Genomic DNA, 121896 nt, shown 5'->3' on the forward strand with positions numbered 1-121896 from the left:
TCTCCTTAATGTCATTTCTATTATGGAATTATACTAATATCTTTCATGGGGCTGAAGTTTTGTGACATGTGGCAATCCAAATCATTGCCTAAATTACATGGCATAAATAGGTCAGAGTAGAAAATTGTCCTAGTTAGACTAGTGGGTCCAAGAGATCTTCTGTTAAATTTTTTTTTTGGATGAATGATAAATATATTCAACAAAACACATGGATTAGAAGAAGGAAAATGAACTATGTATCACCTATGGTATGATTTTCCCCGCCGTTATCTTTCTAGGTTTTTCTTTTTTGACTTCACAACCCCGTATGGAATCCACTGCCCCCTCTAAATTCCATGTGCATGGGTGGTGCTCAAGTCCAAAGGACCGTCCTTGTACGAGCGAGGACTTGAACCACACTCCCGCAAACACACACAACTATGCATTATTAGTCACTTGTCCTCCCCCCCAAACATCATTTTCTTTCTACTAAGGAAAGAATAAAGACAAACAATATGAGATGGGATCTCCCAATTATAGAACACCAAGAATGGATTATAGATGAACTACTACTAAGTATTATTCTTCCATCAATTAATCAGATTACAGATGAACTACTAAGTATTAATTACTTAATAGTATGGCTTTTTTTTTTCTTCTTTCTCATTTATGGATTACAGATGAACTACAAAGTATTATTATCCTTCCATTAACTAATCAGATTACAGATGAACTACTGCTATGACTTATGGTGTGACCTTTTCTCCCCCCCCCCCCCCTTCTCATTCTCTTTGACTTCACAACCCTTAATTAAGCACACACAAAGATGCATTGTTAGTCAATAATCTCTGCTCTAAACATTGTTTCTTCCTATTAATTAAGGAAATGAAGACAAAACAATGAGGTCTTCCAATTATTCAACTTTACAGATGCACCCCCACACTCCTTTTTCTAGAGGCTAGTTTTGTCCCATCTTGTTTTTCTTACCACTCTTCCTACTTTTATGGGGGTTGTCTATATCAAATCATAAACACCAATCCATCACATCTTGCTCTATACATCACACAACATGCTTTTCTGTAGATCCTTTAGTAGTTCCATTCATCATCTCAAGGTCAAGGGTGGTAGTTTCATTTACAAAACTACCCTTGTATCTGTACCATGTAGAGCAAAGCAGAAAGTAGCCAAAATTCAAGGTACCCATAACTGCAATCATGAAATAGAAGTAATCCAATCTACCCTTATTGAGATCTTCAGGTAACCAATTCCCAGTTGCAGCATTTGCTGTGGTGTGATGAACCACTGATATCAAGAAAGTAGAGAGATAACTAGATATTGCTAAGCCACAGAAGAAGAAAGACCCCGCTATGCTTCTCATATTCTCTGGGAACTGTTTATAGTAGAACTCAATTTGGCCAATTGAGTTAAATGCCTCAGCCAACCCTGCTAGTAAGAGTTGAGGTACCAACCAAAACGCCGACATCGACGAAACGGCACCGCCTCGTGCCGTTGTCGCACCTGGTAATGGACTGGTTAGGGCTAAATGTCTCCTCTTCTCTTCTACTAAACCAGAGACAAGCATTGAGAGTACAGAGAGTACAATTCCTACACCCATCCTTTGGAGCTGTGTAATACCACCTTCTTTCCCTGTGATACGGCGTAGGGAAGGGACTAATATACGGTCGTAGATTGGAATCCAGATGGTGAGAGCGAGAAACATGAAAACAACGAAAGATCCTGCGGGGACTTGAAAGTGATTGATGCTCTTGTCTGATTGAACGGCTTGGAAGACTCCGTAGGTTTGTTGTTGGACCATGGGCATGTAGTAGATAATGCTAGAAGCCCATACTGGAATTACTCTCATCACGCATTTTATCTCCTCCACTTGCTGCAAACTGCATAGCCTCCATGGGTCTGCAGCTGAGCCGTTTGGATTGACTCGGTCTTCCGGAGTCTTGATCGCGGCCTTGTCAAGGAACCTGGTCCATCACATTACATTTATCTTTCATTAATTTTGGTTCATCGAGATTCTCTAGATATATAATTAAGCTCTGATACTTAATTATTTGACAATAAAAAAATCTTGGTCGGAGGATCTTTATCCCCTGCAGTTCTCCAGTGTCCCTAACAAAGGGGTGGCGCAATGACCACCCTACCCCTACTTGAACATTCTACCTGGATGGGATCCACCCCCCCTTCTTAGAGGCACTGGGGAATTGGGCCTGGCAAGGAACTAGACGAGATAATTTTCTGAATCTTGGACTATTGGATTCTTCTGATTCAGGGCTTTTCGACCTGTAATGTTTAAGTTGGTGTGGGTCGTGATGCTTAGCCACATAATCTTACTCAGTTTAGTCATAGTTGGAAAATTAGGTTTAGACTTGGGAGTCAGGCGAGTCACTCGATTCGAGTAAGAAAAACATGAAATCTAGTAATGAGTCATGAAGAAGGTCCAGTTGTGCCTCTCTGATTGCCTCATGAAGGAGTATTGTATTGGGATATACATTGTGGCTGGCTCTCCTCCAGCTGTGGCAGGAGCTGGAGGATCTAGCATTCCAGTTCAGTAAAAACAGGGGGGAGGGTTGGTCATTTCATAGGGGGCTATGAAATGATCCAAACACCCCTATTTTTGCTGGGCTGTATCCTCTGACTCCCGACACGACTGAAGGAAAACCGAATACAAAGTGGATTAGAAAGATGTGATGAAAAACAGGGTTGCTTTCAATCATAGCCTCACCCCATCTCACTTTGAGAAGAAAAAGAAGGAAGATATTAAAAAAAGAAAAGAAAAGAAAAATCATGATTCTTCCTTCTTCTTCTTCTTCTGCGAGTGCGATGGTGACTCAAGTAATAAAAAAATATGTATTTTAAAAAATAATTAAATTCGTCGGATTCAAAACCTGGTTTTTCAACTATGGTCTCTCTATGTTTTTTAATAGGGTGAGTCGAATAAAAAAAACCCGATTTTACAACTATGTTGTTAATAATAATTTAAGAAAAAACAACTAAATTAATTACCTCAAAACAGTGATTTTTAAAAATAAAATTTAGATATTATCATGTGATTATGAAGGAGGTAAGGTTAATTAATTGTTTTTTTACCTGAACTGATCGGTGTGAGGAAGTCTGGAATTGATGGAATTAGGAAGAATATGGTTGAAGAGTGAGACTTGAGGGTTTTGTGGTGACTTGAAGCTTCTCTTCTTGCTTGCAGCAACAAAAACTTGAATCGCCCCCATCACAGGGCTCCCTTGAGGTCTAACTTTCACATAAATTCTTGAACCCAAGAAGTAAAGTCCGCAGGATAAGAACATAAGACAAGTTGGTATAGCAAAACCCACTGGCCAGTTCTTGGATTGCACATACACTATAGCCGTCAACGATACCATCATCGCAAAAGTGAAGGTGAAGTAGTACCAATTAAAGAAACTATTAATTCCTTTCTTCCCTGACTCCGTTTCCGGATTAAACTGGTCCGCCCCGAAAGCGAGGTTACAAGGCCGGATACCACCCGCTCCGACAACTAAAAACCCGAACCCAACTAGCAAGAACATCAACTGCCAAGGCGTTGGTCCGACGCAGGCTCCGGCCCCGCAGTGTGGAGGGTGCAGTTGGGAGATTGCCGCCGTCAGCATTATAAGAAACATTCCCTTCACCATCAATATATCAAGATGTTAATAATTTATGAATAATAAATTGACTCGGGGTTGCAAGAACTCGGACGACCATGCCGAGCGAGTCAGCTGAGTTTGCATGTGAGTGTACGTGTGGGTATATTATATATTACCGTAAGGGAAGAGATGCAAGCGAAACCCAAGGTCTTATAACGTCCAAAATAAGCATCAGAGAGGAAAGCACCGACGAGAGGAGCTAAATTGGTGCTGCCATTGAAGATATTGACAAGAGTTGCAGCTGAGACTTTCTCTAAATTGAATACTGTGGTTAGATAGACTGTTAGGTTTGAAGAAGTTCCGATGGTTCCGAGTTTCTCGAATGTCTCGTTTCCTGCAAATAATTTCATGGAAGAAAATTAATGAATTGGAAGTAAGAAGGGAGGAGTACGTGGGAAGTAAAAGTATAGAGTTTAGATTAGTTACCTATAATGAAGGGCATGGCTTTAACTCCTCTGTAGTTGTGCTTGGGTGGCTCAGTATCGTCTACAACAACTTTCTCTTTGTTCTCCATGACTTGTGTTCTTCTTCTTCTTCTTCTTCTCCCTCTACTACTTGGATCTTATCCTTTGCTGCTGCTGCTGCTGCTGCTCTCTGAGTCACATAAAAACAGTAATGCAGAAGAAAGAAGTGACATGAGTCTAATAATATAGTAGTAGAGATGAGTGAGACAGCTAAGAAACCCAAGTAATCTTCTTCTTTTCTTCGTTCGGTCGTCCTTCCCCATTGATAGTGACGTGATGCTTATTTGAGAGATTAATTTACATTGCTACGCTTTGGATGCCAAGAAAAGAAAAGAAAGGAAAAAAATTCTAAAAAATTTTAATTACATAAATCTAAGGGTGTCAATTGGGTGGTTCGCTTTAGGGAAACTGAGTCCGTACCATTAAGGATTTTTCGATTTCGATTCGGTTTGTGTTATTGGGTTGGGTTTGTGTTGGTAAAGGTTTGAAAACCGGGTATGGAATGGTTTTCTGTAGGAATTAGGTAGGATTCTTAGGGTTTGGGGGTTGGGTTCTGGGTTTAGTTCGGTTCAGTCCTATTGGTCGGGCTCATCGGTGAACCATCAGTTTAGTCCGAACCAAAAAGTACTCATAACAACAAACTAAGTCCGACTGATAAAGGTTCGGTTTGAATTAAACTGGTTTGATCGGTTCAGTTTGGAATTTAACACCCTTACATAAATCAATGATTGTGTTATCATTATTTTTATCCTATTATGTTTTTTATTTTATTTTTCCTGAACACAAGCAGAGAATAGATTAATCAGAGAAGAGATCGACCAAATAATTGTCTTTCGGCCAAATTTGTTTTGGACTGGAGAAAGGACATACGAGTATTCAGCGCTTCTTATCCAGGTGGCCGACCTAAGTGTTGCAACAGCAAATCAATGGAGGTGTCATCAGCCAGTCTCAAGTTTCTTTGCTGACGGGTCGATACGGTGGGAATCTGGAATGGTGGATGGATGGCGTTGGACGATGTGACACTGTGGGAGAGGGGAATCCGGATTTTCTGCACGTACGAGTAGAGGATTTACTCTGACCACACGCTCCGTTCTTGACAAATGTCCGATCTGCTAAGTGACGTTTGGAAATTTTTTTACTACTACTCATGTTGCCTGAATGTTCTTGCTACCCGGGTTTGTAGTCAAAGAAGTGGAATAATTCACTTCCCCTTTAGGTTCACAAATACCCTCTTAGGTTTTAATATTTTTCAAAAGACCTTTTTAGATTCTGTTTCTCTAGCAATGAACTGGGTAGTAGGAACATTCCTGCATTCCAAATAGCAACAAAATTTCAACTCAATCCAATACCTTTCGACCAATAGATACACTTAACCAAGTTAGTGCTGTTCCAGATAAACCTTCACGAGTTTGGTTCCAAAGTCCATATGGAAATGCTAAAAGAAATATATGAAAATGCTGATCTCACAATGATAGTAAGTTGTGACCCGCACACCTTATAATTTGTCAAATAAAATATTATTATTTATTTTATGGCAGAGAATTTTTCATGTCGTAAGAAGGGGGGAGGATAATCTCTCACGCTACACTAATGGCAAGGTAAGAAATAATATCATCTACATAGTATTTACATTTTCAAGAAAAATAAAATAAAATAATAAATTAAACACCGTATGATTATGGAACATTAGTAGTACTTTCACTATCTAGGAATTTTTTTTCTTCCTTTTTTATATAACAAAATGATAATCTCATAATGATTTGTGACCATCCCGTCCTATAACTTGTCAAATAGAATGCTATTTATTTTATAGGATCGAGAGAGTTCTCCATAATCCAATGGAAAGGGGAGGGGATTCACATACACCCCACCAATGACATATGAGAAACAATATCATTAATATAGGACCCACATTGACTTTGACTACATGGGAAACTTTTTTCCTTATTTTATATGTTTAACTGAGTTTTGAGAATCATTGAAAACTAGGTTTTTCGATTAAACTCATCCTCCTCAAAACTTGATGTTTCGGGCAAGTTAAGCATAATATAAATGGATGATATTGTTTATTTATATTTTTTTTCACCAAATTTTTTTTCTTTTAAGTAAGATTAATAACTTAACAGACTCACTGGTAAGAAAAGCTCTATCGATAACGTGTATGATAGTATAACCTATTTCCAATCCATGATTACAGGAGTTATGTAATCGCATGAGTTTTCACGTTAGCTAATAAGGTGCTTTTACCCAAAAAAAATAAAATAAATACATTTAAATTATATAATAATAAAATTTAAAAATATTGAATTTAAAAATAAATAAAGGAGAGAGAGAGAGGTGTGATTAATTGGGGTATTGACTTGATGAGTGGTAGGAGGTGCAAAGGCCAATGCTTAGGTTTGAAAGTGGAGTGAGAGCTTGCAAGGGACAAAATGTAAAGATAGAAATGACCTCGCTTTGGTCTAAAAAAATATCCATTTGTGGGTTATCCTTGTGGTCAATGTTGGTTGGTAATTTACGCGTACGGTTCAACCAAGCTATCATATAAGAACCGACTTGGCCAGTCTCTAGAAATTTGGAGCAACGAATTTTCAAACTTCAAAGTTAAGTCAAATCGGCAAGTGTTACAAAATTGGTCTTCAATTCTCATCCAATGATTCTTCAAAACGTGTTCTCACTTCTCAAGAAAGAGAAAAATAAATAAATGAATTTTAAGATCACTGGATGGACCACAAATCATAATAATATTCAATTCTAACCGTATTTTCTCAGCAAACAAAAAATAGACAAGGGTTCAACACTTGAATGGGTTCTACGTTTGGGTCATAATTAAGACTCATTTATCTCATAGAAGATTCGTGCACGTTTCTAAATTAGGTAGCAATAATACAAGAAGTCTCCCTATTATAACATTAGAACTAAAATAGAACTTATTTTAAAAAGCTAACCATTGTCTATTATTACATTAGAACTAAAATAGAATTTATTTTAAAAAGCTAACCATTGTGGAGGGGGTGTCGAAATCCTTATAAATGTTTGGGCCAATTTGGATCTTTTACTGTCGAGTTGCCCGGTAGGACCCTATTGCCAAGACACAGCAAGACGGTAAATGACCGCCTTACCTTCACTCGGGCAAGGCACTTAGGTAGGGGTAAGGCGATCACTCCCCACCTTGTTGTGTCTTGGCAGTAGAGTCTTGGCGGGTAGCTCGACAGTAGAGAATCTGAATCCTCGTATCAGACTATTCACATCTGATAATGAAATATTTACTTTAATTACTTTCGTATGAAACCCCAACACATTAATGTTAGGGATCTGGGTAGAACTTTCAAAAGTTTGCCTTTAGGGAGAGGTGCTCAGTACCCATTAACTCACCCACAATCCTATTCATATCCGATGAAACCCCAACACATTAATGTTAGAGATTTGGATGGATAGAACTCATCCTCAAAACCTACTATTTTTTCACCTACCGCATGAAATCCCAACAATCTACCCCTCCATACGGGAGCTACCAAGATCTTCCCAATCTCCCCTTCCACATAGGAGTATCTCGAGATCACCATCGAATTCCCATGTCTTGGTTTTTTTCAAATTTGGTCCTGCCACAACCTTGATTCTGATACCACTTATTAGGGATTTGGATAGAACTCATCCTACAAAACTAGCCTTTAAACCCACCTACATACATCTCATTTCATATTCGATGTAAATCAATTTTTCCGCCGACCGCGTGAAACCACAACAATTACTATAAGAAGACTAGTGTGTGGTTTCAAGTGTTTCATCCAAAGTTTTCTGTCTTTTGATTGATCACATTAATATTTTTGTCGTCCTTTCATGTTTTCCTCCCCTCTGGTCCACTGATAAGAAGATTCGATGTGTTGGTGATCGGTTGTTAATGGGTGGCAATTTGGAAGAAGACAGAAATTTTCTCTCTTTTTGTCTCCTTATAATTTAGAGGCTGGTCAAGAGTCCATACCTACTTAAGGCAAGTTCAGCATTCATATTCATATGAAAGTAATGGGTGGTTTAGGATCTTTTCTTACTTCAAAAGTGATTAGCTTTAAATTGCATTAAATTCAGGAAAAGATACATTTTACGATGGATAATGAAACCTGATTAGCCAACTTGAAACTGAGTACATTTTATTAAAATTTAGAAATGGGGCCGACTTTGGCAGTTAATCAAATCCTACTTGTCTTTCGGTTAGATCTCCTGTTCCTCTCCTAAATTAATTAGGCATTTTTTTTGGGTAAACTCCAAAATTAATTAGGCTTTATAGGTTGAAGGTTAAAACCGGCTAGATTTCAATCCAAAAGCTCGGACCAATTGGTATATGAAGGCATCCAAGGTCTCAAACTTAATTGGTGTCAAATTGTTCCTAACGCTCTCCTGAAGTGTATTATACAGATGGAGAGATTATACACGTGGAAAGATACACAGTGCTCTAATACCATGTTAGATTTTTCCACAAAAATTCAAATTTTTCGAAGGAAGGATGAATAGGTATATAAAAACATCTAAAGTTCTAAACTTAATCAATGTAGGATCTAATCTCAATGAGCTAATCTCACATGACTAGATAACCCTGAAAAGGTTTTCCTAGACAGCAAATATATATGCCATTAGGTAACTTAGATGGATCAAAATTTTGTGGACATTTATACTCCAAGATTCCTTCACATGTTGTATTCCTTCGCATGTCAAGTTTCAACCCAAAATGAGTTTGTCAGGTAATAAAATAAAGCATAGAAAATTCACGACTACACAGAAAAAATGCATGGAAAGGTATTCCTAAATATCCAACGGCTGAAATTTCCATATTGCTCTTCCACATGGCATAAATGAAGTGTGCCATTAAATTTAGTATCGATGCCCTTGATTGTCATATCAAAATGATCTTTTTGTATTAATAAACTTTAAAATTGGGACTATTGGAGTATTAGTGACGGATCCAGTCCTCTTATCATGCAGCACGTGTAAAGTTATGCTTACGCATGGTTCATGCATCACAGTATCTTAAATTTTCTTTTATGTTTTTAATAATTTTTTGGTACGACTTTATGTATTTAATTACTTGCAAGTAACAACGGTCTCTTTACTTACCAAAAAAAAAACAACGGTCTCTTTTGGTAACTAAGCACCACTAATTGGGTATGGAAAAAATTAGAGGGGAAGAGCTGTGGGGGGAGCACCGGAGCATGGTCCCTTGTGTGCGTGTGGGGCCAATGAGAGCACGCACGAAAGCATTAACACGGCAAGCATTTCCGCCTTTCATAAGAGGTGGCATGGTCATCTTGCCTCCTCTATGTCTGGGCACAAGGGCCACGCTCCTCCCCCATAGAGCTCTTTTTCCCAAAAATTAGTGTCTAAAATATGATGTGAAACACCATATCAATTTCTAATATTGTACGGTACTGAAATTCAGACTCTCCCCAACACGGCCCATCTTGATTTGAAAAGGGGCTAAACAAATATCTAGTTCCTTGGGCCAGGCTAGGGCTGAGCCTACATCGTATGCATAGGTTATAGTTGTTGAGATTTCACAGCCCAAGGTTGAAATGGGCCAAGCTGGATTGGACTGGCACCAACCAGGCAAGAATTGGTTACAACTACTCTTTGTTCTTAATTTCACAGCCCAAGGTTGAAGTAACATCTACAGCTTTTTTGAATAATAAACTCCAAAAAATAATAGATTCGGAAAATGTGATATATATATGACATTATCCTCGGGGTGTAACTCAGGGTAGGGGTTGGTCAAATGGTTAATTACAGTAGAGGCAAGCCCAAGGCCCAGTCCTCTTTAATTAAAGTTCAAGCCCAATTTTCTCATTGGATATGCTAGGGGATGGATGCAGGCCCAGTAGGCCATCATGCCCACCCACTCCAACTCAGCCGAAACAAAGGGCTGATTTGGTATGATTTTTATTTCAGTTTTGAATTGATTTCATGAAATAGTCATTAAATAGATTTTTCGTCAAGAAATTGAAATTATTTTTATTGCAATAAGAATAAGAAATCTATTTGGTAATTCAATTTCTAAGAATATTTCTTTGGGAGAGGATGGTGGTACAGCCGCCGAATAGAGTAAGTTCCTGGGCAACTTGAGACACTGGTTTGATACATGTCACATTAAAGCAAAACTTAAAGCGAAACTAGATGATGATATGAACATTAGGTGCATTATGTTTTAAACATGAAAAGATATGATCATGTGGTAAAAGTAACCGATTTAGAAATGAGATGGCCTCTACATTGTCAACGTGATCTCTGAAAAAAGAGAGCAGTTGACCCCGTCTGATCAGGGTCAATTAGAGCCGGGTTGGGTTGGGCTGAGATGAGCCAAGCAGGGTTGGGCCTGGGTTCCGATTTCTCATCCCAACCTCATGACCAGGTTCAGCTTGGGCTGAGCTAAGTGGACTTAAGGTTGGGCTGAGGTTTTAAAAACCTAATCCAACCCGGCACTTTTTCATCCCTAACTCCAACAATACCGATATGCATCGACGGATACGATACCAATACTTAGTACCATAACCACAGGTGTTTTCTCAGAAAACTTCAAATTTTAGCACCAAAATGGATTAGAGTTTAAAAAAAAAATAAAACTTTGAATTTAAAGGTTCTTAATTAAAACTCCGTAACGAGAATGTAGAACTGTAAAGTTAAAGCTTAGTGGAGTGTACGTTGCAAGTACCTAACTCCACCGAAAGTTATCCGATCTCGTGGTTTCTGTGTTAGTGGAGTAGTAATGCCAAACGTGACCTTAATTTGTCTCAGTTCACGTAGGCACATATCACACTTTGGAAGTAAGGACAAGATATTAAAAAGTTAAGAAGTTAGTACTCCTCAATCCTCCAATCCAGCTAGAAAGAAACAGTCAAAATATCAATGATGGATGAAGCTTAAAAGAAAGCCAACAATGACCCATCACCACCTTAAGTGGTCCTCTTTCTCCCTCTGTACCTATCAAGACACGCCACAAGGTAGAGCTTGAAACCACAAGTTCTTCATGGTAACGATTGAATGCAAACTTTCTTTGTTTGAGCTGAAAGGATCCCACTTTTCATGTGAACACTAGAGGTAGAAATGAAAAAAATGGCTAGCTAGTGGGCCTGAAGCTGGAAATGCCAAGGAAACCGAATTGTGTGGAAGTTTATAATAGATTCTTGAAATCGTGATAGGTATTTGATCGATAAGTTGAAGAAACGCGTTAAATCAAGTTTTTTAACCTATCTCATACTAGGCTGATTTAATTTAACGTCCATACATTAGAGTGGTCTTCATTGGGCACATAACATATCTCTCTGTGGAATTAATATCTCCATTTACATAAATTCATAAGGATCTTATCATCCATTTTAGAATCACAAAAATAGAAGAGAGTAGCTGCATACTGTTCACCGACGTATGCTTTGTGACGATACCTTGACTCTTACTAGTTATGGTGATGTTCGCCTTCGAATCATTGCAACAAGAATGAACAGTGGAGCTTCTTGGTTTTTCTCTCTTAATCTTCCACAATGTCTCTTAGTGATGGACTAATATAAAACTTAACATAGATAGAGGGAGGATCTAAAGTCCTTTATATAGATACTGTGATGCACTCCTCCTCTCAATAAAGATTGCTATTTAGAGTAGGACTCTAATTCCCAAGTTGGTATTGTTTGGATTTTCATAAATTAATCCAATTACTAACATGATCAAGATAAAATAGTCTATCATGTGGGACGATTAGAATCAAAATATAGCTCCTCCACCCTCAAGCAATTAATTTTCTCGAGTAAGATTCAAGTGTAATTAGAGATAGATGTAGCTAGATCAATTTCAAAGTAGATGCATATATAGCTAGATTAATTGAATTTGATCATTTGCCCGAATAGGGGTAAGGCGGATATTGCACGCGGCGATGTGTCTGGCCGCACAGGCCTCCGATCCCTATCTATCTACGTTGATAGAGACGAGAAAGGAATAGTACACCAAAAGGTCACAAAGACAAACTTGGTTGAAAAGTATGTTTCGATGATTCTAATTTCTATGCCATGTTGCTAGAACTTACGATTATGGAGACAAGAGAGGGACCATTTCCAGCTCTTACTATCAAATTCATGCACAAGAAACATGAGATGCCCTACCTTTCCAAGATTCTTTTTTTTCTTCCTATCTGTTACAATTGTGACATATTATTCTCTTCTCTCATTTTTACATACATTAAAGCTTAGAGGAAGAGCATACTACACTACATAGATCAATCTAATCTAATAATTAACTCAAGTGCTTGGTCGAGTTTAATTCAATATCAACATGTTCGTTTTCTCCTGCAACTTGCCCACTAGTAGTAGTACTATTCTTGTAATGGTATCCATATGCGCATATCAGAAAGTAGATAAAATTCAAGACACCCAGAGCTGCTATAAGGAAGTAAAAGTAATCGATCTTCCCAGCATTTATGTCATTGTCCAACCAATCATGACCGTGTTTTTTGGTTTTGTGGTGCACAATCATCACAAGCAAACTGCTTAGGTAATTTGCCAATGCAATGGTGCATGAGAGGAGCGAATTGGCGATGCTTTTCATGTGTTCAGGGAATTGTTTGTAATAAAACTCGATCTGTCCGATTATATTGAAAGCCTCGCAGAAGCCCATTAGGATAAGCTGAGGAGCAAGCCAAAAGACTGACATTGGTTGGGCATGGGTGATGGCTAAAGCCCTTCTCTTCCTCTCTACAATGCCAGCAACCACCATGGACATGATCGAGAACAACATCCCAATTCCAATCCTTTGGAGAAGGGTAATGCCACCTTCGTGTTTGGTGATTCTTCGAAGTGATGGGACAACTATCCGATCATATATTGGGATCCATATACCCAATGTTAACATTGATATGATGGCCATGGAGCCTGCAGGGATTTGGAATTTAGGTCCAAGGTGGCGGTCCATTTTCAAGGCTTGACTGAGCGTGAAGGTCCCTTGTTGGGCGATGGAAAGGAAGCAGATGATATTAGAAGCCCATAACGGCACGATTCCAATCAAGCATTTTACCTCTTCGATCTGTTGTATGCTGCAGAGCCTCGACGGTTCCGAACGAGATCCATCAGGTTTTATATCTCCATCTACCACTATTGCAGCTTTGTTCAGGCATCTGGAATATTTATTATCCATTAATTACATTGAATAAGTATATTAACTGTAAAGAATTAGCTAAATAAACATAACTCAAGAAAAAAACTCAGCCAAACAGGCCTTATCTTTCTACAACTTTCTGAGGAGAGTTTAGAACTTTAGAGAAGGTCAGAGTCCACATCAAACATGATTGATTTGTACAGAAAACACCCATGGAAATTTAGAAGGATCAATTTCATCCCCCAATTGAGACTAATTATTAGCCCTTCACATGTTTTGTTTTGTTTTTGATTACTCTCTGTTTGGTTTCTATCAAATGCGGGCCAAATAAAGTTTTTGGGGCCCATATTTGATGGAAACCCATCAAATTACTAGATTTTTTTTTTAATTTTTTTAATTTTAATTTTTTTGTTTGTTATAGCTACTAAAAATGTTAAAACGACCTATATGACAGGTAAAAATAAATAGTAAGATGTACCACCTGAAATGGTGTGTGAGAGGAAGCTTTGAGATGGTGGGTCCTCTCATGGGAGGATCATAGAGAAGCCCATGTACCTCTTCTTTAGGAGGAAGCTTAAGATGACGCTTATGGAAGGCAGCAACAAAAACTTGGCCAATGCCGGAGAAGACGCTGCCTTCCGGTGGGACGTAGACGTAAAGCCGCGTGCCAAGCCAAAACAACACGATCGAGAATCCCATGAAAGCTGTAGGGAGGCCCAGGCCCAAGGCCCAACTGATACTGGTTTGGATATAGACGATAAGGGTCATGGAGATCATGATGACTACAGTGAAGCTGGCGTAGGACCAGTTGAAGAAGCTGTTGATCCCTTTTTTGCCCTTTTCTGTGGTGGGGTCAAACTGGTCCACCCCAAATGGTATGTTGGCCGGCCTGATCCCAGCCGTGCCTATTGTTAGAAAGGCTAAGCCCAAGAATAGAAAGCCCAGTTGATCTGTGGTGGGGCCCACGCATGGGTTGCTCGGATGCTGCTGCTTGGAGCATGTTGGTGGATGCAATGCAGGAACCACCGCCGTCAGAGTTAAAGCCAATAGTCCCTGTCCACCAACCATTAAGAGTTTAGACTAAGGAAAAATCATATCAAAACCAGTAAGATTACTAGTTTATTGACTAAATCAATTTAAGATAAAATAACGATTAGGAGGATAAGAAAAACATTATGGTATTAAGATTTCTAAGATTTAGTCAAGGCTTAGCTCAGGGCCCCACTGCTTGTCGTATTTTGTTTGGTATTTCTCCTCCACATGACCACTTTGAAAGTTATGATATTAATAAAAAAATATCTTTATTATAAGAATATTTTTGCTAATGCTCCCAAACTAATTAACATGCATTTTTACGTTTAAGCTCTCTCTATATATATATATTTTTTGGTAATAAGCTCTATATTATTTCTTGTTAGTTTTTATGTGTTTTGAAGAGTTTAATTCAAAATTTTGAGGCATTACGTGGAGATAACATTACGCGATCTATTGTACGTCACCAGTCCCACATGTGGATTAAGTAGGGTGGGTGGGAAAATTTTTTGTTGCTACACTAATAGTAGTGTAGCAGGAATGTTCCTCCTACAAGGCTAGCAGTCAAAGAAATGGAATAATTCACTTTCCCTTTTGGATTCATAAATACCCTCCTAGGTTTTAGTATTTTCTAAAATTACCACTTAAGATTCCATTTCCTTGGTTGCCAGCCTTGTAGCAGGAACATTCCTGTTATTAGCGTAGTAGCAAAATTTCGTTTGAATGGAAGAGGCAATTACAACAAGGGAAAGGACATGTGTCAACCTCTAACCGTACATACAGCAGAGCTAGCCTTAAGAGATAACTCCTCAAATATATTCATGAAGGCACTAAGAAGGACCTGGACAATCTGACTTTCCATGTGGACAAATAATTTAAGAAAGATTACAAAAAGACTTGGAGTCCTAGACTTTCAATATTTCAATACTCTTGGTCCTCTCTCTCTCTTGTACAAATTATGATCTGATGACATAAATCTAAACAATAAATTCATATATGAGAACAAATGTCTTGCGGAACAGCTGGTAGAAGTATGGAGCCTAATAGCCCACCGTACAAAGAGGGCTTCTCATCATTTCTCTTGGAAAAATTTTTGTTGCTTCGACTATAACAGGAATGTTCCTATTACAAGGCTAGCAGCTACGGAAATAGAAAAATTCACTTCCGTTTTGGGTTCATAAATACCCTGTTAGATTTTAGAATTTTCTAAAATACCCTTTAAGATCCCATTTCCTTGACTGCTAGCCTTGTAATAGGAACATTCCTGCAAAATTTCATCCGTCCCTCCCTCACTTATCTTAAGAAAAAGAAACAAAAATTACTGAATTCATATATATTACCATTTTTGTTGATCGTTTGATAGTGGAAAGGGTCAAATTTAGTGTTGCTTTTATAGTTTGATACTTTGATTCTTTGAGAGGAAGAGAAGACTATCATTAACCACAACCTCCACTTCACCATTAAAATAATAATAAAACTGGGAAACATGAAATATAGAAAATCCCGAGAAGATGAAATGGTGCTGTCCAGTCATGTAAAAACAAAAAAATTGGGCCCATTTCATTTATTAATTAATTTATATGATGCAGGTGTGTAGGTAATGGTTGCAGAAATTAACCATTAATAATAATAATAATGGAGGAATTGAAGATAGATAAAAAGGTGAGAGAGAATGAGTAGTCAAATTTGTATATAGATATATACCAGGAAAGAGGCGATGGAAGCGAAGGCCAAAGTTCGAAACCTGCCGAGATAAGCATCACAGATGAAGGCACCAAGCAAGGGAGAGAAGTTAGCGGTACCAGACCAGATGTTGATGATATTGATGGCCGTTACTTGATCCAACTGAAACTCATTCATCAGATACACCATGAAGTTCGCAAGTAACCCAAACGAGGCTAACCTCTCAAACGTCTCGTTCCCTGCACAATTCCAATTCCACTTTCTTTAACGTACTTAACCTTAACTACTACTGTATTAGACAAGTGTCAAAAAGGCTACACATGCAAGTACTGTGAATTGAAAAGAAAAGAACTCAGAAAGAGAGAGAGAGAGAGAGAGAGAGAGAGACCTAGAATGTAGGGCATGGTCTTCCAGCCACCGTGCTTTCTGTGAGGTTGGTGGGTTGCTGCTTCCATTGCGCTGGGTTGTTGAGCTTCCGGGTTCTGGGGTAAGGATGATGATGATGATGAGTTGGTGGACGAAGAAGAATTGCTATTAACTGGAAAGCATCTCAAGGAGCAGAGAATCCATGATGAGGAAAAACTTGATTTTTTCATGGCCTTCTGCTCCTGCTCCTCCTGCTCCACCACCATCATTGCTTAGCTTAATAAGCCTTGAAGACTGAAGAGTGAGTTTCTCTCTCTCTCGATTTCTTTATAGAGAGACTATCAGTTCTGAGCTATGATGCCCCAAACTGATAAAATCCTCAGAGGCCATGCACATTTATATATATTAATGAGAGAGAGAGAGTGAGTGTATAGAACATAGAACCACCGCCCCAATAGTGGACACGTCGTTCTCAGCTTTTCTACTCTTACAAACGCCATCTACTATATAACCCTCGTACCTGCCTGAATCCTGGCGGGATTCTGCTCTCTCTCTCTCTCTCTCTCTCTCTCTCTCTCTCTTACTCTTATAAGTTCCAAAAATTAACCAAAAAATCTTGGCACGAGTGGAAGGCACTGGTTCAAAGCCTAACATCAAAATTATACAAAATTGACACGAGTGGGAGTGACAGGCACATGCTGAGTCAAAACGTAAAACAGCAAAATTGGGATCTAATAGGGGGCGGAAATGACCACCCTACCTCCTGCCCGAACATACTATTCAGGTGGGATCCACCTCTCTCTATAAGTGAGAATTGAAGAAATTGATGGACAAACAAATTGAGGTGATAATTTTCTGCGAAATTATATTATCTGTATGCATTGGTGCTTAATTTGATACCTTACTAGTCATTTTTGGTACTTGGTTGTTGGGTGTTGTATGGTGAACCCTAATCCACAATGGAGGAAAAGTTTCTCTCTCTTATTATTTTTTTTAATGTTTTATTATTGTTATTTTTCACCAAATTTTTTTTTTTTTATTGTTATTGCTTTCAGAGAGAGATTTATAAAGTTCTCTTTGGTCTAGTTTATATTTATATTTATGACTTATTTATGAATAATGAATTATGATAATAGATTATGAGCTGTAAACAATATTTATTACTAGACATAATAGATTATATAATGAAAATTAAGTTTGGTATGCTTACATGAAGAATATTTCATGTATTATATTATTTATATTATTATTATATAGTATAATATGATATATGTTAGAGAGGGGGTAGTGGTGGGGTTGGGGATTGGAGAGAGGCTTAGTTCTAATTTTTTATAATTTTATCATTTTACCCCCACTTAAGTAGCAATTCTACACATATTCATTAGTGGTACCCATATAAACAACATTAACAGTTTATGGTGATAAATCATAAACAACTTTTAACACATGTTCATTAATGGTACTAAACACATCTATTTATGTTTATGTGTCACTATACCAAAGAGAGCCTAAAGACGGTGTATCCTATTTTGGGCCTTTGGGTTCTGTCACATGGGTATGTGGTCTATCATAGCGCATTCCCACAGCCCACGGGGTATAACTTGAACCCTCCCAAGTCCATTCTGGTCACTTCTATAGGAATTTTTTTCCTCTCTTGTCCACTGCCCAGACAAGACCGTGCTGTCCCCTCACATGGGGGCGCGAAATGATGACTTAACCTCGCTCGGACAGGGGGCTAGATCGTCATTTTGCACCCTCATGTGAGGGAACAGCACGATCCTGTCCGGGCAGCAAATAGGAGAGGATAACGATTCCTTCTGTAGTACTACTCAATGGAGGATGATGATCTACCCAAAAAATAAATAAATAAATAAAAATTGGAGTATGGGATTACTAGCTAGCTCAAGTACATTTCACTTCTATATGGATGTGAATGAGTGAGTCTCTGATTGGAACTCATGCGTTTGTTTCGGGCTCTTCTTCAAGGACAAAATTCGGCTATCTTTAATTGTGGCCCACCAAGAGCCAAACAACAAACGTAGAGTAGCAAGTAGTACAAAAGGCCAAAAAACTGCAAGGGCAGGCCCTTCCAGGGATGATAACATCTAAAGTTTACAGATTCATTCTCTACAGTCCACAATGCGGTTTGTGCATTATTTGTGGTTGTCCGTGGAAACAAACGTAGAAACCTCAATATATTAATTGGTGGGAGATGATGACCGACAAAATTTTGCTGTTACCCGGTCTTGCAGTCAAAGAAATAGAATCTTTAATTAAGGTATATTCAAAAATACTAAAATCTAAGAGGGTATTTATAAATTTAAGGAGAAGTGAATTATTCCATTTCCTTACGGTACTATTAAAGTTCTGATCACTCATCAGAAAGGGCGGGGGACGACTGTATGAATCATCTATGGATGGATGGATGGTGGGTCGGCCGGTCGGTGGATTCAGGCAGATCGATGAATGACCCGACCCCATTTATATGCAAAAATTAAATTCAGAAGCTTTAATTAATATATGTATGGCCTTCTGAATTAGTAGTCAATTAAAGAGTTGAGTTCCTGTCTGCTTTTAATTACGAACCAGCCAAGTGGTCAAATTCAAACATCTCTATCGACATATGTATACCCAGTTGATGAGTGAGTTCATTGTTTGACGAAGAAGCTAGAAAAGAAGAAATAAGAACCTCGCGTATATATGTACGATTGATATTAGCCAGAGCTAGAGTCAAGGTTGTATTCCTTTGTCCTATTGTCAATAGAATAGTGTCCAGTTATATATAAATTTGAGAAGGTAGAGTTAAAAAATGGATGGAATATTCCAACTTGTTTGTTGGATTATATACATTAATCAACCATGCATGCATGCATCTCCTTCAATTCTCTCTAGCTATATATCGGGACAAATTAAGTTGTAATACTTTGAATTGAACCAGCTTCCACTACTCTACAAGATATATGAATATGACGCATTATTTGAGGATTGAAATTGAGACCACTTTGATGTTACTCTCTCTCTCTCTCTCTCTCTCTCTCTCATACTCATTCATTCTCTATCCTGTATTTAGTTGGTCCTCGCCAATATTTTGATTCATATACGAGAATTTTGTAAGATGATTTAAAAAAATAATAATAATAAGATTACACTATATGTGTGTGTGTGTGTGTGTGAACGTGCAATGATCTGGTCTCAAACTATTAATTGTTGAAAGTTTAGTCTCACATCAACTACTAACTAAATTATAATCCTTTTTATACATTATGGATTATGGGAGTCCCTTCACCTATCAGGTTGATCTTTAAAGATAAAAAATTTTCATGATATATATGACGATTCCAACTATATCAGAATCAATTCTGGTCCAAGGTCGTGGTCTAGTAACGCCTCTCTTACTCTTTCTCTATCCTTCCCCTTGAAATTATATATGTCTCTATGCTTTTCTTGACATATTGGTTGTTTTCAACCCACAAAAACACCCTATCGGATAGGAATCATTCTATTAAATCAAAATAAATAAATAAATATAAATATATATACCAGTGGAAATTGAAGGATCTTACTACTAGTGCTCAGTGTGTGTAACTGTGTTCAGAGATATAATACAGAAAACTTGAAAGAGGTCAGCGGAAATATTGTGTGTGTGATTAGCAGGTGCTGCAGTCCATAATTTGAACCGGTCGTGGCACTCGGAGGGGTAACCTCGGCGGTCTACCGTTTTGCAGGTAGCCTTTTGCTGTGTTTGAAGGCGGCTGGGCCGGCCAAAAATTTGGAACTTTAAGAAAATAAGGTGGAAAACTTTGAAGAATTTATTTCATATACTTGTTCTTTTACAGGAGATCTGAATTACACTCTTGATATCATTCAAGTCTTGGAAGTAACTTACTGGTTTGGGAAGATGGCTAATAGTAACTACTCGCAGGAGGCAAGCCTTGATCGGGGACGAAAGCTTGATACAGGTCTGGTTACAGGATTGGGGCTTGGAGGCAGTACTTGTGCTTCGATGTTCGAAGTCTTTTACAACTTGAAAAATAAAATGAAAAACTAAAAATGCTTGATGAAGGCTTGGAGAGAATAGAGTGAGTTCTCTTCCAAAAACCGCTTTCTTCTCGCGAAGTCCGGCCTTATGTAGACTTCTTTGGATCTTGAGCGGGGCTTGTCGGCTTAGTGAATCACGCTTCTTGGGTCTTCTTCGCCGAAGAAGAAGGAATCAAACTTTTACTCGTGGCCGAAAGTTGATTGAGAGCTGTGGCCGAAAGTTGATTGAGAGATGTCGGGTGGAGGGTCCCATCTTGGACGGAGTGCCGAAAGCTTTACCTTTTGCCTTGTGAAAGGCATCTTGAAAAAGGGTCTTCTAGAAAGATTCTTCCGGATGGTAGTGGGGACACGTGGCATTCCATGTCCTGGGGACAGATGTTTTCCACAATGTGTTCGCTTGTTAAAACTCAAATTTTTAATTGCCGAGTTGTGGCAATAGTGTGAGAGGAGTTTTCCTTACGTCACACTAACGTAGGCATCCTTTTCCCTTTCGGGTTGCCGGAATGCCCATTGGCTAGGATCCATATACCCGGAATCCAGGGTGTGAAAGGTGGATTATTTCTTGGGCCTCTGCGACGCCCAAGTTTCTTCTTGTGGACTTGGGCGATGAAGTGGAGAACGTTGTGTTACTTCTTCGGGCTCCTTGTTGGGATCTTGGGCATATTCTCCTTGGTGGAGATGTGGCCCAATGGATCCTACACTAGAATGGGCCCCTTCGAATGGGCTTCTTCTTCTTCTTGATTCTATTGCGGCCGGTAGGCGCGATTTCGCTTCTTGGGCTTCAATTTGGAGCTTCTTCTTTATTCTTGGACTTGGATTTTCTTTGGGCACATTATCCGGGCCTTAGTTGGGCTGTAATTTTGGCTTTGTCCTTGGACTTGCTAAGGGCCTTGATGAGCGTTTCCTTGGAGCATTTTGTGAGATCGCATTTATCCCACCATTTTACTCTGAATCCTCGGATGAGGGATTCAATGGACCATTCATCGGTTTCTTGTCCGGTGGTCTCATATTCCCAATACATTATCCATGCCGACACGGTGGATAAAAAACCTTAACAAGCGGTTGCTCGGGGATGCATTCGGTGTCTTGGCAAAATACATGATAGGCTTCAAAAATGGGATCGCGGGATGTCAAGGATTGGACCGTAGGTGGTCCACCATTTGGGGAACAGTCGGGATAGAACCGGAGAACTTATAATCGAAGCAAAAAACCACGAGTGCTTATTCTCACGATTAGGTACAAGAATGCATGGTGCCATGCATCGATGTAATCAAAGAAGTGGTACTCTTGTGGTGGTAGTTTTGTGAGAACTTTTATGTTGTAAAGGGTGCACACCCCAATCGCAGCGATCTTGAGGATCCGGAGGATAGTAAGCGATGTGTGGGTCACAAGATTAGGATCTGTTTTATCAAAGTTCTGTTTGATCTCGACGGAATCGGTATCTATGAGGATGAACTCATAGAATTCTTGGGACTTTGCATTGCTTGATGTATAGTATTGCCAATCCTTAAAAAATACTCTCCTGGCAATGTCATTAGAGGCGCGGCCTTTGGTAAGTTGTTCATCAAGGGATACCAGGACCTCGTAATCTTTTTGGATGTCGGCTTTTGGGGTAAAACTTGGTTTGAAGCGATGTTGTCTTGGGCCTAGATACTATTGAGGTGGTTCTTGTGGCGGGACTATTTGGGTGGAGCTTGTGGCTACTACTTGGTTGTATGGGATCTTGGAAGAGGTCAAGGTCAATTGTTTTGATGGGGTGGTTTTGCATAAGAGCTCTTGGATTTTGTTTTTGGATCGGGAGGCTCCTTAGGAGCCATGATTACTGAAATGACTAGGGTCCCTGCAAAAATTCCCTTGTGAGAAAATCGGGGATGGAATTCATTTCTCCTTTTATGTGTTCTATTTCAAAATCAAAGCTCGATAGGAGTGCTTGCCATCTTGCAAAAATCTGTTTTGATGCAATATTTTGAACATCATTTTTAGAACTTGTTTGGCATGCATCGCAATCAACTCTTACTAAAAATCTTTTGTTTAGCAAATCACTCTGAAATTTTTGAATGCATAAGACAATTGATAAAATTTCCTTTTTAATGGTCTTGTAATTCTTCCGGGCTTGGTTCCATAGTCCGAAGTGAACTGAACCAGGGTTTCCTTTCCTTGGTCAACTTGTTTGAGGATTCCTCCATATCCTAGGTCGGAGGCATCGGTCTCAACAATTTTTGGGAGGTCCGGGTTTGCAGGAACTAAACAGGGATTTCTTTGACCGGTTCTTGATATCTTGAACGGCCTTGGTATGGGTCTCGGGCCAGTGGTTGTTTCTTTTCGAGTCTTTGGTACGGAGGTTCGCAGGTTTTGCTAATTCCCGGGAGGAAGTCTCTAACATAATTTAGGCTTCCTAGAAATCTCTCTCGTAATTGCTTCTTTTCAAGGATTTCATCGGAAACTTTTACGCAAAGACCATTGTTCTTTCTATGGGAATGATGGTTCCCGATGTATGTAATGGCCTAAGAATCTAATCTTGGTTTGGAATAGGTCCATCTTCTTTTTGATAGTACTAGCCCATTGGTTTTGACTACTTGGTAGAAGCTTCTAAGGTGCTTAAAGTCTTTGGTCTATGGTGTCCGAAAATATTAAGACATCATCTATGTAAACAATCGTGTGACTACTTGTATGGGTTGAATATATCATTCATTATGTTTTGGAATTCGCAGGGCATTTTTAGGCCAAATGGCATTACATTCCATTCGTAATGTCCAAAGGGTGTGGTGAAGGCTGTTTTGTATTTGTCTTGTTCATGAACCTGGATTTGCCAATATCCAGATTTTAAGTCAAACTTTGAAAAGACCTTGGCTCTGTGAATTTTTGGAGTAGGTCTTTCTTGTTAGGGATTGGGTATCTAATCCATTGAAGGACATCATTGAGGGGTTTATAATTTATGACCAATCTTGGTGCTCCTCTTTCTATTTACGCATTTTTGTTTACATAGAAGGCACACAACTCAGGGGGACTTCTTTGTCTCTAATGAGGTTTTTATTTAATAGATCTTGGATTTCTTTTTTGCGGGTTTCTTGGAGTTCCTGGCTCATTTGAATGGGCCGGCCTTGGTTGGAATGTTTTTTTCGAGAATTCTTTTTCGTATGGTAATTTTACTATGTGCCTCTTCTGTGCCAAAAGGCATCGGGAATTGAACATAGATTTTCTTCAAACGGGTTCTTAATCTATCAACCTGGGTTTTTATTGGGCTGTTCTTGTAATTGGTGCAGTCTTGATGTGCATGATTTCATTTTTAAATGACTTAGGTGTTTTTCTTTGGCTTTTATACTCCTAATGGTAGGATCCTTTATTATAGATGCGGCTTTTGCCCGTCCTATTTGTTCTAGGTTCAAGGTTCCAAAAATTCAAACGTAATTTTTGTTTGCCTATCTTGGTTGTTAAGCCTTTGTTGGTTACTTTAAAGGGTTTAATTAATTCTATGAATGGTTGTCCTAAAATTACTGTCCATCTAGATTCTTTACTAGGATAAAGGCTTGTTTGAAGCATATGCCCCGATTGCATATATGTACTTGGTAATTTGTCTGAACATTCATGTAGTCACCATTGGCGTGGTAAGCCTTTGTGCGTTTTTGGTATCTTGGGTTGGAATTATTCCTTCTTGGATACAGATTGGTGAGCTCCTGAGTCTATGAGGGCTCTTGAAGAAAACTTATAGGAAGAGCCTATGGTTAATTTGACCTTTACATGCCATTTTTGGGGAGAAGTATATATGCTTGCTATGAAATTTTGGGATCCCGATTCTTGTCCTAGTTCGGTTCTTCCTGGACTTGTTTTGACTTTCCTTTTAGTTTGACTAATTCGGCTTTTACTTCTTTTATTTCTCTCTTTAAATCTTGGGTAGTAACTTCCAGATTTGTTATCCTAGTGTTATACGGATTATTGGCGGTCTTCCTTTGTTCAAATCTTTTGAAGACTTGGTTTTATATCATAAGCCTTAGGTCTTTCTTTGTTTTCTTCTAAAGCATGCGGCTTCTTCGAGGCACTTGTTTTCTAATTTGAGCGTCCTGCTATTTGTTCAATGGCATCAAAGAAGGATTGTCTTATCATGCCAATGGATTTGGTTTCGGAGCCGTCACCTTGGTGGTGCGGGAACATTCACCTTTTATGGCCGAGGTTATACGAGTTGCATGCAAGCGCATCCGGTTCGTGTCACTGCTACTCTGGACCTTGAGTCTTGATCCTGGTTTATTTGGTTGATGGCCTCATAGAAGACCTCTTCTTGAGTCCAAATCCTCCGAGTCGACTCGGCGAATATTTGAATATTTTTTCTGGGTACTGGTCCAGGCTAAGTAAGCTAACCCTTTTGGCTATCCTACGATTTGGCTATATGGCCTGGTTTCCCCCAGTTAAAACATCCTTTGGGTTTTTAAGGGTAGTTTTGGTATCTTCCTTTTTTGGTTCTTTGTGGCTTTGGTTTGGTTGAACCGTTTTTCTTGTTGAACCTTGGTCTTGAATAGTACTTATTTGGTTCATATTTTTTATACTTGTTTTCTTTATAATGCTTGGAGAATTTATGGGATTTCCTTTTATGTTTCTTCTCAGAAGGGTTTTAGGCGGGGAACCCATACTGTTCACAAAACCCTCCTAGTTCTTTTTTATAGGATTTGTTTTCTTTTTTCATTTGTTGGGCTAGTCTTAGGTCCGTACAAAGGGACATTGCCTCTTCGTGGATGATACTATTTAATTCCCCATAAGTGTAATTGTCGTAGGGAATCTCTCCGTTGTTCTCTTTTCTTAATTTTTGTTTTATTTTTCGAAAATATTCGGGAGGCCTGTTAGGAATTTTTCTTTCCGAATGGGAGATTTGCATCCTCCTGGACATAACTCTAGTCATGAAGACATCTTTGTACCACTTAAGGTCATGTAATTTTTCGCATTTTAGGTTTGATAATTGTTCAGCGGATCTATCTTTGAGTTTAGATGGATCTCCTAGGAAATGTTTGGTTAAGTTGAAGATGAGTGTATTTCTGCATCCTCAATAGGTCCATTCTGTCTTGGATTACTTCCCCTTGGTCATCAACTGCATCGCATACAGGATTGCTATTCTTTGTTCTTGGGTTAGGACGAAGTCCCACCATCCTTTTAATTGGCTCAGAAACCCGAGACTAGAAGATCGGCTCTTTGCCGATCGGAAGTTTCTTTTATCCGGTAGGCATTTGCTACCATTGTCATCTCATGTAACTTATTTTTGATGTTATATTCGGACATGCCGTCTATGTTCCATTCATAGATTACACCACTTTGATAAGAGGCACGGGATACATTCCCTGTTTTCTATTTGTAGATCTAAGAAAGTGGGCTTTGGCTTGGACCTTTGGTAATACTCTTCTTCAATTCTATGTATGGGCGGGTTTATTTTCTTGAGATCTTATTACATCGACTTGGGCAACTGCCGAGTCTTGGGACTCCTTGTTTGGTGTTTCTGGTATTACTAAGCCTTTGAGTCTCTGTTCAATTTCCTTCAATGCATCAGCTCTATTCAAGGCTTTTGCAGACTTCAGGCTTATGTTATGAGGTATGAATAGAGACCTATGCCTCTGAGTACTTGGGTGTTCCTTAGATGGTGAAATTCCTTGGGAAGTACTGGGTTTTGTTTGTACTATGTTCTCTATCCTATTTAGTTGTCTTCCTATGGTTAGGAGGTGTTGGTTTGAATAATTTGCTAGACTGATTAATTTTTGTCGCTCTCGGTGTTTCCGGATGTTGATCTCGCAAGGTGCTCCTATGGTCTCCGTTGCCCCTGTTTTTATCTTGATTACGCTATAGGGAGGATGAATGGATTCAATTTCCTCATCTCTATCTGTTATCCAAAGAGTTGTAATCTTCTGGGTTGGGGCTATGTTTTCAAATGGGTATTCTAACCCATGGTATGGGCGTAAATGTCTAGGTAGGTGAAGAATACTATGTTGGTTCTATGTTTGTTCATTTGTTCATACCAATGTTCTACGATTTTAGCTTGTTGGTGCAAGTAGTGTTTTTAAAAAACCATTCTTTCTTGTCTTTATTTCTTGGAAGATCAAAGTCTTTTCTTAACATTGGTTTGTCTATTTTGAACTCTTGTTCGCTATTATTACTCCTACCTTTCCCTCGGAGGCTCCATCCGGGAGAAAGATGGGGAGTTTGGCCTTATGATTGTTTCATCCCTGGTTCGATTCATCACTTAGATTTTCTAAACTTTTAAATTCATCATACATCCCTCTCGGGATGCCTCCCCGTTGTCTAAGTCTGTTAAGTTACTAGTCCCGGATGAGTGGCGTAATTTGAGGGTGTGCCCGAGTACGAGGCCACGGCAGGTTGTTCAATGATTTTTTTCTTCTCGGGGTTTTCGAATGAAGACTCGCCAAGTTCTTTATCCTTAGGCTGGTTTCTAATAAACCGATGGATACCTGGCCATCACAAGTTTGAGTTATGTATTCTACTTCTTTGTTTTCTATCGTGGCCGGGTACTTGAACTCGAAGTTTCCATTCATCCGGGAAGGCAATATCATCCCATTTAGTCATCCTGGGTAAAATTGCCCTGGCATGAGCAAAGTGCATTTCTACGAACTTGGTGTATCCTTTTTCGATTTTTGGAGGGCTCTAGGTCCTGAGATTTTTTCATGGCCTTATCTTGGATCCTATGGACTCTTGCTATGGGGATTGATCCAAAGCTTCATATTGTAGCCATGGGATTTGAAGTTAATCTTTAGGGAGTCTAGTATGTTAGCATCTTTTAAGGGTAAATTAATATCTGGATAACAATTAAAGTGGATCGTCCGTAGCACATGCTTGGTTTCAATGGCTCCTATGAGAGAGTCATCAAAGTTGAAACCTGGCATCTCTTAATGCCAGGAGGATGGATGTGTTTAGTCCTTCTCTATGGAGGGGTTTTATCGCAACTTGGATTAAACCAATATGCGAGATAATTATATTTTTGTTTTAATTGTTGAAGGGTTGTTGGGTTGAAGAGGCATATTTCATGCGTCTCGGACTAAAATCAATCTGTTTGTTCGATTGTCTTTGATAGCCTCGGTGAAGGTCGCAGTCTTGTTTATAAACATGTTTGGTCGGGATCTTAGGGATGGTCCATTTTTGAAGGTTGTTATCTCTTCCGAGTTCATCACTACGATAATCATCGGAGTTTGAACTCCAGTCATCCATGGTACTTGAAGACATGGTCCGATTTAATTGGTCCATAAATGACACTATCCCCTTTTAAAAGTGCATTTTACCGTTTTGAATCGGGAAAAGGCACTAACTAGTGGTACACCGATCACCGGGTCTTACGACCGTTTGCCCCTTCAAGCGGTCCAGTTCTAGTTTACCCAACCTTTTCGTCGTAAAAATGGAAAAAGCACTAAAAGAAGGTGAAGAGCACAATAAACGAGCCTATTATTTCGGCTATGGCTCGATACAGTGGAAATTTCAGGCTATGGTATATATATATATATATATATATAGTTTGATTCCCTTTTTTATAGATACAGTCAAGGTGTCCTTTTTGACTCCATGAAACTGTGATAAACTACAGGTATCAATCATTGAGAGTCAACAGTCAACATATTACTCCACATAATACTAATACTAATAATACTCCAAATGATGTCATCTACTACTCAAAAAGGGTTAAGGTGATATTTTGATTAAAGTAATTGAAAATCATCTTCATATATAAAATCAAATAAGGGAAGCAGTTTTCGGGACGAGAGTGTGGTCTATGCCAACACTCCTATGTATCTATCTCTCTCCTCCTTAAAATAAGGAGGTAAAAGTGTCTTTTCACATGTGGAGGAGAGAGATAGACTCATGGAAATACTGACGACGTAGGCCACACTCCTTGACAGAGACCTTTTTCCCATAAAATAATTATAATACATGTGCTCAAACACATGAGATTGGATGAAATGACCACCCCAACCCCTGATCGAAATGACGGTCCCATGTGCCTTGGTACAGCATGCGGTCCAAGACACAGAATAATTGTCCAATAACCCAATAAACATTCATGAATAAAATAAAGTGGGTAAGTGTGCATTTGATTGAACCCCGTACACCCTTTATTTTTCTTCTTCTAACCCACCAGCTGGTCCTATCGAATATTAACTGTAAGATTAATTGCTTATGGAATACCTGACAGTACATTCCCTTCTTTTAAATACCATAAAACAAGCTTTTTACATTCCGCATTTCTACCTTCTCATTGGTCTTTCAACATGTGTTTAGGTATGTCTTGTCCATCCATTTCTTAGACACCAAAAAGTGCAATATCTGCTTCTGGTATGGGAAAAGACAACTTTCAATTCCATTGAAAGTTAAAAAGATGGAGAAATTTGAGATCAATATCAGAATGTCGTCTATAAGATACTTTTATTAATTAATCTTCTGGATGGTTTGGAAAATTAATGGCATCTTTGATTGATTTGATCCGAAAGCACCATCTATGCATTAGACAGACAATGCATCGCTTGGATCTAAATCTTTCAACTGTCAGCTTCACTAGCTATCACTTCCCAAACTCCAATATTAATGCGGTGGGTGTGTGGATGGGTCGGTCAAATCATCTATCATCTCTCTCACAATATTGGAGTGGGCAACTAGGCAGTGGGCATGCAAGCTTTTTATCCACAAAAAAAACTGGGCATGCAAGCTTTGAGATTGAATGCAATCTGTATCCAGAATCCAGTTCGACCAATTTGTTTTGGATCAAATCAAGTTAATAGCTGATCTGACCCACCACTAATGAGGTGTAATGGAATTTTATGTGAGTTCGATCTAACCAGTTGAAGCCCGGGATAACTACAATCGATTATTAAACATGTTGGGTTAAGCATCGATTGATTAATAATAAGGTGTGTTCCTAGTACAAGATAGTAGCTTGACGGTCAACTGATAGGGACAAATTGAAAATTGTGACCGACCATTTATAGACTTATTAGCCTGTTTAAGCCTAAGTAACCCGATTGTAGCTCATTTAAGAACCGTTTATGGTCTATTTAAGAACCCTTTACAGCCCAATTAATTAACTAGCCCATTTAAATTCCGACTATGGACTGTAAACAAATTGACCGTATAGAAACATCTCATGTCCCTAATCTACAAGGCCCGATTACCTAAACAGGCGGAAATGTTGCAAGGTCTTAAATTGATGGGAACCATAGTTAGTAAAAAGGGGAACGGTAATAAAACGGAGTTTTACGATACGGGTTTTAAATGGTAAAAATTTGTAAACGGATGGTCAAAAAAACAGAGAAAGGCAAAAAATGGAGAACCGACGGTACGGATTGTAAATGTTTATATTTAAAGAATAAGGGAACCAAAAAAACGTCACTATTCTTATATAAATTGAGGAATTTTTATTTGAAATACATGTTTCTATTTTCGGTATCCATGCATTGATTTTGAGTTGAAGGTGAAATCATGAAAAATGTAGCCCTTCGAGTCATCTTTACGTTGGTGAAAGAATCACGCCGATTAGAGTTCGGGAGAAATATATATGGTTAGTTAAGTCCAAGGTCTTAAAAAACACCAAAAAAATAAGAATGTATTTTAAACGTGTTTTAAATGCGTTTAAAACGAGAATGCTTACCGTTTGCCATTTTTTACCATCTGTTTGGGAAGCATACTGCAAAACGTGTTTAAAACGATAAAAAACGGGAACGTATTTAAAACGGAATTTTAAACGCGTTTTTGCTAATAATGGTGGGAACTGATGAGGCTTGATCGAAATAGACTGACCCAACTAGTTGAAACCCCTAAGTTCTGTAGTTACCCAAAAGTGTAAATTAGACTCAAAGCTTTGTTACAACAAGAATTTCTTTAAGGCTATGTTTGGTTGCAAGAGAAATTAAAGGGTGGGGAAGTGAAAATTTCCAAACTAAAATATGATATTTTTGTATTCATTATTAAACATGATTGTATAAACTACTTTTAGATGTAATTTTTATTTTAATCCTTCTATTATTAAGTATGGCTGGTACCAGGGCTGGCTCATGATTTTCAAAAAGGTTTTAGGTTCTGCAGGAACACTGACAAGAAAAGCACGATCTTTACTTTCAAAATCAAGTGATTTAGATGCAAAATAAAGTGACATTTAATAGCTAAATATGAAATGATTTGGAGTTACTCATATAACCATGTGGGGGTAATGATTATAAAAGTTTCAATTTTTAAGTTTGAAAATTTTCAATTTCCCGAGCAACAAACTTGAGCCTAATAAAATCACAAAATTATAATTCCAAAAAATTGAGAGTAAAAGACTAAATCAATTACTCTTAGGTTAGGGTGTATGGGCCCAAGCCAATGAAATATAGAAAATCTAATCTTTTTATTTATTTGGCTTCTACCACATGCGAGTCACACAAAATGTTTGAGACCCATATTCGAGGGAAAGCCATCATATTATAGAACGCCTATCCATATTAATTATTTAAAATAGGAAAAGACATGGAACCAATAAATTAATAAATTAAAGACTAAATTATTAGCGAGGGTGCATGTGAAAACATGAAAAAAGAGGTTAACAGGTATGGTTAAATATAATATATTTTTTTTGGGGGGGGGGGTTATACCTACTAATAATGTTAAAACAACTTTAATGAACGGTAAAATAAATACTAAGATGTAGCACCTGAATTGGTGTGTGAGAGGAAGCTTTGAGACGGTGGTCCGTCCCTCTCATGGGAGGATCATTAGAAAAACCCAACATTTTTAGGGAAAATTTCTTAGATCTATTAGATTAAAAAAAGAATTATAAAATGAATATATTTTAAATTTGTTTTACATTTATAAAATTATATTTTAAAAAGATTTACCTAATCCCCAAGTCAGTTAGTTACTGTCCCGCCCAAACTATAAACTTCCTAATATACCCTTTGACTCAATTTTTTTCCTTAAAAAGAACACTAAAGATAATGCTTTAACCGTTTGTATTACCAAAAAAAAAATAGTGTAACTATTTGCACTTTAAAAAAAAAAAGAAAAAAAAAAACCCACCGTTTGCACAACTTACTGATTTCCCTTTTCTATAGAGAAACTTGCAAGATTAATAGAAGTCGGTTAGGTGCTTCCCTTTATCTCTCTCTCGTTATCCCTCTTTTACTCGTTAATCATCATCACTTATCTCTATCTCGTTATCCATCTTCCACTCATTAATCATCTTCAATAGTCCCGGTGAGTATTGGCTCTCTCTCACTTTCCCTGTTGCAATTTTTTTTTTGTTTTTTGTTTTCTACACCTAGTGAGCACCACTTGGGCTAGTTTTTGCAAGTTTCCCGCCAAATAGAAATAAGAGAGAACTCAATGAGTTGTGCAAAGTGTAAACGGTTACACTACTGTTTTTTTTTTTTGGGTAATGCAAATGGTTAAAGCATTATCTTTAGTGTTTTTTTAAGGAAAAAAATTGAGTCAAAGGGTATATTAGAAAGTTTATAGTTTGGACGGGACGGCAACTAACTGATTTGGGGATTGGGTAAATCTTTTCAAAATATAACTTTATGGATGTAAAACAAATTTAAAAAATACTTATTCTGTAATTCTTTTTTTAATCTAGTAGATCTAGGAAATTTTTCCAAATTTTTATCCTCTCATGTGCGGTGCAGCTTTACAGTGCATTCGAAAGTGGCCTAGAACATGCTTTTGGATTTTTATCCTATCAAGTGCAGTGACCACAATCGGATGCACTTTAAATGTGCACTAGACAATGCATCACACTTGAGTGGATGAAAATCCAAAACCCAACTAATAGCTCTTCATTAGGAGGGAGCTTACGATGATGCTTATGGAAGCAGCAACTAAAACTTGCATGATGGCGAAGAAGATGCTACGCTTCGGTGGGACGTAGACGGAATCTCATGAAAGTTGTCGGGAGGCCCAAGCCCAAGGTCCAACTGACGTTGGATTGAATATAAACAATAAGTGTGAATGTGTGATAGAGATTATGATGACTACAGTGAAGAAGGTGTAGGACAAGGAATCGTTATCCCCTCTAATTCGCTGCCCCCTCCAATTACTCCAATTCGTACATGGGAGCAAAAATGACCATCCTGCCCCCAGCCCGAAAACACTACCCAAGGTGGTGTCCACTCCCCTATTAGGGGAATTGGAGATGCCCACGATTTGCAGGTGATAATTATTCATAAGATAAGTTGAATAAGATGTTAATCCCTTTTTTTCCTTCTTCTGTGGTGGGGTCAAAATTAGAAAATAATAAAATATTGATAAAAATCGATGTCAGAATGATATCGTTCCAGTCGAATTGTCATATCGTCATAGCGCCAAATCATCATATTGCCCAAATTGCCGTTGCAAAATCACTACCATGATACCAAATCATCATATTATCAAATCGACGTCATGGCACAAATCACTAAATCTTTATATCGCCAAATCACCGCCATAGTGCCATATCGTCAGATCGTTTTCATGACATCATATTACCATATTGCCAAATCTTTATATCATCTATGTTGATTGTCATGTATCGATATCTAATAATCTGTGAATGATACTGATTTTATTAATATTTTATTAATTTTTTAATTTTTCTTGATAAAAGATTGATATCGGTTGAAACTGATATGTAAAACCATTGTGTAAAAACGGGATTAAAATAAAAAGGAGATTCTGAATCAAAAAGTTAAAATTTTTTTTTTTAAAAAAAAATGAGAGATAGGGGTGGGAAAGGAAGGAAGGTAGCATAGATCTATGAGTGGAATCCGAGCTCCCACCGTACAAGGATGTCAATTCAGGTCCGGGGCTGAAGCTCCTAATGCCAAGGAACCTAATTATGCAAAATGTGAATTTTATAATAGATTTCTACCCAAAAAAAAAGAATTTTATAATAGATTCTTGATATCCCTCAAGCAATTACTACAAAATGGAGTTTTTTTTTGGTCGAAAACAAAATGGAGTTTGAGTGATTGTTTTGCTCATCTTTGTGGTCCTGGTCTATTATTTTCATTGCTGGGAGATTTAGACATTTCCTTTTTAATCAAGAAGATCAGGGTAATTTTCTTAAGTGGTTGTTGGTAAACATATGTGCAGATGAACTATTCTCCTTGGTTTTTGGGATGTCAAGTGGCATCGCCTGGATGTACTTCTAGAGTAGTTACTCAGGATGTACATTTAAAAGATCTAGACTCGTAAGAGAGAGTTATTGGGCTCTGTTTCCTCAGGGATGGATCTAAGAACTAGGGAGGCCATCGGGGACCGGAGAAAGCTGGCGCTCTTAAAAGGAAGAGACCAAGGGAGAGAATAATAAAAACTCTTCCATCGATAGCATAGCCGGCTTTCTTTCTACACTTAGTTATTTTTTGTTGTAACTATCATTTTTCCTTGTGTAGCATAAACACATAATGTAAATTTTGTACTTAGAGCAACTCATATTACAATTAGGAATATAACCTTAGAAACAAATCTGAGACTTCTAAATATATATGGAGACAAGAGAGGGACCATTTCCAACTCATTTAAGTTAAAATCAGCCAAAAAAAGTGTAAGGCTCTTACTATCAAATTTATGCACAAGAGACATAAGATGCCGAGTCCGGATCCTCTACTTCTGTTTGGCCCCTACTTCTGTGTGCGCCCTACACACAACGGTGTGTGCAAAGACCGCCTTACCCCTGCCCGAGTGGGGGTAAGGCGGTCTTTGCACGCCTTGTTGTGTGTAGGGTGCACACGGAAGTAGGGGTAGGCGGAAGTAGAGGATGTCGATTCTAAGATGCCCTACCTTTCCAAGTTCCTCTTTTTTTCTTTGTATTCGTTACAATTGTGATATTATTCTCTTCTCTGATTCTTACATACGTTAAAGCTTAGAGGAGGAGCATACTGCACTACACAGATCAATATAATCTACGTATCTAATCTAATCTAATCACTCAAATGCTTTGTTGAGTTTAATTCAATATCAACATGTCCGTCTTCTCCTGCAACTTGCACACTAGTAGTAGTAGTAATAGTATCCTTGTAATGATACCTATGTGCACATATAAGAAAGTAGACAAAATTCAAGACACCCAAACCTGCTATAAGGAAATAGAAGTAATCAATCCTCCTGGCATTGATGTAGTTATCCAACCAATCATGTCCGTGCTTTCTGGTTTTTTGATGCACACTCATCACAAGCAAGCTGCTCAAGTAATTCGCCCCTGCTATGGTGCATGATAGAAATGAATTGGCGATGCTTTTCATGTGCTCGGGGAATTGCTTGTAATAAAACTCGTTCTGTCCATATATTGAAGGCCTCGCAGAATCCCATAAGGATAAGCTGAGGAGCAAGCCAAAAAACCGACATTGTTTTGGTATAGTTGATAGCCCAAGCCCTCCTCTTTTCCTCAACAATGCCAGCAACTATCATGGATAGGATCGAGAACATCATCCCAATTCCGATCCTCTGGAGAAGGGTGATACCACCTTCGTGTTTGATGATTCTTCTAAGTGATGGGACGACTATCCGATCATAGATTGGGATCCATATACCCACTGTGATCATAGATATTATGCCCATGGAGCCTGTGGGGATTTGGAATTTGGGTCCAAGGTGGCGGTCCATTTTCAAAGCTTGACTAAACGTGAAAGTCCCCTATTGGGCAATGGAAAGGAAGCAGATGATATTAGAAGCCCATACCGACACAATTCCAATCAAGCATTTAACTTATTCGATTTGTTGAATGCTGCAGAGCCTCCATTAGTTTGAACGAGACCCATCTGGTTTTATTTCTCCATCTAGCACTATCGCAGCTTTGTTCAGGCATCTGGAGAATTAAGTATTTATCATCCATTAACTACAAGGAATAAGTATATTAACTGTAAGAAAATAAGTTGAATACACATTACTCAAGGAGATAGGATTGATTGTGACAAAAGACACCCATAGTATTTTAGAAAAATCTGTCTCATATTTCGACCCCTCCCCACAAATAGGATTAAATTGACAAATCTGCCTAATATCAAAGGAACAGATCCTCTGTAGTGCCTAGGGGTGCAAGTTTGACCCTGTCGGCCCAAACTTGCCCTGAGCCCAAACAGGGCCTGAGCTGAGATATTTGGCTTTGAGGGCAGGTCAGGGTTGGAAATTTATGACCCCGAGTCAAGGACGGGTCGGGTCAGGGTTGAGGCCTCAGGCTAAGCCTGATCCGGCCCAGCCTGACACTGTTTTAAGTTATACTATAAAATAATATTGACATAAACTTTAAATGTCACCTACATTTTGTTATATAATTTATTATATATGAAGATAATTAGTGATATAATACATTTTATTATAGTGTAATTTTATGTAAAATTGATAATTTTCTCCCCGGCCTATTCCAGACCATGAATTTCCTTCCCCCTCCCCATGATCAGGGCCAAGCAGGGTCAGCCTGGCCTGACCCTGAGAGAGGGTTAGAGTTGGATTTTTCAAGCCTTGAGTCAGGGTAGGGTCGGGTCGGGTCTGGGCCCAAGTAAGGGTACTTAGGGTTGGGCTAGGGTTTTATAAAGCCCGACCCAACCTGACCCTGTTGCAGTCCTAGTGCCCTAATCTTGCAGTGCACTGTAGTGCGGGCCTAAGAGCTCGAAACGTGGAAGTTGTGACATCCAATGGTGCCAAGCTCAAGAAGAAAGAAAAAAAATTTGCCTTGCATCGAGCTCACACTGTTGGATGACGCTTCTTACACGTGCCGATCTCTCGGGCCCGCATTGCAGTGCATTGCAAGATTCCCACGCTGTAGAGGATTTTAATCAATATTGAATAAAAGGGTCATATTCGAATAAAAAACAAAAAACAAAAAAAACAAAAAAACTGTGCACTTGTTTTATGTCATTTTGATTACTCTGTTTTGTTTCTATCAAATGAGGGCCACATAATGTTTGGGACCAATATTTGATAGAAACCCCTCAAAATTATAAGGGAAATGGTCCCGGGGTGCAGCGGTTTTTTTGTGTCAGGCTGTGTCTAGGCATAGGTACACATTACCATCGTTTGCGATTCTTTTCCCAGATTTTTTTTCGGTTGTATCTACAAATAATGTTAGAATGATCTTGACCAGTACTGTTAAAAGAAATACTACGATGTAGCACCTGAACTGGAGTGTGAGATGAAGCTTTGAAACGGTGGTTCCTCTCAAGGGAGGATCATAATAGAGAAGCCCAGGTAGCTCTTCTTTAGGAGGGAAATTAAGATGACGCGTATGGAAGGCAGCAACAAAAACTTGTACGATGCCGGAGAAGACACTACCCTCCGGTGGGACGTAGATGTAAAGACGCGTGCCAAGCCAAAACATCACGATGGACAATCCCATGAAAGCCGTAGGGAGGCCCAAACCCCAGGCCCAACTGATGTTGGATTGGATATAAACGATAAGTGTGATGGAGATGAGGACGACTACAGCGAGAGTGGTGTAGGACCAGTTGAAGAAGCTGTTAATCCCTTTCTTTCCTTCCTTCTTCTGTGGTTGGATCAAATTGGTCCACCCCAAAGGGTAGGCTGGCCGGTCTGATCCCAGCCGCACCTATTGTTTGAAAGCCCAAGGCCAAGAATAAGAAGCCCAGTTGACCTGCGGTCGGCCCCAAGCATGGGTTGCTCGGATGCTGCAGCCTGGAGCATGTAGGTGGATGCAATGCTGGAACCACTATAGTTAGAGCCAATAGTCCCTGTCCATCCATATTTGATCATCATCATCACCAACCAACCATTAAAAAGAGTTTTGATTTCACAGGACTAACCAACGATGAAGGGATCAAGTCAAGTGTCCAATTAGAAGAGAACCCTTGGGAAAATCATATCAAAACCAGTAAAATTACAAGTAATTGGTGCCTTTTTATTTAAAGAACAGGTGAGATTTATTATTATTATTATTATTATTAGAGAAGTAGTTTTCTGTCCTGTCCGGGAGTGTGGCCTACGCCGTCACTTCATGAGTCTCTCTCTCCTCCTCAAAACAAGGGGTAGAAATGTCTTTTCATATGGGGATGAGAGAGATAGACTCAAGAGAGTGCTGGCGTACGTTGGCTACAGTCGTGGGCAGAGTTCTCTTTTTCTCTTATTATATATTATTATTATCGTCAATTCTAAAATTATTTTCTACTACTATTATATTTTAGGAAAAAAGATCTCTACTTGGTGGTGTTTCCTATGCCCCCTCTTATAGTGCACTGTGAGATGACGCATCTGCCCCCTGAGTAGATACCTAGGCGTGCTCACCCATTGGTCCATACATTTGCGAAGAGACCATGCAACCAATTAGAGATCTCTTGCCCGATATTTTAATTCAAATTCAATGGTTGTTATAAATGGCATTCCTATAGGTTTAGGTCCCCCAAAAAAAAAGTGTATGGGAATGTTCCATTTATGATTTATATGTTGTAGTGGATAATTGAGGAAACCATTAATGGAGGATATAAACGTGACAATCAGCCAAAGTGCGAGAGATGATGGAGTAGGAATGATATATATATATATATATACACGGAAGTAGACGAAGGAGGCAAAGGCCAAAGTGCGAAACCTGCCGAGGTAAGAGTCACAGATGAAGGCACCAAGCAAGGGAGTGAAGTTGGTGGTACCAGACCAGATGTTGATGATGTTAATGGTGGTTATTTGATCCAAGTGAAACTCTTTCATCAGATACAACATGAAGTTCATTATCAACCCCACCGTCGATAGCCTCTCAAACGTCTCGTTCCCTGCACAAGTGTGAGCTAAAAGTGAACTTTGCGAAGAATAACAATAACAAATTCAGCCTTATCCCAACTTAATAGGATCGACTATATGGATTTAAACAGGACCAACTTTACGAAGAAAACTATAGAAAGAAACAGACCTAGAATGTAGGGCATGGTCTTCCAGCCACCATGCTTTCTCTTAGGTTGCTGGGTTGATTGGGCAGCTGCTGTTTCCATGGTGCCGGGTTCTTGAGCTTCTGGGTTCTTTGTGGGCGGTGGGGTTAAGGATGATGACTTGGTGGTGGTGGTGGACGAAGAAGAACTAGAAATGGGGAAGCATCTCAAGGAGCAGAGAATACATGATGAGGAAAAGCTTAAATATTTCATGATCTTGTCCTTCTCCGCCACCATCATTATTGATTTGCTTGGGCCTTAAAAATACGGACTCTATCAGCTCTGAAACATGCCTCAAGGTGATAAAATCCTCGCAGGCATCATCATTTATACATAGAAATGTGTGTGTCTGTGAGAGAGAGACTAGAACCACCGTCCATTAGTACACACACCGTCCAATTGTGCACACGTGTTTGGGTAGGGGTAGGGTGGTCATTATGAAGAGAAGAGAAGGAAAACCAGGTTTTTTTACTCAGACTCGCCCTACTCAAAACCTGATGACCAGGGCGAGTCATATTTGTTACTAATTTTTAATAAAAATATGTATATGTTTAATATACTCTCATTTACCCCCCCCCCAAAATATGTATATGTAATTCAAAAGAGAACTATTTTTCATTATATGGATAGTATAATAATTTAATACCCTTGGGGAAGTTCAAATACGTTACGCTTTGGAACATGAGCATAACCTGCTATAAACGTGCTAATAATAAAGACACACATGAAGGAATCTAACTCCTCTCAAGTTCCTTGCCCGGTCAGGTTCGTAGGTTCATCTCATAGAGGGTAAAAAATGACGACCTCACCCCCTGCCCGAACACACTGCTCGGGTGGATGAGGTCGTCATTTTCGCCCTCCCTATGAGAGGAACCTACGAACCTAACCGGACAGGAAACCTGAGAGGAGAAAAATTCTACATGAAGAGTTAGAAAGGGGAGAGAGGACGAAACCATAAAGCACTCTCAAGGCATAAATATCATTACTTGAAGAAGTAATGTAGTTGTGGGGTTGCGAGTTGGGATCAACTACCCACATGGGGAGCAGTGGGACAGATCCCAACCCACCATGGACTGTAGGACCCATACCCTATGGAGGGTTCAAATCTGTCCCCACCGTCCCCAAATAGGGAATAGATCCGGACTCATTGCCTGACCATCACTTAGGTTTTGGAAAATAAGATTTTAATACCGAAGTTGGGGGTAGCGTGTCCATCCCTTTGCCCTAAAATAAAACCACAGAACCATGAATATGAATATTTATTGACCTAAATAATATTTTGTGAAGCGCGTAGTTGCCACGTGCCATCCCAAATTGTCAAAATGAGTCGTACGACCTTTTATTAGGCTTGGAGTTTATGGAGTTTGGACCGGAGTCATTGATAATAATAATTATCAATAAGGGCCCGTTTGGTTGGTGGCAAGTTAATTCGGATTGATGCCCAACGAAGTCTATGGTTCCCATTCTTCTTCATCACTTTTTTTGTTTTGTAGAAGTCTCCTTCAACCCACCCCTTCCCAATTCCTATTAAATTGATCAGATTCTGGTGGGATGCTTGTGATAAAGGTGTGCACTGTTGTGGGGGTGCAGTAAAAGTACAACCATCAATGGTCATAAATGTCTATCTATATTTATAAATCAGTCCAAATTGCACTAATAAAAAAGAACAAGACAAAAATTAATACATTCCCATTAGGAAATCCACTCTAAGAACCCTCGTGGCAACAGAAGATGCGTCGAGTATCCAATGTCACTTTGCTCTGAATTGGAAACTTAATAATAATAATAATAAAAGAATCTTAAGGTTGTGTTTGATGTAAATTCTCTAAATAGATTCTAGTTCTATAACGTAATCTAAAACCTGATTCTTTTCTTTATTCTCGCTTTAGAATGCATTCTCGACCCAAAATCTATTTTGAAAATATATACCAAACACAACCTAAGTTCGTTTTCAAAAATTGGGGATGAATGCTTGATTATACCATCGTTGAGGAGACTTGGAGTAGAGGCTATAAAGCTAAGGGCGTCTGACTGCTCAAACTCATATGTGTTTCTGTAGCTGAGAACCCATTATTCTCTTTTGCAACTTTTCCATCAAATAATACAGCATGTTGAATGCAAAAAACAATGAGAATATTAATATAGGGGAGAATGTTCTCTGTGCCAGAGCGCAGACTGCGCCCAGGCACATGGGCCTGCCACTCTCAAGGGGGGAGGGCAGGATGGTCATTACGCCCACCTCCACAGCGCCCCTTAATATAGCTATTGATAAGCATTGGGTGGGCTTACCTGAACCTATTCAAGCCCATCCTCACCCTTACCCCTGAGAAAACAAAAAAAAGAGCCCAAACCCAAACCTTACTCAGACTTGTTAACCTTAGATTATGAAATGCATGGTACAATTTGTTGATGATGGTTACACACATTGATATCTGTGGATGCATTCTACTTTATGTTACCTTTTTAAAAACTTCGGATTCTTATAACATTTTTTTACATGTAGCAATTCATATACAGTTTTCGGAAATTTACAGCATCATTAACAAAGAAATAATCAGCCACAGAAAATATGAAAGCCAAGAAAATTTACAGAATTTTCTTTCTTAAATTTATCAACCAAACAACCAGAAAATATGAAAGCCAAGAAAATTTAGATAATCTTCTTTTCTTTTCTTGGCTTCCAAACACAGCCTTAGTGACTCACCTAGAAGCCTTTCTACGTGGCCATAATATTTGCCATGTGGTACCTTGGGTGGGGCCCAAATTTTGTGTACAGGTAAACCTCCAAAGTCCCCTACTTAAATTTCAGATCCATCCAAGTTTGTCAAGTAGCAAACAAAGCATTGAAAAATCTGGGAATGCTGCGAGTGCATGCCAATACACGGACAGATGAAAAGAAATAAAAGAGGCATGAACAAAAATGGGATTGTATTTGATTGAATTTGAATCTCAAATTTGACACGGACTAATCCAGACCATTCCCTTGATATCCAATGCGTGATAGAACTACATCACCTCCCATGTGGCACAATAGAAGTATATTGTCAAGAGATACATCTCTTCACAGGCTGCCATGAAAACTTTTTACAACAGAATTACATATTTTTTCTTAGAGGGGCAGGTTTATTCCATAGCTCACTTACCCAATGCATAGAATGAGATGTCAGATGGGTACCAAAGAACTGCAGCAAAATACTTTCTACGTAGAGTACAACCACCTTGTTGGGATGCTAAATTAACTGAAAAACTACAGTACATGAATAACCAACCAAAAACAAAAACTGACCTTCACAATAAGAATATCATGTTTCAGAAGGTATGTGAATTGTTCTTGTGGCAAATGTAAAACCACTTCCACAATAAACATGGAATCTGCTGTTGCCATTTGGAAGACCACCTAGATTTACTATCTGAGGGCTGGTTACATCAAGAGTGTTCCCCAAGCCAAGCTGTGTTCACCCCAGCCCCATGTCATTATCACTCCATTCTCTGTAATCACAGTATACAACGATCAAGCTACAGCAAGCAGCATTTGATTCCACTGCATTTCCTTCAAGAAGAAGAAAAGTTGACTTGCCTGTAACTAGGGCGGAGTGCTCAGCTCCTGCTGAAATGCTTATGAGTTTTACACCATCAAGACCAGAAACTCCTCTAGAGTGGCTTCCCAAAAACCTTCTGTCCGAATCAATACATTCGAGTCTCATAATCACTTGTAAAACAAAATGGATAATTGATCAAAAATGAGAAGAAAATTGTGACTCTTATTTCCGGGTGGCTTGAGCCAAATATGTTTTATGCAGCCTGCTTGTGAATTGGATGGATTGTTGAGGTCGTGTACCATGTATGACCTCGGATAGAACTTATTGGAGGGCAAGGATCCATGTAGCAGCAAACCCCATTTAGCTGAGATTCTCCTAACTTGTTGGGCTGTGCCTCTTTCCTCATATTTTTATTTTCCATCGTTCATTTGTCATTTTCCATCCCTCTTTTCCCATCTCTTCATTCCCTTATTTTGTTTAAACCCCAGTTTTACTTACTTTGTTTGATTGGATTCAAGTAGCCGACCCCATTAAGTTGGGATAAGGCTGACTTTGTTGTCGTTGTTGTTGAGGTAAAACTAGGTAAACGATCCATTCAGTCTTTCTTTCCTAAAAGAACTATAGTATTATAAAGAATGAAACACCAGATAAGACGTTGAACTATTATGTACTAGCATAGTGGCATCCATTTCTAACACACACACACACACACAACTAAAACCCCCCCCCCCCCAAAAAAAAAAAAAAAAAAAAAAAAAAACCCAAAAAGAAATACTAGCAATCCAGTACACTTCTAATCTGTCATGGCCTTAACGTGTTCTAAAACATCATAACTCCATACCAGAGGCCCAGAAATGTCAAGGTTTTCCTATGCTTGTCACAGAAAGGCATAAAATTTAAGTGTTGTTTCGTCCTCAGTCTCAACTTAACTCAACTCAGCCTTATCCCAACTATCCTTTTTCTCCAATCACCTCTATTCAAAGCCATACTTGTTACAAGTCCTAAGCTACGCATGTCTTTCCTCACCACTTCTCCTAGAGTCATTTTAGGTCTACCCCGGGCTCATTTAGCTCCTTCAATCTGAATCAAATCAGCCCTCCAAATTGGAGCATTCAAAGGCCTCTGTTGCACATGTCCATGTCACCTCAAACGGATTTCTTGCAACTTATCATGCATCAGAGCTATTCCTACATTAGCTCTAATTTGTTCATTCCTTTTTAAATCTTTTCTAGTTTTGCCACTCATCTATCTTAACATCCTCATTTTAGCTACACTAAGTTTGTTTATATGCTGTTTCTTCACTGCTCAACATTCAGCTCCATACATCATTGTCGGTCGAATAGCTGTTCTATAAAATTTTCTTTTCAGTTTTGAAGGAATATGTCGATCACACTACAATCTGCACACACCTATCCACTTCATCCACCCTATTCTAATCCTTTGTGCAATATCATCCTCTATTTCTCCTTCTTTATTTATGATTGAAACAAGGTACCTAAATTTTCACTTTGCGGTATCTTCCTTTCATCAGTTTTCACCACCTCACTTTCAGACCCATTTTACTAAAGTTACACAACATATACTCTGTTGTTGTTCTACTTATCTTAAAACCTTTTGATTCCAAGGTTAATCTCTACAATTTCAACTTTGCATTTATCCCTACTTTTGTTTCATCCACCAAAATAATATCATCATAAAAAAGCATACATTTAGGAATCTAACCTTGAATGTCCTTAGTCAGCTCATCTATGATTAGCCCAAACAAATATGGGTTTAAGACTGATCCTTGATGTAATTCAATTGTAATTGAGAATTCACTACCCTCACCCCCCAGTTCTTACACTAGTCAATTATGAGGTAAACTAACTTATTTTGCATGTCCAACAATATGCATCTATTTGAAAGGAATTACTTGATTCTTTCAGAGGACTCTAGTCCAGAAGGACATGCACAAACAGTTGCTTGTTGTACATGAGTATAATATATTACTCATGGTGCATGCATCTATATATCAACCCAAGGGACTGGTACTAAGTTTAAGCACAATGCAATCAGATAAAGCAATTGGATTGTAATATTATCCTCATTCAAGCAAAATCAAATATGGGAACTCACCATTTGAGGAAATATATGGAGTGTCATGAATGGTGGAATGTTTCTCTTGGCTCATTTTCTGAGGATCACTAAGCATCCCATGAAGTTTCCCACCAAGCATAAATACTTTATATTCACCTGCCCCAAGTACCAAAGAGCTATTTAATAGGCCATATACCATCATAAATTTGGGAATCCAAGATAGCATAGATAAAACAGGCCATTATTTATATACCTGTTAACATTAAAGCATGATTCCATCCAAGAGCAACTTGCAAGACCTTAAATGGTGATGCTAAAATCTGGGGGAAGTAAACATCTGAGGTGCCACTGAATCCTTTGCCCCAAGTATAGAGCTGCCCATCAGCTGATGCAGTGTTATCAGATATGTGACATAAAAAAGAAAGCAATAACTAAATGGGCATTTGATGACTGAAGTTAAACTAAAACATACATGAAGGCCCAGCAAACCATTCCACCATATGATGCATAAACAGAAACTTCCTAAACAATCACCTATAAAGCAGGCTAAACATACACTTCTGATGCGTGAAGTCATGGATTTTCCTTTTACAAATAATAACCTCAAACTTTAGCCCCTCAAATTTAGCCACATCTTAAGGTTAAGTTCGTTTTGTCTGGTTTTCTGGGCTTCTGTCCTTGCCAAATTGTTCATGAATTTGATGGACCAAATTAATGTGTTGAGTGCACGTCATATAGCGGTTCAATAAGGATGATGGGGCCCAGTTCCATCATATGTTTTCATTAAAAAAAAATAAAATTACAGCTACATAAATTTGAAGGAGGGAGAGGGGAAAAAACTACCGGATAATGCTGCACTATGATCCCCATTTGCACATATGTTAACAATCTTGACATCTTCAAATCCGAAAATTGCTTGGGGGAGACTGCATGTTCTGATCCGGTCCTTGGAGAAACCAAGTTGGCCACGTTTCCCTGAACCAAATCCATAGACTGGATGTTCTGAATCCCCTGCACCAAAGTAATTCCAAACCTCAATATTTGATGCAGCTAAGCCCTATAAGTTTTTTTTCCATTTATCTTTAATCTGAATAAACTAACAGGAAGATAATGGCGATCAGATGCTAGAAGTAACAATCCATTTCTTCTAGCATATGCTTTGTTCTTCTATGATGGTCACATAATATTCATGTCTGAGATGCATGTCAAGCATATTCATTTGACAATACTAATTTCACCAATATTTCTTGTTTTAGATTCTTAACAGCATGCTGCATACCGATGCCATTCATATCATTTTTCATGTATATCAGCTCATTACAGATATATTCCTTTATATGAAACTTCCACATAAAAAATAGGTCAGTAACATATACAGTATAATACATGAACTGCGTACATGTGTTTTCTGTTTCAGGCTTCCCTAAGTCACCATTTTAGAGATGTTGTGCCAGTCCGACACACAGAAAAGGCCCACGCTGTCTTTGTCCATAGTTGTTATTGCCAGGCCAAATTTTAAGAAGGCCCACGACCTTTAAAATCTTAAAATCTTCTTTACATCCACACACCCCCTCCCCCAGGTGGGGCTAAAAAAATTTCTCCAAAATTCTAGTTAGTGCAATCCTAAAGTCATCCACTAGTCCTATAGAAAATTAAACCAAATTTCAAGAACATCAACTGGTTCAATACCACCAACATATCAAGGTCCCAAATGAGAAATAGTAAAATGCAGATAAATCTGTCCTCTTCCCTAGATGTTCTTTATAGCCAAAAAAAAAAATGCACAGAAAATATTTAGGATACGAAAAGTGGTTATATCCTGACAGGACTACCAACATGTCAGAATGACTAGCATGATTGTTACTCTTCTCTGGTTTCCATGAACTTTCAGCCCCTGATATTCCAAGATAAACAGACACCACAACAAATAAAGAAGCAGGAAATTGAAGGCTATAAGGACAACCATCTCCCAAACAATTATCCATTAAATAGTCTGCCAGATCAACCATTATAACAGAAAAATCAGGAGTTCCATCCCCAAGGCAACCGACCATCTCTTGTCACTCTGCAGCAACAAAAAATATAGGCACAAGTTCTGCCCTCACTTTAGATTCCTTGCTCAATCACTGATGAAGTTCTTGATTGCCAATGAAGCTTTGAGTTGAAAGTTTTTAATGGACCGCGTTCACTTCCAAGTTCCAAGCATCAACTGTTTGTCCTTCACGTCAATTATAAATTGTTCCCATCAATACAAACCTCATTCTAGTTGAAAAACAGAATAAGTAAATGAAATAGGGCAGTCATAACATTCCCAAGTTCAACCATATGGAACCTGATTTAGTAAAGAAAGTTCTTTGTTGTGCTGCACAACTAAGCAAAAACTATATGACCTATTTAGAAAACAAGAATGTGAGAATGTCAAAGCCACATTGTAATACTCCACATAATAGCATCTTCACATCATGGACACAGCACATTCCCGAGTTTACCAAAGAAGAAAAACATCATAGACATGGCATGTTTTACAGTGCATTTATTATGTGTTTACCTTTCAACAATACGAGTGAATGACGCATCCCACAGGTGACCTGTTCAACTTGCTTAGAACGGAAAAATAGGACTTTAACAGGAAAGCAATGTGACTGATAATCTCCATGTCCAAGCTGCCCAAATGAACCATCTCCACAAGTAAAAAGTTCTCCTGAATCTGAACAGGAAACAAGTAAGAAACTGAAATACAAAAATATATGCTCTAAGAGAAAGTTACTAATACCAGTCATATCGAAATATAATTTTCTCCACTTTCTTTTTCCTTGTTAATTCACCCTTTTCAGCACAGTCAATTGCTTTAGGCCAGTACCTTTAACTGCAATTAATGACAATAAAATTGAAAGAGCAGTATAGAACATAGAAACATTCTAATTCCAAATTTGAGAAGCTCCTAATTTTTGGAGGGTTTGCTTATGCCACAAAAAAAAAAGTATCAATGTGGTTGGATGTGAAAATAATAAAATCGAGGCCACAACATGTCAGCAAATTCAATAAGTTTAAATATTATAATTTTCCAGTTCTCTACTAAAAATATAAGTTTAAATATTAAAATAATGATGTAAAAATCCTCTAGAAACTAGTGTTAGTATTATGTAATCCACACAAGAAATAGTAGGCTGCTGATGTCCATGATTAAGGGTTTTAACTTCACGCTTAAACATGGTATTTTACAAATTAGCTCCTGATTGTATATGGAATAACCCAATGTGTCTGAAGAGACCTGAAACAAACCCCGAGTGATTCCAGCCAGCAGAAACATAAGATACAACAAAGCTTTCGAAGAACTTTACGGGCTTTGGTAGTAAGCCATTCGCCAGCTCCCCATGACCAAGTTGACCACATGTGCCCCTCCCCCACGTGAGTACCCTACCACCTGCACAAAATGAAAAACACTCATGCCCTTAGCCAAAATAGAAAAACGATACCCAATGAAGTTGTGTCTGGAAAGTTTCATAGTTGAAGTCCACAATGGAAGAAGTGATCATAAAATATTACCCCAAAGACTGTCTCATTGGTATGCCAATAAGCATGCACCATGATCGCTCATGTAAAAATATTGGAACCATGAAAATTCGGATGACATTTTCTTACATGATCATTGTAAATACATCATAGGACACATTCAAGTTTCCCCATAACACAGACCCCCACAGGTTTTTCTGTTCCTCTTTTACTCACATTTCAGCCCCGCAATAAGTTGGATTTTCAGGTAACTAGATGTGAATAAAAGCAAAAGAGTACATTATTTATGATAACATAAAGTTTCAAGGATAAAACTAAGACATTTATTGATATCATCTGATGAGAGCGTCCCAGTACACAAGGTTCCCTCTACTGCAGGGTCTGGGAGGGGCAAATGTACGCAGCCTTCTCCTGCTTCATGGAAGGGTTGTTTCCATGTTTCGAACAATAGCGCAACTTAACCATTGCACCTTACATCATCTGATGACTTAACAATAAATTTGTTTGAGCAGCTGAAGTCAGCAAACTCACAAACACGTCCACTTTACATGCTTTGAATATTAAGAATCCACTAACAGTGAGTGCACAATGAGAAATTTGGGTACATAAATCAAACTACGTCCCGCGATATGGTTAACTTAATTCAACTAAACCATATCTCTACTATTTTGAATCTGCCACACCAGTCCCCACATGTCATTCCTCGATATCATTGAAGGTCACTAGTTTGCAAATAAAATAGGAAATTATATAAACTCTTTTTTCATAAGTTTGTGAACACCCTACGGCATTCTATTGATTGTATTTACCTTTGTAAAACCCTTACAATCTTCACGCACTGTTAGGCACCTGACCGTTCTATTTTTTTGGTACCTTTCATGGTCTTACAGCTATTATTGCAGACAAAGTAATTTTTGACAAAATAAGAGAGCAACAACAGCTTAGACCTAAATTTCACTAATAGCACCCACGGTTCAAGTTTGTGGACAGAAACTATGAAGATATTTTCTAACGTTGGAAGTGAAACATCCCTTTTTTTTTCTTTTTTTTTTGGGGGGGGGGGGGGGGCCGGCCGGGTTGGAATTAGGAAGAGGGGTTAGTTTGTGGGAAGATGGGTGGTTTCACCTTGTGTTAGACCCTGGAGAAGAGACAGTCCCCGTCTTTGCAGGATTGCAAAGAAAAAATAGGCAAATTGCATAGACTGGGCTTTGGATAAGAAAGAGTGGTGAGGAAACCTCATGTTCCAGAAAATCCGAAGGAGTGAGAAGTTTCTAATTTCACATGGGCTGCTTAGTTAACAAAGTGTTAAAGGGGGAGGAATTCATGGGCTGGCAAGGAACATCTTCATTGGGTTCATAGGAAAGTAATTGACATTGCAGTGAATAATAACAAGGAAGCATTCTAGGATGATAGACATTTTTCTATCCCTTTACGATCAATAACTATCTTCATATTCTGAACACAATTTCATACAGCTATATTTGTGCGGAATAGCAATATCGGTGGGAAAAATTCTTTCCTTTTCACCTTTGAGCTTCTCATGAAGATAGATGAAAAGAGATTAATATAGTATGAAATGGTGAGATTTTACAGTACCGGAGGACAAGGCAATGACATGGGCACCACCGCAGGCGAGCTGAGAGATGATGTGTCGTGATGCAGCAGAAGAGAGAGGGGGAAGCACTTGAGGAAGGTGTTCGTCTTGTAGTCTGCCGGTGCCCAACTGGCCGTCCGTTCCAGCTCCCCAGCTCCACCACTCACCGTCTATCTCCTCCTCCACCGCCACCTGCTCTGTTATTTCTTTATCTTCCATCGATGATCGATCAACCAACCCTTTTAAGTTAAGCGTTCCCTAATCACTAATCTCTGGTTTGTAGTCTCCTCCTGCAAGGTGTTGTGGTGAACAAGGCTGCAGAAGTGCCCAATTAGTCCCTCCCTCGCTTCTTCCAATTTCTATCTACGTATGAACCCAAAATAAGGACCCCATCTCCCCCCCTCCACCTCTCTTCTCTTCAATTTTTAGTCTTCGTCGCCGGATAGCCGAAGAGCAGAATAGGGAATCACGATAACTTGAACAACAGGACCACAGGAGAATAGGCGCTCAAGTTCTCATACAACCATATGGTAAAGGCCACTTTCAGTCGAACCTGAAAGTTGTAAACCGAAACATAGAAATCCTGAGCATTGGTGAAGGAAGAATCCACTCACCACTCATGAAGTGATCATGGTTGGAAGCCACCAACAATAAGGACTATTTTTGGTGTAGTTTTTATTTTTGATTTTTGTCTATTCAAAAATTAAAATTCGTGTGATAAACATTAGACATAATAAGATATAAAAATAAAAAATGATTTGGTATGATCATGTTGGGACTGAAAATCAGGGAGGGTTTTGCAAGTTGATATGCTGTCTGCTGGCTGCGCAAAAACAGAATCAAGGCAAGCTTTGATATGTCGAATTTCTTGTGAAAAGGCTTTCAAATACAAAAGGGTTCGACAAATAATAAATGGGAAAGCGGAGTAGTACGATTATGAACCTACATGCCATGGACCAAATTTTTCGAAAACTACTTAACAGAGATTTGTTTCTAACGGATACTACTAAAAATCCAAGAAATAGCAAAGCCTACAGTCAAAATTCTCCTATTTACATCTTAAGCAGTCACATATTTATTTTGGATGATCCCTACATTTTATCATGGGGAAAAGTTTGATCGTGTAAACCGTGTATGTGAGAGGGTCTCTTACAAAAAGTTGAAAAAATCATAAATACTCACCCATTAATTAGTGCCTTGAAACTTCCACCCTTGCACATACATGGTTTACACGACCGTGCATGAAACCTTTTCCTTTTTATCATTCTTATATTTTGTTTTTTTAGGTAGAAATTTATTACTTTTATCAACAGTTTTTCATCATCTCAAGTATGGTGTACTGCCAAGTGCACCACACTTAAGAATTCAACCATAATAATATGGGCAATAGCATCTTTTTATCCATTCAAAGTGTTGGGTGGATGTTACATTAGATTCTTAAGTATGATGCATTGGGTTGCATTTGAGAGGATAAATTTTTGAATTGTTTTCCTATCCGGTTCCTTACCTGGTGCGGTTCCCCTCATAGGAGGCGGAAATGATGACTTAACCTCATTCGAGCAGTGTTCGGGTAAGTGGTTAGGTCATCATTTTTGACCCCCTATAAGAGGAACCGAACAACTGTACCGGACAGGATAATGATCCGTAAATTTCCCTTATCAACGCTTCATCATCAAAACGCAAACTCGGTGTAGGTCCCACTTGTTTCTCATCCGAGCGTTCTGAATATCTCAGTACTGCGGCTTTCATGCAGTTGCGGTGCAGTCCAAAGTCCAAACCCCCACCTTCACGGACCATCATTTACCCGGTGGAGCGGCAATGCATATCATAAAAATGAAACCCCCTTCTGATGTACTCTAAAAAGGATCCTATAAACCACTCGTAGTGAATCAGTTCAATCATACCCATCCATAAAAAGCTTTTCGTTTGGAGATGTTTAGTAAACGATTTGATAAAAACAAGCCTCCTATAGTATCCACTCCAGTTTCCGTTGGATTCGAATAAAGCTTTCTATGGTTCAAGCTGTTATCCAGATCTGACGACAGACAAAAAGTCAGAGATTTTACTATTACGATGTCAGAGTTTTCGGACAAATCGCGGCGGTCTCGTGCTCGAGGAAGGCCACGTGAGTGTTGGATTTTCTTCCAATTCAAAATGAAAGCCTCCCAATCGAAAATACCAATTTCCCTCCATATGCGCTATTATCAATGCTTCTCTGGTTTCTCTTTCCATTACTCGACCTCCCCTCCCGGCCCCAGAGCCCAGAATTGCAGAATCCCAGACTCTAGAGTCCACACAGAGAGAGAGAGAGAGAGAGAGAGAGAGCAAAGTAAGAAAGTAAAATCTCCTCCTTCCCCACTCACTGACTCGTGCTTGAAACTTAAATCATTAAAGTACTTCATATACTAATCTCCCAACTATTGTAATCACTGCTCCCACTTCTCTTTACTTTTTCTCTCTTCTGGGTACTGAAAATTCTTCGGGAGCTCATTTTGTTCGAATATGAAAATGGGCTTGTTGGTTTGGGTTCTTTCAGCTGTTTCAGCTACAGCCCTTTTAAGCACCTGTGCATTTGCCCTCTCTCAAGATGGTAGCATTCACAGTCCTCTTCCTTTCACATTCTTAGTTTTTTTTTGTTTGGTTAGTGCAGTTGATTCGTCGTCTTTGTTTTCAGGCTACACATTGTTGGATATTAAAGATGCTCTGAACGTCAGTCAAGGTTTTCTCAATAACTGGAGAGCTTCTGATGCCAACCCTTGTAACTGGACTGGCGTCTCTTGTCATTTTAACGACCAACGAGTTCGTTCCATGTATGTCGCTGTGTCCTACTCTTTATTTCTTCCTGTATGTCTGTGTGGTCAGTGGTCTGAGTGGGCTGCTGTCTATATAGTCTATATGCAACCTCATTGTTGAGATGCAGTACATAAATCTTTTCACCTTTATTTCTCCTTTGTTTCTTCCTCTTTTGATTCCTAATAATGTTTTTTCGTGTTTCTTATATTGGATTATCAGAGACCTTCCGTACATGGAACTCAAAGGGATCATTCCTCCAAGCATTGGGAAGCTCCAGAGATTACAGAGACTGTAAGTACTCAGCCCCTCTTTCTCCCACTAATGAATTTTTTTATTGTTTAGTTTTATTTTTATTTTTATTGTATTGTGTGTCTATTTTGCTATTAGGGCACTTCATCAGAACAGCTTGCATGGAATGATTCCCACTGAAATTACCCAATGCACTGACCTCAGAGCACTGTAAGAGTAAAGAGAACTTCCCTCTTCACATCATTTTAATTTATCTGAATATAAAAGATGATAAGTGCTTTGATTAACCTTCTGCAGGTATTTAAGGGCTAATTACCTCCAAGGAAACATACCGCCTGAGCTTGGAATTCTTTCTCATCTTACCATACTGTAAGACATTTGATTTTCTGCTATGTGGGTGTGACTCTTATGTTTTCTGCTGAGTTTAACGGGATATATCATTTGAGGCATATTTTACTGTTTGCTTAACCGATTAAAAAGCTTTCATCCTGAGCTTACTAATAAATTGGAGGATAATATGTAGGGATCTGTCAAGCAATTCGTTGAGGGGATCAATACCTTCCACTATCGGCCATCTTACACAGTTACACTTTCTGTAAGTGTAAACATTGATATATATACTTAACAATTTTTTGTGTAAGAATTTTTAAGATTGACAGTTCTTTATGGTGTTCACATTCAATGCTATGCATCTCAGGAACTTATCCACTAATTTATTTTCTGGTGAAATCCCAAATATTGGAGTACTGAACACATTTGGGAATAAGTCGTAAGTCTTCTGTGTTCTTACCTTGTTTTTGAGCCTGTTTGAATTGCTATTATGTTTTCCAATATAGTTTGATATTGTATCCCAATGATAAAATTGAATGGACACGATCATAAGCTATACCATCCAGGGTACTATTAATTTTACCTGAATATTAGGTCATAGAATACATGTACTGTTTCAAAGATTGGCTGTTTAAATCCTTCTTTTCTTAAAATTCATGATCAGTAAGTCTAATGTGGCATAGCTAAGTATGCGAGACATGGCATACGTACTATAAACATGAATAGATCTGGACCATCCAGCTGATTGAGCTTGGGCCAGTTATGATATATCCCTCTGCTCCATGATCCACGTGCTAATAAGGTATTATCCAGGGGGAAAGTCAGTTCTTTTTTTGGTTTGGGGGTTGGGGGGGGGGGGCGCTAATGTAGGTGTGTGGAGTTCTGTTTCTCCTTATACCCAATGTTTCAAGCACAAGGATTAGACCAGGATTGACGAAGACCTATTCATTGATAGTATTACTTTGAAAAGACCTGGCTCAGTCAGTTGGCCTTTCTTTATTTCCACCAAGTATTGATGGGGATTGGGTTGGATCAATCAATCTGGACTGGATCCTGATTGGGATTGGCAAAGATTGACCCAATCCTGTATCCTGAGTCTTTAATTTTCGTTTGTAAGCATTCAAGTACATACTCATTATATTGGATATCTAAACCATCCAACCACAATGCTGGGAATGTATAACACAAAAGCATTGTGGTTGACATCCCACAGTTCCAGCATTCCTGGTTATCCAGCATTGTGGTTGGATGATATTTGGTGGATCCAGCTGACTGGATAACCAAGAATGGGCTGGGAATGTGAAGTGCTAACCATGTCCACATTAGGGATTCCATCTTCGTAATAATATAGTGCCATGTTATTAATATAGCATCCCATCATCATCCTTTTGATGTTTCCTCTGTTACAACAACCTACATTTTATTTCATGTGCTCTCCTATTGAGCTTGTTCAAAACAATGTGTTTATACAGGTTTACTGGAAATTTAGATTTGTGCGGTCAGCAAATACAAAAACCATGTCGGACCTCCTTGGGTTTCCCAGCGGTGCTACCACATGAAGAGGGTGAACCACAAGGCAAGCAGCATACAAACAATATTATTCCTCATGAAACAAGAATTAGTCCTTGTAGAGCTATTGGACTTGGTCACGTTACCTAAATTTGCAAATTGATTTGATCATGTTATTTATTCTCTTTTCCCAAAAACACCTAATGTAAACTATTAAGTGCACTTGTTTAAAAGCTAACACCACTTTGACGCATGATGGAGCCACTGCAGTTCCTACAAAACGATCTACTCATGATCTGAATGGAGTTCTGATTGGTGCGTTGTCGACAATGGGTCTTGTGCTTGCTATGCTTCTTATTTCCCTCTGGATTTATTTACAATCAAAGAAAGAAAGAGCTGCCAAGAAATATACAGAAGTCAAGAAGCAAGTTGATCAAGAGTCAAGTAAGTTCAAAAATTATATGTGTTCTCCGTGGATCAATCTCTCTATCTGGCTAAGTAGGTGTTTTTTTTTGACAGGCACAAAGCTTGTTATATTCCATGGCAATATTCCTTATGCCTCATTTGAAATCATCGAAAAGCTTGAGTCACTTGGTGAAGAGGATGTGGTTGGATCAGGAGGATTTGGCACCGTATACAAAATGGTTATGAACAATTGTAGTACATTTGCTGTTAAGAGAATTGATCGCAGTCATGAAGGATCCATTCAAGTTTTTGAGAGGGAGCTCGAGATATTGGGTACCATCAAGCATATAAATCTTGTCAATCTACAAGGTTACTGCAGGCTCCCCACAGCCAAACTTCTCATTTATGATTATTTGGCCTTGGGCAGCTTAGATCATCTCCTCCATGGTATGTGCATCTTTCTCAATTGAATAATGATGGTTGGTTGTATTAAGATTATGAAAAGAGTATTTGGTATCAAAGCAGAATACTGGGGATAAATGGCATACTCATAAGGGGTCACATCAATGTTTGACAAGTCCCACCACTAAAGAAACCTCCATGAAAACTATCAACCTGATGGATGATCTTAATAATTGTATCTATTGCATTTTGTAACAGTTAGAAAAATGCTTTTTATCCTCTTTTTTTTTTTTTTGGGGGGGGGGGGGGTGGGGGGGAAGAGGGGGCATGTCTTCTAGGTAGGAGCCTTTACATGGTGGCCTTTCCGCTTGACATTTTTTATTCTGCAAGGCTTGGGTGTAGGTTTACCCCATTATGCAGAACTACTGTTGTTTCCAGTCCAGTTGAAAGCTTCAAAGTCCAATCTTAATAATTCAATTTTTTTTTGGGTTGTCTTCAGAGCATAAGGGTCAGCCCTTGAACTGGAATTTGCGCTTAAGAATAGCCCTTGGTTCAGCTAGGGGATTGGCATACTTACACCATGACTGCTGTCCACCAATCGTGCACCGCGACATAAAATCCAGCAATATACTACTTGACAAGAATCTTGAGCCTCATGTTTCTGACTTTGGTCTTGCCAAGCTCTTGGTGGATGAGGAAGCCCACGTCACTACTGTGGTTGCTGGCACTTTCGGTTATTTGGCACCAGGTGTCTTGCCATTCATTTCTCTTTTTTTTTGTCAGCTCACTGTATTTTCTTAGTTCTTCAACTCAACTAAGAGTCTAAGACTTCACTAAATGAGATCGGCTACATGAATCCTGTTTCATCATTCAACACTTAAAATTCTCTATGTTATTTTCCATCATTTTTCATTATAGTGATTTTACAGTCACCCCATGGTTCTTCATGGACCATGGTATACTAATGTTGCATGCAGTAGCCATTCTCTCTCTCCCCTCTCCCTCCCCCCACCCCCCCAAAATCAAAGTGGAAAGTATTAGCAGATGAAACAGAAGGGCTACATATATAGCAGGATATGACCTCAACTATCAGCGTTACATACTGACAATTTGGTGAAGATCATGTATAGGAAAATATTAGTCTATGTTAACTGGAGCTGCATACAATTATCATGCATGGTCGAAACCCATCTTAAACTTACTAATTGACTTATTTGAGGATAATTGTTTTGGTTGTTTTATATTCAACCAATTAGTAAATTGATAAACCTTGTAAATGACGGCTTTTGCTGCTTGTGGAGCAGAATATCTGAACAGTGGACAAGCCACTGAGAAGTCAGATGTGTACAGCTTTGGAGTTCTCCTGTTAGAGCTTGTTAGTGGGAAGAGGCCTACTGATCCATCTTTTGTCAAGGAGGGCTTGAACATCGTAGGCTGGGTGAGTTCTCCAAAAAAAATTTCTGCCAAATAATAAAGGCCAAACTTTCTTCTTCCTATGTTCTAATTTTCTTTTATGGCTGTTACCTATACCCCATTACTCCACCGCCTCAACCATGACTAATTAATTTATTTAAATTTTTGTTAATTCCATGCACAAAAGCACTCCTTTTCATTTTCTTTAAGTTGCTAGTATATGCCATGTTTTGCAATTGTTCTATATTTCTTAACATGTTTGTCAACTGAATTTTCAGATGAATACACTAGTTAGAGAAAAACGTTTGGCCGATATAGTGGATAGAAGGTGTATTGATGCAGACGTAGAGACCATACAACTGGTACTCAATATTGCTGCAAGGTGCACCGATGCAAATCCAGACGATCGCCCTTCAATGAAACACATCTTGCAGGGGCTGGAGGAGGGGATCATGTCACCTTGCCCTAGTGAGTTCTACGAGTCACATTCAGATTGCTATTAATGGGAACATGGTAGCCGTTTTTGAGAGTATGTTCCATTAGGTTTTTCACATTCTGTGTCTCATCCATTTTGGAGGGTTGTGTCCCTGTCTCTGGGGCTCTGTACAGTTATTACGTAATTCTTATGAAATGAAATATTTTAAGGACAGATCTTGGATAGTGAAAACCTCTTGGCTGATAAGGGCACTACCATATTGTTTTCAAGTCTCCTTCTCTCATCAGCCAAAAAGTTGCCTTGAACACCCCCTAGAAAGAAATATGGTGCCTTCAAACCAGATCTCTCACTCCCCCCCTGCCCTTGTGAAATTGCTCTTCTGCTTACATCTGAGAGGCATGCGCACCCAGGACCCCCTGGGTGCGTAAGAGGGTTACACTAGAGAAGGGAAATTAGTGGGTGCATACTGCACAAAGATGAAGCAGAATTCAATCTCGGGACTTGGCTACAACCATCACAAGTCCTTGCCATCTAAGCTACCAGACAACTTCGCTTGAAACTAGATCAAATCAATGAAAAAGAATACCCAAGGCCTTTCCTTTGGGCCATCAATCTACAAAGGAACCATCAACCATGAGTGGATTTGGTGCTCATTGTACGCAGAATGGGACACAATCAATTAAAAGCATGAAGATTTACCGTATATTTGAGCAAATATCCATGCATCCATTTGCTACGTTCTGAAGAATTTCTGACAAACAAATTTTGCATCATGGATCCGTGGTTCTTCGCAATAAATATTTTGAATCCTTGGATGATATTCTCTTTCAGTGCCTGTTTTCAGTGAAGATTCTGTTTGCATTTCTCTGACTTAAACTCAGTGCTATCTCCCATGGACAGTCCTCATTAAGTAACTTTGCAGGCTTGCCGTGGAATCTGAACTTGAATGAGATGGAAAAGCAGAGTCTCTTTGGTCTCATTGCTGGAAGTTTTGTTTGGTCCATGGATGCATATAAGTGATATCTTGAGGAACCAAGATGAACCCCTAAAGCTCCTTCCATATGACTCAGATGGTTTTAATGACTACTTTCCAAAGTTTCTTGGAATCATCCACCCATTCGAACACCTCCCCACCCACCAATAACTACTACACCAGTGGCAAAAACCACCTGAATGGCCAAAGCTTAATTAAAACGACAGCACTGTATTGCTGTATCAGAATGGAATGGGAGGAGGCAGGATAGGAATATGCTCTGATACAATGTATTCATCCAACCCAAAAGCTCAAAATATTAAGTGGAGCTGTGGAGGGACTCACAGCTATACGAGGCAATGAAAAGCTTTAAGGGTAGACAGTAATATTAATACTCTTCCTTCTACATTGAGGGAAGCATAGGTTATTGGACTGAAACTATGCATTGTGTTGTACTAGACCAACCATGGAAAAACAATTAAGGTTTTACTCAGTTCAACCTGATTTTGATCTATTAAACCATAGTTTGCCAAAAACTAGAAGAAAAAACAAAAATAAGAAACATCTTCAAGAAAAAATATAGGATTGTGCAAAACAAATGAATGGCCAACCGATGAGACATCCAATGATTGGGATGCTGGGCGCGTGCCAGGCCCCACGCAGGCACACGTCCCTGCTGACGCCTATCAACCCAGCTGTTGGATGTCTCACTAGGTGCCTGCTGGACGGTGGGCTTGTAGGAAAGGAGCCCGATCCACAGGGCATAGCGATGATGCCATGGAGGATGTGCTCTTTTTATCTTTCTCCTTTTCACATGAAATGACCTTGCTGTCCTCCCAAATCCGTTATGTCACACCTCATTGGTGCGCTCTCTTGCGCTCCTTTGTGTTGCTTGCTCGGGGAAATATTCACTCTTTTGGAAATAGTTTTCTTTGTCCAAACTCCGAAGGCAGAGCCTAACCAAAAAAACAAAAAAAAAAAACTCTGAAGTCAGAGGGACTGGTCCTGGAGTCCGAGTACACTTTTAAGTTTGAAAACCAGAACTTGAAATGCGCCTCCACTCCACTTCAGCCTAGGGCACAATTTTCGTCTCCAATGGTTGCCATTTCTGACGCAGCGGCGATAGCCTTCTCGCCTGCAAATACCCTTCTTAAAACCTCAAGTAAACTTCACTGTTCTATCTCGCCGCCACAATTTTGCGTCAGGGTCCAGCGCTTCCCAGTGTTTCTATCTTTCAACTCATTCTCTCGTTTCTTGCAACAGGGTGCTTCACCAGCATCATCTCCTTTCAGATTTTCCACTGCCACATCAACGATTTCAAATGGGGTTTCTGATTCAGTGGAAACTGAAGATCTCCTCTTCTTGTCTGAGACCGAACGACACAGTCCCATCAGGTACATATTCTGGGTTTTGGTGTGCACTTCTGTTTCCCTCGCTTTGTTCGCTGCAAGTGGGCCTGCTCGTGCTGCTGCCGCTGATTCTATTAGGGCCTCAAGCTCTGGATTGAGGATAGCGAGCGCGCTTCGGAACACGGGGTGGCCCGACCAGGCCATAGTCTTCGCCCTCGCGACTCTTCCCGTACTTGAGCTTCGCGGAGCTATCCCGGTTGGTTATTGGATGCAGCTCAAGCCCATTAGCCTAACCCTCTTATCTGTTATTGGGTCAGTCTCTCTTCTCTTTTCATCTGTATCTCCATCTGCGATTTCGAGATTTTATTTTCTTCGGATTTGAACTCGAGTATTCGACCCATTTGGGTGTTACTCTAATGTACATAAATAACCGAATTATTCGTTTGATTCGTTCGATTTATTCTTCGCTCCTCTGTGATGTGAACTGTAGGAACATGGTCCCTGTTCCTTTTATTGTACTCTACTTGAAGAGGTTTGCATCTTTCCTCGCTCGGAAGAGCCCGTCGGCTTCACGGTTCCTTGACCTGCTGTTCGAGAGGGCCAGAGAGAAAGCCGGCCCTGTAGAAGAATTCCAATGGATCGGTCTGATGTTGTTTGTAGCAGTGCCATTCCCTGGAACTGGTGCGTGGACTGGAGCCATTATAGCTTCGATACTAGATATGCCCTTCTGGTCTGCCGTCTCTGCAAATTTCTGCGGGGTTGTCTTGGCTGGGCTTTTGGTAAACTTACTTGTAAACCTTGGTCTTAAGTATGCTTTAGCTAGTGGCATTGTTCTCTTTTTTATTTCTACATTCATGTGGAGTTTCTTGAGAAGTGTTAAGAAGTCTCTGGGTTCATCAAACTGATTTGGTGCTTCTAAATTCTAATTGATGTATGACTCAAATATTTTCTAGAGCATCAAAGTGATATTATCTTTAGATTTACAAACTGTGGGTTTTGTGGGTTTGGGATGCTTGGACTGTGTTGTTTGAAAGCTTTTCTTTAGCGTTATTTCTTTCTCACAGCTACGAATTACAAATACGGTATCCTCTTTCGGTAATTATATGGTAGAAGATCTGACAGGGGAATGAGAAATGGCCCTATGTATGGATTGGGTATTATATATTTGACACATATTTAGAGACACTTCTGAGACCTTTAATTCATATTATTTGTTATTTTAGGATGATTAATGTTCATGCTGTAGAAATTATATGACCAGGTCGTCTTTTAGAGAGCATTTATTGTAAGTAGCAATCCTTGCCCTTTATTTAAAAAATTTATATCATGTAATGTGCATTTGTCATGTCCTATTTTCCTATGAGGAGAATTATCTTATTTTTTAGCTGCTTTGTAAAGGATGGGTCCTGCATATATTCCCTATTGATGTGGGCAAGGGAGGAGGGAAGTACCGTGCTTTAGAAGGTTACCTGCTTCAGGCATTCTGTAATCCTTGCTTTGAACTATTCGTCTCTGGTGGAACTATGGTACAAATGATTACGTTAATGAATCAAAGAGAATCACTTGAAACAGTTTTCTGTAGCAACGTGTATAATGGTAGATTGGAATGCACATTTGGTACTTTTTTGTTTTGTTATTTCTTGTTAGACATTTAGAAATCATAAAACACAAATCCTTCATTATATTGGTTTCTTAAAAACTTTTACTCTTCTGGAAGAGTTGGAGAGAATGGGAGAGAGGCACTAATGTAGAGAATCATTACTTTTAGGGATTTTTTTTAGGTTAATTTTGTTTTCACTTTACTGTCTTCTTTCAGAAACCTGAGCACTAAGCAACCACTCAAGGTATTGGAAAGGGCTGTCTGTCACATGCTTGCGTGCGTCAAGAACGTTGTTTGACCTAAACTATGGTATCTCTCTTTGCAAGTTGTGTCCCAGGTGTTATGAAATGGAATTGCAAAGACAATTTCAATTTAGGAATTGAAAAGTGTTGTGCATAGTCAGAACACACTTTCATCATGTAGAGTTATTTGAAAGGAGGAAACATGATGTCAAAGACCTCATGATTTAAATCTTATATAGATGGGATCTCTTGATAATCTTTGAGTTCCTTTGTTGGTTAAAAGTTATCAGGTAGCTTTAGTGCTGCAATAATGTGGATTCATGCGGTTGAGGAGGATGCTATTTTGGGCTTTCTGAAGTAATGTTAGTGATTGATAAGGTCGTTGATGTTCTGAAGCAACCCCAAGTTCCCCTTCTCACTCAAGTATCAATAATGTCCATTTCATCAACTAGTCTCTCTAGAGTTGCAGAAGCTTGCTGCCGATGATGATCAAATACCTGCAAGTTGGAAAAACAGAGAGAAGCAAAAAAAAAGAAAAACAGCAGAGCAATAACAACGATTGAGTGATCTTTTGGGGCTCCACTGTGTTATGTTTCCTTGATTTTGTTTCCAACTCCTTAGACCATATTTATAAGGAGTCCAAAGAGAGCCGTTGTGGTGGAGCGCCACGGCTCTTTCCCTAACGCGGAATCGCCCCCAAATGCTCCCCATATCCCTTCAATTACGGGATATAGTTTAAGTGACATTGTGACTCCGATGGAAGAGGGCAATGTGGCCACATTACCTAACATCTCCCACTTGGCCATATTGTCCGTATCCATACTTTACGTTCCCATTTCCAGGAACTTCCGTCATGAAATTTCAATTTCCATTCCCATTTCCAGGAACAATAAAAAACTTTATTGTGATGACGAGGAACATACAATTCCTTTTCCAGACTTAGATTGTTCTAAGTCTCATCAAATTTACATGTTTGATGTAAGCTTCCGCACGAACTCCCTTTGTAAGGGGATCGGCTACCATATCGCTCGTAGGTATATAGGTTACTTTAATTTCACCTTTTTCTTCTATATCACGTATATAATGATATTGAATCTCTATGTGTTTTCCCTTCGAGCTATTTGCACCACTGTGTATTAAGCTTATTGCTGCTTGATTATCACAGAATATTTCCACTGGACCATTTACAAGGTCCAGCCCAAATTCCATTAAGAACCGTCTAATCCAGACGGCATGAGTGCTTTCCATACTACAAGCAATGTACTCGGCTTCCTGTGTGTGTCTAGCAATACACCCCTGTTTCTTGCTGCCCCAAGAAACAGCTGCACCTCCATATATAAACATATGTCCAGAGGTGGATTTACAGTCATCTCTATCCCCTCCAAAGTTAGCGTCAGAGTATCCAATAACCTCAAGTTTTTCCGCTTGAAAACATAATTTCAAGTGTTTAGTTCTTTTGATGTACTTCATAATTTTCTTCACTGCTTCCCAATGGGCAGAACCGGGATTACTTTGGTATTTGCTTACCAATCCGACTGGATAAGCCAAATCTGGTCGTGTACACAACATGGCGTACATCAAACTACCTATTGCCTGAGCATAAGGTACATTGAACTTTTCCTGTCCTTCTTGAGGGCATTGGCATTTTTCGACAAAGCCTTTCCCATAACAATTGGAGTTGATGAGGGATTGCTATTCTGCATTCCGAATATTTTCAACATAGAACTCAAGTATTTTTCCTGACTCAAACACAACTTACGTTGTGTCCTGTCTCTAGAGATTTGAATTCCTAGGATATATGATGCTTCTCCCATATCCTTCATTTTAAATCCGCTACTAAGTTCATACTTGGTCTTATTCAACATTTCTATATCATTTCCAGCTAACAGTATATCATCAACATATAAGGAGAGAATGATAAAACTACTCTCACTCTTCAAGATATATACACAATTGTCCAACTTGTTAGCCACGAATCCTAATTTAAGGATTGTTTTGTGGAATATCAGGTACCACTGTCGTGAGGACTGTTTTAAACCATACAAAGACTTTTTAAGTCTACACACTTTATCTTCCTGTCCCACTACCTGAAAACCCTTGGGTTGTCACATGTATATGGTTTCTTCCAACTCGCCATTTAGAAAGGCATTTTTCACGTCCATCTGAAACAATTCTAAGTCCAGATGTGCAACTAGAGCCAATATCAATCTAATAGAGGCAAATTTGGCTACCGGTGAGTAAGTTTCCTGGTAGTCTATTCCTCCCTTTTGGGTGTAACCTTTTACAACTAAACGGGCCTTAAATTTATCAACAGACCCATCAACTTTGTATTTTTTTTTAAGCACCCATTTGCAACCTATGACATTTCTACCCTTTGGTAGGTCACAAAGCTCCCACACTTGATTCTTTGTAATGGAATCAATTTCTTCCAGCATGGCATTTAACCATTCATCTGATTCTCGTGATTTTATCGCTTCGCTATAGGTTACGGGATCGACTACTTCTTTTGCATCCGTGTCAACTGTATGACAAGATGGTTCACATAAATAAAGGTAGTAGTCATCTAAGTAGGTTGGAAGTGCTCTGGTTCTTTTACTCCCACTTACCCTAGGTTCCGAGTCTTGTTCCTGATGATCAACTTGATTTTCAGGAACATGGGTTCCTTGATCCAAAAATCTTTGTTCCTCATGAGGGTCCATACCATAATCATCATCGATAACATGCAGGGGTTCTGTATCCTCCTGTTGCGGTTCCTCTTCTAATTTCTCTAGAAATTCCGCATTACAACTCTCAATGACCCCTTTTTCAGGGTGATAAAATCTATACCCTTTTGAGCCTTTTGGACAACCTATGAACTTGCATCTGATTGTTCTAGAATCCAACTTGTTTCTATATGGCTTAGGTATTAGTACGTGGGCTGTGGATCCCCACTTCCTTAGATTTTCTAAATTTGGTTTCCTACCTGTCCACAGTTCATAAGGTGTAGTCTCCACAGAATTAGAGGGAATTCTATTCAAGATATAATTTGCTGTGAGAATGGCCTCTCCCCAGAACTTCTTGGAGAGAGTGGAGTGAGATAACATGCAACGTACTACATTAAGTAGTGTTCTATTTCATCTTTCAGCCACGCCATTCTGTTGTGGTGTGAAAGACATAGTCTTTTGTTTAATAATTCCATGTTCCTCACAAAACATTTCAAACTCACTAGAGTTGTATTCTCCACCACGATCGGTTCTTAAAACCTTAAGGTTTCTTCCCAACTGATTTTGCACTTCAGTTCTATAGCGTCTGAAGCATTCAAATGCTTCAGATTTCTTACTTAGTAGATAAATGTACCCATATTTGGAGAAATCATCAATAAACGTGATGAAGTAAGTCTTTCCAGTATAGGTCCCCACATTGAGCGGTCCACAAATATCAGAGTGTACCACTCCGAGGAGTTCCTTTGCTTTCACTTCCACTGGAAAGGGTTTCTTAGTCATCTTACCAGATAAACAATATTCACATGCATTATATTCTATTTTGGTTAACCTAGGAACTAACCCCAATTTAATTATTTGTTCCATTTTTTTTAATTCCAGGGTGTCCTAATCTCATATGCCAAATGTATGAATCAACCACATTTGCAACGTCTATATAAATCAAAGAACTAAATGCATTTCCATTAACGTTGGTGGTTACATTATGAGCATTGTCTACAGTGGAAAGCGAAAATAAATCATGCTCAGGGACAAAACGTCCTGAAGCAAAAATGAAACCGTGTCGTCCAATAGTAACCTCAGCTCCTGTGAAGCGCACATCAAGACCCTTCCTAACAAGGGCAGGTACAGATATTAAGTTCCGGCGCATGTCAGGAGCATAAATTACATCCCTAAGACGAAAATTGGCCTTCCCAAGGTCTAGCACATAGTCTGCAACACCTCGCACTTTGCTATACGAGTTATTTCCCATGAAGATCTTGTGGTCTCCAGGTGCAAGAGGCTTCATCTCTTGTTGTCCTCGTGTAGTCCTTGCTATGTGACGAGTTGTGCCTGAGTCGATCCACCACCCCTCATACTGGTCTCCAGACAAATTGCACTCAACAGTGCCAATGAACTCTTTCTGTTGAGTGTTGGATGAGGATCCAGGTGCAGGATTTCCTTTGTTATTCTTCTTAGGATTAGGGCAGTTAGCCCTAAAGTGGCCAAAATTTCCATAGTTGTGGCATGCTCTAGGTCGTACCTTTTGAAAGTTCTTGGGCTTCCATTTACCCTTCCCCTTAAACCTATTAGGATTGGTGTTGGGATGGAGCTGGTTGGTACTAGGGCGGTACTGGTGCTGATGTGCCAATGCTTCCACCTGTCCAGGTTCAGACTCAGCTGGGATAGGCTGGGCTAGGTGCAGTCCACTCATGGATTTAGTCACCATGCACTCTTGGAAGTACTACAGTTGTTGGGGAAGCTTCTCAAGAGTGAGATTTTCCCCCAGGAATCTCAGTGCAGTTTGAGCCATTGTCCAAGAAGGGGGCAAACTGTTGATAATCGTGGATACTTGATAGTTATTTGACACATTCGATCCTGCATCATCCAAGTCTTGAGCCATCACGAGCATCTTGTTGATGTGATTCACAACATCCTCACCTTCAGCCATTTTACAACTATTGTATCTCTGAGTCAATAGTTGAGTGTGTGTTTCAGTTTTTACATCATATTTGGCCTTCATAGCTTCCAACACTGCTTTGGTCGACTTGTGGTTGTTAAACACCTTCATCACATGATCTTCCATCTTTAAGAGAATCATGCTTCGGGCTCTCTTGTCATCTTCAGCCCATTTTTTCGCAGCTTTGATTACTGCAATGGTGGAATCATCACCAACCGTAGGTTTCGGTTCCAGAACATGATCCAACTTCTCATAAATCAGTATATGATTGATTTTCATGTTCCATGTATCATAATTCGACCCATTAAGTTTCTCTAGATGGTTGATTTCTTGTGCTACGGGTTTTCTGGCCATTATGATGAAGTTCTGTTCAAGGAATATTTAATGCTGGAAAAATTGAATAAAGGAATAAAAAACGTTGATGTGAAAACCCTTTTCGACTACGCCTTTCTTCTTTACTTCTTCAGGTTATTGTCTCTTCTAAACAGAGGTAGTTTAAAGAAAACGGCGTAGTTCCTTCCGATGAGAGCAGCAACACTCTACAGATGATGGTGGTGGCTCTGCGGCATTAGAACAAGGCTCTGAACCAGTCTAGAGTTGCGGAAGCTTGCTGCCGATGATGATCAAATACCTGCAAGTTGAGAAAACAGAGAGAAGCAAAAGAAAAGAAAAACAGCAGAGCAATAACAACGATTGAGTGATCTTTTGGGGCTCCACTGCGTTATGTTTCCTTGATTGTGATTCCAACTCCTTAGACCATATTTATAAGGAGTCCAAAGAGAACCGTTGTGGTGGAGCGCCACGGCTCTTTCCCTAACGCGGAATTGCTCCCAAATGCTCCCCATATCCCTTCAGTTACGGGATATAGTTTAAGTGACATTGTGACTCCGATGGAAGAGGGCAATGTGGCCACGTTACCTAACAGTCTCACTGTAGAGTCTGTGATAGGTCAGGCGGACAGATTAGTTTTAAGAAAATCGTTTTGATGAGTTTATTTTATCACACAACTAATCCAAACAGCAAAACAAGATCAAGATGGATCTGGTAGGACTCAGGTGGGGGTATAGTAATAGAGCCTTGCTAGCTTTTGCGGCAAAAGTTTTAGATTAAAAGAGGATGTCAAAGGGCGGGAAAAAAAAAACTTTTGATTGAAGTCCCTTTACTCTCATAGGGTCTCATCCCATTGAATTTATTCAGTCCTAGTAACATTCATGCAGAAGAATTGGACTTATTCAAGTTGGAATTCAAGTTCAACTTAACTCATCTGAGCCTTTCCCCAACACCGTTTAGAATCATATCTGTCGTCAACCCATAACCATTCATATCTTTTCAAACCTCTTCTTCCCATGTAATCTTTGGCCTTCCCCTTGGTCTTTTAACTCCTCTAATCTGCGTCAATTTACTCTTCCTTTGTGGTAAATGCAAGCTGAAACTGAAGAAAGTCTAAATACTGAGGCTGTCTGGTGTTGAAGATCGATTGAAGGAATTGTAGGATAGTTGAGGCCTATTCTGGTCCAATTAGAGGTGAAGACTCTAATTGAGCTGAATTGGTTTGTTGGTAGGTAAATCTGGATTAATGATTTCCCAAGGTTATAATCAGGTGCTAGTAGAAGGAGATTTGGTGACTGTGATTTAATAGATGGAGGATGGATTAGAAAACTTTGCCAGTGTTTTATGCTGTCGGCCCCCATCCCGGATAAAGGAGGAGGGTTGGTGCGTCAGGTCGGCAGCCGGCATCATAAAAACATTAGCCAAACCCTTTTACATAGATCATGGAACTTTACATCTTTAACCTTATGCTAGGGCGTCTCCCCGGAAGCAACGTTATGCACTATGACCTGGGTGTAGTGAATAGTGAGCAATGGCTAGCTAGGGCATCCACTGTAAGCGATGCACCGCTTTGGCGCCTGGTTGTGGTGACAAGTAGGAAAGGGTTCTCGCATAAAGAACCTAGTTCAAAAGCATAGGATTAGATTTGTGTCTCGGAACATAGGAACTTTAACGGGAAAGAGTTTAGATTGATAGATTTAAAGGAAAGAAGAAAAATTAACGTAGCTTGTATACAAGAGACTAGATGGAACGAAAGGTAAAAAAGCGTTGGAATTAGGTGACTATAAATTTCGGTATATTGGGGATAAAGGTGAAGATGATAAATTAAAATACAGATGGAAAAACTATTTCTACAACTTCTCAAATGAAAACAATACAAGTGATAATGTTTTAGAAGGTTGTAATAACCATCAAGAAACCACATTAGATGTATTAAAAGTGAAAATGATATATTAAAGAGAGATGGAAAAACTATTTCTACTACTTATCAAATGAAAACAATACAAGTGATAATGTTTTAGAAGGTTGTAATAACCATCAAGAAACCACAAATCTTAGATATGTGCGAAAAATTAGGGTGTCTGAAGTAAAGGAAGCTTTAAAGAAGATGAAAATAGGTAAAAAATTAGGTCTGGATGGTATTCTCATAGAGGTGTGGAAGAGCTTAGGAATCTATGGAATATCTTGGCTGACTAAGTTGTTTAATATTATGAGCACAAGAAAATGCTGGATGAATGGAGTAGAAGCATTGTGGTTCCAATTTATAAAAATAAAGGTGTTAATCAAAATAGAGGAATAAAACTTTTGAGTTGTATAATGAAATTACGAGAGAGAGTAATTGAAACCCGCCTGAGACAAGAAATTAATATTTTGGATAACCAATTTGGTTTATGCTTGGAAGATCAACCACAAAATCAATTTATTTGATTAGGAGACTAATGGAAAGATTTGGAGAATATAAGAAGGATCTGCATATGATCTTTATTCTTTATTCTGTATTGACTTAGAAAATGCTCATCTGCATAGAGAATATTTTTGTTATTTGTGAAGTCTATTATTAACTCATATGCATTAAAGCATTCTGAATATTATGTGTCCTTATGTATTCACTAAGTGGTTTGGTTCGTATCTTAAACTTTTCAACTTATGCAATAGTCAAATACATCGATCAGTACGACAAACTATTAATGATGAGCCAAATCCTCTTGATTATAAGTGGTGACAAAACTTGCTAATTCTAAAAAGAGGGCAGTAGGGCACACTTATGGTTAGTAATTGGACATATGGCAAATAATGTCGCAGGAATAGGTAGGGTAAATTGGGTTTAGTCGGAAGTTAAGAATATAAAATTATGAGTCACAAAGGATTCATCTGTAATTAATATTTGTGATTAAGGATAAAAATTTTAATTAATAGTTCAAAACAAAGATATGGTATCACATATAATTGTGTAGTATTTTAATTGTAAGGGAAAGAGATATCTCCACGGGCCATGTATGTAGGCTCCTGCTGGAGGCTGCCTAAGAAAGGTTTGAAAAGTTGGATCACTAAAAATGAAAAGGAAATAGTTCAATATGTGGAGGGCTATATATGGCTGAGATGGACCATGAAAATAGACGCATGGCTGATCTAAACCATGTCATATCTATCAGATGGTCAGAAGATTCAATGGCTAAATCATATTCATACTTCCTTTCCCCCACAAACAAAAGTGGCATCTTCCAAATGTTGTGTTATGGCTATGAGAAAACTAGACTGTTAGGTGGGTTTAGAAAGGCCAAAAACTTATCCATGGTCCCACTTCCATCCAGATACTACCTGCACATGTCAGTCGGCTTCCAATATTAAGTGTTCAAGTTGAAGTTGCTGGGATAGTTTTGGTCAATTTGGCCAGTTCAGGCTTCTGTTCCACATGATGATGCCCAGATTCATTTCCTTTGTGGCTGTGAACAACCAAATTAAAGCCTGAAACAATTTCTTACAACTGCAGCACATGATGATTCATTTTTTTGGGTAAAACAGTACCTGCATTTAATTTTGTAATAGTACAGGGATGGCAGACACAAATTTGCTGAATTGGAAACCTCTTTTTCCTCATGATATTCACACAACTGCAATCCTGCATAGCTAATCCAGATTACTTGTGTGTATCAATGATTCCAAAGTAGCTTGGGTTTGAAACCTTTACTACGTAGACCCAGTTTCTCATATGTTGAGGAACATTACTATCTGAACTCAAATCCTGCAAAAGAAATTGTTGCAGATATGCTGCAGAAGAACATTATATGAAAATGAGAAAAATGTACTACTGAACACAGATTATGTGAGCATTATTCAGGTTTAGCTAGCATCATTCATGCATTTCAAAAAGAAGCAATTGTGCTTCAAAAGATGAATCATAATGCCATGACATGGGGCTAGAGGTGGAGTAAGATGGGAGATGAGATCAGAATTGACTTATATATGCAGATTCCAGTGTGAAGAAACCATTCTGAGAGGGAAATGCTCTCAGTCCATTAATAGGTATGGGAGTGTACTGTGCAGTTAGGTCTCTCAGGTGCATTTTTTGAAACAATTTTTGCTGACTTATATCTTTTTGGAAACTTAAGCTCTTACCATTACACCAACGAAGCAGGCCTTACATTGTGGGCAGATACATACATGTCCTACAATCCATGCTGTCCAAAGAATCCAGTTTCTCCCACTAAGGCTGTTCAAAGGATTGGTGGTTTTGTAGGCCTGGAAGCCTTTTGGGCCCATCTAATAAATAAGCCTGGGCTAGTCTTGGTGACTTGGAATATGAAAGTAGTAAAGCCTTTGGCATGAACCAGACTTGTCTTCACAGTTGTAAGGGTCAGGTCTTCAGCAGTATTGGCCTATCAGCAAATGAGGGCTTTTCGATGCACTACATCGAACACCCCTCAACCCTTCTTTCCTCCGTGGAGAAAAAACAAGGCTTTGAGAGTTGAGACAAAAGAGTCTTTGGACTTCATTCTCATAACAGAATTAGGGTCTAGAACACAATCTGAAGCAAGAAAATAGAGGAGAAACAGGATTCAGAAATCATTCTAGACCCAGAATCTACTCCTAGAATGCATGTCAAAAGCAACCTTAGTTATGCCACTTGGAATGATGAGGTGGCAAATCTGGCTATTGAAAATTTAGAGAATTATTTGAATTGGTTATATGCCAAATTTTATACTCAAAATTCAATCAATTTGGCTAGAACCCTACCATAATCCTAGATCTTTCAATAATTTATTTGACACTTGGCTGGTTATATTAAGCAAAAACTTAACATGTGAGTAATAGAACTTGGGGTTTATTTGTCCACACAATTTCAATCTCATCTGACATTTTAAAAATATAAAAAAGATCAATGTTTATTTTATGGGAAGCAGTTTTCTGTATGGGAGTGTGGCCTACTCCAGCATTCACATGTGTCTATCTCTCTCCTCCTTAAAATAAGGGGACAGAGATGTCTTTTCACATAGGAAGGAGAGAGATAGACTCATGGGAGTGTTGGCGTAGCCACTCCCGTGCAGAGAATTTTTTCCCTTAAATAAAACATAGAAAGAAAAGACTTGTAGTCCCTTATAAACTACGCTACTCTCTCTCTCTCTCTCAAAGTTAGTTTTACAAGCTAACTAGTATTCTATACCTTACAATTACAGTTATTCAAGAGGAAGTTTTCCATCATGGGATGAAGGATCCGTACAACCATCAATGGTTTCCACTCTGCCTTTTTATTTATGAATGGTTGGTAATACTGCACAGATACCCTCTCAATGCCATTAAAAGACCTTGGTCTGTAAGGAAAACTTAGTCCATTGTTTAAACTAAATAAAGACAGCATTATATATCAACCTTAAAAAATATTGAAGATTAAAGTTTAGGAAAAGGTTAGGTACACTGTTGGTGTACTGTATTGTCTCTATCTCTCGCTTCATTCTTTGAAATGATCCTTGCAAATATAGGGAGAATGTTCTCTGTGCCGCAGTGCAGGCTGTGTCCAGGCACATGGGCAGTCTGTACAAGGGACAACATGTCCACCCCGATGTGCCTGAGAGCAGGTTGCACTGCGGCACAAAGAACAGCGTCCTTGCAATATAATACCCCATTTTGCTTCAATCCCTATGTGCCTGAGAACAGCCTGTGCTACAACACAAAGAACTGCGTCCTTGCAATATAATACCCCATTTTGCTCCAATCCCTATGTGCCTGAGAACAGCCAATGCTGCGGCACAAAGAACAACGTTCTTGCAATATAATACCCCATTTTGCTCCAATGGCAGACAGGCAGTGTGCCTATCCCTTATTCCCTTTCCTTTTTACTGCTTCAAGATAATCAGATAACACCACAGCCTGACAGATCTCACCATCTATCAGCAGATCGAAGGGCAACTCTAGCTAGACCTGCCATTTGGTACAACAGAACTGTACCCATTTTGCAATCATATTTATGCTATAGTTCTTTTTTTATTATTAAATTATTTTTTTATGAAATTTTTATTATTAAATCTTTAACAATGATTGGTGGAAAAATAAAATAATAATTTTACCAAAATAAATAAATAAATCAATAAAATAATAATAATAAGTTGGAGGGATTGGCTCCTTTTCATCGAAATTTTATAGTCCTCTATTTTTTTTATTTTTTATTTTTTATTTTTGATAAACGTGATGCTTATCGAAGGGGTAGTTGTATATCTGGAGACAAGAGAGACGTAAGGGCACGTGGTTAGTGGGGCCAGTGATATTGACCATACGCTTTGTAACCCTTGTGTGCTGTCATCTTGTTCCCATACCCTTTCTTTCTGGGCCCCACCTTTATTCATCGTCGATCCGTCCTGATCTCTCATCTCTCTATCTCCAAAGCTTGGCAGCACCCTTGACCCCACCCCCTGCCACTGCTAGATAACAAAAGGTTTTATTACCCAATTTAAATAATGAAAAAGATGCTCACAAAATTCAAGAAGTGGGGACCACCTCCGACTATCGTCCAATGAAATTAAATATTTGGATAATTAGGCTTCCATAGGTAGGTTGCCACGTTGCCATGTGTTTTTGCATTGCTGGCCCCTTGAGTGGACCCCACTCCATAGTGGCTCCCTAGACCGTAGGTGGGTACTGGGTGGGGGTGGTGGTGGTGGTGGACGCTCCTCTCCTGCTACGTTGCCATTTTAACCAGCCCCTAACGTGGCGCACATCTAATGGTGTGACTCTGATGGATTCGGTTGGATTCTTTCTCATTCTCTTATCTATCACTTCTTCTGTGATCTGTCAGGGAAGGAATGGGAAGAAGGGGTATTTGGTAGGCAGATGACGTTCAAACAACGAAAGCCTGAAACTGAAAGGAAAGAACGGAAAACAAAGAAAAGAGCAAAAATATCTGACAAACTCAAAAAAAATAAATAATAATAATAATAATTTGGCTTTGCAGAAAGCATCTGTGTACACTTGGCAGTTTCTCCGTGGCCAACAAACACTACATGACTTGGAGAGGGTACTTACTCCAGACACCAGAGTCCTTTCTCTCTGAGTCTTTGGATAGATAGAGATCATTTCCAATTTGGCTTCTGTTTTGAGCTCTGAAATTGATTGATTTTGAAACTGTTTTATTGACTTGGCTCTTTATCTTTATCACTTTATTCCCTTTGGAACTATTCCAAGCCCACACAATTGTGTAAATCGTGTATACAATTCTGTAGAGATGACACAAACACTACTAGTCAATTTGTCATGAAAGAACAAAAGGGTAAGTCAGTAATGTTTCAACAGAAAATGTAGTACTTGTTCATGTAAATATACAATACAATGAATTGAAGGATATATCACCTTCATTAATGGCTAATAGAAATACAAATGAGCCCAATTGGAGATCTACCACATCAGATCAGTTGAATGCTGCTGTGGACCTGCAAGACTACTGCGTGTTCATTTTGTTGCTGTGGCAGAGCTGGAAACTGAATCACCATCTGCACTTTTTTGTAATTCTTATCTGATAAGAGATGTGACAGCTATGATGGTTTTAGCTTATTAGCAGATATAGAAACCTCAAAGTTCTATACATGTGGTTTAACAGTATTTGATAGTGCACTACAGCCCACAGGTATGCTGGTAGAGCACAAGCATTTCATGGGGGGGGGCTTGAATTCTTAGTTTCCTAAAGAAGAAACATGGATTTGTTGGGTTCTGTATGTATGAAAGTATGAGAATAGATTCTCTCACTGCTATGTTTTAGCAATGTTTGTTTTCTTGCCAACTTTTGGTGAAGCGAAGTCAAGAATTACCACCATTCATTTCAGAAATCTTATTGGAATTGGAATCGGCAGAATCAGCCAACAGCAAATCCAGTTAAGTCCAATTCTGCAACCCTCTTTTGAATGAATCGGCCATGAATGCACTTGGATATTCATTTTTAGACATTCTCCCCCCCCCCCCCCCTTTTCATTTTAGTCAGTAAAATAGCAGAAAATCAATGAAAAATACCTCTTGTAGCAAGACTCAATAAAAATACTCCAAAAAAAAAATCACAAATATGTGGAAATCTTTGCTTCTTTCCAATTCTTATTTCTTGGGTTCCAGAGATTCCCTTTCCAACACCATTAAGTCCTGGAATCAAATGTTAATAAATTATACAAACCCCTCAATGCTTTCCAATGTATAAGTCAACAAACAATACTTAATTGAAATGTGTACTAATTTCAAAGAAGAATTAGTAATAGGCCGGGGCTAATCTTGCTTATAAAATGTGTACCAATTTCAACGAAGAACGAAAATTTTAAACAGCATCAAAGACACGTTTAGATGATATTTTATCTCATATATATAATCATGTGAACACAGGAAGACAGCAAGGTATAAATTTAAAATTCCTACCAAATGCAAAAGATAAAGTAAGAGACATATTCATGAGAACAATGAAGGATAAAAGTCTTTGCTAGTTAAAAGGCCAAGTTGAAGTGAAACATTCAAAAAGTGTTGACTTAGAGGAACTTTTTATGATTCAGAATGGGATTCTATTGTTCTAAAAAATACAGTTATGAGAATCAAACATGTATTGTTTGAAGTTTTGCCACTTCCAATTTCTCTCTTCTTGAGATTGTATTAGGAAAGTTCCCATTTTTTTTTGGGAGTCCTTACACAGATGCTTTGTTTGTCATAGTTTAGAGAATTTAGTGATGGTCAACTTTTCATTTTGCCATACTTTAAAACAACTTTCCCTCTTCAAATATTTCATCATTTCACAACACTTCACTGAAATTATGTAATCAATATCTTCTTTGTTTTTCTTTTCTGAGGAAATAGTATAACCAATGAGTAAAAAGGTGCATAGAGAATTAAAAGTTTTCCCACAACAAAACGAAATTTACATTCATACAAAAAAGTTTAGTGAGCTCACAAAGAGACATCCCTCCGCATTGACAAATTACAAAAGATCAAAAACCACCATTTCCAACAATGAACAACACCCACCAGGCCACCGCCATCACCACCACCTGGTTTGGGGTGCCCATTAATTGGTCTTTATTGCTCATACATTTGATTATTGTTAAGTATATATATTGACAGAAAGGAGAGAATGACAGATGCATATATAGCAGTAATTACTCACTAAGACCAGATCCAAAAGGCCTGATCCTCCACTGGGAATACGTAGTTACAAGAATTTGCAGGTGGGTCCAAGCAAAGGCCATCTTCAAGCTTTGGGAAATTGTAGAAATTGTAAGCAGAAGGAAATAGGCTCTTGCTCAAGTTATCTTCTTCATCCTGAGAGAGATCTGACTGGTCTGGTTCGATGACATGAGAAGAATCCGCGGGCTCCAAAAGAGAAGAGTGGCCTGCATCAGTATAATGTGGGCTGTCTGAATCAAAGACATCACTGTTGGCTGAACTGATATCTTCCTGTTTACACACAACCGTAACACTAGACGTTTTCTCCCCTGGTGCTGGATTAGAAATGGAATTCTGGGTTGGTGTACCAGACAGTTCCTTCTGATCTGAGGGTTCTGTGTTTCCAAGCTCTCTCTCTTTGAGCAGCAGCTTGTCTGTAAGGAAAAGAACCTGTAGAAAGGAAAAGCATTAGAAGAAATGTACAAATCTTAACATTATTCAGAGAGTAATTTCTGTCCCTGATAAGAATTACCTCAGTTTTCAATTTGTCATTCTCCTTGAGCAGATTGTCATAGTCAGCCTTGAGGCTATTGTAGCTAGCTTTAAGAGCTTCATAATCTTTCTCCAACTGCTTTGTCTTCCACCGAGCTCGCCGGTTTTGAAACCATATGGCAACTTGTCGAGGCTGTAATCCAAGGTCTCTTGCAAGCTGGATTTTCCTTTCTGGTTCAAGCTTATTCTCCACCTCGAAGCTTTTCTCAAGAAACTGGACTTGGTCAGCTGTAAGCCGTCTCTTCTTTTCAGGTTGATGAAAGCATTCATCCAAGTCCTCGTCACCATTATCTTCCTGCTCAAATGAACGGAAGAAAGACTTGTCTCGTTGGTTTCCTCCACCAACATCTTCAAAATTTACCATGGCACTCGAACCTAAGCCTGAATCACCAAAACAATAAATGAGTGATGTGATCAAACATCAAACCAAAGGCGTAATTCTTATTCAATTCTTCAAATTTCTAGAGGTGACCTTCAGGTATATTTCATCCCTAAACTCATCTGTATATTTATAATCCATAAAATGCAAACATTAATAGACCTTTACATCTTTTTTCCCCTGGTTTCCGGTGACAAATCAGAAACTAATAAAGCCTTCATGACCACTGAACAAGGCACCAGCCCATCTGATCCACCAAGAAGATTTAAGTTCCAGTGTAAGCGAAACCAGATCAACCAGACACTGACCCATTCTAGAACAACGGAAAAACCCGAGTGATCAAGTAGACAAGGTTTCTGTGTCAATTCCCTACACAAACTAAGAATTTTGACAATTTTGCAGGAAAGTAAGCCATTCCATCCCCTAAATAAACAGACCAAGTCGCCCATTAAACTAGGTACGCCTAAAACTGGGATAGATGCCAAGAAACCAAGATAGTTGCCGAGAAGATACACAATAGTAAATGGAAAATGGAAATTGCAAACATTAAACAAGTAAATGAAAACAATCAGAAGGAACATACAAGTCAGTAGCAGTCCTGTCGAACAAACAGAAAATACGAAATTGTACAAGTAAACATTAGAAATGTTCGAAACAAACTAAACTAGACGAAAACTCCCAAAAAAAGAGCAAACCCTTTAGAAAAAAGACGCACTCTAGTCTGCAGAGGTTCTTGAAACAGAGATAAAATTTTGCAGTAGAACGGCAGATTATAATAGTAACAGTTAAACCTCAAAACCAATGAGAAAAGAACAGAAAAGCAAACACAAAACACGTATATCTGGTGAAAATTTATAACTCAGACTAGAGAAAGAGATAAGCAACCAAAAAAAAAAAATCCGGGTTTTGGAAAATAAAGGGAATTAGGAAGGATTACCACGGAAAGAGGGAGAAGAGGAAGAAATCAAGAGAGCATCGAGAGACTTTGCGGAGCAAGGAATCCCTTCGTTTTGAAACATAACGGTCATGTTATTGGAACCGCCATATGGTCGCGGACCCGCCATATCAAACCAGCAATCCTTCTGAATACGAATTCCTGAGACAGCTCAAACAATCATATCTTCAAACACTTTGGTCTCTACGGCTTATGGCGAAAGAAGCTTGTGATAAGGATCACAGTAATATCAGAAGTGTCACAGAAGGGGTAGCTCACACCCATCACTCAGAAGAAGAAGACGAGAAGTAAAGCTAAGAGTTGAACGGCACTGAGGAAAGAAAAACGATTGTAACTTCACTTGGAAGTTTGGGAAAGAAAACGTCCACCTGAGGAGAAGAAGAAGAAGAAGGAAGACGGAACCAGAGACAGAGAGGGAGAGAGAGAGGGAGATTTTCTTCTCTCTGGTTGAGTGACCATTGATGGGGTTATAAAGTTCAAGAGAGGAAGGTTTTCACTTCTTCGGCGAGGGCGTAGCAATGTTAATTGACCGTACTGCCCCTTTAAAAAATAATTTATCTTATCTTATAGTCTAATAAATTGACCCGACTGTTTTAAATGTTTCCTTCTGACGCGAAACGTTTGAATTTTGATTAACGTAAATTATTTAATTCAATTTTAAAAAACAAAAAATGAGTAAGGGGTAAATCGGTAAATGAAAAGAAAAGAGAAGTAGACGGACCGACATTCTGACAACGAGTAGGGAGGGAAAGAAAGAAAACAAATAATCCAGTCCAATCAAGTCGCAATCAAGCCCGGAAGCTCGGAATTTTAGAGGAGAGATAGAGAGAATGACTCACCCGTTTTTTTTTGGTTTTTTTTTTTTCTTGCTTCGTTCTTCTTCCTCTCCTCATAACCACAATCACAGATCACATCTAAAAATCTAATTAGTTCGGTTTAAGGTACACATAGATTTTTTAAAAAAAAAAACTTAAAACTAAAACTAAAATAAAATCCGGGTCAGTTCAGGTTTTATTTGGTTTTCATGTATTCGATTTAATTTGGTTCTTTTATGGGGTGTTAATTTCAATTTAATCTATTCAATTCACATTTGGTTCTTCGTTTCATTTTAGAATTTTTTTTTTTTTTGTTTTATTCGTTTTAATTCGGTTTGGTTTAAATCGGTAGTTTTAACTTTAAATCTGATACCGAATTGAACCGAATTAAATTCAGTTTTAATTGATGGGTTTGAATTTCAATTCTAAATTGACACCCTTATGTACATCCTAAAAAAATAGGGAAAATATTCTCTATGAGGGAGGGGCAGGCCATGTCCAAACACAGTGGGGACGGTTATATGTCAGCGCATGCTCTTATTCGATGTTGTGCACACGTGGCCCCTAAGTTCCCCTACAAAGAATGCTTCCCCTCAAAAATATTACCTAGAAGGAAGTATGATCCACTCTCTTTCTCTCTCTCTCTCTCTCTCTCTCTCTCGCTCTCTTAAGACTACTTCTTTTATCTATCATATGTAAAAGAACATCTTAATAGTGTAAGTTAACATGTTCACTATTAGTTTAGTCCCACATCGGGGGGTGTTTGTGTGATGTATGTTGTGTATATCTGCCATTCTATGGTCTTAAAAGTTCGATTAACCTTTTGGGATTCGTGTGTGGTTTGTGTGATTACACTTTCATCATACAAAAAAAAAAACATGTTCACTATTAGATTAAAAGAATCAAAAACATGGCAAAAAATAATACAACTTAATGGTGCTACAACTTCACAGATGTGAGATGTCACTATCTTCTTGAAGCTTTTGTTTCTCTTCTTCTCCAGTCCTCGAAAGGCATCTAAATAAAAGAGCTAATTTGCCAAACCCTCTCAAGTCTACCCAAACACTTTATCTCTCTCCCTAATTAAAGTAAATAAAAATTCAATGTTGTCAACACAGAATCATCTATCCCCCCCCCCCCCCAACGAAATTAAGAAATTATTATAATTGCTTGAGTTCTTCCTCTACACTTCAATCCTTTTTAATCCAACACTTTACATATATGTCACACTCCTATAATAATTAAGAAATTATTCTCTATTTCCCATAATGAGAACAAAAAAAGAACTTCATAGACATAGTAAAAGCATAAACATAAAGTGTGAATTTTCCAAGAATGTCCAATCATCATTCGACGGTTTTAAAATATCTTTTTCTTTATGAATGGTCGAGCATACCCCTACTATTGCACAATACCTTTTTCCAGCCATCCAAAAACCATAGTCAAGGGATTTCACTTCACCATGGTTTAAGAAAAGCTTGATCCTAAACAACATATACTAAAGACAAAACAAGCTTGGGATGCCCTAACTATCTAGCAGTGGGATAAGCTAATACAGTCCTCTACATGGACAAAATAGGGTACAAGTTACTTTCTATGATACCTACGTAGGTAAATATTTTGTCAATCAATTTTGTTTTACAATTCATCCAAAAGAAAAAGTAAAATTTTACTTTGAGTTTTTGATTAATATTATTTTTGAGGAGTTAACTTCACATAAATTATACGAATCTGATTTTATATGAGAATATACATGTACTCATATGTTCATATTAGTAGACATCAATTCAATTTGGTGAATTATCTTATTCAAAAAATAAAATAAAATAAAATGGTGAAATTCATTAAATCGTCAGCTCATATGTTGGAATTAAAAGGTTTTAAAATAAGTAGAATAAAATTAAAATGTAGCTTTACTAAAAATAAGTGTAAAATAAAGTGTTTGGGTAGATGGTAGTGAAATATTTCGAATGAATTTTTTTTTTTTTTGTTTATGATCCAGGTAAATAAAGAAAGATAAATTAAAAAAATGTTGTTGTTTTTGGAATTAGAGTAGGGATGAATGAAGTGGGGACAGATGTTTGGATTTTTGTCTGATAAATGATTGATGCATCCCAATTAAACTTAAGTACAAATTTATATAATAATTATAAAACTAAAATTATGAAATAAATTTTGTTGAGATGACAGTGCAAATTAAGATGAATGAGTGAAAAGCCTAAAAATTATAAAATAAAACTAAAGAATTGAAGTGATCTACAAATTTCCCTTGATAGGAGACCGTTTGAGGTGTTTAGAACATTTGCAATGGAGGCCATTGAATGAGTCAATAATGATATGGTGTAGTTGGAGGACTTAAAAAGATCAGAATTTAGATTAGGAAGATGCCCTCTCACACGCACTGTGAAATGACGCCTCTACCTTCTGGGTAGATACCCAGGCATGTTCCCCCATTGGCCCAGATGCTTGTGTAGAGACCATGCGACCAAGTAGAGATCCCTTGCCCCAAAAAAAAAAAATAAGAATCACTTTGGGCAGTAATAATCCTAGTACTAGAGTTGAACGAACAAAATATGACTCATATTTCGAAACTCAAATGATTGGGAAAAGGCTTAGTTAAGTTGAATATGTTTAATTCTTGTGTTCTGAGTGATATTTTAAGGTGGATCATAATGTAATAATGCTTTTTACACGATTTTGCATCTCCAGTTTTCTTAGAATGAAGAAATGACGACGAAACAATTTTATTGTTCATTTCAATCTAAACACTGCACATAGGGTGAAAGACCTTAGTCACTAAAAACCCATAAAATGAGAGGAGATAAAAAAATAAATACGAATTTTTTTTATTGGACATGTGATTGGATAGTCAAAACACAAAATCATATTGACCTTCAAATATGACAATTATTTGATTAGCAAATTCAATCATGATTATAAGCTACAAGAACATATTACTCGCATATATTATGTGGTAGGTATTGAGCATTTTGGATATCAAGAGAAAGAGGAATAAAGGACATAAGGTAAAGGATTGAAGGCTGGGCCAAACATGTAGGTCTAATGTCTACTTATACATATATTTTACCTAATTAATAGACTTAATTATGCACAATGTGTTGGATTTCAACCAAGTGCATGTGAAACCTATAAGATTTGATTAGGAAAATTAATTATGACATTCAAAATTAAGAAAATGAAAAAGAAAGGAATCACCCCCATGGGCCCCCTTTAGAGAATGTCAAAGTCATGAAATGGAGTATATTTGTACTGAGCTAGCCTGGTCCTAATCCTAAGATTTTGTAATAATAATTCATCAATGTCTTAATCTTAACCTATAAGGTTTGATTATAAAAAAGAATGGAAGTTAATTATTAGTGTCTGTTACTCATCATCTAGGTTTGAAAGCCAGAGCTGCTAAGCTTGATAATTATCACCTTCAATTCCTCCAATTCCTCTAATAGAGGGGGGGGGGGGGGGGGGGTAGTGGACCCCACCCTGGGCAGTGTTTTCGGGTAGGGGATAGGATGGTCATTTTTGCCCTCATGTGAGGAATTGGAGGAATTGGAGGGGGCAGCGAATTGGAGCAGATAACGATTCGCTAAGCTTAGGGTTAAATTGACTGATGATCTTGATACTTGCTTTTTTGTTTTTTCCTTCCCCATTTCTTGTCATATTTTGTTTTGTTTTGTTTTGGGGTTAGGGAATTAATAAATGTCTAAACCAAATTGAGCCCAAGCCTGGTCCATCCTCACTTATTGTGGTTAAAAGTTGAGACTGATTTTAGCCCAAGTTGCACCTCTAGGGAGAGGTGAGAAGAGGGGTTGCTGTCCACTCTTTCTGTTGCAGTATTTTTTGTGGTACAATCACAACAATTAGGAATAAAAATTCTAGAACAAAGTTTTCCTTCACCGCATAATGAAGGAAAACTCACCATTCTAGGGTCCTAAAACAATCCTCCCTAGGTTGCACGATACCCTATGGACACTGATCGAACACACTCCCTTAACCATGGTTGAAGTAAAACTCGGTCCAAAAATCTATTAGAAAGAAAGATTTATTTGGTTGAAGAAAGTTTTAAGTCCTTAGCACAAACAAGAAGAAAACCACTAGTAGATGTTTTCATGGTGGGGACTGGGGAGTATGAAGAAAGGTCCTGGCTCATAGTTTTGATGGGCCTAACCTTTTAGATTTTAGTCCTATTATTTGTTGGGCCTCGTCTTGGAAATGTTCGTTAGGACAAGGATGATACTGTATTGGGCTTGGGCTGGTCAAAAACCATGAAGCCCAGCTTTTTTGTTTCTCTTGGTTTCAAAAAGCTACGTTTGGTTGGCTCTATGTCCTGGACAAACAAACACAGCTTAAAGTGTTAGTAAACTTGATACCAAATGCCTCGTCTCCATGCTATGCGGATCATCCAAGGCACATTAGCATAGCGCCATAGCATACTCGTGATTCATTCATGAATTAAGATTGGATCAAGTTTTCCTTCACCCATGGTGAAGAGAGAATCTATTAATCCATGGGTTCTGGTGGTTGGATAGAACTCCAAGAATAGTGTCAAAGATATTTCAGACTTCATAGAATAAGACGGAGGGAATATTGACCCTCCAATGGCTAGATTCATAGTACTGATCTGTGATTGTCAATGCCATTTAATACATGGGCTCAGTTGGACCTGTTGGGCTCATGAGAATGGATACTTGGATTTTGGATTTTGGATCGGGTCAGCCATATTGGCTGGGTTTTATGAGAATGGATCATCTGTACATACTAATAGGTGAACGTACATGTGAGAGCCAACCACCTGTTCTATTTTTGCCATTTACAAGGGGAGGAGGGGTTTTTATGGAAACAAAATTAAAATGTGATTGGCTCTCACATGTACATTCACCTATTGGTACGTGCAGGTGAACCGAACTCGAGTTTTATTGGGATCATCCGGTCATGCATGAACATAGTTAATATGGGAATGTTAAAAGAAATTTTATTCCGTACAACGTGTTAAAAATGGTTCAGAATTTTAATGATAGGGGGGAAAAAATGTGATTAAATATTTCAAGAACATCAAAAAAATAAAAAACAAAAGGTAATATTTGAAAGGATAGAGTCTTCCTTCAGCCATGGTCAATGGGCCAGAATCCATTCATTGAAGGGGGTTCAGATGTGTGGTGGAGGTAACGGAACGGAAGGCTATTTTCAAAAATATACTGAAACCTAGGATGGTGGCTGAACATTCACCAGGTGTCAAGGAAAATTTTGTCCTATTTGTAATATGCAGGACAAAAAAGAAAACAATGTACATACATAATTTATAGGATCAACTCATGTCTTACCAGTTAGATATTGGCATTTCATGTGTGGATTCTAAATATGGGAAAAAGAATGTTACCTTATCACGTGGTCCCTACACCTAGACACAGTCACTTATGTGGATACAAAATGACCATCCTAATCCTATGGAAAGGCCGAAAACCCACCCCCGTGATGCTTGCGCGCATGCTCCCATTGGTCCCCCCACACTAGTGTAGGGGCCATGTGATCAGATAGTATTCTTTTATCCTATAATAATAAATATAAAAATATATATATATTACAACAACTCAATCTTAAGCCAACTATATAATATTAATTTAAACTTTTGGGGAGTCAAATTTTTTTTTTAAAGGACCATGTTTTCCAGCCATAGTGCCAATCCATTCACTACAAGGCTTTAGATAGGCACAAGAGGGTATTTTTGGTGTAGGAAAGGTATTTTGGAGAAAATACTAAAACCCTATAGGGGTTTGTGAACCCTAGGATGCATGGTGTGGTGAGTTTTCACCGCATGATAAATGAAAAAGTTTCTCTTTTTTTAAATAGATTTTTTTTTTTTACCCAAAAAATGATGCATTTTTTTTTCTAACATTTGTTGATCTTTAACCGGGTTCAATTCAAAAATCAGTAATAACAAAAAAAATGGGAAACATGTTCTCTGTCTCGGAGCATGGCCCCTGCACCAAAATAGGGCCAATGGGAATGCATGTGAAAGACAAGGATTAGCTTTCCACCTTTCATATGGGGGGAGGGGTGGTCATCCCGCCCCATATTGTGTCTAGGCATAGCCGGTGGAAGCCATATTCTTGGATAGAGTTCTTTTTACCAAAAAGAAAAAAATCGAATGAGTTTTAACTATGGACTCCTCACTTCCTGAGTCCTGACTAAAAGAATTGATATCGAAGCGGCTGTATCAGTATCACTAGAGCCGATATCGATTCCTGACTGATCTCGTATTGGTGGATCGGTTCAGACCACGGGAAAAAATGTAAAATTTGTCCATAAATCTGTCCGACCCAAAGTCCAGACCAATACGTGCCGAGTCATGAATCCTGATCGGAGTTGGCAATTACCAATTCCGTTAAAATATATCGATAAATTCTGTTGTCCTCTTCTGTCGCTTCACCAACCTGGCAACCTGGAGGTCCTGAACAGGAGAGAAACTCGGCGAAGGTTCTGTATATGACTACTCAGTCGATGTAAATCCTATCTCTCTCTCTCTCGGGTGTATTGAAGTCGGTGAAGGTTCTGTTACACTATTGATTGCAGACTTGATTGAATTTTGATGCTTGATTCCTTTCTTCCGTCACATATCAAAGTTTCTTGAAGTTGGGGCTGTTTATCCATCCAAATCTATGAACCCCAGCTCTTCAAAATGGTTTTCAGTTACGTTTTCTAGTTTGAAGAAGAAAGGAGAAGTGCCAGAAACTAGAAAGAGAAACGACTGTTTCTTCTCTTTCTAGTTTCGAAGGTAAAGCCGGGAACCCATATTGTTTTGTTTTACCTTATTTCTGTCCTTGTAGCCATGGTTTCTTTTTCCCCATGATGGGCAATGGGGCAATTTATGCCAATATGGAATTTCCATTTAATTTCTGATAATTTAAAACCTTGGGGTTTTGATAAGAGAACGATTCAGACCTTTTGATTAAATTCCTAACTGTGGTTTCCTTCTTCAATGTATAGTTTGAACATTTTATTAGGTTGCTTCTCTTGACCCCCTTTCTTTGTGTTTGTATTGGAAGGGAATCAGGGAGAAGAAAATCGCTTACATCTTGCCTTTTTCTTTTGCTATAAACCTTCAGGTTTGTTAGATTTTGAATTTAGAAGACCAGCACTATGCTAAAAGGTGCACACATTAGGCTTAATGGATGGCAGCAAGCAGCAGTTGCTCTTGGCTCAGCATTTGGTGCTTTATTGGACCCCAAAGGAGCAGATCTAATTGCAGCTTTGGGTGAGACAACCGGAAAGCCGGCCTTCCAAAGAGTTCTTGAAAGGATGAAGAAGAACCCTCAGGGCAGAGTAAGTGTCTTTATTTCATTCACTTTTTTTTTTCCCTGATAGAGCCCTAAACATGAATGTATATGTCTTAACTGATTCCCTGTACTGGGACTGCGATGGGGATGGCAGTTGTGGTATTCACTTATTTTGTTTCCTTGAACCCTGACATAATTGACATATCCTAAAGCTATGGTACTACTCTTTAATATGATTCACTTCCAGATAGCAATGAACATTGATAGAAATATCAGATACTTCAGAACAAATCCAGCTAAACACAATTAACTTCATACTTCATAACAAATCCAGCTACACAGAAATAACTTCATAATTTATAACCAATCCAGCCAAATAGAAATAACTTTAGTTAGATTAGTAAGAGACACTCTAACATAGCAGTCAATCTGGCTGTTATGCTGTCGCAACTAAAGAAATCAACCTACTTTAGAGAAAATTAACTTGTTGGAGCCAGATTTGATTAATACTAGGCCTTTTGAAGTACTCCCTCTCAGAACAGTGAAGCATAACAATATCCGTAGATAGGGTTTCAGCCCTATATGATCAGTCTGATTTGCAGATTTGATCCACTAGATTAATTTAAAACTTCTGAAATCCGGAATATTAGGTAATGATTAATGGATTTCAATCACTGAAAAAGCGAAGGACATGTTGAGAAAGAGAATAAACAGTGACCAAATCATGCCAGTAAAGATGCAAACATATCAGTTAAGGGTTTGGAAAAACTCTGTCTGATTAGATGATCCCAACCATCCAATGTATCCCATTGTTATTGTTTGAGAAAAGGGTAAATTTCAAGGGTATTAGGGGTGGGAAATAGTCCACAGATTAGATCAGGGTTTTAAAATCTGATGGAATTCTCCAACTCGAAGATTTTGTTAGAGACTTCCAATTTCAAGGGTATTTGGGATAGGATATGAACAGAATAAATGAACTTGAGGTGGGCTTGGAATTGCTCCCTCCACCTGAACTGAATATGATATTTATTAGTTGGTATCATCTGTATTTAAACTCCAAAGCTATAGTGTTCTGGAGATTAATTCTGTGGTATTCTTGGTGCAAATGGAAAGAACAGAACAGGTGTTTCTTTGAAGACAAAGCTAGAAGTTGGCCTCACATTTCTATTATGTGATATCTATCATGAGGTGGTTAAAATTTCCCAAAAAAAAAACTGTTGTTAGAAGGCTTTCCCAAGGGTGTTCAATGGTTACATCTTTTAAAGCCTGCTATTTTTCTGTACATCTCATACATATACCATTTTATGTTTATTAGAAAAAACTTGAGAGACTGACTTCACAATGAAAAGAGGGAAGAAAGGAGAATGAATTTGAGAAAAATTAGGAAACAAATATCAGTTCTAGACCACGTCAGAATATTTGAATTCAAGCTCATAGAAAATGATATTTAACCTTGGATTACATGGTTTGTTGTTATCCTCGTTGGCTAATATTTACCCTTGGAGATCTCCTGTGGGATCTATTGATTTTTAGTTTCATATAAAAGCAAGCTCATTTTGCAAGGCAGGGACATGCTTTCATCCTTTTTCCGTTGTTGTGCTTTAATTACTGAAGCCAGATGGGGGCTAAGAGAAGTAGATAATTGTTGGTGAAGACATATGCCATCATTTCTTGGAGGCTCTTTTCTTGCTTAATATTTTCTGGTTTGCTAGTTGGCTGGGAGATTTATTTCTCTTCAGTTCTACTTCATTACAAATTAGACTCTAAATATTTCCTTTTTGCAGGCAATACTCTTTGAGCGCCCACATGTAATATCCACAAACGTGGGACATGCATGGGACCTACCAGAAAACACATTTGGGGCAGCCTATGCAAGTTTCATGGGATCCAGGAACTTTTCCCCAGATGAACGGCCACCTGTAAGGTTCATCGACACAGACGAGCTGGCTTATGTGGCCACGCGAGCCCGCCAGGTTCATGATTTCTGGCATGTACTATTTGGTCTTCCCACCAACTTAATTGGTGAATCAGCACTAAAGGTGATTGAGTTTGAGCAGATGCTTCTTCCTATGTGCCTGCTATCGGTCATAGGAGGCACTGCGAGGTTCAACGACAAGCAGAGGGGATTGTTCTACCAGCACTACTTCCCTTGGGCCATGTGGGCTGGTCTGCAGTGTACAGATCTGATGTGTGTATACTACGAGCGGCACTTCGATGAGGATTTGGAGGATGTCCGGAGAAAATGGGGGATAATTCCCGCTCCTGCTGCTCGACAAATGGGGGATGGGTGATTTCCAGTTTGTTTTGCCTAGTTAGAGTCATAATGCCCAGAATTGACAATTTCTTGTGTAAATTGTCTGTGTAGTACGGATTTCAACTTGTAAATCTATCCTGTCTAACTAAGTCATTAGATATGTAAATTGTCACTAGGTATGAAATCTATGGAGTATTCAGAACAATCTGGAAAAACTCCAATAGACCTTGTAGAATATTGAAGAGGTGTATCTGATTGATGAATAAATATGTTGGTTTTGGAACCAAAACTGCTCAGATTTGGATTGCAGCTCATTAGGGGGCCAACTTTTCAGCAGCAATCTTTCTCCCTGTGCATTTGTCCATTTCATACCATTTTGCGAATAGTTTAATGTAGGAAGAAACACCATAAACAGAAACCATTACTGTAATAATGTATTGAACTACTTATTCATTCTCGAATCTTGATCCACTGCTTATGAATTTCTACGGTACAGCCGTCTTGTTCTCCTCCCTGGCCACCCAAGCCTAAGGTTGTGACATAGATTGTCTATCAATGAAATGAGCAAATCCTGCCACTTGAAACACCTTGTTCATAATGTCATGGAGCTCCAGTGGAAGCTTCCTCAATTTTGTGAATCCAACCTGGGGTACTTCCATACTTCCATACAATCCTGATTTTTTTTACTGGTGATAGTTGCAGGATGTATACATGAACAGTCCTAAACCCAGAAGTGCCAAAGAGGTAGCTGTGACAGTAATGTTTGGAATATCAAAATCTGAAAATAAAAATTAGGAAGAATAGAGGCAATCCATAATTATAAGAGACATTACATGGGATAAACTCCATGGAATTAGAGTTTGTTTTGCAAATTCTCCAATTTTAACATTTATAGTTCTCTCTAATTTTTTATGATTGTTCTGGCTTTTATGGTTTTCTCATTGATGCTTTACCATAGGTACCCATGAATATGAGTGAATGTTACATTTAGAATATTTATTATTTGATCATTGAGTGTCATTTTAAGATAGTTTTGATAAGAAATCTTGCTGTGTTCAGTTCCATCTGTAGAGCTTGATGAGCTGTTCCTACCCCAAAAAAATTAATAAAAATCAGTAAGCAACCTCTGTTAATTTTTCTGTTTCATGGGTTAAAGTATCTTAGGCTCTCTCCCAACTATAGGTTTTGAATGCTTTCTCAAATCCCGAGGCTCTATTTAAAAGGGCGTACCCAGTGTATGAGGCTCCTACCACTGTGGGGTCTGGGGAGGGTCATTAGTGTACCAGCCTTAACCCCCATTTTGTGGAGAGGCTGTTTCCAGAGACTCGAACCCGTGACCACAATGGAACACCTTACTGTTGCACCAAGGTTCACCGTGTACTGAAAGGTACTATTGCAAAAGAAAATTATACTCATTATGTTAACAATCAAACAAGACATGAGGGATTACAATAGACATTGATCAAATTTCTCTCCATCCAAATAGAAGATGAGAGAGAACACAGAAGATTTGCTTCTTTCATCAAGTTTATCACACATCTCTCCAATATTTCGTTGATTATATTCTGTCAAACTTTCAGTTAGGCAGCTTTTCTTAACTTTACAAATATTAAATGATTTAGGTTGAAAATCAAATTCTCAATAAAGTTTCTAAACCACTCACAGTTTTCTCTCAATGTTCCCTAGATTTTGAATTATGGACAAAAGTTGAGAAATATGACCAGGATAAAAATATCATCCATTCACTTTATTCATTAAAAGAACAATCCCATTATTCCACTGTGTACCTTCATATGACCACAAATCTCTAACAAATATTGATAAGATTCTTCTTATACTCTCTCTCAGCCGCCCTTCTCACCAAAGGAGATAAGATTCTTTCAAGCAAGTTATCATACAGCTTTCGAGGTATTCTATGGTTTTGGTTAGCTGAAATGACTTCAAAGTAAGTTTCGTAGAGAATTTAACAAAACTTTATCTTTGTGGAATGATAACTGATAACTGAACTGAGAAAAAGGTTGAAGATAAAGTATTTTATTATGCCATCTCCATTCCATTTGAAGAAAAATAACAACATAAGACAAATGCATGAAAGTCACACAATACATTCTGGGTATTGTTTTATTCTCAATGGTGATGCCCTAATTTACTAACTTGTTCAGATTGGTTTTCCTTTGAAGTAGATTTTCAACATAAAGATTCTCTAGGCTAACCTTTTTGTGTGTGATGCCCTAATTTACTAACCTTTAGTGATTTCAATGAATTGCATGCAAACTTTGTGCGATTGATTAACTTTTCATTGTTTTAATTAGCATCGAAGCCTCGTATTAATGTTAGATTAACTAGTCTTCGCTATGAAGGTTATTCAGGACAAGGACTGGGGCATGGTTTGATATCATGTACGTAAATATCCATTTCGAAAATTTGAACTATTGGATGGAGAGACTCACAAGTATACCAGTGGAACAAAAATCCCACATTGGCAACACCAAGAAGAACAAACAAAAACAACACTATCATGGGATTCATCATTCACAACCTTTCTCCATAGTAATATTTTTCCTAAATTTCTTTTTCAGTGCAAGTTTTAGTGGCAAGCACTGAGCTAGTAAGAAATAAATGAAGTTAAGCCCCCCAAGTCAACAATACACTTTTACTATATCTCAAAGTCTCAAACTCTAGAGATCGACGAAAGCATCTTCATTGGTATATCTTCCTTAACAAAAAAATTAGGTAACAGGAATTAAGATGCACACGGGAGGGTATTTTAGGGAACATACTAAAACCCTATAGTGGGTTTGTGAACTCTAGGATGATGTGGGTTTTCCTTCACCGTGTGGTGAAGGAAAATTTTCTCCTTATAATAATAGAATAAGTTTTAAAAGAGTCTGGTTTCAATGAATCCTTTCTCCCTCCCTTTAGAATAAGCGCGCAACGGCTCTTTATGCTAGTGTAGAATATAATCATATGGATAAAGACTTGCTATAGACTACCACATGTGGTTCTTGTAATCAACCAACCAGCTAAAGGATGTTAAGGGGGGAAAAGAATCTAGGAGGACCACTCATAAAACCTAATTTCTGAACTCCCCATCCATATGGTGGTGATCACTAATCAGACAGAACTAATAACCCTAACAAAAGATTCCAAATTTCAAAAGAGAATCATTTTTGGAGTCTCTAGAACTAAGAGGGTATAAGATTCATTATGGACGAGAATCGCCACTTTTCAATTCTCTCAATCTCTCTGACCATCTTTTGGTTTTTGAGGGCTTTTTATGTATTTATGTACGTGGATTTGTGGGGATAACAAGAACCTCTGCTACAAAGTTTAGATGAAGCTCCACCATTTATATATATATCCTTAGTATTTTCCCTTTTGAGCTTTTGAGGTCTAAATTCCAAAGTGGATTTTGACAACTTTGTAGTTTCGAGGTTGATAGGTTCAGTTTTAGATGAGAGAATTAAAGAACATATCCTTAAAGTACTTTAGAAATTAACCATGAACCCCATCTCTTTTCTTTTGCGAAGAAAGTTGTATACTTTAGAAGAATAATTTTCAACAGAAAAATGTAGAGGGAATCCACATATATAAGTATGTGTTTTATATTCTCATCTTTGATCTTTTTTGTCTTTTTGAGAATTTTGAATCATTGGAAAATTTTTTGAAGGGACAAAAGAAGCGCACAATGCCAGAGTGTGAATAAAGGAATCTGCACTCTTACATAATGATCAATGGGACCCACACTGACACATACACACTCTCTCCTCAATAGATAAATAAACTTTCTATTAGACAATTCTACTCTCTGCCCTCTTATTGGTGGAGTTTCTCACTTTGGCATCATGTGAAACCTTTGCCTTTTTATTAGTTAGAGTATTAGATAGAAAAAATTACCATAACGAAACTAGGACAATTCTATAAATGAAATACACTATGGGCTGCTTGAATGGCTTTTATTTATCTTATAACCAAAATGCCCTCCAATGTTGGTATTTTCTATCTCGTTCATGATCACCAAAGGGAATTCTATGTAGTGAACATGCCATTGTGTACAAACTGCCTAACAAGTTGTATAAAATAAATGAGTATATAAACGTACAATAATAATATTAAGGAAAATCTTGTTGTAACTAAAGTTCGTATAAAATGACAATGACGGTTCTTGAGAATGGTATAATGATAGGTCACTTTCAAATTATTTTGATAACATTTTTTCACTAACTTAAAGAACTTTTGGGCATAAGAAGGGCAATCAAAAGAAAGTTAAAATATTTAATTTTACTACTTCTGTTACATTAAAAGAACCCATAAAATTGAGATGTTTAAGTATTTAAATATATAATATTATAGAAAATAATATTATAAATTATAATAGCTAGTAATAATGTAATATACTAAAAATCTTAAGATAGATATTATTAACTAGGAGCTTGAGGTTCTAACTTGTGGAACTAATTATTGGTTCTTTGAAAAAAGTTTGTTTACAATGTAGTATCAAAAGTAAGAGCCAATTGTATTAGGGCTTCATTAAAAAAAAAAAAAAAAAAAAGCCAATTGTATTAGGGCATTCATAAAAGAAAAGAAATATTCTAAACATTTAACATGGGCATGTGGGAATCTCTACCCAAAAAAAGTACATGTAGCAGTTAAAAAGATACATATCACTAGCCTTTAGAAAGAGATGGGGTCAGGGCAGTTAAGTTTCCCACTACAAAAAATATGCATCTTTAATGCTTGAAAAAGCTTTCAATAATTTTTTGGATTAGTAGGGCTTGATCTTCATTTGTTGTTTCAAGTATCATTTTCCTTTTGGGTTGTGTTTTTTTAGAGGGAATTTCTTATTGACAACCCTCAAGGTGTCAAATAATTTATTTATTTATTTATTTTTTTGTCATTTTAGTGTAATACATAATTTTTTTTCCAATAGGAGTAATAGTGTCATTCTACATGTATACTAAAAAAAATATGCATTACAATAACACCTTTTGATAATGACATAATGATATGTCACTTTCAAATTATTTTTGAAAATCCTTATATATTCCCATTTTAAAGAACTTTTGAAAATAAAATAAGAGAATTAAAATGAGGAGTGAAGTTCTAAATGCATAACACCTATTGAGATGTTATTCAGACACTCCCTTCTCTAAAATGCTACATATACTTAAATATGTAGCTAAGTGCCAATTTTTTTATAATGTGGCAATCAAAATTTAAATGGGGGTTGAAATTTTGTGGATAAGTAAACCTAAGATCCGCTACTCACGTACATGTCATATTTCAACGCGCATAAACAGAATTAATTGTGTGGCAAACTAAAGTTGGAAAAATTATAAGACTACCAAAAGGCCAATCCGAACATGGTGAAGAAAGTGTGTACCAGTACTGATTCTCGATTCTCATTCTCAAATATATTTATTAAGCAGCCTAGAATAAAAAGAAGTCTTAAGAAATGAATCTCTTAAACAAAAGTATCTCCTAATCCTAATTTAATGCAATAAATTGCAATACCTAGCTAGCTACTGAAATTCGTTATTGATCTTATATTAATTACAATTAAATTTAATTTTAAAATGAAAAAAAAATTGCTACAACTCTAGTTTGTAGTTTTCGTCTCACATGATTTTTTATTATTTTCTCTTACTTGCTCTGAAAATGTGGGTCCCATGCCATTAGTGTGACATGTTGATTCCTCCCTACACTGGCAGCGTGGTGAACTCACTTGAATGCAACTAGATGGTTTTGCTTAAGCCACTGAACACCCAAGACAACTCATTAAAGTTACTAAAACTTGTAAGGAAAGCTAAACTTAAGTATTCTTGCCTTTAATCTATTGTTGCTAAAAGAAAGAGAACATTAACCTTAATAAGAGATTAAAATTCGAAGTGGATAGATTAATTGAGGAGTTGCTCCATTAATTTGCAGCTGCTGGGTGTCATTGTCAGATCCAGAGCAAAGTAATTGATATGATGAAGCTGAAAAAGGCAATTGATATGAATCCTTGGATGATATTTATTCCTTTGTGTTTTGGTAAAGCCTTGTGTGGGATTATAATAAACCACAAGTCCACAACCCCTGATGGGTGCATGCATAGAGTCCTTAAACACAAATATCACACTGATGGAATTGACCGTTGATGGGTTTGTGTCGTGTCAAGCCTTGGGTTTTTTTTTTTATTCAAGAGAGAGATCAGGATCGTCTTCAGGGAGCCTAGCGCCTAGGGTGCTGCTAGGGGGCATTCAACGGTTGAGCTGTGCTGCACACATCTTGACGCACGCCTAGGGATTTGTGTAGCATAGCCCAACGGCTGACAGCACCCTGGACTTGCTGGGCTCCCTGGAGACAATCTAAACGCGAGAGAGAGAGAGAGAGAGAGAGAGAGAGAGAGAGAGAGAGAGAGAGAGAGAGATGCCTTATTGGATAGAGAAGATATGATTATTGGGTAGTAACACTTGGTTTTAAATTGGCTCCATTTGGTTACTTGTAAAATGCTATAAAAAAAATATGAAATCTAAGAAACTCACTAGAACACTTTGGTTATTAAATTCAATAATTAGTTTTTGTTGTTGGTATTAGTTGGAAAGCCTTTGAATTATTTATGCTTTAACTTTACCTTTCATCAACATTTTACATCCAACCACATGAGGCGTTTGTGTTTCTCCAAGTTTCTCTTTTTATCAATTCTTACTACTTTTCTTCTCTTTTTTGTTTTTCATAAAGTCTTGTTTGGTTGTTGGGGAGATGAGGGATAGTAAAGTATTTCATGGACACCATATATTGTCGATTGTTATATGAGCATATTTAAATCCTTTTCCTTTTGACATTTTTTATTTTATCCCTCATTCAACGGCCATAAGTTGCAATAGTAAAACTGTTAAATCAATATTCTCTCTCTCTCTCTCTCACACGCACATACATTTTTTTTTCTTTTTGATAAAAGATAAGTCATTCATTAAAATCATCCGAAGAGGAATCAGTTACAAAGGGAGTCTTCCTTAGCAAAATACTATTAAGCCAGGGGTCATTACAAGAAAACTCAATTACAGTGGAGGAAGAGAGCGCCTTGCGAAAAAGGAAGTGAGCAACAATGTTTGTTTTACGATGATCGAAACGAAAGTTGCACTCCACACACACACACACACACACACACACACACAAATCTTAATCACATATCCTCCTAATCAGATTGTATGTGGATTGGTACTCATATTGGCATTAAGAAGGAAATTAATATAAGCATATTTTAATAACAAACACTAACTAATTAAAAATTATGTTCCTTTCAGCACACTCTGGATATTGACTTTGGATTCATAGAGTGGGGGGACTCACTAGACAACAACTTGCCCTGTGTTCTTGGAATAATTTTTGGAGAATTCTTTGAAACCATCATAGCCTTTTTAAAGCAAGAGAAAAAAACACAGTTGGGGACCTGTTGTGATTTATTAGGTCATTGACTTGTTGATGGAAAAAAGTTACTTTAATTTAGAGAAATTAATTACAAACCAAAAATAATTAATGCAAAATATCTATTATTTTCTTCTTTTTCTTTTGGGTGACTTCTTAGGCAAGAATATTAATTATTAGAAAAGTGTATTCTATGATACAAGGAATAATAATAAAATAAAAAATAATCAAGTTGATTATATTTTAAAATTTAAGAATGTTGATAGTTAAGATCAAGTGATTGGTCTTTAATTTTGGAGTAATGACTAATCTCTACTGCAATAATTGACCTGTTAATCTAACACAAACTTCAATAAATTTTTTATTTTTTTTTGGAATTAAATTTTCTTCTATTCATAGAGGACGGTTCACCCATCATCCTAGGGTTCACAAACCCCTCGTAAGGTTTTAGTATGTTTCCAAAATGTCCTCACAATACCCTTTCCCGTCCTGCAGTAAATAGGATCCCATTCACCATCGGAATTAATTCTTTGTTCATCACACAATTCTTTTAATCAGAATAAGGGAACCACAAAAGTTGACTCTTATTGAAAGCTCCTCCAATGCTTATCTGACCTATTAACTTGTAGTTTATATAAAATTTCTGTTTCAGTCTTAATTGTGTAATTAAATGACCAGATCACATTTGACAAACTTTCCCTACTTGGACCAATCCACTCACAATCTATCATATACTCATATTGTCCCTACATTCAGAGGTTCAAACAATGACTAAGTCAGCTCAGATTTGCTGGGCCCAGTTTGGTAATTTGATTCTTAATTAAAAAAAATTAAAACTAATAAAACCTACTTGGATTTTTTTTGTTCCCCATGCACTGGTCGTGATGGATTCTTCTTTAAGTTAGGTAAGGTTGATCAGGCAGAGGCCCAGAAGGTCTGTGTCAGTAAGATAGGGAATTGGGTAGGGATTTGATCCCTTTGGACATGTCTTTTTAAGTTCTAAGACACTATGCCCTGCCACTAGAGAAGCTAAGTGGGGTGGGGTGGGGTGGGGTAGGTTGGGCATATCCAGAAAAGCTTGACTTTGACTTATAAAGCTTGACTTGACTTATTTTTCATGTCCATGCCTGCAGCCATGACCAGATCAGACCACACCTGTAGCTTTACAACCCATGATTACACTACATTTGGAAAGGGGTTTCATATTAATTAAGGGACAAAGCACACTCTCTTAATGTATTAACCTGTGAGCATCCATTCTGTGAAGGGTCAAGAAGCCAATATTTGAGGACCATTAAATAAAGTACCTTTGAATCTAATTGGGTGTATCAGTAGATTTATGAATCAGCACTGAATAGTTACATTTTTTGATAAAGATCATGAACTCATCATGCCCACAATAAGAGGATAATATTGTTATGATTGTCTTGACTATTGAAGATGCTTAAGAACCAGAGGAAAAGGGCCAAATGGAAAACCCTTTTTCCTGGATTACCATTTTGTGTTACTTGATATAGAACACAACATACCATAAAAGGGGTGGTGGGGACATCAACCCCCTTTAATTTTCTTTTCTTTGTATCTATTTACTTTTTTTTTTTTTTTTTGATGAGATGGTGGGGAGGGGATCATAGACTAGATGAGGAACAAAAAATCTCGAACTCGAAACCACTTGGGGGCTAGGTTCTACTTCCATAGCCTCAATTTCGATTTTTTTTTTTCGTGTTACAATGAGTTTTCACTTGTATATATTTTTAATGGCCAAGGATAATGCTCAAAAAAATTAACATCAACTTGTCTACTAGGGTATGAGGAGTTGATTCCTCTTCTTAGTTTATACTTGTATCTTTCCTTTTTCCATATCTCTTTTATTGATATCACCTATCTTTATAACCAAGCAATCCAATCCTAGATAAGAGGAACCTTTCCCACATTCTTACTTACCTTTCTTTTGAGTCTGAATTTATTGTGGAGAGAGAGAGAGAGAGACTGTGTTTAGTTAACTAATTATGTGTTCCAGAAAGAGCATTTCTTATTGACACCTTTGGAGTTGTTAAAATGGAATGGCACCTTTTTTTTTCCCACTCATATTTAGTGGCCCTTTTGAGTGGAGGGCAAAAGTTGTAAAATTACATCTAAATTCTAGAAGTATTGAAATTTAAAAATTTCCCCAAAAAACAACTTAGGAGAGGCATTTTTGGTAAATCCAAATTTCTTCATCCCATCACTGATACTAACATCCATTGTAGATGTCTGATCACCTTTGTTCCCAATAAGTTCCTCATAGAGATAGAATGGCATTCATGGAACCTGCCTTTAAAAGTTTGTGGAAGATAGGTTGGGGAGGCAGGGATTTAAATCATGGTATCGGTTGGATCGGCTAGATCCAACCATTTTACCCTTAAATTTTGATAAAAGTTTATTTTATTTTATTTTTAATCAAAATACCCTCTATAGATAACAACACAACCAAAATTTGTATCGATACTGATCTCTGATGATACCGATACATATTAGTTAATACATCAATACGATACCGATACTTACTATCATTTGGTGAGGTAGTCAATTTTACATTTCTAACCCACAAATCAATACATTTGGTGGGATTTCAAATTTTGAATACAAATCCCTTTATTGACCTTGGTTTTAGATCTCTTATGAATAAGACAAAGAAGGTGAAGGAAAGTAATGTTACAAAACTAAAAAAGGACCAACTGGAATCTTTCTCCAATACAACTTTAGTAGTGTTATTTAGACAAACCCTTCAAGAAATGGAAATATATGCCAGAGAAACGATTTCCTCCCTCCATAGAAAGGACTAATTATTAAGAGCAGAAGTTGTTCCCTACTTGGGTGGGATCAGATGTCATTTTCTATGGTGCCCTAGGATCTAGACTTTTCTTCCTCAAAGTTGGAGCCCTTTCTCTCTCTCTCTCTCTCTCTCTCTCTCCCCACTTTACCCCTGTCCCAAACCCTTTAAATCTGGCACCATCCCATCCCTCATATCATTAACTTGCTCTTCGAATCCAAATTGTTTGATTAAGATTTAAATCTTCTTCCCAAGCAGGGGATCCAAACAAGAAATTGATAAGAGATGGTGGGTTCCTCTTCACTCTTTTCTATTGTTTTCTTTTTCCTCTTCTTTTCCCTTCTCTTTGGTTTTCCTTTACTGAAGCACATCATCATGCATGGTATATGGTTTTCTTTACCTCTATCTCCAACTTCTTCTGGTGTTGGGTGTTTCTGTTTTTATAGGAAGAAGAAGGGCAACAGTTAGAAAGATGGGAAGGCTATGTAGACTGGAAGAACAAACCAGCTTTGAGAGGCCACCATGGTGGCATGCTTGCTGCCTCCTTTGTTTTAGGTATGTATTTATAAGTAGTAAACTATCTCTTCTTCTTCTTCTTCAGAATTCAAATTAATTAGTCCTTCCATTTCTGGGTTTCTGCATAAGAAAGCAGCTATAACCCATGTGTTTTTGAGTTGATATATGAGCAATTGCTACAAAGATGGATCTCACAAAGGCTTTGTTTTATGTTTTTTTTATCTGTGTATGAAAAATTGGAAATACACAAAAACAGTGGTGGAGGTATTGGAGAACCTGGCATACCTGGCCAATGCAAGCAATCTGGTCCTTTACCTGTCCATGTTCATGCACTTGTCACCCTCCTTCTCAGCAAACATGGTCACCAATTTCATGGGGACAGCCTTCCTTCTAGCTCTCCTTGGTGGTTTCTTGTCTGATGCTTTCTTCACTACTTATCACATCTATTTGATGAGTGCAGTTATAGAGTTCCTGGTAAGCAAATTCCCTCCTCAAAAACCCCAAAAACAAAAAACAAAAAAAGACCCAAATAGATTATAAATTTTTTTGTTTCATTTGGATTAGGTCCTTTTGTTTTTTAGTATAGGAACTTGTCTTATTCTTGAAGTCCTAAGGAAAGAAAAGAGGGCAAGAGGGCAATATCTCTGTAGAGAGTGACATCTTTGGATTCACATATAGGAGAGATATATGGGCAAAGGCTGTGCCACATACGGTGGCTCAATCACGTGGCTATGACGGTGACATGGGGGGGGGGGTTCTTAAACATGCCTTGTCACTACTACATGGAACGTGGCCGGTGGGGAGAAGATGATAAATAGTAAAATCACAGCTAGCAGGGCCAAACCATACACTATCAATGGGGCCCAGTTCTTAGCCGGCCCACAAGGCTCTTTTAGCCTTTAACTAACTTTGTAAGGTCCTTGTCATGATTATTGTTTGGTTCTATCTAGACCTTCTGGTTCTAACCAATTGGGACTATCAAATAGCGATGGTTCCTGTGTTTTTAATTCTAAAGAGTCTGGAAGAATCTGAGGACGTGTGGTGGGACTTCACAGTACTTCCATGCAGGTGCACCACATGCTACATGTATGGCTCAATCCTTCCAAAGCTTAACCAGCCAATGGCTGTTGAAGAATCTTTTCGTACTTCCCCTATGGTGGTTGTGCAGTTGCCATCACCCCCCATTAAGCAGTTACAAACTTATAAGTTTCTTTACTAAAGGGATTAGCAATTATTATGGGCCTAGTAAAGACTTTTTGTCTCTTTAATTTTTTCGGGCAAACAGCCTATTCAAGACTTAACAGTTGACTCAATATTAGGAGAAATGACCCAAACAAAAAAAAAAAAAAAAAAGGGAGAGGGCCGGGTCCCTACCCTTATAATTTTTGGACCAGTTTCCTTCACCCCCGGTCAAGTGATGACCAAAGGCCACAGATGATATGAGAGCGTTATATAATAAAGGGTGGAAGTAATACTGATCTTAGATGGGTGGACGTTTCAGAAAACTTTCACCTTAAATTTTTATCAAAGACGAGGGAGTTCAAATGTTCAAGTCCACTTTTGTGAATTACTAGTTAATTATAGGGCTGTTGTTCTCTGTGCCATAGTGTAGCCTACGTCTAGACACATGGGCCTGCCATTCAGGGAGGTAGGGTGATCATTTCACCCACCCCATGTGTTGAGGGCAGCCTGCACCCGGGCACAAAAAACATTCTTCCTTAATTATAGTTGAAACCAAAATTTCAAATTCTCCATTGGATGGCCCAAAGCACTCCGAGTGGGCAGTGGGCAGGTGGACCAACCCACCCACGTTGGTCCATCCAGTTCGATTGGTTAATTGGCAATGAGAGATTAAATCAAAAGAAAATCTACCAATTTTAAGAGTGGATGTTGTTTGGTTTCTCTAATGCTCGCTCTCTATGAAAAATAAAAGGAAAATGAAATTAAATGAATATTAAATTGAAAACTTTTTTAATCATTACTTAAATGATTATTTAATTAATCTTAAAATATTTCAAGTTTAATTATTAGATATTAAATTGAAAACTTTTGTAATCATAGTATGGGAAAGGGATCACCACCCCGGCAGCAATGGCATGGGATGAAATCCTACACCCAGCCAATGGGAAGAGAAAGTATGTTAGGAGGAGAGAATGTGTGAAAAAGATTTCTACAACACCACCTGTGTGGGGATCATTTTCCTTGACCCAAAAAAAAAAAAAACATGCTTTTGCATGATGTTGGCAGTTTGCACTTGTTTGAGGGACTTGGCTCTGGTGCAGCTGTGGTGCGAGCTGCACATGTGCAGCATGAAAACCACCCCACATACAGGAGGGGAGTGGTCATTTCACAGGTGGGGCCCACCTGTGAAATGACTATCTTATCCTTGTTTTTGCTGTCGTTTAGAGGTGCTGCACCTGTGCAGCTCCCACCACAGCTGCACAAGATCTTTTTCCTTGTTTGAGCATTGTGTTTGAACCATGATGAATGGAACAGGGGCTAATAATACTCACAGTGCAAGCTCGCACACCGTCTCTGATGCCACCAACCTGCGACACGACCAACCCGAACATTCCATGCCAACAAGTATCGGATGGCAAGGAGGCTATGCTGTTTCTGGGGCTTTACCTGGTGGCACTGGGAGTTGGAGGAATTAAAGGATCACTACCTTCACACGGTGCTGAGCAATTCGACGAGGCCACCCCGCAGGGACGGAACCAGAGATCCACATTCTTCAACTACTTCGTCTTCTGCCTCTCCTGTGGCGCTCTCATTGCTGTCACTTTCGTTGTCTGGATTGAAGACAACAAAGGCTGGGTATGGGGTTTTGGCGTCTCCACTATTGCCATATTCCTCTCCATTCCCGTCTTCCTCTCTGGTTCAACCACTTACCGCAACAAAATCCCTGCTGGAAGTCCTCTTACTACCATATTCAAGGTAATAGAAAACAAGCCATGAAACCCATCAAGCTCTGAACCCTACTAAACTTGTCCTCCTTAGAGATCAAAGCAGCTCTTGGCAAATTTGTCCCTTTTCACTGACCGATGCTATTTTCTCTGTGGCAGGTCTTGACAGCAGCAATGTGCAATGGTCAATGCTTAACAAAGGGCCCAAGCAACGCCATCGCAAACATGGTGACAAGTCCTCCCTACAAAACCCAAGATGATGGGTTGAAAGAGAAGTTTGATGATCAGAAATTTAAAACTCAAACCCCAACCCAAACCTTCAAGTTCCTTAACAGAGCTGTTGAAAACAATCCCATCCACCCATCACTAGAATGCACCGTGGAGGATGTTGAAGCTGTCAAAATAGTCATCCGTGTTCTTCCAATCTTTGCTTGCACCATCATGCTCAACTGCTGCCTTGCACAGCTCTCTACCTTTTCTGTCCAACAAGCAGCCACCATGAACACCAAGCTTGGCTCCTTGAAGATCCCTCCAGCTTCGCTTCCAGTCTTCCCAGTCCTCTTTATCATGTTCCTAGCACCCATCTATGATCATGTCATCATTCCATTCGCAAGAAGAATAACAAAAACAGAGATGGGAATATCTCACCTGCAACGGATCGGTATAGGATTGGTTCTCTCTATTGTGGCAATGGTGACGGCAGCTTTGGTGGAGATCAAGCGGAAGAGGGTGGCTACACACTCAGGGCTGATTGACTCTGGAGAACCTTTACCTCTCACATTATTTTGGATTGCTCTGCAATACTTGTTCCTTGGATCTGCAGATCTGTTCACATTGGCCGGTCTGCTGGAATTCTTCTTCACCGAAGCACCTTCAAGCATGAGATCTTTGGCCACAGCCCTCTCCTGGGCATCGTTGGCCATGGGTTACTACCTCAGTTCAGTGTTGGTATCGATAGTCAACAGTGTCACTGGTATCTCGCATCACAAACCATGGCTACAAGGTACCAACTTGAATCATTACCACCTTGAACGGTTCTACTGGATGTTGTGCGTGCTGAGTGGATTGAATTTCTTGCACTATCTCTTCTGGGCAAACAGCTACAAGTACAGATCAACAAAACCTGGTTACTAGGAGATTCAGAGCTGCACAAAATGAGATGTGGAGCACCTTCAGAGATGGCTTATCCATGTCAACAACCTCATCTGCGGTAAATATGCTTGATGATGCATCTGGGTCTTACTTGGCTCTGCCATTAAGAGAGAAAAAAAAATCCAATACCGGTTTATTATTTCTGAAATAGTTCACTAGTTAGGCTGGTTCACCCTCTCCCTGTATTCTAGGCTTTATCCTAGAACAAATCTTGGTTGAGAACGGTTCTTTTTGTTTTGTCAAAAATCTAGTATTTAATGATGATTCATGGGAATTATTCTTGTCACTGCTGTACCTTTGTGTTCTGATTTCAGAATGGATCATCCCTTGACATGCCTCTTTTTCTTCTCTTGTTTAGATTAACCCTCAAAAAATTCTTGGTTGAGAATGTTTCTGGCTATTTTCCTTTAGTGACCTCATGCGAGGACAACAAAATATGGATAATCTACTTGACACTGTACATTATTGAAAGCAGCAGATACATGTCAACAATGAATAATCATCACTAAGAGAATGATAAATACAGATACACTGTTGTTTTGAATCATACAGGTGAGAACTGGAAGAAAAAAAAAACACAAAAAACAAGTTTGGTACATCAATAGTCAAGCAGACATAGATGTCCCATAAATATAGCCAAGGCAAAATTGAACAGTACCCCAAACATGAAGGAACAACAGGAAACATATCCTTCACAGCAGGTAATCCCGGTATCCATATTCTGAAAGTTCAGTTTATTCCTCTTTATCTCAAACTTTATTCGAATGGAACTGGAACACCTTGCTTCTTGTTCACAATTGCCGTTACCAAATACCGTGTACCCATGCCAATGGGTGTTTTCTCATCAGGTCCCTCCCAGAATGGGGCTTCTCCATCCCCGACTAATTGCCAGTATCCTGTCCTCAGGGACTCCGCCTGCTCATCCGTGCAGTTTTGCAGCAGTGCCTCAACTCGGAAGTTTATACCAAGGGAACCCAAAAACTGAGATTGAGTAATTGGGCCGTGGACTGATACATCATCTGTGGAAATTTTGAACTTTTGAGTGATAAATCTTCTCAGTTTCATCTTTCAACAAGTAAAAATTCTACTAGTGCTAGTACAAGGATGGAACCTGAAGCTTCTTCCGCAGAATGCTTGATGGCAGCAAAATCAACATAAGCGCTAAGGTCAGCTGTCCCAGGATTATCCAATATTTCGACAAACTTATGCTTCTGAATAGCCTGTGAAAGCATTTTTTAAAGTTCTGAGGTAACATGATAAATGGCAACAGAGAGAGAAACACATGTCTAACAGAAATCAACCGGCCTTTTCATGTCCAAGGTTCAGACAAGAAATTAATTCACTGATCAATTGAGGTAGTTTCCTCTCCTACCCCATCTGCATGAATTACATGAGCAATATCAGAAGCATGATAATACTATGACGTAGAGGTTTCATGCAGTAGCAAAACTAGAATTATCAATGCTAACCCTGACATGATGCAGTTACTAATTTCTAGAAGACCTAAGCTTTAACACAACCTCTGGCATTCCTTGAGAACAAGAGGCTGCACTGTTTACAGAAACTGTTTCGACAGAAGATTAAGATGACCTTAAGGCTGACAAACACTCTCAACAGGGTTATTTACAATATAGAGGATTGTGAAATGTTTTTTTCTTAATCAAAAAATTAAAAATCACCAGATGACATTAAATGGTGCCCCAAGAACATTGATCTACACACTACTCTTCTTGGAATTTAGAATATATCAATTTGTTAGTCCTAATCATTTGATGAAGTGTATCATAGCTAATGAACAGTGCACAAAGCTCAAAGCTCCCGTTCTGAACTCAGAAAGCAGAATCCTAATCCACAAATGTCTTTTCTCAGTTCTCACCACTTCTCCCAAAGTCATTTTAGACCTGTTGCCCTTTTAGCTCCTCAAGTTTGAATCATATTACTCATCCTTACCGATGCATCCAGAGGTCTTCATTGCACATGTCTGTGCCACCTCAACTGACTTTCTATAAACACACCATTTATATGAGAGATACTTCCAAATTAATTCTAATGTGCTCTTTCCATACTTTATCTTTTCTAGTTATAGACCACTGATCCATCTTATCTTTTCTAGTTTTACCACTTATCATCTTAACATCAACACAGCTACATTAATTTTGGGGAAAAAGAATACTGCCTGGTCGGGTGGCCCTTGTACCCAGACACAAGAGCGAGCAAAATTCCCACCCCACCCTCCGTGAAATAAAAAATCTCTTCCATATTAATGCCTCTGTGCGCGCTCTCATTCCCCCCCCCCAACTCTGGTGCAGGGGCTACACGACCATGCAGCGATCTCTTGCCCTTAATTTTATTATATGTAGTTTCTTCACTGCCCAACATTCAGCTATACATCATTGCTGTCCTTATGGCTGTCCTATAAGAATTCTTTTTTGAGTTTTGGGGGAACGCATCAATCACACAACCTCCAAAAACACCTCTCCTTTATTACTGCTTGAACCTAGCCTCCAATATCAATATCAACTAATATTTTGAAGAACCAAGTTTGTTCCATGGCTTATAACTAATACTTCCTAGAGGGATAGTTTGTAAGAATGCAGTATATATATATATATTTATATCGTTAGCCATTTTAAAATTGATTAAATATGCTTCTACTGAGTGCACATAGTGGTAATTATTCTCTATGGGGTATAATATGCTAAGAAAAAAGTTTTAAGGTAGGTATGTACCACTTGGCAAATGTCTTCATAGAAGTAAGAACTTCTAGAGAAATAAACTGCCTAGAGTTCATGCCCATAAGAGGTGATATCATCCAATACGAATACGCGTTTGCACCATATAGTCTAGCAAATACCATCCAGTGAAGAGAAATTGTATTCCCTCCAAACTCAAACAAATTCATGGGTTGTTTGTCTATCATTGACCCCTTTTTGAACCTCATCAATTCACCCTAAACCCCTTGAATTCCCCTAAAATGTCTCTTTCTGAGTTTTCACCATGGCAATTACTTTTAACAATCAAAGTATCTCCCACCATGATTTTTAATAATGAACTTTGAGTATGGTACAGTACGAGAGAATCCAAACCTGAAGACTAGCTGAAACTATTCCATTCAGACCATAATCAATTATAAGAGCTCCACCACCATCAGAACCCATTCTCTTTGCAATTGTATGAGTCAACTCCATTGCCTTTGGGCAAACCTCAATGTGATCAAGCTTAGAACTGTCTTCTGCTGCAGCCCACTTACACCGCTTCATCAGATAGAGTTTTGCAGGTGTAGGCTGTGGAGATAGAACAAAACGAAACCTAACAAATGTAAAGAAGAATAACATCAGATTACTTTCTGAAACCACTAGACATGTACGCAAAGATGTATATTAACAAACAAGATCCAGAACCCTTACTGTGAATTTTCTGCAACATCAACCATTTTCTCACACCAACCATGGGAAGCTCTCTGTGAACAAATAATAGAATTCAGAGAAGGATGTGAGGGGGGAAATTTCTTAAACTACAATTCCATGGGCATAGGGCACATGAAATGAATGACAAATGCCCCAAATGCATAATCCATTATTCGACATTTGATTTAATAAAACCATCTTGTCCTATATCAATTGATCACCAGGTCAAGCCTCACTCATACTCAATTGAAGAACACAGAAAGTTAGCACCAAGGATCACCAAATCTTGTCCATTGTTTTCAAAAGCATCTCTGCCCATCTAGCAAGATTTCCTCAACTAATAAAGGAGTCCCCCAGTACCCTAAAAGCATATGAACAAGTCTTTTGAGTGCAATTCTTCAAGCATGAACATATGAAATATGACCTTTCCCTAGTTATATATTCTCAGACACCTCAAATTGAGGAAAGAAGTTGTCTATGAGAATTCAATTATTTAAATCTTCCAGTAGCCTAGATCTCTCAGTAGAATTCTCCATCCATTAAAAAAATGAAATCTTGATATTCTATTTTTAAAAAAGAAATCTTCATAGATGTCCAGTGAGAAATTTAAAAGGTTTGTAAATATATCATAAATAGAAAATGCAACTATAGAACCGGAAACATCATACAAACCTGAAACTGATGAACTGGCAAAGCATCATAAAATTCATGGGCAATGATGATGGTAGGCACTGGAGGGAAAAGAGAGAAGCAAACCCAAAACATGCAGTCAAATAAAGTAATAGGAGGAGAGAAACAGAAAAGTAAAAGAGATAAGAGAGTAAAGGAAAGAAAGGAGTAAGGTATTGAAAAATCAACTCACACATGTATACAAGCTACATGAACAGCTTCACATGCTAATCTCTTATTTCCTTTTAGTTTACAATAACAGTATATAGTGAAAACCAAAAACAGCCACGGAAGATATTATGGGTTTTAGGTATTGGATGGTTTCCCATGGACTACCTACAGCGTCAACCAAGCAAAGTCACCAATACCTTTTTGATAATGTCAAAAAATTTATCGATATTAGAAAATATCAAAAATTAAACCCACCAGACGTCCGTAGTGTCGTATTAAAATTCTCTCTGCAACTGTAAACTGAGTGACCACTCTAAGGTGGCAAGAGAGGAATAAACAAGGTGGCCAGCAATGTTGTATAATGGGGAACATATTACAAGAGAAACGTGTTCGAGGCATTCAGACAAAATTTATGGACATTACGGATCTTTATGGGATATCATTGTATCCAATAAATTTTTTATGGATTTCACCGTGAAATGTGGGTGTCATATGACAGGCTATCCTATAAAACAGAGGTGCTTCCATGCACAAGCCAGAAAATATTATCACAAAAAAACTAACACCATACATCCTGTTGGAACCTGCTCCAGTGTCGCATGCCAAGAAACTGGAGCTCCTGCCAAGTTGGTTACAGTCTTTTGACCACCATTGCTGCTGGTAGCATCTTCGTCTGCACATTTCAAGGCACTGTACTGAAGTTTTTGTAGTGTGGGACTGCATTCTACCATGTGTATGTTAAGTGATCTTGTGAATTTTTCAAACTTTGATACACCCTACAAGGAAGAACCAGGAGGTCGGTCTTATGCACAGAAATTGTATGCTTAATAATAATCATAGTGACAAAATTAACGTTTTGCTGTTTCCTTATCAGGAAAGAAAGAGTTCAAAGGATCAGATGGCACATTGTCGTATAGAGCCTTACACGGAGAAGATCAGCCATGAGGGTTCCCCGTCCTGGACCCAGTTCGACTAGGTTGACTTTATCTGGTTGTCTCATTTGCTCCCACAAGCACATGGCCCAAACACCAACCATCTACAATCAGAAAGACACAGAAACACTTCGTGGAGAACTAAAACAGCAGCATAAATAAACTAAATCATGCCATTACAGGCAATAGAACAATTAAGTGTCCAGAACCGTTAAGGCTATTCAGTTGTCTGCCCGTTAATGGGTTTGACATTATTAAAATTTTAGATTTTTGGACGGAAAAGAAAGAATGCAAAGCAAAATCAGGCAATTAAAGCACCTCTCCGAACATCTGGCTCACTTCAGGAGAGGTAATGAAATCACCTTGGGCCCCAAACACATCCCTGTTAATGTAGAACCCAGCCTTAGGATTTGTCAACACTTCCTCCATATACTCAGCAACTGAGATAGGTCCACCACGAAACTGAGAAACCAGTAGAGCAACAATAATCAAACTAATATTCAAAAAGAAAGCAGCGCCAGACACGTTAGCAACATTTCTACGAACACCAAGTCTTCATCCTAAAGTAAACAACGACTATAGATTTTGCTGCATAATTGACAAACGGAAAAACAAAAAAAAGAAAGAGAGAGAGAAAGAAGTAATACCTTGATGATGCCCTTTAAATGCTTAACTAGCTCGGAATCTGGAGAGGGTTCATGGGAATGTTCTGCAAGTCGATATTAGAGGACTAGGAATGTTATTTCCAGATTGATGATGAAATGTAAATCTCAAGGAGGAAGGGGAATAATGGAAGTGGAAACGAATCATACCAGGAGGATTGCATAAGCCCGACCGATCAATGGAGATTTTTGTTGTGGACTGAAGAGTTTCAGAAGGTTGGTTGGGACCTTCGGAGTGGTGGGTAGGAGAAGACGACGAGTTTGAGAATTCGGATGGCGCAGAAAATGCCCTGATGGAGTAGGCAGAAGAAATAAAGAAGGAACCAAAGCCATTAGAGAGGCGAGGAGAGATCCGTAGTGCCCTTCTCAACATTTTTGCTCAATTCCACCGTAACGAAGGTCCACCAACCTCTTAACGAGTACGAAGAGCGAAGTTGCTGAAGAATGTGGAGAATTCTATAGTGAGAAATTACTAAGTTTAAATAATTTTTTAAATGATTCTTTTCATTGGGGATGTAGCTCAGATGGTAGAGCGCTCGCTTAGCATGCGAGAGGTACGGGGATCGATACCCCGCATCTCCATACGAAAATATATTTTTGCCGCACATCATGTGTCGTGTTGGTCGGCCTAGATGTAAGGCCTCAACCCTGGTCCGACCCAACCCTGACTCAGGGCTAGAAATTTTCAGCCCTGACCCGCCCCCAGGGCCAAATATCTCAGCCCAGGCCCAAGGCGGGTTCGGGCCGACAGGGCCAAACTTGCACCCCTACGCATAAACACCCTCTTCGATTTAGTTAAAAGTGTGTTTTTTAATAATTTTCATCGAAGATGTAGGTCAGATGGTAGAGCGCTCACTTAGCATGCGAGAGGTACATGGATCAATACCCTGCATCTCCATTGAAAAAAAATTCCTTGCCTTCTGTGTTTCTATTTCACCCCAAATTTGAGATCAAAAGTATGTTTTCTCCCCCACCCCCTCGAGAATGGATCATCGGCTCAAGTTGACCAAAAAAGAGAGGCAAGTAACCACATGTCCCTTTTGTTTCCATGAATACCCCTCCTCCATTTATATTTTTTTATTTTTTATTTTTGTAGACTTCCCCCTCCCCTCTCGAGAATGGATCATGTGCTCGTACCGGTGAACATAAATTTGAGAAGCAACCACATGTCCCTTTTGTTTCCATGAATACCCCCTCCTCCCCCTTGTAAATAGCAAAAACAGGACATGTGATTGCCTCTCACGTGTACGTGCAGAGGAACTGAACTCCCCCCCCCCCCTCCAATTTGTGTGTTTGCTCAATGTTATGGGGTTTGTAATGGTTTGATTAGCAAATATTTGTTCATGAGGGTCAGCACTCCCATGAGTCTATCTCTCCTTCCCATACGAAAAGACACATTTGCTCACTTATTTTGAGGAGAGATATAGACATACGGGAGTGCTAGCATAGGCCACACTCTCACACAGAATACTGCTTCCCTTAAAAAATAAAGAAAAAGTCTTTGTTTTAGTTTTGAGGTAGACTTTGAAAATGATTAAAATACCCTATAAAAAATTGACTAGATCAACAGTGTATTAAAATATCTTAAAATTAATGGTTGAAAAAAAACATAAATAAGTTAGCAGACAATACTGGCTTAGCAGGCGGTATACCTATGATCACATAACAATTAGTATACCTAAGGAAATCAAAGGATGTTGTGAATAGAGATACCTAGGCTTGTAGACCACTCAAAAACTAAGTTAGAGAGTCTACACAACTCCGACAGTGATCATTTTAAATTGGGACAAAACACTATCAAGAGCATTGTTGAAATTCAAAGAACTCTCTCTAGCACCTAAAAATAAAGCCAAAGGCCGTTAGGACGAGGGCGAAACCCTTATTTTATAACTTGAGGTTCTCTTTGAGCCTTTCTACTTCAATTAGCAACAAACCTCTCTCAAAATTATTGGATTTTGAGTGAGATATAACTACCGTGGGATCAATAGTCAAAAACAGTCTAAAAGACTTTTCACAACCCAATTTGAGTGTGAACTCATACTTGGCAAGGTTTCCTTGTTCCAAACTATGCATTGGGCTCCTTAGCAGCGCGACAGGGAATGTAACGCACATCCAACGCCCTGTAGTGCTTGGGCACGCAATCCAACACATAGGTTGAGTGTTGAGTTGCGTGCCCAAACACTACAGGCCGTCGGATGATGTCCTACACTCTCTATCGTGCTACAAAGGACCCAAATCCTCCAAACTACATAGTGAGACGTACAGGGAGAGTGTGAATACTCCCATAAGACTTTGGAAGTAATTGGAATGAAATTAACCCTTAAATTCCTTTTTTTGTTTTAGCCCATGTCAGCCTGGGCCAAGTCCAAACCAGGTTGATCCATCCAATTAGCCCATGCCCCGTCTCATGTGTCCAGGTGCACCGTGCGGTGTCGTGCAAGAAACACCGCTCCCTTTTCTTAGTATCCAGATCGTCTACGGCCTGCCTGCCCGTAGCAACCAGAGAGGCATATTAATGAGGCACAGCGCAATAACCACCTTACCCCTACCCGACCACCTTGCCCGAACGGTAGTAAATCAATCATTACACTTTGCCTCATTAGTGCGCTGGTATGACCGCTACGGACAGCAGGCCGTAGACGATCACGAGCCCTTTTCTTAACCAATGAACTTTCCTTCTTTTTTATCTTACACATCTCAAGGACAAGTGGCACGGTTATTGCAGAATGATCACTCACTGACTGAGAAGGCTAGCTGTCTTCTTTAGTAGCTATTTACGGGCATCAATGGCTCAGCTCAGAGAAATCACCTCAGACTCAGAGAGGTCTCCTCTGCTCATACAGACATGCAATTAGTTACTATTTATTTATTTATTGTCTAAACCAACCACCCCACCCCAAGATTGTCACCATTCTTTCTGCTTTCGTCAAATCGAATCTATTATTAAAACTGCAACACAACAAGAGAGTGAGAATTGGCTTGCCTTCCCTAAATATGTTCGCCTCGCCATCGTCGCAGTATTTCCTCTCGGTAGAATCGCTCTTCAATCCCTTATTTATTTCTAAACTAATCTTTCAACCAACATTCTTGCAATTGCAATCCGACATCAAGAAATCAAAGAAATAAAAAAAAATCCGTTAATGGCAACCGACACTTTCTTATTCTTCTTCTTCTCTGTTTCCTTCCAAATCCTCTCACTCCTCTCTCTCTTCTTCGTTTCACCCACAGAATGCCATATTGAGCCAAGACTTAATGTGCCTACACCATCGTCGATGTCCGGAGGCAACTGGGTTCTGCTGCATTCAAGCATTGGCATCTCAGCCATGCACATGCAGCTCCTCCGCAACGACAAGGTCATCATGTTCGACCGTACCGATTTCGGTCCCTCTAACCTTTCTCTCCCCTCCGGTCACTGCCGTGTCGACCCCAACGATTTCGCCCTCACCACCGACTGTACTGCTCATTCCATACTTTACGACATCTCATCAAACACGTTCCGTCCTCTCATGGTCCAAACTGATACTTGGTGTTCATCCGGCTCTGTTCTTCCCAACGGGACTCTCGTCCAGACTGGAGGTTACAACGATGGGGAACGCGTCGTTCGCACTTTCTCTCCCTGCGCCGACGACGATCTCTGCGACTGGACGGAGTTGCCGTACTATCTCTCCGTACGACGTTGGTACTCTTCGAACCAGATCCTCCCTGACGGACGCATTATTGTCGTAGGTGGTCGCAGGGAGTTTAATTACGAGTTTTATCCGAAAAACTCAGCTCCGGCGAATTACGCTCTGCGTTTCTTGAAAGAAACTAGCGATGAAATTGAGAACAATCTTTATCCGTTCTTGCATCTGTTACCTGATGGTAACCTCTTCATCTTCGCCAACACTCGCTCGATCTTGCTTGATTACGTCAAGAACCAGGTTCTGCGAGAGTTCCCTAAGATCCCTGGCGGTGACAAGCGGAATTATCCTAGTACTGGGTCATCGGTGTTGCTTCCGCTTCTTCTTACTGGGTTGAAACAGACGGAACTACCGGAGGCGGAAGTGATGGTGTGCGGTGGTGCGCCACCCGGCGCGTTTTACCTATCGCAGCAAGGGATGTACGTTGGCGCATCGAGAACCTGCGGTCGACTCAAGGTGACGGACCCGGACCCGGTTTGGATCATGGAAAAGATGCCGATGGGTCGAGTCATGCCCGACATGCTCCTCCTCCCTACGGGGGAAATCTTCATCCTCAATGGCGCCGCCAACGGTACGGCCGGTTGGGAGAGTGCGACCAACCCCGTTCTGAACCCGGTTCTCTATCATCCTTACGAACCAGACTCGACTCGCCGGTTCACTATCCTCGACTCCTCGTCGATTCCTAGGTTGTACCACTCGGCCGCGGTGTTGATACCCGATGGGCGTATTTTAGTGGGGGGCAGCAATCCCCACAGGAAGTACAACTTCACCGGCGTACTTTACCCGACGGAGCTGAGCTTGGAGGCGTTCTCGCCGAATTACCTGGCGCCAGAGTACTCGGAGCTCCGACCTCGGGTCGTAGCGGTGGAAACAAACGTTTCGTATCGGGAGACGTTCACAGTGGCGTTTGAGCTATCCGTGTACCGGCCGGAACACGGGATATCGGTGACATTGTTAGCGCCGTCGTTTACGACGCATTCGTTCGCGATGAATCAGAGACTGGTGGTGTTGAATGTGGTCGGCCTTATCCAAAATTCCGCGTCAGCATATCAGGCCAGCGTGGAGGGGCCTACAAATGCATCTGTGGCACCACCCGGGTACTACATGGTGTTTGTCGTCCACGTTGGCATCCCAACCCACGGTGTATGGGTCAAGATAGGTCAAGATTGAAGATTAATTAATGGTCCAGATCGAGTGAGCGAACGAGAGTGGTCGATGGAATGATTTTGAATAAGAGTTGAAACTGTGGGTTTGGGTTGGGTTAATGTACTTATAAAAGAAAGGAAAAAGACTCTCGCAAGCTCTCAGCTGTTGGGACAGGGTACACTAGCACTTATGTATTTATCTCTCTTCTCCTCACATGAATGACGAAGTTGCCCTCTAACTGTACAATGTGGTATGTCAATAGGTTTGAGATTTTGTGGATAAGTAGACTCAAATTCCCTTGCATGCATGTTGATTTTCATTTTAGATGAAATTTGTCAAATAACAAAATAAAGCATTAAACAATCCAAGACTACCAAGTTGATGCATGCCAAAAACAGGATTGCTCTATCGTCTTCTACACGGTACACTTGCGTATGCAGTCTATAGATCATAGTGGGCAAGCAGTTTAAGAAAAAAAAATTGTCTTTTACTGAAAAGGGGCATACCCAATGCATGCGGCTCTTGCTACAGCAAAATCTGACGAGAGTCGTAATGTATGCAGCTTTAATTGCAACCACGTAATGAAACAACCTTATCGTTATGCTGAGGTCCGCCCTCAAAACTGTATTTCACTTTTGACTATTAAGGAAAAATGTTGCACTCCATCAGTCCCGAGTTCCCTCTCATATTCTTTGTCTTCCCACTCTTTTGCTTCCACCCCTTGTTTCACTTATCGTGATCCTGCTCCTAATGCTCATTGGCTACACTAACAAAGTAGTGATCTCTTCCCCCATTATTAAATAGGAAAAAAGAACTATGTTTGGGAGTGTGACCTACACCAGCACGCCATGAATCTATCTATCTTCTCCCCATATGAAAAGACACATCTACCCCCTTGTTTTGAGTAGGAGAGAAATAGACACTATGCCTCTCCTGGACAGAAAACTGCTTCCCTATTAAATATGGTATCATTGTCTTACCACTGAAAATGTTAGTATTTGGTACCATGATTGGACACAAAAGAATTGATTAAGTGTATCTTTCCTCCAGGATTTCTCTCCTCCCCAATGGTGATGTGAATATGTGATGCTATGAATGCAATCAGGGTTCATCATTAACTCCCATCCCCTACTGTTCTTGGTCTGAATTGAAATACACTTCTCCAATCCAATCAGATTGTCAAATGGGATGGATGAAGAGATTCTCTTTCCACCATGGGTAGAGAGAATAAGTCTAAAAAGAATATTTGGTAATTGGAAGATTTTTTGCGCCATTTAGGTCTTGGTCATAACGAACTAGGAATACTGAAACTACCCCATAAGTGGGAATGGAGACTGTAATCAACCCCAAAACAGTACAGCACAAATAAAAAGAAGTCACAATGCTACAATTTACAGCAGAAAGCTTTCCCCAACACATGATCATGATCCAAACTACCCCTTGCTTGGCCAAATCATCAGCTTTTAAGTTCACCAATCTCTGCATTAAAGTGAAAGAAAAGTTCGAAACCACGAGTGGACAGAAACGTCAAGCTTAGGCTCTTGGTCCTCATGCCTCGGTTTTTCTCATTGAATTCCCTAAAAATGGAAAGCAAACATGGAGTAGGTTGTCTCTTACTTTGCATTGAACATCTGTATATACATTACATATAAACGCCTTACATTTTTCCTCCTTTTCTTTGGGGCACAGGGTCCTTGTATCAGGTGCAGTTAGAATCTAATGTGATTACAAATGGTTACACTCTGAACCACTCAATAGAGAAAAGTACAGAATTCCCATAATCCATACCAATGAACAGAGATGCATCCCTATGATTTGGAAGGCCCAACTCCCATTGATAAGCTCCTTACTGCAACCTTGACTGCACCCACAGCACCAAGCTGCCCTATCTCTGGGTTCAACCCTCGGCCACACTCATTCTTACAACCTTCTTCTTTCTGCACCCCAACATAAAATGCTATCTGCACCTCCAGAGAGAGAAAGAGAAAGATGGAAAAGGAAGTGAAGTAATAAGAGATTATATATTACAAGCTCAAAATAATATTGATTGATACTCAAACAGTAAAAGCAAGATAATTCAATCCAAAATTAATGTGCTTGTGGGAGAGATGCATGTAATGATGAAGAATAATAAACCATGAGGTACAGCATGGATATGGATCATATTGGCCACAGAACTAAATCTTTGGTTTCATGAAATTAAATGATATTATATTGCTTCAAGCAGTTAAGGTTGCTCCATAGTGACCAAGAGGTCACAGGTTCAAGTCTGGAAACAGCTTCTCTGTGAAAGCAGGGATAAGACTGACCCTCCCCAGACCCCGCAGTGGTAGGAGCCTTGTGCACTCAGTACACCCTTTTTTTTATTTTGCTTCAAGCAGTTGGAGAGAAACAAAAACTTGCTTCATTCCAATTAACTTAACATTACATTATCCAATTTAATTTTTAATTTTGTTATTAAAACAAAAACACAAGAAGATAGTTTCAAGGATCTTTTGTGGATTACTATGTTATGTCAGTTCTCCATGTGATAAAAGCAATGTCTGTCATTTCCTCCCATTTTCTTGTACTGTTTCATTTTTGCATGTCTACTATTTCAACCTAAGACCACAAAACATGCATTCCAAAGTATAAATACTGTGTTGTTGTACATGGTAATTTAAAGACTTGGTGCATATTGTACTCCATCATGACAACAGATTAGCATACTTAAACATCGAAGCAGAAGGTGAAATCCTTTTTATTTTCAAAACATAAAGTAGAGATAATGCAAGACCAGACCTAATCTCACAGCAGGATCTCAAGAACACACCAAATCACTCAAAGTCAACCCAAAGACAACAGAAAAGTCAACCTTCTCAGATGAAGGTCAAACTCTAGGATTCAATCCCCCACAATGAGTATTAACACCCTTTCAGAAGATGAGAGAGATTTATTGGGTAGCTTGAGAGTAATTAGGGAATTTCAGACTTGAGATAGAAAATTCAGAAAATAAAAATCTGAAATTAATTTCAATCCTATAGTTGGATTGATCCCAAACTAGGATTGAATCTTAGCCTAGGTAGGATCAACTAAACCCCCAAATTATGCTCAGATCTGATGGTTAGATATAGAGTAATTAAACAAAATCACATATGAAATCAGAATTTGCATAAATCTGGAGATTTTTAAGTAGCATCAGATCTGCAGAGCAGATCAGGTCAATATCCAGGTCGAGTTGACCTTTTGGGTGTCTCTTTAATACACCAATATCTGGTTCTGAGTTTATGGAACGATTCTAAGGTGGGGATCAATACAGTTTAAAAATATGCTCTAAAACAGAGCTAGTGCTGGTGAATAAACAAAGATTCTCTGAGTGAAATCAAAACCAGTAGCAGATCTAATATTTATCCATGAAATAGCATAGATTGAATCACTAAATCTGGGTTTAATCAATCAAAACAGTGTGGAAAGATAACCGATTCAAAACAGTAGATAGTTGCAGGGAAAACAGAGCATAGAAGGAAGAAGAGAGAGAAGAACCTATCTCAGGTTGGGGTCTCTCACCCGATCTGTTTCTCACAGCTCTTGGCCTAAAGGAAACTCAACTTCAATTCCAAAAATCAAATCGTGAACGGCTAATAAGCCTTACAATGTATTTATGGACTGAAAATAATTCCCTACTCAAACTATGTAAGCTGCAATCAAACTCCTACTAGGATTTAGGACTAGGAGTACAGTTATTAGCTATTACAAGTTTACAACTACTGAAATCAAATAGGACTTAAATAGGCTATTCCTATTAGAACTAGGAAAGAAAACAAAGCAAATTAATTGTGCTGTGAAGCTCCCACAACTGCAGAACTCAGCCAAAGCTGGCTGGTTTGATAGACCCATGAACCTGATCCACTTGGGGCCCAGGTGATTGCTGCTTCGAGTGGTCCATTCTACATCAAGATAGCTCATAGCTAAGTTTCACTAAGGCTACAATTTGCTCAGACTTTCACAGAAAAGGCACAGGCATGGTCCATCAGAATGGGAGGTGGGGGGTGAGCAGATAAAATAAATATACGAACTAATTGTGATTTAATTGACCACATCAACCAAGATTTCCCATTAAATCTCTACTCAGTCTTATCCCAATTAAATGGGGTCGGCTACATGGATCCTTACCCCTCCAATAAGCTCTATTCAAAGCCATACTTGTTACAAGACCTAAGCTTTGCATGTCTTTCCCCACTTCTAATGTTACTTTTTAAGCAAATTTGTGTAAAGTTATAAGTTCACCAAATGACTGGAATGAAAATTCAAGTTTGTAAAAGGCAAAGAGTCTTAATTCCTCTTGTTTTTTGGATAAATAACTAAGTTCCTACAAAGAATGTGGAAGAACATAGGAGATTTAACACGGAAAAGGACTTCTTATCAAGTTTCATTCTATTTACATAAGAAGAAATGAGTGCTAAAAAAGTAACCACTATGAAAGAATAAATAACTAGAACAAAGCTAATGTGTAAAACTACCTTTCCAGAAGCATTCCGAACTGGAGAAATATGAAGACGGTTCCAGAATGAACTTCCATCCTTCCTGAAGTTAAAATTATAATCAAGAGTCAATAAAAGATGTTAGTTCAAACATGGATTAATAAACCCCACCTTCCTTCAACCATAACAAGGAGCAATGTATGCACCTGTAATTCAAAATACGTACTGTACAGGGTTGCTCAGCTTGGATGCTTTCCCTTGTCTGTAAAGAAGTGAGGAAAAGACAAATATAAAATGACCTAAAAATTCTATACACCAATTGAATTAATGAAATTTTACGAAGAATAATCTCATACAATCCTCAAACGACATCAGGCATATAGTTATTACCTGGCATACAACCTCGGCATCTGTATCAGGTCCATTTAAAAATCTACAATTCTTCCCCAACACTTCATGTCTAGCATAGCCTATTAAACAACATGAACGATCATTTGGACATCAGGCTGCAGAGAACGAGAAATATTTCCATACTTTTGATGGCATGGCTGAAAATTTTAAAAATTAAATGGTCCTAATCATCTAGCTACCTAGATCTCCTAGGTTGAAATTCAACTGAAATAAAATTAATGATGCTGATAGACATGGTGCAGGGGGAACAGCTTGACATCCTCACTCAAGTAACCCTTGGTATACAAGGAACAGGATCAAGAAAGTAATATTATTGTCAAAACTACCCTGAACCTACAAATTCATTTAGCAGGAGAATCTTGAACGGAAAATGTTCTCTAATTGCTTTGAGCACCTGTCAATTTCAAAAATGCATCGCTCGCATATACAATGGGCATATCAGGCAAGTGAGGGTCAGTTCTGCAAGGCAATAATTGCAAAACACCAAGCAAAATGTGAGCCACCTTTCCAGATCAGACGGTAGATACGGTAAAAAAAGAAAAGGAAATTGCAGCAACTCACAATACAAAGCTCTGTTTGATTCTACCAAGAGATATAATTAAGGATGAACCAAGAAGATTTGTCCCGAATAATTTGGATCTCTTCCCACAGACAAGTTTGCCGGTTAGCTCACTATAGTGAGTTAGCACTGATAGGATGTTGTTAATTGATGCAGCAGCTTTCTGTTTCTCCCGATCATTTGCCTCACATGACTCTTCAGCCTCCAATTCTATAAGAGTCGATCCATAAGAACCCAAATAGATATTTTAGCTCCAGTTAGCAAACAAAGCACCAAAACAGTCGTGCACAGAACTTGCTGCGAAGTAAAGATGATGAATAAAAACACTTCAACTAAAAGCCAGAAACTGAAGTAACGTTAAGGAAGAATGTGAGATGTATAAAGTAACATTAGTTTAGTATAGCAGAAGAATTATAAGAATTTTCCAGTAACTGATACCAAAGTTTACATCATCAACAAAGTGAAGCAGTATAAGAATTTGCATAATAAACCAACCTGACCAATTCAAATCGATCAACAATACACCCCCTGAGACCTGAAGTACAATGGTTCAAGGCATACCAATCTAAGTAATAACACTCACAGTTTAACCCAACTCAGCAAAAGATCAAGTAGTGACAAAATCAGTAAACTGTGAATGGGTAAGTATTGCCACAAAAGGGTACGGACCAACATAACCATTAAGGAAACACAGTCAAACTGATGTCGAGAGGAATGAATATATGTAAATGACCTTGTGAAGTAAAAGAAAAGATGTGAGAACTAATACAGTAACGAGGAGATTAAAGGCTTATTCTTTGAAAGACCATAATCAAACACTTAATATAACTAAGCAAAACGCTTGCAATTTCAAAAGAATGAGAGAAACCCGTGATGACGAGGAACTTACAAAACATTGCAAAACAAAGCACAGACCTCTAGTATCGAAATCCTCCAATGAACCATGCGCCAAAAGAGGGACAGACTGCATCACTGAATCCATGCACAGCTCCTTTCTGCAAGACCCAGATACGATTTCTGGAAATCTAGAGCCCTCCACACCAAAATCAAAACCATTCCTTCCAAACCCAGAAGTAAAAGCAGTAGATTTCCTTGATATGGGCAACTGAACCGCGATAAAGTGAATCACCCTGCCATCCTCCTCGCTGAAAACAGGACTCAAATCAAACAACATCCAGAAGGGTGTCCCGTCTTTCCGATAGTTCAATAAACTCAATTGAATAGTCCTTTCCTCCCTAATGGCCTCTCGAATCTCCATTACCGATTTACGGTTGGTTCCCGGACCCTGAAGCATCCTCGCATTCTTCCCAATCACTTCATCTTTAGAGTAACCAGACATTTTCAAGAATCCCCGGCTGGCAAAGACGATCGGATGACCTGAAATGCAAGGATCGGTAATGGTGAAATTATCAGGTAGATCATCTAGAGCTTCTCGAACCCAGGATGAGTACCGAACGTTGAAGGACTGATCTATCAGAGCCAAATGTGATTCCATCGCTGCTGTAATTGGTCTGCTTCTTCTTCTGCTCGCCTGCTCGGTGTACGGGTGAATCCCAATCCCATGTGCCCACGTCAAGGGCGTCAGTTTCTCCTCTGCCCCCCTATCTATGTTTGAACTAACAAACTCCAACACATGAAAATCTTAAATAAGAGCAGAAATCAACTTGAGTGTCATAAGGAGGTTCTCACACAAAAAGCTACATATTGAAATTCGCCAAAAATCTTCCCTGAACCGAAGCTTGGATTGAACATCGACAAATAACGAATTTCCATCAATCGTTTTTCCATTCTTGGTGCATGAATCAAAAACAACTGTCAGTGGAGAGAAAGAGAAGATAGCATAAGAGTGAGATCAGCAAACTAACAGATTTCACAGAGAGACATGATTGTTCCGAGAGGGAGAGAGAGACTCAAATTTTCTTTCTTTGTTTTTCCTCTGTAGACGTTAATATTACCTTCTTTTTTTTTTAACTTGGAGTTACTGGTTTCGATAAAATTTTGTCAGAGAACACAGAACAAACAAAATACAAAATTAGGGTTTGGTACTTTGGTAAACTCTGCAAGACAAATTGCAGGAAAAAGGCGGTGACATACTGACAGTGCAAGTGTTGCAGAGCCAGGAGGTGGAGCCATGGTGGAGGTGGAGAGGGAGAACTAATGGTGATTAAATAAATAAATAATAATAAAAAAAAGCAATCTCTAATCTCCAAAAGAAAGGAGAAAAATCTGAATGTGACCACGAAGCATTGTACACCAATGAGAACTACGAAGCTACCATGGACATGGAAGTGATCACCACCATCTTTGTCTGGTGGGATCCATAGTTCCATTATCCATTCTCAAGTAGTTCAGGCTGCTCATCATTTCTTTTTCTGTTCTAATTTTTTTTATACTTTGCTATCAATTTAAAGAGAAAATGATGGCTGCAAAGTAAAGACAACACAATCATCTTCCTTCATAATTAGGTTTTCCCTTTCTCTGCAAGGTTTTAGTAGAGAGAGAGAAAGAGAGTAGCTGAGTTGGGCAGGGTCTGATAATCTGATGACTGATGCTTATCCATCCACGTCGAGGTAAACGTGTGCATGAAATCTACTACGTGGAATGTGGCCCACAGCCAACTGAAAAATAAGGCATGGGCCCACACAGATGTGCATCCCTCGTCTCACCTATGCATTCATGGGAATGTATGTTCAAATCCTCCCTACAATTGAATGGATGACTCATTAAAAAAATATTACAAGATAGAAAGTAGAAACCATTGTGCAGCATATTATACCAGGTAAGAAATATACTTATCAAGGACTGGGAATTATTTTTAGACTCTAACATTCCTGCCGATGACTCATTAAAAAATTATTACAAGACAGAAAGTAGAAACCATTGTGAAGCATATTATACAAGGTAAGAAATATACTTGTGTCCCGTTTACCCCAAAAAAAAAAAATGTATTAAATTTTCCTTCCCCCATTAACTTCATTATTGGTGATTTGATTTTGTGATTTGATCTTGTGATTGGATTATGTATAAGGATGTCAAAGTTCAACTAGAATTGAGTGGATCAATTGAAATTGATCAGTTCATCTAGGAATGAGTTAAACCCTTATTAGTTTGGTGTTGGGCTGAGGTTCTATGGAATCAGTAGAAACTGAAACCTAGCTAGACCGATCGAATACATTGACTAAATTGAGCTGAAAAGTATATTGAACTCAGATCAAAAAAACTAAGACTAGACCAATAGTAACCTAATAAGAAATCGAAAAACCAAGAAAACTAGAATTTCCATTGATTTCCTTATGTATGCATATAAATCAAAATGGATTGGACCAGATCGGATCAAACCTGATAATAGCCTAATTATAAATTGATAAAAAAAAATAAAAAAAAAAATCGGGCCCAATTAGACGTAAGCCAAAACTTTCTTATCGGTTTGGTTTCGAATTAACTAAATAATAAACCAAAAATCAATTCAACCTAACTGAAACTGGACCGAACCGATCAATTGACACCCTTATGTCATCATTTACTCTCACACCTATTATATAAGGTCAAAAATACCTTTCTTCACAGCCAATCAAAGATCACATCCCAAGGTTGGAGAGATTTTCTCTTCAACATGGGTGAATAGAAATTGGATCCCACCATAGTAGCAAGTACAATAAGGCCTTTAAACATAAGCGATTTTCTGTTTGGATATTTTTCTTTTTATTGGAAAGTATTAATTTGATCGAATTTTTTTTTGTACCAAACCATATGATACTTACCTAAATATACAAATACTTAAATAATTGGAGGAGTCTTCTTACTCATTTGCCCTTTTATATCCACCAAGAGTTCGTCCACTTATGGGCAATTCCCAAAGGCCATCCCCATCACATTTTCTTGCATTAGTCAAAACCACCACTTCTTGATAGTCCATCCAGAGTCCAGACTACTACATCAACTCACCTCTGTCTCTTGTTCCTTGCAGCCCCTGATATATTCCTTGTACCACTTAATCAATAAAACCTAACTCCCTTAACATCTTCTCTAGGACCCATATCACGAAT

General features: G+C 38.7%; 10 protein-coding genes, 3 long non-coding RNA genes, 1 other non-coding gene and 2 pseudogenes across 17 annotated transcripts; 8 read left to right on the plus strand and 8 right to left on the minus strand.

The window, feature by feature from the left end:
* Positions 1-991: 991 nt before the first annotated feature.
* On the minus strand, positions 992-9738 carry LOC122656687 (protein NRT1/ PTR FAMILY 2.10-like). The gene is made up of 5 exons (XM_043851300.1): positions 9729-9738; positions 4077-4179; positions 3767-3984; positions 3082-3629; positions 992-1958 (listed from the first exon to the last, which is right to left on the minus strand). The coding sequence occupies exons 2-5, from the start codon at positions 4162-4164 to the stop codon at positions 1040-1042; spliced, it is 1773 nt and encodes a 590-aa protein (XP_043707235.1). The 5' UTR covers positions 4165-4179; positions 9729-9738; the 3' UTR covers positions 992-1039.
* Positions 9739-12300: 2562 nt separating this feature from the next.
* On the minus strand, positions 12301-16425 carry LOC122656686 (protein NRT1/ PTR FAMILY 2.13-like). The gene is made up of 4 exons (XM_043851299.1): positions 16341-16425; positions 15974-16191; positions 13719-14290; positions 12301-13256 (listed from the first exon to the last, which is right to left on the minus strand). The coding sequence occupies exons 1-4, from the start codon at positions 16405-16407 to the stop codon at positions 12380-12382; spliced, it is 1734 nt and encodes a 577-aa protein (XP_043707234.1). The 5' UTR covers positions 16408-16425; the 3' UTR covers positions 12301-12379.
* Positions 16426-34167: 17742 nt separating this feature from the next.
* Positions 34168-38440, minus strand: LOC122656685 (annotated as a pseudogene).
* A 2887-nt stretch (positions 38441-41327) lies between these two features.
* LOC122656688 lies at positions 41328-49273 on the minus strand (annotated as a pseudogene).
* LOC122656690 lies at positions 41876-42453 on the plus strand. Its single transcript, XR_006332141.1, has 2 exons — positions 41876-42034; positions 42317-42453. It is a non-coding gene; the product is annotated as an uncharacterized LOC122656690 (long non-coding RNA).
* Positions 49274-51304: 2031 nt separating the features above from the next.
* LOC122653639 (LRR receptor-like serine/threonine-protein kinase FEI 1) lies at positions 51305-56660 on the plus strand. 2 transcript variants are annotated; one of them, XM_043847544.1, is made up of 13 exons: positions 51305-51517; positions 51602-51737; positions 51940-52011; positions 52108-52179; positions 52267-52338; positions 52493-52564; positions 52667-52738; positions 53772-53875; positions 54070-54252; positions 54328-54660; positions 55115-55363; positions 55920-56053; positions 56307-56660. In XM_043847544.1, the coding sequence occupies exons 1-13, from the start codon at positions 51430-51432 to the stop codon at positions 56529-56531; spliced, it is 1812 nt and encodes a 603-aa protein (XP_043703479.1). In that variant the 5' UTR covers positions 51305-51429; the 3' UTR covers positions 56532-56660. The 2 variants fall into 2 exon arrangements, with proteins under 2 accessions (XP_043703479.1, XP_043703480.1); XM_043847545.1 differs by having other exon boundaries at positions 51306-51517; positions 54079-54252.
* A 1770-nt stretch (positions 56661-58430) lies between these two features.
* LOC122657117 lies at positions 58431-59770 on the plus strand. Its single transcript, XM_043851895.1, has 2 exons — positions 58431-59098; positions 59277-59770. Exons 1-2 carry the CDS (start codon positions 58533-58535, stop codon positions 59689-59691), a joined length of 981 nt encoding a protein of 326 aa, XP_043707830.1. The 5' UTR covers positions 58431-58532; the 3' UTR covers positions 59692-59770.
* Positions 59771-60601: 831 nt separating this feature from the next.
* Positions 60602-66399, minus strand: LOC122657118. The gene is made up of 2 exons (XR_006332216.1): positions 66190-66399; positions 60602-61081 (listed from the first exon to the last, which is right to left on the minus strand). It is a non-coding gene; the product is annotated as an uncharacterized LOC122657118 (long non-coding RNA).
* Positions 66400-74664: 8265 nt separating this feature from the next.
* On the minus strand, positions 74665-76974 carry LOC122656127 (homeobox-leucine zipper protein HAT5-like). 2 transcript variants are annotated; one of them, XM_043850577.1, is made up of 3 exons: positions 76620-76974; positions 75246-75642; positions 74665-75163 (listed from the first exon to the last, which is right to left on the minus strand). In XM_043850577.1, the coding sequence occupies exons 1-3, from the start codon at positions 76706-76708 to the stop codon at positions 74714-74716; spliced, it is 936 nt and encodes a 311-aa protein (XP_043706512.1). In that variant the 5' UTR covers positions 76709-76974; the 3' UTR covers positions 74665-74713. The 2 variants fall into 2 exon arrangements, with proteins under 2 accessions (XP_043706512.1, XP_043706511.1); XM_043850576.1 differs by having other exon boundaries at positions 75246-75640; positions 76582-76974.
* Positions 76975-84143: 7169 nt separating this feature from the next.
* LOC122656128 (ubiquinone biosynthesis protein COQ4 homolog, mitochondrial-like) lies at positions 84144-87234 on the plus strand. Its single transcript, XM_043850579.1, has 3 exons — positions 84144-84201; positions 84533-84749; positions 86488-87234. Exons 2-3 carry the CDS (start codon positions 84567-84569, stop codon positions 86992-86994), a joined length of 690 nt encoding a protein of 229 aa, XP_043706514.1. The 5' UTR covers positions 84144-84201; positions 84533-84566; the 3' UTR covers positions 86995-87234.
* A 10075-nt stretch (positions 87235-97309) lies between these two features.
* LOC122656124 (protein NRT1/ PTR FAMILY 4.6-like) lies at positions 97310-102039 on the plus strand. Its single transcript, XM_043850573.1, has 5 exons — positions 97310-97467; positions 97629-97734; positions 97952-98169; positions 100192-100632; positions 100761-102039. Exons 1-5 carry the CDS (start codon positions 97465-97467, stop codon positions 101733-101735), a joined length of 1743 nt encoding a protein of 580 aa, XP_043706508.1. The 5' UTR covers positions 97310-97464; the 3' UTR covers positions 101736-102039.
* A 193-nt stretch (positions 102040-102232) lies between these two features.
* LOC122656125 (protein arginine methyltransferase NDUFAF7 homolog, mitochondrial) lies at positions 102233-108005 on the minus strand. Of its 2 annotated transcripts, none has more exons than XM_043850574.1 (10): positions 107745-108001; positions 107580-107641; positions 107251-107394; positions 106926-107036; positions 106572-106776; positions 105833-105891; positions 105161-105213; positions 104840-105062; positions 102865-102973; positions 102233-102772 (listed from the first exon to the last, which is right to left on the minus strand). In XM_043850574.1, exons 1-10 carry the CDS (start codon positions 107965-107967, stop codon positions 102510-102512), a joined length of 1452 nt encoding a protein of 483 aa, XP_043706509.1. In that variant the 5' UTR covers positions 107968-108001; the 3' UTR covers positions 102233-102509. The 2 variants fall into 2 exon arrangements, with proteins under 2 accessions (XP_043706509.1, XP_043706510.1); XM_043850575.1 differs by having other exon boundaries at positions 102647-102788; positions 107745-108005.
* Positions 108006-108103: 98 nt separating this feature from the next.
* Positions 108104-108176, plus strand: TRNAA-AGC. Its single transcript has one exon. It is a non-coding gene; the product is annotated as a tRNA-Ala (tRNA).
* A 2631-nt stretch (positions 108177-110807) lies between these two features.
* LOC122653796 (aldehyde oxidase GLOX) lies at positions 110808-112483 on the plus strand. Its single transcript, XM_043847735.1, has one exon. The coding sequence runs from the start codon at positions 110867-110869 to the stop codon at positions 112442-112444; it is 1578 nt and encodes a 525-aa protein (XP_043703670.1). The 5' UTR covers positions 110808-110866; the 3' UTR covers positions 112445-112483.
* Positions 112484-114043: 1560 nt separating this feature from the next.
* Positions 114044-119453, minus strand: LOC122656327 (protein TWIN LOV 1-like). The gene is made up of 8 exons (XM_043850806.1): positions 119402-119453; positions 118766-119355; positions 117853-118060; positions 117686-117750; positions 117271-117350; positions 117087-117142; positions 116920-116983; positions 114044-114381 (listed from the first exon to the last, which is right to left on the minus strand). The coding sequence occupies exons 2-8, from the start codon at positions 119343-119345 to the stop codon at positions 114229-114231; spliced, it is 1206 nt and encodes a 401-aa protein (XP_043706741.1). The 5' UTR covers positions 119346-119355; positions 119402-119453; the 3' UTR covers positions 114044-114228.
* Positions 114395-114943, plus strand: LOC122656328. The gene is made up of 2 exons (XR_006332084.1): positions 114395-114646; positions 114802-114943. It is a non-coding gene; the product is annotated as an uncharacterized LOC122656328 (long non-coding RNA).
* Positions 119454-121896: the final 2443 nt, after the last annotated feature.

Source organism: Telopea speciosissima, chromosome 3, assembly GCF_018873765.1.
Source record: "Telopea speciosissima isolate NSW1024214 ecotype Mountain lineage chromosome 3, Tspe_v1, whole genome shotgun sequence".
Classification (NCBI taxonomy): domain Eukaryota; kingdom Viridiplantae; phylum Streptophyta; class Magnoliopsida; order Proteales; family Proteaceae; genus Telopea; species Telopea speciosissima.

Excerpts from the sequence above, each read along its gene's own strand:
- LOC122657117 (XM_043851895.1), top strand. The coding sequence starts at position 58,533 with ATGGTTGCCATTTCTGACGCAGCGGCGATAGCCTTCTCGCCTGCAAAT. Across the intron at positions 59,099-59,276 it reads ACCCTCTTATCTGTTATTGG|GAACATGGTCCCTGTTCCTT; the intron begins GTCAGTCTCTCT and ends TGTGAACTGTAG.
- LOC122656686 (XM_043851299.1), bottom strand. The coding sequence starts at position 16,407 with ATGGAAGCAGCAACCCACCAACCTCACAGAAAGCACGGTGGCTGGAAG. Across the intron at positions 16,192-16,340 it reads GACCATGCCCTACATTCTAG|GGAACGAGACGTTTGAGAGG; the intron begins GTCTCTCTCTCT and ends GGAATTGTGCAG. Across the intron at positions 14,291-15,973 it reads CTTCCATCGCCTCTTTCCTG|GGACTATTGGCTTTAACTCT; the intron begins GTATATATCTAT and ends GTTGGTGGACAG.
- LOC122656128 (XM_043850579.1), top strand. The coding sequence starts at position 84,567 with ATGCTAAAAGGTGCACACATTAGGCTTAATGGATGGCAGCAAGCAGCA. Across the intron at positions 84,750-86,487 it reads AGAAGAACCCTCAGGGCAGA|GCAATACTCTTTGAGCGCCC; the intron begins GTAAGTGTCTTT and ends TCCTTTTTGCAG.
- LOC122653796 (XM_043847735.1), top strand. The coding sequence starts at position 110,867 with ATGTCCGGAGGCAACTGGGTTCTGCTGCATTCAAGCATTGGCATCTCA.
- LOC122656125 (XM_043850574.1), bottom strand. The coding sequence starts at position 107,967 with ATGTTGAGAAGGGCACTACGGATCTCTCCTCGCCTCTCTAATGGCTTT. Across the intron at positions 105,892-106,571 it reads GGAGCAGGTTCCAACAGGAT|TGCCTACCATCATCATTGCC; the intron begins GTATGGTGTTAG and ends TTTTCCCTCCAG. Across the intron at positions 102,773-102,864 it reads TTCTGCGGAAGAAGCTTCAG|ATGATGTATCAGTCCACGGC; the intron begins GTTCCATCCTTG and ends AAATTTCCACAG.
- LOC122653639 (XM_043847544.1), top strand. The coding sequence starts at position 51,430 with ATGAAAATGGGCTTGTTGGTTTGGGTTCTTTCAGCTGTTTCAGCTACA. Across the intron at positions 52,565-52,666 it reads CTTACACAGTTACACTTTCT|GAACTTATCCACTAATTTAT; the intron begins GTAAGTGTAAAC and ends TATGCATCTCAG. Across the intron at positions 52,739-53,771 it reads AACACATTTGGGAATAAGTC|GTTTACTGGAAATTTAGATT; the intron begins GTAAGTCTTCTG and ends GTGTTTATACAG.
- LOC122656687 (XM_043851300.1), bottom strand. The coding sequence starts at position 4,164 with ATGGAGAACAAAGAGAAAGTTGTTGTAGACGATACTGAGCCACCCAAG. Across the intron at positions 3,630-3,766 it reads CTTGCATCTCTTCCCTTACG|GGAATGTTTCTTATAATGCT; the intron begins GTAATATATAAT and ends TTGATGGTGAAG. Across the intron at positions 1,959-3,081 it reads CCTCACACCGATCAGTTCAG|GTTCCTTGACAAGGCCGCGA; the intron begins GTAAAAAAACAA and ends GTGATGGACCAG.
- LOC122656327 (XM_043850806.1), bottom strand. The coding sequence starts at position 119,345 with ATGGAATCACATTTGGCTCTGATAGATCAGTCCTTCAACGTTCGGTAC. Across the intron at positions 117,143-117,270 it reads ATGCCGAGGTTGTATGCCAG|ACAAGGGAAAGCATCCAAGC; the intron begins GTAATAACTATA and ends ACTTCTTTACAG. Across the intron at positions 114,382-116,919 it reads TTCGGAATGCTTCTGGAAAG|ATAGCATTTTATGTTGGGGT; the intron begins GTAGTTTTACAC and ends CTGGAGGTGCAG.
- LOC122656127 (XM_043850576.1), bottom strand. The coding sequence starts at position 76,708 with ATGGCGGGTCCGCGACCATATGGCGGTTCCAATAACATGACCGTTATG. Across the intron at positions 75,641-76,581 it reads CTCTTCTCCCTCTTTCCGTG|GTTCGAGTGCCATGGTAAAT; the intron begins GTAATCCTTCCT and ends ATTCAGGCTTAG. Across the intron at positions 75,164-75,245 it reads ATGACAAATTGAAAACTGAG|GTTCTTTTCCTTACAGACAA; the intron begins GTAATTCTTATC and ends TCCTTTCTACAG.
- LOC122656124 (XM_043850573.1), top strand. Across the intron at positions 97,735-97,951 it reads TGCTGCCTCCTTTGTTTTAG|TGGTGGAGGTATTGGAGAAC; the intron begins GTATGTATTTAT and ends ACACAAAAACAG. Across the intron at positions 100,633-100,760 it reads CTCTTACTACCATATTCAAG|GTCTTGACAGCAGCAATGTG; the intron begins GTAATAGAAAAC and ends TCTCTGTGGCAG.